The sequence below is a fragment of the Urocitellus parryii genome, chromosome 4 (assembly GCF_045843805.1).
Source record: "Urocitellus parryii isolate mUroPar1 chromosome 4, mUroPar1.hap1, whole genome shotgun sequence".
In the NCBI taxonomy this organism is placed as follows: domain Eukaryota; kingdom Metazoa; phylum Chordata; class Mammalia; order Rodentia; family Sciuridae; genus Urocitellus; species Urocitellus parryii.
The window spans coordinates 79,563,020-79,707,198 of NC_135534.1; the positions used below are offsets into that span (position 1 = coordinate 79,563,020).

A 144,179-nucleotide genomic window follows, 5' to 3' on the forward strand; every position below is an offset into this window, starting at 1 on the left:
TATTACTAATCACATTATAGGCTGAAAGAACGTTGTCACACCGTGAAATTCTCCCTTACCTCACAAAAACTTATTAATGAATGGTTTGAGAAATGTTATTTTTATTATAAATGAGAGATCCTAGATAGAATTTTTCAAAATCATAATTAATGTAGTTTTAGAAAATAGAGATATTATACATCCAAATTGTTTCTTGTTTTCATCTCTATGACAGGGTCTGCTTGTTATTGATGAGCATGTATTTATTTATTAAGTTTCAAGAACCATTAGTGAAACAATGCATTAGTGAAACAATGCATATTGATAACTACACAAACAAAAAAATGAGTTAAGCCAGCAGTTTTCAAAACTCTTAGATTGTTTAGTGGGTGTATTAAGGTTGTCAAAAAACCCAAATAAATCTATATGTCTATATTTCTATGATCAAATCTATATCCATTTGAATATGTATACCTGAAATTGGTCCATGTGTTTATAGATACCAAGAAGTCTATCTTCAGGGTAAAATAATAGGCTGTAGACCCAGAGAAAAGTTGATGTTGCAGTCTCAAACCTGAAGACTTCCTGCAACCAGAATTCTTTCTCCTCAGGGTACCTTAGTCCTTTTCTCTGAGACCTTCAGCTGATTCGATAAGGCCCATTCACATTTTGGAAGTTAACCTGGTTTAATCCAAGTCTATTAATTTAAGTGTTTAACATGTCTAAAAAATTTCTGCCCAACACATTTTGATTACTTTGATTAAAACCTTGGTGCAACTAATGCATAAAATTAACCATCACAGTCGGAAAATTAGAAAATAATAAATAATAAGAGTATGAAAGCTATATTTGAAATATTATCAAATTCCATGAAAAATAATGGGTATTGCCTTCTATGGTAAGCAAGTTGAATAACATTGAAGAGGTCAAAATAGTCCTCCATGAGAGAATACTAATTTATCCAAGACAAAGACTGAAAAATCAGGTGAGCCAGAAGCTAAGAGGTTTCAAAAATGTGGTTGGAAATCAGAAAGGATATTTAGTTGTGAATGAGTTTTCATATGGTTATGGTACAAATTTAAAATTTTATTTTAGTGCAGAAGGAAATATAATGGATCATATTTATGTGGAGGAGTGACTATACATACCTATATACATGTATATGTGTATGTAAATATATATATATAACATCCATAAGTATGTGTGTGTGTAAATATTAGAAATCAAACACACAATACCAAAATAATCTATTTTTTTGGAATACTGTTTCTAAACTTTTATTTAGAATTATCCAATAGCACTTCATTTTCTATTTCCTAATCATATGCAACAATGAGTCTGGGTAATCTACTACCAAAAAAAAATTGCAGATTTTTTGTAATGGTGAATGTTTTGAATTATATAAAATATATTATTTAAAAGGGTGAATTGAATTTTCTGATTTATATACACATGATAATACTTGGTCCATGCACTCAAAAAATTATAAAACATAAAGTTACAATGGGACTGCTTTGAGGAATAGTTTGGTTCGATATAGCTAGACTACTTACTTTTACGTTTTGGGGTTTTTTTTTTTTTAGGTTTTTTGCTTTACATTTAGAGATTTTGTTTTAATTTTCTCATATGGTTCAAGGATGGAGAAAACAACTGATTCATCAAAATTATTTTATTCTCATCTATCAGTCTTGGCCATCAAAAATCTGTAATTCTGAGTTATTACCCATGATAGATTTCTCCTTCTTTCCTATACCACATTTATCACATGAGGAAAGCCTTTTGTGAGTTAACTCTGGTGTAAATGAAAGTTTTAAATTCTTTAAACAAATGGGTAGATGCTTCTATGATTAAATTATCTGAAACTGCCCTTAGTTTAGAAATAATCCCCTCATGTCAGGAAGCCAAAACATATTCTAGAAATAATCTACTTGCATTTGTTAACCATACACAAGTAGGTTGGTAAGACATTATCTAATGTAAAAGTTGGAATAAAGTTTCACAATATATATATTGACTGATATTTCGGATGCTGAATGATAACAATGAACATAGGAATAATCGTTTCTCTCCTTCTTGTCCTACCTACCCCATTCTTTCTTTTCTCACCAAACTTTCTTTCTCATTTGTTTCCCTTTTTGTTGTAGGGTTTATGACTCTTCAAAAGAAAGAACATTAGCAATTTAAATAATTTTGTAGTACATGTTCTTTTATTTTATTAGTAGATTTCATCCCTCAGAATTATATATATATATATATATATATACTGGGTATTGAATTCAAGGGAACTTGACCACTGAGCCACATCTCCAGCCTTATTTTTTATTTTATTTAGAGACAGGTTCTCATTGAGTTGCTTAGTGCCTCTGAATTTTTGAGGCTGGCTTTGAACCTGGAATCGTCCTGTCTCCACCTCTGGAGCCTCTGGGTTTACAGGCCTTTGCCACTGTGTGAGGCCCATCTCTCAGAATTTGTTTGCTAATTTTCTAGTCACACTTTTTTTTCCCTGTTAGTCAGCATTTAAATAGTTTAAATAATAAAACATTTGTATACAGTGTTCACTGCCCACACGAATGTACAGAGGATTCATAGCACTGGGATTCCTTCAGGACCCTACAGATAGCCTCCAAAATCCCTGAATAGGAAATCCTAGAGTTGAACTGGAGCCTAGTGAATAGAACTTGGTTCAGAGGAGTTTCACAGAGTACTGGTTCCTTGGATTGTCAAGAACTTCTCTAGAATAGGGAAGAACCCAGAGATAAAAAAAAAGTTAATTAGGTTAGATTGACTTATTAGATCAGATTGACTAATTAGATTAGATAGACTTACTAGATTAAATTAGATTGACTTATTAGATCAGATTGACTTATTAGATGAGATTGACTTATTAGATTCAATTGGTTAATTTCCTTTGATCTGATCACTAAATATTGTTTTTCTTTTCTCCCTTCTTAGGTAATAGGGAAGAAAGCATTAACTGAATTATGCTAAAATAAGAATAATTGGATAATATCATGATTCAGAGATTATTAAGAGATGAAGATTTTTTTAATGGTCATTAGCCCTGTGTAATGGCACACACCTGTAACTTTAGCAGCCTAGGGAGCTGAGGAAGAAGGATCACAAGCCAGCCTCAGTAAATTAGCAAGGACCTAAGTAATGAAATGAGACTCATGTCAAAACAAAAACTAAAGAGGTGGGTACATTTTTTTTGTGTGTGTGTTTAAGCACCTTAAAATTTGATGTCTACTTAAAAAAAATGTTACTCAATAAGTTTCAGAGAAAACGAAATTGAAGCAGCATAATTTTGAAAACAAATCACTTGTGTCTTTTACCATTTTACATTGCTACTAATATTACCTGTATTATTCCTTTTTTTTCCAAAATTCATACCCTCTTTATTGTTGCTTCTCAATCTTTTATTCTGTGCAGTCACCATTTTCATATTTCCAAAATGATATTCATAGTTTATGTGAGGGGGCAGGGAGTTACTAGAAATTAAACCAAGAAGTACTTTACTACTGAGTCACATCCCAAGCCCTTTTTATTTCTTAAGATAGTGTGTTTTGCTAAGTTGCTTATGGCCTTTCTAAGTTGCTGAGCCTGGCCTCAAAGTTAGACTCTTCCTGTTTGGACTCCTGAGTTGGTGGCATTGCAGGCATGTACCACGATGCCCAGTTTCATGTGTTCTCTTTGCACAGAGTGTTGTTCCAGGATGAGCAAATTATAACTGTTTTTTTCCCCTCTGGAGTGGAGAAACCATTTGCATTGTCAAATTTGCTGGGCAGATGATTTCATATTCTTGGACCAGATGGACATAATATGCACATATGTCTCTGCCCTTCATTCCAAATGTTTACTCAATGCATGCAGTAACAAGGAGAGCACTCTGGAGATTCCTGCATTTTCATTGTCAAGCACATTTCCTCCAGTTAGCAAGCTACCATCAATAAATAGTTTAGGCATGGGGAAAAAGGGTTCTATTATAAACTGAATATCTGGAATATACAAGACTATATAGCTGAATAATTGTTGAAAGCTTGTTTAATAAAATATGCTTCAAGGCAAGGTTGTGGCTCAGTGGTAGAGCACTCCTCTAGCACAGACACAGCCCTGGGTTTGTTTCCCAGCACCACATAAAAGAGTAAGACTGACCTCGGAAGGACAATCTTACAATTAATGCAAAAGGTACTTCAGGATCCAGAGACCCCATGGAGGTGACAGCAGAGAAGAGGAGGGTTGGGAGATGGGCGCCCTACCGCTGAGATGTTACAATTTCCCTCTTCACAGTCAATGTCCAGGCCTCAGGATCTCTCACAGGCACAAGCCTATTGTTGTGTGTCTATTAATATTTTTCAGTGCTGTTTGCAAGCTCTGCTACTGAAAAGATTGGTATCCTTTTGGATATTCCTTTAAATTTTTAAATCTTTATTGGAACAAGGTTTAACCCAGACTTAACTATTAACCATTTCTGAGGCAAATATTTTCTGTGTAGTCTACCTTTTATCCTATAAAAGTTATGAATATTTTCTAATAATATATATTATTTTGTTAATAGATACTATAGTATACCAAGGAAAGGCTGATACTAGAAAAATTAGTAAAGCAATAAAAAAGAATTCTTGGGGGTATTTATAAAAATCATGGTCCCCAGGAAAGATTAGTTTTGCCTTTGGAATCCAAGATAATTTGTTAAAAACACAATTGTTAAAACTCAATACAATCATTTTCCTGAAATATACAAAACAGTATAATAAAAGGTTTAGAGATCAGGTAATGATTTTCATGTATCCCAAAAATGTGGCACAGTCAGAACTAAATCATTAGTTGAAGAATGCATAAGAAAATGGTGGCATCCATGTTAAATTCAATTATCAAGTTTTGGGAAAGTTGGGACAAAAACTATTTCTTTTAAAGTCTTCCTTGCCACTCTATACACTACTGTAATTTTGTTGTTGTTGTTACAATGCAATTTGTGTAAATAGTTAAAGAAATTTGGGGACAGTCTCTTGGGAACAGGCTCTAGACTCAGAAAACATGGCTGTCAACACATGCTTTTACTTTACAACTTGTACCCATAGCACCAGGCTCATAATTTTGACTACTAACCTTTCAATGAGATCTTTTTAAATTTCAACAGATATTTCATATTTGTGGAACCAAAGTAAGAAAACAAGTTCAGGCCCATATATGGAATGTGCACGTTTGAAATGTGTAACTAGCTAGTAAAATGTTAATGAAATTTTTTATTGTTCTATTTTGAGACATATTATATACTCTCATAACAAGAAAATCTTGCCTAGAGTTTGCCAAGGAATAGTGTGCCCTGTCTGCTGTGGAAGAAAATGAAGAAAAAGCTGGGTAGACCCTGGCTCAGGCAGGAAATTTGGGATTCAAGACATTAGGAGGAAATTTAGGAGCCAGAAAACCTTATAAACATCTATGCCAGTGTGATCAATGTGGTTACACAGGGTGTGTCTGGAGTGTCAGGATGTTTCAGGAAGTGTGTGGGAGGTGGTGTTATAAAGGTTTGTTGATCAAGATTAGCCACAGTGTTAAATCAGTCTTCTCTATTTTGAAATTAAAAACCCATCCTAGCCTAATCTACCTTACTAATCTAGTCACTTATACAATCTTAATCACTCATACTAATTCCTATTGGAAGCTTCTTGAAATCTAATCACTTGGAGAACAGGGTGTGGTCTTCAGAGCCTCAATAAATGGAAACTGCAGGAGGAGCTAACCTCATTCCTCTCCAGATCAGAGTAGTTTTGGAACTCACCTAGCTTTGGAGACCCCTGAAAAAATACTGGTTCTACTGTGTGAAGCACTGATCCCCAGAGAGACTTCATATCACCTCTACAGCAAGCATTGGTGAGACGATAGCCACATTCCTTAGGTGAGTATATAATTTACAAAGGAGATGTTCCTATTATTATTATTTCTTTTTTGTACCAGCAATTGGACCCAAGGGTGCTTATCCATTGAACCATATTGCCAGGCTTTTTTGTATGTTTTATTTTGAGACAAGGTTTCACTGCATTGCTGAGGTTGTCTTTGAACTTTAGATATGCCCACCTCAGCTTCAGGTGTGACTGGGATTACAGGCATGCACCACCATGCCCTGTGCAACTATTTTCTGAAACAAACAAATTTTCAAAAATGTATAAATCTGTAAACTAAAATCATTTGAATGAACTGATGTTTTCGCTTAGTTTGGAAAAATACCTCCTTTTCTAGAAGCTATATAAAAATAAACAAATTGGTCATCTAATCTTACTACATGATTTTCGCTTATTATTTTTTGTATTCCTTGGTTTGTTCATATGAATAGTAAGGATAAAGAAAAACTGCCAGATGTCTTATAGTTTTGTATTTGGTGTAGATTCTATAAATTGGTTAGGAATATTTTGTTGTGTAAACAGGTCATACATGTATTATTTACTACTTTACAAATAATGCAAAGATATTCTCAAAATATAACTAAATAGTTCATAAAATGACTAAAAACATATTCCTCTTGGTTGTGGTAATATTATCTCTTTAGAGGTTGGTTTATTAACTTAAATTCTAGAGAAGCAAGGAAATGTATAGGCCTGCCGGAAAGTGACACTGGCTATCAGAAAGAAACCTGAGTATAAAGGGAAAGGCAATTTGTAATTACATAATGTAGAAATTAGGACCTCAATTTTTAGCTTTTCCAAAATAAAGTTTTTACATGATAATTAATTTTTTTTTACAATGTGCTTGGGGGAATATTTTAAAGGACTGAAAGCTATTACCATTCCCATTTTCTTAATTATTGATCTGTTTGAATTCTGGCATGTTGATAGATAATAGAAACAGAGAGAGATTCAACAGTTTAGTATATTCAAATACAAAGATGCTGGATGAAATATCCAATTTGACAAAGTTCACTTTAGCCTTTATTAATTTTTATATATTCAGAAGTTGATTTTGGGTAGGGTTCCATTTCAGACAACAAAAGACATCACAGGAAAATTTAGGTCATAGTTTTTTTTTTTTTTTGGATTCTTATCAATGGATTACAAGAAAGATATTTTCTGGATTATAGGTGAAAGAATACATGCAAATGAGTGGCATTGTGCACTGCATTTTATGAATGTGTTTTTAAAACTTATAATTTATTTATAAGGATGTAACCCTTAAAAATGATAACCTTAATTTGCTAGACAATATCTGAAACAATCAATACACTAGAGAATTATTGGTGATTGAATTACCATTATTGATTAAGAAGATAATGTGTTAGTTGTTACCTTATTTTAATGTTGATCAAAAATTTGTGTTCTGCATCTCCATCTCCGCCAACCACGCTCCAGCCTGCACTGCTGCCGCCCACCACTGCTCACGCCATGGGTGCCGTGACTGACGACGAAGTGATACGGAAGCGTCTCCTTATTGATGGAGATGGTGCTGGAGATGATCGAAGAATTAATTTGCTAGTGAAAAGTTTCATTAAGTGGTGCAACTCTGGATCCCAGGAGGAAGGATATAGCCAGTACCAATGTATGCTGAGTACACTATCTCAATGTGAATTTTCAATGGGCAAAACTTTGCTGGTGTATGACATCAATCTCAGAGAAATGGAAAATTATGAAAAAATTTGTAAAGAAATAGAATGTAGCATTGCTGGAGCTCATGAAAAAATTGCTGAGTGCAAAAAGCAGATTCTTCAAGCAAAACAAATACAAAAAAATCGCCAAGAATATGATGCTTTGGCAAAAGTGATCCAGCATCATCCAGAAAGGCATGAGACATTAAAAGAATTAGAGGTTCTGGGAAAAGAATTAGAGCATCTTTCACATATTAAAGAAAGCATTGAAGATAAGCTAGAATGGAGCCAGAAACAGTTTCATGTTCTTCTTAGTACTATACATGAACTTCAGCAAACATTGGAAAATCATGAAAAGCTCTCAGAAGTAGAAGAAGCTCAAGAAACAAGCATGGAAGCAGATCCTAAGCCATAGGCAGGCGAATCACTGTTGCCTCAAAATATTGAAAGAGCTACATATTCTTAGTGTGTTTAGAATTTGTTGGGCTCTTGACATATTTGAAATTTAGCTAGTGAAGTACTTTGCTATTAAATATTAATGCACATCTCATTTATATTTCTTCCTACAAAGGAAAATGGCTTCAGTATATATGTTTTTATTGAAATGCATTTTTAATTCTTTAAAAGTAAAAAAAATACAAAAATTTTTAATAAAATATCTCCAAGCTAAAAAAAAAAAAAAAAGAAATGTGTTCTGGCTACAACACTTACTAGTAAAAAAGTCAAAGGCTTCACCAAGATGAAGTTAAAGACAATAATAAAGTTAAAGCTCAGGCACATGCCCTTTACTTAACCAAGGAACATTAGGATTATTTCATTTCACTTCAGACTTACACCCTGGAGTTATAGATTGAATCAAATGCCTAAAGGTCAAACAATTAGGGAGAAATTTTACCTCAACAAAATGGGAGTACAATTTATTGGGGGAGAATAGGGTTTGGCATAATACAATAGGTAATCTGTTGTAATTATCTATTCTGATCTAAGTAGATGTGTGTTATTGAATGAGAACTTGAGTACAATTTTGTTCAGGCCTTTCTCTCTTCAAGAATAGATGAAAAAAATTTCCTAGTTTTCTTCCCTCAGAACAATGGAATCAGAAATCCCACAACCCTTCTAGAAAGAACTCACCTGCTCTATCTGCATGAACTACCTTACGGACCCAGTCACCATAGGCTGTGGGCACAGCTTTTGTTGGCCCTGTCTCTACCTTTCCTGGGAAGAAGCCCAAATTCCTGCCTGTTGCCATGTATACCAGAGGCCATCACAGCAGAGAGACTTCAAGCCAGATATTTGTTTGAAGAGGATGTCTTTACTTGCCAGACAAGCCAGGCTAAGGCAAATCCTGAGCTCCAAGGAACACATATGTGTGACCCATCAGGAGACAAAGAAGATCTTCTGTGAAGAAGACAAGAACCTGCCCTATTTGCTTTGCTTCAACTCTCAGGAGCATAGGGGTCATGGACACTGTACCACTGAGGAGGCTGCTGAGGAGTACCAGGTAAGTGATGGTCCTCATGATGATTAATCCAGTCTTTACCAAGAGCCTAATAGGAACCAGATACTGTATAAGACATAAAGATAGAGATATCAATAGAATTTCTAAATATACCTGTCTTTGTGAGGCTAGCATTCCAATGGGAGGCTGATAAAGTCAACAAATATCATTTCAATCTATATTTAGCAGAATTAGGCTAAGACATCTTAAAGCCCCCATTTTCAGAAGGTCACTGGTCAGCAAGAATACATAAAAGATTATTTTTTTTTGTACTGGGAATTTAACGCAGGGTTGCATTACCACTGAGTCACATCCCTAGCCATTTTTATTTGTTATTTTTGAGATAAGCCCTCACTAAGATGCTTAGGGCCTTACTAAATTGCTGATGCTTGCCTTGAACTTCTGATCCTATGGACTTAGCCTTTCAAGTCACTGGCATTTATAGACATGCACCACCTTGACCAGCTGAAAGAGGCTTTTATATTGGAAATACATTTAGTAATACTAGACAAATATGAAGGAGATCAACAGGAGAGAAGCATTAGCAGATAAAATGATGAGGCAAGATGCCATATCTGAAAGGTAGCCAACTACATAAACTTTCTTTGTCTGTTACATAATAGAAATTTAGGCGGTGAAACAGGCACGCAGGTGCATTTTATTCTCAGTGAAGTACTTTTATTTTACATCCCTTGACTCTCTCCATCTGTTAGGAAACGTGTATATTTACTATACATTTATTATTCCCTTATAGTAGAAGCTATTGAAGCCAATGAGATCATTATGGGGAAAAATCCAAGAAAATAAGAGAAATCTGAATGAGGAGAAAAGAAAAATTCTAACATGGGATGTAAGTATCAGAGTTATTGCCCTAGGAAACAGCTTGAGACAGTTGTGCTACAAACTTCCCCTTTAAGAACATGTGCAGGGGCTGGGGATGTGGCTCAAGCAGTAACGAGCTCGCCTGGCATGTGTGGGGTGCTGGGTTCTATCCTCAGTACCACATAAAATAAAGATGTGTCCACCAAAAACTGAAAAATAAATATTAAAAAATTCTCTCTCTCTTAAAAAAAAAAAGAACATGTGCAGAGGGCTGGGGCTGTAGCTCAGTGGCAGAATGCTTGCCTAACATTTACTGGGTCTTGGGTTCTATCTCTATGTAAGGCAAAATGAACTGAAGTCATCATGTGATCTAAGGGTCCTCTGTAGAACAACAGGAGAAGTAATTTTGCCTTTCAATGTGAGTTCACACTTATTATTTCTAGACCCTGTATTAACAGCCACAAAAAAAAAATGACATCAAAACAAAGCTCAGCAAATGGAAAGATGAAGGCATATACAGGGATTTGAAGACATTCAGTAACCATTATGGAGCTCAGAAAAAAATTCTTAAATATAAGATCAATCTGAGTTTTGACAGTTGAATCAGTATTGAAGACCTGTCATAGGTATTTAAGGCAGAAGCTGAGGTAGGAGATGAATTGTAGAAATTCAAGAGCATATAATTGTGCATTCAGTGTATTTCTTGCTGATCAAGACAATGAGCTCTTAGAGATAGAAAGGGGGTTCAAACAGCAAAATGGGAAGTGCACCTGTGCTACTGAAAAGATTGCACAGGAGCCAAACAGTATGGGTTCAAGGAAAAAATAGAATATATTAAAAAGCTGGGAGGTGGGGAGACACAACACAAAGGACTGGTGAGTGGGAGTGGATACTGAGAGGAATAGGCAATGAAATGAGGATTAATGCTCTTAATGTAACAGGTCAATATATAGCCTGCAACCTCAAGTAAGAAGGTAAAATTCAGGAGGGCCCTAATGCTTTTGAAACCTTAGGCTTAGATGCTTTAGGAAGACCTTATTGTATAGCTTCTAACCCTGAATGTAATATGCGATATTTCTGCAAGTTCTATGTGGTCAGGTTATAGATGTGGGGAGATTTGAGATTAGAAACTAACATTAAATAAAAATCTCACATAAAGATAACAAAGCATTGATGTCAATGGTTTAAAAGTAGTCTTTCAGATTTGAAGGGTATATAAAGAAATTACCTATTAAAGGGAATTTTCCAGGTATCTCATAAACTTGCTAAGAACAAGCAATTTTGAAAAATTTTTGGATGGACACATTTTGAGGAAAAGTAGATTGCTCTTTTTATTAATAGAGTAAAATAAATTTTAAAAAATGTGGATTCTGAGAATCGGGACAACTTGAGTTGAATATATATATAGCTGATTCGTAGAGGAAGGAGCCAAAGAGAAACAGGTGAGGGTTAAGGAACGAAGAAGGTTACAGTTGTCCTGAGTGTGTGACCCAGGAAATTCACATCTCTGCAGAGGTATGTATGTCATCAGGAAACATGTTCAAGACTTAGTACAGGAAGCTGTACCTGGTCCTCTGGATAGAGGAAAAACAGCATTTGGAGAGACTAAAGAAAGATGAAAATATTGTAGAGCAACTCAAGAGAAGTGAAGCTAAATTGGTTCAAAATGAGAAACATCTAAAAGGAATGTATGAGGAGCTTTTGGGAATGTTTCATAAATCAGGGAAAAAGATGTTCCAAGTAAAGTCTTTGTTGGTTTTAAACTCCATCTTCTATACATCTTTATTCTTCATTATTTCTTAAGTACTAAAAATATATTTTGTTACCTTCCATACTTGTGGTGGAGGCCATTCCCCAAATGGGCATAATAAACTATCCCTAACCATGAACAAGTTGTACAGAATTGTAAGAGTAGCATCTCTAGAGAATAATCTCTTCTAAAATTCTGATTTATCTTGTTTCTAATAACAACATTATTATGGACATTTTATTTTGCTTCAAATTAGCAATATTTGGGGAAATGTAACATTTCCTTGGCCATTGGCTTTGCATATCCTGAATTTAAGTTGTCTCTATTTTGCAATACCTCAGGTATTAGGTAAAAGTCCTTGGACAGACCTCTTGGCAGACAGCTGATGGTTACAGCACTGCCCACTTACTGTGGTAACCATGACTTTTATTCACTCCTAGGGTTCCAAATGCATCAAAGATTTAGATGATATCTATGTGTTTTACTGGGATTATACTTTAGAAAGGAAAAGAAAATCCAATTTAAGGGGTTTGGGCATGGTTTGTATTTGGTATTTTGGAAGGATTCTTACCTTTTTTTTTTTCTCCTTACAGGATTTGGGAGACCTATTGACAAAAATTTGGCTTTCAAAGTGAACTAAAATGATAGGAGGGCTGTGAAAGAGATCAAACTTTTTTCTAACAAAATAAAGCCATTATATATTAGATGAGGTTAAATTATGACACATAAACAAAGAGTAAGAATTATCTGTAAATACTGAAAATGACCCTCAATTAAGAAATGGAGATTCTGCCACAGACTCATGTGGAAAATGAACATTGACTGGCAGAGAAGAGGATAAGAATTCATCAGAAGTTAGAATATTGAGGAAAAAAATGATTTTTTCATCCATACCTGTCAAAGTGGTATCAGTGGTTCCATAATTGAAAATTATATCAAAAATATAAATATATATATATATATTTATAAATGAATATGCATAAGTTTAGTATATAGCACATTATCTAGGGTTCTCAAAAATTTTTGAATACAAGTATGTGTGTGTGTTTTACTGCACATATTTTCTGCCCTGCAGAATTTGCTAGAAGGCAGCTACTTGCAATTTTAGGATTCAAAGTCATAAACATATTTAGCTACATAGACTATATTTTTACAGGTAACAGATGAGTGAAGCAAGTACCTTAGAGTCAGGGCACTGAGTGCATGAAAGCAAAGAGAAAAGAAGGAAAAATACCCTAACAATGGCACAGTTGTAGAAGATGTTTATGGGAGTAATTCACAAGAAGGGAGCATTTTCAGTTGCATGCTTATGTCTTTCCTCAAGCACTGTGGTGAATTCTTTTTTTTTTTTAACAAATATTTATTTCTTAGTTGTGATACCTTTATTTTATTTGTTTTTTTTATTATTTTATTTTTTTTAATGTTGGTTGTTCAAAACATTACATAGTTCTTGATATATCATATTTCACATTTTGATTCAAGCGGGTTATGAACTCCCATTTTACCCCGTATACAGCTTTCAGAATCACATCAGTTACACTTCATTGCTTTACATATTGATAAACTCATGTCTGTTGTATTCTGCTGCCTTTCCTATCCTCTACTATCCCCCCTCCCCTCCCCTCCCCTCTCTCTCTCTACCCCCTCTACTGTAATTCATTCCTCCCCCTTGTACTGTTTTTCCCTTTCCCCTCACTTCCTCTTGTGTGTAATTTTGTATAACCCTGAGGGTCTCCTTCCATTTCCATGCAATTTCCCTTCTCTCTCCCTTTCCCTCCCACCTCTCATCCTTGTTTAATGTTGGTCTTCTTCTCGTGCTCTTCTTCCCTAGTCTGTTCTTAGTTACTCTCCTTATATCAAAGGAGACATTTGGCATTTGTTTTTTAGGGCTTGGCTAGCTTCACTTAGCATAATCTGCTCTAATGCCATCCATTTCCCACCAAATTCTATGATTTTGTCATTTTTTACTGCAGAGTAATACTCCATTGTGTATAAATGCCACATTTTTTTTTATCCATTCGTCTATTGAAGGGCATCTAGGTTGATTCCACAGTCTTGCAATTGTGAATTGTGCTGCTATGGACATCGATGTAGCAGTGTCCCTGTAGCATGCTCTTTTTAGGTCTTTAGGGAATAGACCGAGAAGGGGAATGGCTGGGTCAAATGGTGGTTCCATTCCCAGCTTTCCAAGAAATCTCCATACCGCTTTCCAAATTGGCTGCACCAATTTGCAGTCCCACCAACAATGTACAAGTGTACCCTTTTCCCCACAACCTCGCCAGCACTTATTGTTGTTTGACTTCATAATGGCTGCCAATCTTACCGGAGTGAGATGGTATCTTAGGGTGGTTTTGATTTGCATTTCTCTGACTGCTAGAGATGGTGAGCATTTTTTCATGTACTTATTGATTGATTGTATGTCCTCCTCTGAGAAGTGTCTATTCAAGTCCTTGGCCCATTTGTTGATTGGGTTATTTGTTATCTTATTGTCTAATTTTCTGAGTTCTTTATATATTCTGGATATTAGGGCTCTATCTGAAGTGTGAGGAGTAAAGATTTGTTCCCATGATGTAGGCTCCCTATTTACCTCTCTTATTGTTTCTTTTGCTGAGAAAAAACTTTTTAGTTTAAGTAAGTCCCATTTGTTGATTCTAAATGTTAACTCTTGTGCTATGGGTGTCCTATTGAGGAATTTGGAGCCCGACCCCACAGCATGTAGGTCGTAGCCAAATTTTTCTTCTATCAGATGCCGTGTCTCTGATTTGATATCAAGCTCCTTGATCCATTTTGAGTTAACTTTTGTGCTTGGCAAGAGAAAGGGATTCAGATTCATTTTGTTGCATATGGATTTCCAGTTTTCCCAGCACCATTTGTTGAAGATGCTATCCTTCCTCCATTGCATGCTTTTAGCCCCTTTATCAAATATAAGAAAGTTTTAGTTTTGTGGGTTGGTTTCTGTGTCCTCTATTCTGTACCATTGGTCCACCCGCCTGTTTTGGTACCAGTACCATGCTGTTTTTGTTACTATTGCTCTGTAGTATAGTTTGAGATCTGGAATCGCTATACCACCTGATTCACACTTCCTGCTTAGTATTGTTTTTGCTATTCTGGGTCTTTTATTCTTCCATATGAATTTCATGATTGCTTTCTCCATTTCTACAAGAAATGCCGTTGGGATTTTGATTGGCATTGCATTAAACCTATAGAGAACTTTTGGTAATATCGCCATTTTGATGATGTTAGTTCTGCCTATCCATGAACAGGGTATGTTTTTCCATCTTCTAAGGTCTTCTTCAATTTCTCTTTTTAGGGTTCTGTAGTTTTCATTGTATAAGTCTTTCACCTCTTTTGTTAGGTTGATTCCCAAGTATTTTATTCTTTTTGAGGATATTGTGAATGGAGTGGTTGTCTTCATTTCCATTTCAGAGGATTTGTTGCTGATATACAGGAATGCCTTTGATTTATGCGTGTTGATTTTATAACCTGCCACTTTGCTGAATTCATTTATTATCTCTAATAGTTTCTTTGTAGACCCTTTTGGATCTGCTAGGTATATAATCATGTCATCTGCAAATAGTGATAATTTAAGTTCTACTTTTCCTATTTTTATGCCTTTAATTTCTTTCGTCTGTCTAATTGCTCTGGCCAGTGTTTCGAGAACTATGTTGAACAGAAGTGGTGAAAAGAGGGCATCCCTGTCTTGATCCAGATCTTAGAGGGAATGCCTTCAATTTTTCTCCATTCAGAATGATGCTAGCCTGAGGCTTAGCATAAATTGCTTTTACAATGTTGAGGTATGTTCCTGTTATCCCTAGTTTTTCAAGAGTTTTGAACATAAAGGGATGCTGTACTTTGTTGAATGCTTTTTCCGCATCTATCGAGATGATCATATGGTTCTTATTTTTAAGTCTATTGATGTGGTGAATAACATTTATTGATTTCCGTATATTGAACCAACCTTGCATACCAGGGATGAATCCTACTTGATCATGGTGCACAATTTTTTTGATATGTTTTTGTATCCGATTCGCCAGAATTTTATTGAGGATTTTTGCATCTAAGTTCATTAGAGATATTGGTCTGTAGTTTTCTTTCTTTGAAGTGTCTTTGTCTGGTTTCGGAATCAGGGTGATGTTAGCCTCGTAGAATGAATTTGGTAGTTCTCCCTCTTTTTCTATTTCCTGAAATAGCTTGAAAAGTATTGGTATTAGTTCCTCTTTAAAGGTTTTGTAAAACTCTGCTGTATACCCGTCCGGTCCTGGGCTTTTCTTAGATGGTAATCTTTTGATGGCTTCTTCTATTTCCTCAATTGATATTGGTCTGTTTAGTTTGTCTATATCCTCCTGACTCAATCTGGGCAGATTATATGACTTAAGAAATTTATCGATGCCTTCACTATCTTCTATTTTATTGGAGTATAAGGATTCAAAATAATTTCTGATTATCTTCTGTATTTCTGAAGTGTCTGTTGTGATATTGCCTCTTTCATCCCGTATGCTGGTAATTTGAGTTCTCTCTCTTCTTCTCTTCGTTAGCATGGCTAAGGGTCTGTCAATTTTATTTATTTTTTCAAAGAACCAACTTTTAGTTTTGTCAATTTTTTCAATTGTTTCTTTTGTTTCGATTTCATTAATTTCAGCTCTGATTTTAATTATTTCTTGCCTTCTACTTCTTTTGCTGTTGTTTTGCTGTTCTTTTTCTAGGATTTTGAGATGAAGTATGAGATCATTTAATTGTTGTTTTTTTCTTTTTTTAAGGAATGCACTCCAAGCAATGAATTTTCCTCTTAGAACTGCTTTCAATGTGTCCCATAGATTCCGATATGTTGTGTCTGTGTTTTCATTTAACTCTAAGAATTTTTTAATTTCCTCCTTGATGTCTTCTAAAACCCATTGATCATTCAGTAACCTATTGTTCATTCTCCAAGTGATGCATGATTTTTCCTTCCTTCTTTTATCGTTGATTTTCAGTTTCATTCCATTTTTGATCAGATAAGATGCATGGTATTATCTCTACACCTTTATATTGACTAAGAGTTTCCCTGTGACATAATATATGATCTATTTTTGAGAAGGATCCATGTGCTGCTGAGAAAAAAGTGTAGCTGCTTGATGTTGGGTGGTATATTCTATATGTGTCAATTAAGTCTAGGTTGTTAATTGTATTATTGAGTTCTATAGTTTCCTTATTCAGCTTTTGTTTGGAAGATCTGTCCAGTGGTGAGAGAGGTGTGTTAAAGTCTCCCATGATTATTGTATGGTGGTCTATTAGATTCTTGAACTTGAGAAGAGTTTGCTTGATGAACATAGCAGCCCAGTTGTTTGGGGCATATATATTTATGATTGTTATGTCTTGTTGGTGTATGGTTCCCTTGAGCAGTATGTAGTGTCCCTCTTTATCCCTTTTGATTAACTTTGGCTTGAAATCTATTTTATTTGATATGAGTATGGACACTCCTGCTTGTTTCCGCAGTCCATATGAGTGATATGATTTTTCCCAACCTTTCACCTTCAGTCTATGTATATCTTTTCCTATCAAATGCGTCTCCTGCAGGCAGCATATTGTTGGGTCTTGTTTAGTGATCCATTCAACTAGCCTGTGTCTCTTAATTGGTGAGTTTAAGCCATTAACATTTAGGGTTATTATTGAGATATGGTTTGTTCTTCCAGCCATAGTTTGTTTATTAATGCTATTAAACCTGATTTGTTTTCCTCTTTGATTATTTTCCCCCCTTTACTGTCCTACCTCCCACTGTTGGTTTTCATTGTTGTTTTCCATTTCCTCTTCCTGTAGTGTTTTGCCAAGGATTTTTTGAAGAGATGGTTTTCTAGCTGCAAATTCTTTTAACTTTTGTTTGTCGTGGAATGTTTTAATTTCATCTTCCATCCTGAAGCTTAATTTCGCGGGATACCTGATTCTTGGTTGGAACCCATTTTCTTTTAGCGTTTGAAATATGTTATTCCAGGATCTTCTAGCTTTTAGAGTCTGTGTTGAGAGATCAGCTGTTATCCTGATTGGTTTACCCCTAAATGTAATCTGCTTCCTTTCCCTTGTAGCTTTTAAAATTCTCTCCTTATTCTGTATGTTGGACATCTTCATTATAATGTGTCTAGGTGTGGATCTCTTATGATTTTGCACATTCGGCGTCCTGTAGGCTTCCAGGATTTGGGATTCTGTCTCATTCTTCAAGTCTGGGAAGTTTTCTTGTATTATTTCACTGAATAGATTGCTTAATCCTTTGGTTTGGAGCTCTGTGCCTTCCTGTATCCCAATGACTCTTAAGTTTGGTCTTTTGATATTATCCCATAGCTCTTGAATGTTCTGCTCATGGTTTCTTAGTAGACTTGCTGAGCTATCTATGTTCTTTTCAAGTTGAAATACTCTGTCTTCATTGTCTGATGTTCTATCTTCTAAGTGATCCACTCTGCTGGTAGTATTCTCAATTGAGTTTTTAAGTTGGTTTATTGTTTCCTGCATTTCTAGTATTTCTATTTGTTTGTTTTTTATTACCTCTATCTCCCTGCCAAATTGATCTTTTACTTCCTGGATTTGTTTGTCAATGTGATCTTTCATTGTCTGATTTTGCTGTCTCATGTCTTCCTTGAGACTCCAGATCATCTGAAGCATGTATGTCCTGAGTTCTCTATCTGACATTCCATCTGTTGCAGCTATTACCTCTTCTAGAGTTGAGTTGACCTGCATTGCCTGTGGTCCTTTCTTTCCTTGTCGTTTCATACCGCTGGCGTTTCTTTCTGCTTGGTGAAATTGTTGTGTCTTTGATATTTTCCCTCTATTTATTTATATTGCTCTTGTATAGTTGAAAAATCACCCTTGCAGGGCAGGTAGTGGCTGTGATCCTCCTCCAATTAGTGTGATCCGTCTACCATGCTGGCAGGCCCTAGGTCTGCTTTGCTGGTCGGTCAAAGGTCCACCTACCCAGCAGGCGCCAGGGGCACCTGTGTCACTCTGTAGGTTGCTGGGCCTAACCTCCCGATGGGTTGCAGGTTCGCCTAGCTTGCAGGAACTGGGGGAGGGGCCGGTTCCACCCCTCAGCAGGCTTTGGGCCCACTGTGCTGGTGTTCACAGTCCCGCCTACATGCAGACACTGGGGGAGGGGACTGGCCTAGCCCTCAGCCGTCCACCGGACCTGTCCTAGTGGGTCCGGTCCGCGTTCCCCGCAGGCGCGTGTAGCTGCTGTCACTTGGCTGGTTGCTGGGCCTGTGGTGAATTCTTTAGCAGTCAAATGACTAACTGCATTCTCCTTCTTCCAGGAGTGAGACAGTGCAACAGCATATGCCTCAGCTTGTGATACCAGTTCTCAGCATAATACCCATCACGGGATTGATAGAAAGGCTCAACCTCTGTCATGGTGAGTGTTAGTCCACTGGTTGCAATTCAGGGATAGATTTCTATTGCAATTGTTTCCCCCTTTATTTATCTTTCACTTAAGAGAGAAAAGGCTTCTCTCCAGGACACGTATTTATATGATAGCTGATGATAGAATGGGTATCTATAAACAATCATGCTGTCAAAATATAGACAAAAGTAAAAGAAAGCTAGGGAATGAGTAAATTCCATTCACATTTCTAATAAATTACTTGTAGAAAAAAAAAAAAGGCACTTTTGCAGTGGCACATGGCTGCAATTCCAGCAGCTTGGGAGGCTGAGACAGGAGGATTGCAAGTTCAAAGCAATTTAGTGAGGCCCTAAGGTTTTATCTTCAGTGCTCCCCCCCACCCAAAAAAAAAGAATAGAGCTACTTAGGGCCTAAAATTAGTCTTAGATAACATATAGCATGTAAGTGTTTGATGATTCACATAAAACAAGTGAACTTATTCAGTTTCTTCCAATTTTCAAATTCATGATGGTGATGGTGTTTTTAAATTTCTTAGTAACTGGGGCTGGGGATGTGGCTCAAGCGGTAGCGCACTCGCCTGGTGTGCATGCAGCCCGGGTTCAATCCTCAGCACCACATACAAACAAAGATGTTGTGTCCGCCGAGAACTAGAAAATAAAAATGTTGGAAACTTCTCTCTCTCTCTCTCACTCTCTCTCCTCTCTCACTCTGTCTTTAAAAAAAAATTTCTTAGTAACTGAATTTGAAACAATGTGTATTACAATTGTATATAATCAGAAAAATATGTAAATAAACATAAAAGTAATTGAATGCAAAAAGTAACATTTTATAAACAACAAAAATAATATTAGTGGATAATGAGGCAAGATATGGGACTTCATAGTATATCTAAGCATGAAGAACTGCCTAGCAAACGAAGGTAGTTTAAGAAGAGCCAGGAGTAAAGGCAGAAAAATATTAATAGAAGCCACTTTTACAAAGATGTTTAGGTTTTCTGCTTGAGTGAAAATCAACTGGCATATAACAAAAGACAAAGTGATCTCTATTTGTTTAGGTGTAAGAATGGCTCTGTCTCCCTGAAAAGCCAGTAGGGGTAAGTTTGAATGCTAGGCACTTAAAATTTTGCAAGGTGTCAAGGAACAAGTTTTTCCATGTGCCATGAAGAGTAGCCAGAAAGAATTAGGCACTGCCTTCCTTCCCTTTATAATTCATAGATTTTTCACAAATTTTATTATTATACATATGTTTTTATATTTTTTATTTGAATCTGTTATTTTCCTAGCTAGAACAGCCTTTGTAGTCTTGGCCTACTTCTCAATGAAATGCTAGACTGTCTTATCATAGATAATTTAATTTTACTTTTTAAACTTAAATTTGTTTTTAACTGATATGCAAAAATAGAAATTAGACATATCTATGGGCTTCTGTGAGATATTTCAATGCATATATACATTGTATAATATTTAACTCAAGTTAGTCATAGCTAACTCTTTAAATATTTATTACTTTGTTTTTGGTAAAAACATGCAAACTAATTTCTTATACTTTTTTACATGTACAGAACATTATGGTTTTCTAAAATTATACTACTGTATAATACCACATAAGAACTTACTATTAGCTAATTATAATTTTATACTCATTGATCAATCTTTCCCCCTGATAACTTTATTTTTATAATGAATTTTGACTGGAGTATTCTTTTATTTTCACAGTGGAAATTTCCCTCAGTAATGAAATAAGCAATCATAATATCAGGCTTTTTGAGGATGTGAGAACATTTGTACTTAGACAAGACCATCAAGATGAATCTCTGAATTCTCACAGATCCAACTATTTTGCTGCATGGGGAGCCCATATCTTCATCTCTGGGAAACACTACTGGGAGCTGGATGTGGATGACTCTTGAGACTGGGCTGGAGGAGTCTGTAAGTTGTCCTCGAAAAACATTGGTCCTATGCTTGCATCTAAGAAAATATTCTTCCTCGTGTACATGAAAGAAAGTGATCATAATAAAATTTTGACCTCTCCCACAGTGACTTGTCAATATATAGAGAAGCCTCTGGGCCAGATTGGTGTATTCCTTGATTTTGAGAGCAAAAGTGTGAGATTTTTGAGTTCCCTTATATGGACTACCCTGCTGGTTCCCTGAATTTTCCTGTCAGGCCTTTTTCACTGGCCACAATAATCAAGGATAAGTCAGGATCTTGATTGTCTGGGAACTCCATTTCTAAGCAAGTCCTCAGTTGAAGAAAATAAATAATACTGTACACTCTTTTACTGTTTTTTTTTTTTTTTTACTTTATTGTAGGGTCATTTTATTATTAAATATGAAGATAATGTGAAATGCAAATATTGGACTATTTTAAATTCAGAGCGTCTCTTCTTGCCCATTATCTAAAGTATAATATGTGCTTGCTCACCTGCTTTGTGAGCTTACTGGAGTTCTAAATATACATAGATGTGAATTTGTAGTTTAAGGATCTAATAAAAGAAATGAAGCTTGCAAGTCCTCAGTTGAAGAAAATAATAAATGAAGTTTGCATATTGTGGACCCTCATGGTTTTCCACAATGCAAATGTCAGTCTGAGATCTTATCCCTCATCTAGTAAATACTGCACATCAATTCATCCTTAAGTGGAGAGAAAAAAAAATTATTTTACAGGAAAACTTCTGACTGCCATGATTAGGAAAAAAAATCTATTTTCATAACTCAGAGTAGCTGGTTCTTTTATTTTATAACAGAATAAAGTACAAAAGATAAAGTGCCTTATATTTAGCCTCCAATCCTAGCAGTTTCACAATGTCTAGAACATAATAGGAACTTAACAAATATTTGATTTATTATTAATGAGTGAACAATTGCTATGTTTTAAACAATGGTCGTTTACAGTGTGCTGTTACATAATCTCTGCTATGGCATCACATAAGACTTAATATCTTTACTAAATAACATTTATGAAAGGAAAAAAATTCTTCAAAATTATTCTTTGAAAGACCAACTAATAATAGAGAATGGCAATGAAAATAAATGCTATGAAATATTAAAAAGGCTTCTAAAACACAGGGTGCACCAATTGAATAGGACATGCTAAGACAATGTGGAATAAATGAATGATCCAGGTTTGTGGTTCTCAAAGTTTCATTCTAGGTCCAGCAGCATCTGGCGTTTATAGAAATGCAATCACATGATACAAGTGTGGTATTGCAGACCTTATACTCCCAGGCACTTGGGAAGCTGAGGCAGGAGATTGCAAGATAGAGGCCAGCCTCAGCAATTCAAAAATATCCTCAGGGAGATAGCAAGACGCTAACTCATAGAAAAAAAGTAAAAAGGACTAGGGATTTAGAATGGTGGTAAAACACATCTGGGTTTAACCCAAAATGTTTTAAATTATTATTATTTTAAAATGGGAATTAAGTACAACTGATTTCATACTAAATCTTCTCTCTCTTTCTCTCAATACATATAGAAACTAAACTTCCCATTCAACCCCAGGCAATTTTTTGTTTAGGGTGTGTGTGTGTGTGTGTGTGTGTGTGTGTGTTTCTTTTTTTGCAAATAGCAAAACCACTTGTGTCTAATTGTACTGGAAGAGTTAAGGTAGATGACTATCCAATAGTAGCCATAGAACTCTGAATGAACAATAACAAAATTCCTTTATAGAAGTGAAGCCCAGAATCTGCCAAGGTGCCCTGGATGTGAATCTCCAGGGGCAGATGCAGTTCAAATCTAACAATAATCAGAAGCCAGAAAATCTGATGAATACAGCTCATTGTACTGACCTTCCAGTTTATACTTCTCCTTCAGAAACCTCCACTGTCTGATCCTGTCTGCCCCACATCACCATCGTTCCCCACCTTCCAACCACCCCCCATCCCCACCATACCAGAGCTGAAAGAGGAGGAGGCAGCAGAGAGCTAAGGGTTATTCTTGCCATCTGTCACGTGTTTTGCATTTGAGCTGGAATCTTTCTCAGATGAATATCAAGGTACTTACCTAATACATGCATCAGAACCACCTACAAAAGTTGTTAGAATACTGATTGCTGGGCCTTGACAACAGAGAGTCTTTATTCAGTAGAACTGGGATGGGAAAAATAGTTCAAATTTTAAACAAATTACAAGATGCTATTACTGATGCTGATCACTGGACCATAATTTGAAAATCTTTGATTTAGCTCGATTTTAAATAAGATACTTTTAGATTGTATTTGAATGGAAAATTTTTAAAAAATACATACATATACACATATACGTGTGAATATGCACATATTTGCTTGTATGTATTTGTGTGTATATATTGAGAAAACACAAAAAATGAAGTACAGGCTGTAGAATTACTGCTACAGCTTCTTGTTGCCTGTAATTGGGAGAAGAAAATGATGAAAAAACATGAAAACCATCTCCTTTTGCCCATACAGCTGCAGCATCTTGGGAAGGCTGAATGGGTACTGTACAGTATCATGGAGTTTTAGGGCCTAGGAGAAAAAGAAAACAGATACAGGTCCTGTGTTCAGGGGGCTAAGAATTCCCACCTTTGGATTATTCCATTCTGAATCCCAAACCCACAGCTAGTAAACTAGTAGGTGATCAGGAGTGGACACTTACTATAAGGGTACTCTCTCTTTTTTGAGGTATTGGAGATTGAACTCAGGGGTTCTTTACCACTGAGCTATGCCTTCAGCCATTTTTATTTGTTATTTTGAGACAGAGTCTCACTAAATTGTTGCTGGATTTGAACTTGTGATCCTCTTGTCTCAGCCTCCTGAAATTCTGGGTTTACAGGCATGCACCACCATACCCAGCTCTACAAGTGTTATCAAAATATCATTCTGAGAACCTTGGAGGTTCATAATAATTTTTTAATAATATTTAGACATGATTTCTCTAATGAGTGTACTAGAGTGTTTTCCAGGGGCTACATCACACTTAATATCACAAATGATTGAGCAGAAAAGAAAAAAAAATGAATCCAGATGTTTTCTATTAAGGCAGACATTAAAGGGGTTTGCAAAATGTTTCAAAATATCCCTCTTCTATTTTCCAAAAGAATGAAAATAAGGCTGTCAAAAGACATATCTGCACTACCATATGTATTACAGGGCTCTTGACAATAGTCAAGAAAGGAAATCAAATTAGGTATTCATCAGCAGATTAACAGAAAAAGAAAATATGGTATACAGACACAATTGAATATTATTGCACCTTAGTAAGAGTGAAATTCTGTTATTTGCAGCATCATGGATGAGCCTGGAAGACATTATTTTAAGTAAAATAAGCCAGGCACAGAAAGACAAATACCACATACTGCCCTCATGTGGCATCTAAAAAAACTGACCTCCCACAAGTAGAGAGTAGAATCTTTGTTAACAGAGCCTGAAAGAGTAGAAGAGAGGGGACCTAGAGAGGCTGATCATCAAGCATAGGGTTAGATGTAATGAGTAAGTTTCAGTGTTGTACAGCATGGAGTATGGTAGAGTCAACAGTAACTTATTGCATATTTCAAAATAGCTAGAATAAGTGATTTTGAATTTCCCCAACAAGAAATGATACATATTTGAGGTAATGGATGCCATAATTACCCTCATTTGATTTTTAACATTATATACATGTACTGAAACAATATACTCTACCACATAAATGGGTATCATTATTTGTCAAGTAAAATTTAAAAAATATATCATTCCTGACATGTTCTAAATAGTTAATTTTATAATGATTGTAACTATACTAACCATTTACAGACTTTATTTTCTTGCCATTATATATTTCCTTACCATTTAAATTATACTCGGTAGTATAATCAATCAAGAGATAATTTAAAGTATGCATGAAAAACTGCATAGGTTACCTTTGTATATTATAGAGACTTGAGCATTTATTGCTCCACAAGCAATGTTAGTCATTTTCCTTTATTTCTCTAATCTTTTTATTCTAATATAAATGAGTCTATTTCAAGATGAGGATAGTCAGGGACATTATAATATTGAAATATGAATTACTACACAATTGTATGTTTGCATTGCTACTATCATTGACATAATCTATTTTTCAACTCATCTGTCATTCCACCTCTAGATCAGTTCCACATCCTATGGGATCAACACCCCTCCTTTTACTATGCTCTCTACAATCCAATAAGAGAACTTACTAAATTGTATTATTTACTTGTACTTTTGGTGCCAAGGATTTAATTCAACTTCTCTTATTCATTAAGCAACATCTACAGATCTTTTTGTTTTATTTTTAGAAAGGATGTTGCTAAGTTGCTGAGGTCCTCAATAAGTTGCTGAGGCTGGCTTTGAACTTGTGATCCTTAGGCATCAGGCCTCTGAGCCAGTGGGAATACATGTGTGGGCCTGAATTGTGTGTGTGTGTGTGTGTGTGTGTGTGTGTATATATATATATATATAAGCTTTACCTCACATTCGATGAAAACACTATTTCTGCTCCCACCACCAAGGAAAATGAATGTTTACAGTATATCCATTTATTTACTATTATGCTCCCAGAAAATAGAGATAAATTCAGAAAATAGAGATAAATTAATTTCAGCAAGTAACATTGTATCTCTAAAAAACAAAACTTAGATCTTTAGTGAAGATAGTTTTTTCTTGAGATTTGAGCAGGGATTTATTGCTTAAGATGTTTTTTAAAAAAAGCTTGAGCATTTTCTCACTGTATTCACCTGTTATTTTTATAGATTTAACTATTAAATCCAAAGTGCTTTGTTTTGGTATGTTTTGTGGTGCTGGAGATCAAATCCCCGAACTTGTGCACAATAAGCAAATGCTCTAGAACTGATCTACATCCCAGCCCACTGCTTTGTTACTATGAAATTTAACATTATAGCAAATTATTCACTAACCTCTGCCCACTCAGTAGATCCAAGAAGACGAAATTCTTCTGCATCCCAGCTTGCAAACAAAATTGTTCTTCTAGGCCTCCATCCTAAAATATATATCTATATGTATATAAATACTGGGGAAAAAATGTACTGTACCCAAGACATTTTCAAGCCCAATGGGGAAAAATAAACAAATACAAAAAAAAAAAAGAAAAGAAAGAAATGAAAGCATCATTTGTTGATTAGGAAGGGTGAATTTTGAATTTAAGAATCATAATGAGCTAGACTTTGTGGCTCATACTTATAATTCTAACAGCTCAGTAGGCTGAGACAGGAGAATCACAAGTTCTAAGCAAACCTCAGCAACCATGAAGCACTAAAAAATCAGTTAGACTCTGTCTCTAAATAAAATTCTAAATAGGGCTGGGAATGTGGCTCAGTGGTCAAGTGCCCTTGAATTAATCTGAAGTAGCACCCCCCCCCAAAAAAATTAATAATTTCCTTTTGTAAGATTTTAAAGGTGATTTGTCAAAGTGAAATAGCATGATTGAAAAGGGAGAAATAAAGACACAAGAATGTCTTTAAAAAGCCATAAAATATTCTAATAAATTTTTGATAATTGGCTATGCATTGGAAGGCTTTCTGTTCTGCTTTCTGTTCTGATTTCTGTTCTGCAGTTGCCTAAAAGGAAAGAAGATATTGCTAGGTGCAGCCAGAGTTCTGACAACCAATGGAACTGAAAAATCATTTCCAACTCCCCCCTGTGATTCTGACATCATATAAACAGATGCTCAGTGTCAGCTGACAGTGTGATTTCACTCCAGCCTCTGGTAGAATTAGTGAACAGGGGCTCCATTAGCAACAGCAATGCCTGTTGCTGCTGAAATATGTGTAATTCAGTGGGGGAGGTCATGTGGCTGGGCAGTAAGACTCTAGCCACAGAGTTAAAGAAAGATCTTGTTCAAATCTTGATTCTCTCACTTACAAGAGGTGTCATGAGGTGAGTTATTCAAACTGACCAAGTCTATCTCCTCATCACACCAGGACAACAGAGTAAATGTGAAGTCACTACTTGACTATTGGGGGTTAAATGGAGCAATGCTCAAAAAGCTCCTAGTGATCCCCAAATTCTAAGCTGTCATTGTTAGTAAATATTTCATGTGTATTTATTAGGAATATTTATCCTGGCTTATATTTATATTTTAGTTGCTAAATAAGCTATATTAAAATGTTTCTACACACACATACACACATCCCCAAAAAGAATGCTTATCCTATAGCTGTTGAATTTAACATCCTGTTTTTTAAAGTTTTTTAACAGCATTATTCAGATTTCCTATTATTATTCCTTATCATTTCATTGTTTCAGCAAACTCTATAATTGCCACAGAGATGTTTTGCATTCATCATAGAGATTTTCCAGTGTCATATCAAATCATGAAACTTTAATGTGTGAGAGAATCAAACTAAGGATTGACCCTAGGGGGCACTTAATCAGTAAGTCACATCCCCAGCCCTTTTTTACATTTTTATTTAGAGACACAGTCTGGATAAATTGTTTAGGGCCTTACCAAGGCTTTGAACTTGTGATCCTTTGTCTCAGCCTCCTGAGCTCCTGGGATTATAGATGTGAACCATGATGCCTGACTCAAATCATAAAGTTTTTTTGTAATAAGATTAAACACTACCAATTCATTTAATATGTAAATTCGGGTCTCCATTCATTTATTTTCTTAAAACCTAAGATAATTCTGTGGAGAAGAGAATGGAGAACCTTTGTATTTCATTTTAATTAGAGACAATATGGTTTTGTGAACCAGTACCCAGAAATTTCAGTCTAAACTCTGATTGTCTCACTAGGCCACATATTACCTACATGACCCCGGGAAAATTATTTAATTCTCTAAACTTGCGTTAACTTATCTGCAAAAGAAATACTAAAATAACTACATAAACTTCTCCCTGGTTGTTATAAAGTCAAAATGAGTCATTTATACGAGAACACTGTTTCTCAAAGAAAATAAATAGCATGCAAACTAAACATACTTTCACTTTTGATTTTACTGTTGCTTAAATATAAAGTTTGCATCTTATAGCCCTCAGACACCTGGTTTGCAGGGTTAGAAAAGATTATAGACTTGCTGCTCTCAAGGTATAAAAATTACTTTAAAAATTATTGAAACTACATTTTTTATTTCGGTTTTCATATGAAGATTCTAAAATGACTGAATCAGTGGTTCTAAGCATATGGATGAGAATAGGAGAGAACAGACACCCTACAGGGAGCAGAATCCCATTAGACAGCCAGATTAGTATTTCTCTGAGCATAGCTTCTATATCCTTAGTCTTCATGACCTGAGGAGTGAGACTGAAGGAGCCCAGGAATTTCTGTTTGCAGCCCTCTGACAGGAAAGATTTGGCTTATAACCTTTTATGGAAGAACCTGGCTACATCTTCTTGGTTACCAAGAGCAGCCAAGAACAGTGCAATTCCTTCATGTTAGCTTATCATTTAATTTATGCTACCAATAATATCACAGTTTGTAATAAATTAAAATTAATAAATAAATTATCTAATAATAATGGCTGTCTTCTATTTTGATCAATATATAGCAACAGCTAAGATGGTATTTTCAAATTAACACTACAGAAGACTTAGTTGAGAATTCAAACAGACTGCTCTTTTATTTTTGTTTATATTAACTTCCTTTTTCAGTTTTCCAAAGCTCCTCAAAATTTCATGAACAACAGCTGCTCCACTCTGAGGGTCAATGCCCCCAAAGACCCATGAGTCTCGGTGACCTCCAAGAATGACATATCTGTCTAGAAACCAACATTGCAAGACTGTGGCTTTAGGTCAATAATGGAGTAAATTGCAAATGATTCAACAATATCTAAACACGAAGCACTCACAGCTCAAGATAAATAGCAAGTTTCTTGAAATCTTGTGCAAATGTGCAGTTTGATCTGATTTTAATATGTTTCCTCTCTATGAAGAAAGTATGAATGTGATAGAGAAAATGCATACCTCAATATATTACTGTAATCCGAAGTATATGGACAATTATATGCATTTATTTTTATCTACCTTTTCAATTCTCTATTACTCTCTCTTACCTTACCACTTTCCTTCCAACATTTTTGGAGTGAAAAAACACAGTTCTGTACTTTCAACTCTTACAAATTTTCAAATTACAGGTCCTAATTTTTCCTCTCTGAACTTTTATCTCTCATAGAAAAAAGGGAATTGTTCTGTCTACCCAGTTCTCAGGGCAACTTTCCACATCTGATAAAACACAGATTACAATTGAATGTATGGCTCTCCTTACAAAGTAGGGGCCCCTCATCCCAGGTCTTTATTATTCTTTTAGTCCCAATGTTTAGCACATTGCCCATACAAAATAAGATGCAATTAAGAGCTAGTTATACATTGTTCAGTACTCACTAGAAGGATATCAACATTCTTGATCCCTCATAAGAAGAAGCATATAAAATTTACATGTATCTATTTTAGTAAGAGATGTATAACCAACTAGTTCCTATGGAACTGAGACGTGCTAAACGAAGGCTATATATAAAATATATTAATCAGCAGATCATTTGAAAAACTATGGAATGCATGTGTCTAGATATTGTCAATTACTTTGGTTGTAGAAAATAACATTCTACAAAGAATTCATTAACTTAAGTTTATCTTAGTGTTCTGAGTTTTTCCTTTTGTGCAGATGTTTGTAGTCATCATTAAAACATTTCCGTATGTAAAATATATAGCAAGCAAATCAAGAAAATTTAGAGAAACACCTCAAAATACTCTCCCTGCCCACCTTGCTATAATTCTTTGACTGAAACACTCATAGTTTATCACTCACTTCACTCATCTCCCCAAGCTAGCTCCACTTTTCTTTTCTTCACAACATGTATAACAATACCATATTACATTATATATATATAGTGTTTAGGTAAATTTTATTAGGGCACAGTGTCATATTCTTTGTTCATATTATGGCCCCAGAGCTCAGACCACCACCTGGCACATAAGAGTTGCTCACTCAATATTTGCTGAGAAAATAGTTAATTTACCTGGTTCCATGGCTCCTCTGAGAGTACCAATCACATTCTAAATCCTTGTCACTTCACTCTTGTAATCGACGTGCATCTTGACTTTTCTAAAGCAAAGAGACAGCATACATTCTCAAAAACCCTGGTTATCAAATGAACACCGCAATTTTTAAATCTTCTTTCATTGTTTAAATTACACTAGCCATTTTTTTTCTAGTTGTAGTTGGACACATTCCCTTTATTTTATTTATTTTTATGTGGTGCTGACGCTCAAACCCAGGCCTCGAATGTGCTAGTTGAGAGCTCTACTGTTGAGCCACAAGCCCTCTAAAAGTGTGGCCCACTTCAACCTCTAGTTTTGTTTCCTACTGGTGCTATATACATTTTAGTTTTATGTAATTCTCTACAATTTTAGTCTCTTAAAAGATCTGTATTAAAGAGTTAAATTGAAATACTCTCTTAACTGTGTAGAGAATTTTCCAGTATAGCCAGGTCCCACATTATAAGGCACTTTGAGACCTCCTTTCCAGCTGCTATCTGGTGGTGCTGAGCCACCCATGTATCTGTTGGACCAAAAACGGAAAAAAAGATCATTATTAGCTGGAGGGAAACTTTTACTTTATTTAACAAGTTGTAAGTGTCAATGAATTTACTTTCTTGAGCATTTCTTTACAATAGCTTCTATGAGAGAGGTGTCATGTAAAACATTTTGAATATAATATGCCATTTAATCCTTACTACAAGCCTTATAAAGTAGGTTTCATTATTTTCCCAATTCGCAGATGAGAAGAATGAGGCTAAGTGTGATTAGGTAACATGCACAAAGTTTTGTGCTGATAAGTGGTACAGCTGAGATTTAAATTATTGACTAGAATTTGAACTTTGTGCTACTACTCTCAAGAGTAAATGTTAGAAGTGCTCTCTATAGTATGCTCTGAATAAAAAGCTTGATGTATCACTTTTTGGAATTTTCCCTGATAAATATACTCCCAAATCTTTCTATTGTCATCTCTTACAAAAAGTTTGATTTCACATAACTACCCGGAAAAAAGAAAGATAAACGGAAATAATTTTGCTTTAGTCATATGTCCCTAAAAGCTTCATACTTTTTATTTTATTTTATTTTATTTTATTTTGAATTTGAAAAGGTAGAAGGATTCACGTGGACAGCTACTACATGCTGTCAGTTCACTGTAATCTTTTAGTAGGAGACTGAGAAAAGTAATATGGTAATATTTATAAAATGGTGTGATTCTTGTCATTTCCCTTCAATCTGGCTACCTTTACTGTATCAGAGCAAGGACTGACTTCTTGGGTTGGGCATGAAATAAAAAGTATTTTAACTGAACAGCAGTAGATAGATGGATGTGGCCCAAGACAAACTTAGAAAACTGAAAATGCAATGTGAGCAATTTCTACCTCTACTATAAATAGATTTTGATGAAAATCTAGTTGTAGGGCAGAAACAGTCTTTGAGAGTAAATACATCCTGTTTTCCTCCCTATCTCACTAGGAAGTTTGACTAATAAATAGAATTTCAAGTAATATGTAATTTATTTTTGTACAATAAATTTTCACACAAAATCATCTAGTACTATGAAGAGGATTTTTATATTGTTAGAAAACATAATCCATAGTCAAAATAGAAAATATTAAATATGCAAAGAAGTTGTAGGAGGCAAGGGAAGAATATACATATACATGGTCATATACAAAATATTTCTCCAATATTATTAACATTAACATTCATAGAAATGAATAAAAGAAAATCTTTTTACTGTAAATCTTTTCAAGTTATAACTTTTTCACTGTATTTCATTTTCAAAATAAACATGAAAAGCAAAAAAATGCAAATTCATCAAGAAAAAAATAGGCAATTTTTTATTATAACATAAAAAAGAAAATAAATAATACCTTTTCTTACAAAACAATAAAATATGCTATAATGATGATGGTCCCTCAAGGACAGGTAAACAGACAACAGAACATTAAAAAATGGTTATGTGAAAGAATCTAATAACAGATAAAAGATATATCACACATTCACAAAGAACAGATGTTTTAGTCAAACTCTAAAGATATCAGATAATATGAATGAATTTTGAAAAGAGTCTGTCTAAGCACCCTACCACACTCAGGGGTAGATTTCAAAGCATAATGGCTGGAGCAATTGATCAATCATGCTCCCTGCAGTTAGAGATCAGAGAGGCTCCTTTAGGTGACTGGGAAACATTGGATTATCATATAATGTAAATCCTATAATGTAAATCCTATAATGTAAATTCCAGAACAGAACCTTTATTCTATAAAATCATGATACAATCACATGCTCTACCCATCTCAGAGACAATCAATACAGAAAAAAAATGAAGATAAAACTACCAATTATGGGAAATACCCAAGTAGTCAATTATTTATTCATGCAAACTTACTCAAGGAGTTTCTGTGCATCATAGTATCCAATTGGATGAACAGGAATATTTAGAAGACCAACAGCTTCTGTAATATCATGCCTATTAGCATATTCTGAAACAACAACAACAAAAAAGAAACACATTTCCAATAAAACTCACTTCCTTTCAAGTAGATCTCTATAAATCATATTGAACACATTCTCATTTTGATCTACTGGAATTGGTTAAAGAAAACTTATAATTCAAAATGTTAGCAAGAACATAAAGCAACTAAACCCTCCTACATTGCTTTTAAGAATATAAATTAGACAATGACTTGGGATAATTTTTTGAAAGGGACCTTAAGCAGAAATATGCACTATGGCACAGCAATTCCACTGTTAGATATTTACCTTAAAAAGATGAAAACATATGTGCACAAAAAACCTTACAAAATTGTTTAAATCAGCCACATTTACATCATCTAACAAATTTCTGACCACAGGAGAATAAATAATTTTTGTATAATCCAACAATAGAATGCTACTTCGTTGTTAAAAGGAACATGTTACTGGTATGCAAAATAACATGGAAAATCTGAAATCACTATTCTGAGAGAAATATGTGAAACAAAAAAAGAGCATCTACTGTCTGATTCCATTTATATGAACATCAAAATGAGGCAAAGTAATGTACGATGCTAGATATCAAAATGTGGTTGCTTTGGGGGAATGAAGTGCAAATTGAGAAGGAGCATAGGAGAACACTCTGAACATCATAAAAATGTCCTTTAATTTTGGGTGACATGAATGCATACAATTTTCGAAGTTCATTGAACTGGGGTTGGAGACATGAATCAGTATAGGGTGCTTGCCTAGCACATGAACCAGACCATAAGACCCTGCATTCAATTCCCTGAGCTGAAAAAAACAAAATTTAAAATAGAAAAATTCATTGAACTGAATTTAAAATCTATGCATTTTATTGCATATAAATTTTACTGCAAAATAATATTCTGATATTTATTCAGGCTTAAGAAAAATTACGCCTGTGTTTTCCTTCCCCCTCGACTCACCAGGTTTTGAAATTATCTAATAAGAAACTTAATCTCAAAAACTTATTATTCTCTTGGGCAAAATGACATAATGATATGCCATGTAGGGGGCGATGTTTTCAACAAAAGGGGGGTGATAGATAGATGAAACAAAGTTGAAAATATGTTGGTGACTATCTTTGCTTTGGATATATTAGAACTATTCCATAGTAGAAGCTAAAATTAAAAGGAAGTGGTAAACTTAAAGGCACCCAAGGGATTGAGTAAATGCTAGCTTTCAAAGGATAACATGGGTTCCCCCAAATCCCATCATTTAAATGTGAAGATAATCAACAAAAACATTCCAGTTAATCTCATTTTATTTGGGAGAAGTTGCATTTTTTTAAAACTTGAGAATAAAAAGGTGGAAAAACTTTAGACAGATTCGTATGGTTTTACTATATGGTAATGTGTATTCTTTTTTAAAAAAGCAAAGAATCTATGACAATGTACCATATTCTCAGAAGACTCACAAAGCAAAACAGTACATAAGCTTCAGAGGAATCCACGATTTGATGGAAAACCCAGATAAAGAGTAAATATGTAAATGACAAAGATGCTTTGGCCAACTAATTTATGCAAGTTTAGTTAATTTGCAACTACCTAAACTAAATGATTACATATTTTTGTAAACATGTTCAGATAGTTGAGTACACATATAATAATTGAGCTCTTTTTGTTACTATTTTACAAGGTGGCCTTTCAGCACAAGTACACAGACTCTGCAGCCAGAGTACCTGAATTAGAATCCCACTCCCTGCAAAGTAGTTGTTTATCTCTTGTAGATAGCTTACCTCTTCTAGTCAGTTTCCTCCCCTGCCAACAGAGATAATGCCTCCTGGCTTTCGGGGTTGTTGATGCATGTACAGTGCTGGCATGTAGGAGATACTCCTTCACATTCATCACTGCTATCATCATGCAGCAACAGAGACAAGTGTCTTGGGCTGGGGTCATAGCTCAGTGGTAGTGCATTTGCCTAGCACCTGTAAGACCCTGGGTTCAGTCCTCAGCACCCCATAAAAATAAATAAAATAAAAGGTATTGTGTCCACCTAAAACTAACAAATATATATATATATATATATATATATATATATATATATATATATATATATATTAAAAAGACAGTTGTCTTTCTGGGGTTCTAGATTCTACCTTGTCATTTAAAGATGTTATAAAATTTTCTCTTCTCCTATCTCTGGTCAATGGTAAAAGCAAAAAAAAAAAAAAATCTGTGTGAACTATGAATTTAGGGTAAATGTACTTGACAAAAAAAAAATCTATATAGCCTAAACTTATTCGATAGCAAAACACACTTGAGCAGTTGAGTCTATTGATATTCTATATTTACCCCACTTAGAATCAGCATTCATACAGTTTGATGCAAATATTGTTTATATACTGGTTTCTGGTGTTCTGTTCCAGCCACCCAAGTAAGTGTTATGAATTATATAGTATATATACCATGTTACTTTTTAAACATTTGGAAGTCTGAATTCCAAAACCTATTAGTCACAAGGATTTCAAATAATAAATAAGGAAGCTGAACCAATAAATTTAGAAACTCTCTCATTCCTAGATAAAATACACACACACACACACACACACACACACACACACACACACATTCATTCTCTGTTCTTTGTGTCAAAGAAAATCCTTAAATAAAATCACTTTAAAATGTGGCTAAGTGTCCTGTAATGACTGAGGCCTTATCACTCACCATTTGCTGGGTAGCCAGGGGTGAGAGGGTCCCTTGCACCATTAAGATTTAAAATATTTCCATGCTGGACACCACCTCTAGGAAGATTCCAACCATCTGGATAGGACTGTACAGCAATAGCAAAATAGTCTGCGGCGTCTGAGTACAGAATGATGGCTTTGGCCCCTGCCAGCTGGGCGTTTTTAACCTGGGAAAGAGAGTGTACTTCTCTTCTGTTAATTGGTTGCCCCAGATTTGGTTGTAACAATTTTCAAAACTACACGTAAATGAGTAACTGAGCTTTATGTTCAAGCCTTTCTCATTAGGCTTACAACAAAGAACTTATTCAGAGAAGTAGCTTTTTCTTTTATCTACTTCAGGTTCTAAAAATGGATCAGTTCTCAGAACAGGTTTGGAAAATACCCATATACTGGTAGTAAGTACTTGGTGTTTCCTTTGGTGCTCTGGAAGTTTATAGAGGAAGTAGACTCCTCAGGCAGATTCCTCCCAGTTCTTTGGTTGAAAGTAAATATTTTTTCATTTATTTTCCCAAAAAAGATTTTAAAAAATTAAAAAGTCAAGTGACAATAATTTAAAAACTACTATGTGAATTTCATTTTCTCTTAATATCTATAATAACAATGTATATTAAATTTATATCCGTAAATATTTTAGACATAATATTTAAAATAAAAATACAGAAACAGCAAATCTAGTATGCATTTCTAGGTAGGCCACAGGGGTAACTTGCAAGTACAGAAAAATCTATTTGGCTCACCCTGGCCAAACACTGGCCAATTCCAGTGGCCCAGTTTAAAACCACTTCCCATAAGCTAGTAAGGATGTCCTCCCTGTAAGGTGGACATTTACAGAATATAAGAGGATCATAGTCTTTGAAAGGTTGCAAGGAGATTTTAGATATATTACATTATACCTTTTCATATTGGAGGAAAAGGAAAGAGATGATATTACCTTATTTCCTCTGAAAAATTTCCCATATCTGGCAATCACACTCTTTCCAGAGCAATTGATTTTCATGTCCCTCTCCAGTTTAAAGAAGTCTTCAGTTTGTGCATAGTTAACATATACTAGATCCCCCTGTTGAGATCAAGAATAATTTATTATAAAATATACAGTTTTCCTTCATGAGGGATATTCAATATCTTTGAAAAAGGAAAGAATCAAGAACATGCAAAAGGATCAGAAAAATGTGAGCATTAAATAAGACACACAAGGAGAAGCGAATTTTAGTTGAAGCTAATTTGGACTAGAGACATACAAATTAAATAATATTTGTTTTTATGTCTTTTTTTCATAACATATAAAAGTACTGCCCTGGAAAAACACATATAAATACACACACTGCTGCATGCAGTCCAAGGATAAGGCACCCTAGCTAAAGGAGCCCTTGATGACAGCTTTACTCTCTTCAGAGTCGTGTTCACAAATAATAACATAATGGGTCTTCACAACTACCAGGAGGAAAATGGCTTGTGTTATTAGGTTCAGTTATTAGCATAATTATGTACAAGACATCTGTGAGTCTCAACATTCTGATTTGTGAAATCGACTGTTGGGTTAAATCAGTGATCTTCCAACATTTTTTGTTTTATTTTGGTACTCTAGTCACAAAATTGACTTTGAAAAGCAATGGACCTATTCATATATTTAACATGGACATCTAAATTTTTTTCAAGTATCTGCAGAGAAAGTTATTTCTAATATAATATAAATATTAATATTTTAGAAGCAACTTACATAATTTTTCTATGTACCCAATGGAATTTAAATAAATATGCAGTTATTTACTATTCAATATCATCTACTTTAAAAAAGACATGGACATACTCTACTGTTAGGACTCCATCATTTCTTTTTCTTCTTTTTTTTTTAATTGTTGGTCGTTCAAATCATTACATAGTTCTTAATACATCATATTTCACAGTTTGATTCAAGTGGGTTATGAACTCCCAATTTTACCCCATATACAGATTGCTGTATCACATCAGTTACCCTTCCATTGATTGACAAATTGCCTTTCTAGTGTCTGATGTATTCTGCTGTCTGTCCTATTCTCTACTATCCCCCCTCCCCTCCCCTCACCTCCCCTTTTCTCTCTCCTTTTTTGTTAGATTGTGTACCAATCTCTACATCAGTGATATACAATCAACTCTTAAAGTATAGCTTCCTGAAAGACAGAAAAATATACATTAATTTTAATTTTATTTCTTTTTGTAATTTGCTTATTCAAACACCACTGCAAACTTCCTAGATGGAATGATCCTTTCAAAACATAAAATGATTTCAAACTCTTGAATGGCTCCTGATCTCACTCTATAAATCCCACCATCTTCATCACGGCCTCATAGTTTGATATATGAAACAACCCACATCACTCTCCACATTTTTATCTTCCATTCTTCCCAAGAATACTCCCTCAAGGTCTTTTCACACACTGTTCTCATCCCACATCTCTTACTTCTCTTCTAGTAAGATGTTACCTTATCTGACAGATATGCCCTGGCCATCTTACCTAAAGCAGCATGCTACTTCTACTCCCTATCGTACCTACATTCTTCCTCTCTGACCCTTGATTTATTTTTTTCCCTAAATTCCTCACCTGGCAAATAAATAATAGTTGGCTTTTTGTTATCTGATTCCCAATGGGCTGTAAGTCCCATGGGAACCAGGACTCTCTTTTATTAGCTAGTATATCCTTAGTGTTTCCAACAGTCTGATCATTTAGCATTTACCAAATAAGCATCTGCTGTGAAAATAAATTTGTGAGCCAGGTGTTCTCTAGCTGATTCTAAAGAACAGAGGTGGACTCTCCATTTTCTCATTCTTTCTGTTTCTTAGGAAACCTTAGGAGCACAAGAGTGTCTCCATCAGGGGTGTAGGGAGATACAAGTAGGAGAGTTTCAACAAGCAGTTGACTCTTCAACTGAGATTTCTGAAACAGATGGAATTATCTGGAACAAAAAGAAATGACATTCACATCTGAGAGATCATGTACAACAATTCCCAGATATATAAGAAACATGACACACTCAGAGCATGGCAAGTAGCTTTTGTCTGAAAGCTCAAGATCCATGTCTGCAAACAGCAATAGTTAAGACTTTAAGAACAGTGTTAAACCAACAAGAATTGTTTTTAGAACTTGAAAAGTTTCTGAAATTCATCTGGAAGGAAAAAATATGCACATATAGCCATGTAATTTTTACAGCTTATCACAGGAACCAAAATAGTTTGGCAGCATTTGTTACAATTGAAATGCATGTACCCCAGGACCCAGTATTTACACTTGTAGTTCTATATCCTCTTCTCTCCTTACATAGAAGAAAGCAGGCAGATAAAGGATATTTAATGCAAAAAAATAAATTCAAGGAATCTACAGTTGCATGAATGAAAAGAGGAAAAACTAATATTTATATTAAATGTAAATTAATTGCAGGACAACACAATTTAGTGGTTACTAACATGCCTCTTAGTAAATTTATGAGGAAATAGTAGATTATTTGTTTTACTTCCCTTATTCAATATTATGGGAAGTTATATTTTTCAAATATACTAAGCACATAATACAATGAAAATTTATATAAGAATAACAAGTAGTGACTACTAATATTGCAAAAACATTTTTACTAAAAACTTGCACAACTATATTCATCTGTGCTATGTTATAGGTTAAAAAATTCTTGGCTATGCTGGCTGATTAGCTGAAGAAAATCTGGTATAAGAATCCTTTATCAACTTCACTCCAATTTTTGGTGATAGAAGCAAGGATTATTTGTTTATGGAAAATAGGGGAAAATGGAATTCATAATTTGTCTTATGGCAGAAAAGATTCATATAACTATTTACCCAGGAAAACCTTTATTTTCAGGTGAAGGGCTTTTTCCAATAAATTTTCATCAAATGATCTACTCTCAAAAACCAATATATGTGCTAGAAATCTACAAAAATCATCAATTACTGGAGATTAGGAACATAAGCAACAAAATTTATGCCACCGTAAAGCTGTATATATTTGGTGGATGCAGTGGCAGACACCTGTGATACCAGTGGCTTGGGAGGCTGAGGGCAAAGGATTGAAAATCAAAGCCAGCCTCAGCAACTCAGCGAGACTTTAAGCAACTAAGTGAGACCCTATCTCTAATTAAAATAGAAAGAGGTGTTGGGGATGTGACACAGAGGTTGAGTGCCTCTGGGTTCAATTCCCACTACCAAAATTCTCAGGTTAGAAACAATTTGGGTTTTATGCACAGTGGTATTCCTACAGGTCCTGCTTTTGGAGAGGCTGAGACAAGAGGACAGCTTGAGCTCAAGAGTTCAAGACCAGCCTGTGCAAAATAGTGAGTCTGTGTCCTATCTAGCTTTTGAAGTCTTTAGATTTTTTTTTTTGATGGTCTTGTATTTTTGCCATCATTGCTGCCAAACATGATATTTGAATCCTAACAAAGTAACCACCCAATGAACATGTTGGATGAAAGAAGTTGCTGGGGAACACAATTTTTAAAACAAAAGTTTGTTTGTTTGTTTGTTTGTTTGTTCATTTTTCCAGTTCAATGTTCTTTTCCCCTGAAATAAAATGCTTTGTCGGATTAACATTGGGCCTACTATACATTATAACTATGTGCACGATTAATAATAGGCACTATTATTGAATGAAGAGGCTGGAAACACTATCTTCATAATTATGTCATATAGAAAATGTCATATTACATTTTTGTTTTATTTGTTATTTATACAAGTCAAGCATGTACCATCACCAGCTTGAAATTAAACTCCACTAATTTAAGGGAAAAATATTATTCATGCATCCAGTCACCAGAAAACATAGTAAGAAAGATCTTATATGCCTCTTTTGTCAGTTTATACATCAACTGGTAAAGAGGACGTGTACAGTCAACTCTGAGAGTACAATTGCCTGAAAAATAAATGAAAACACTATTTCATACTTCCAAATGAAAATCCAGTTGTGCTTAATTCTAACATTATTGTAAATTCTAAACTAGATATAACTGTCTTTAAATCAAATGCAACATTCCCATGGAATAAAAGAGGGTGGAATTGTTTTTCCAGGAGTGAGAGAATCTGCCATATATATTTTGGGCTGAAATTGGAGTAGACAGCCTTCAGTGGCTGAGGCAAGAGCTTCCACACAAGGAAAGATGAGAGCTGCCTTTTCATTACAGAGAAATGTGATCAGAGATTCCATTAAAATAGATTTATAGTGGAAATGAAGAAGATTATTCGTGTTTATTTACAGAAGTAAAGTATGCTGTTGAATATGACAAAGAATCTGGTAGAAAACTCAAACAAGTAATGTTTCTTAATCTATGTGTATGGAAATGAATGCAAAGCTTACTAATCACGTTTTATCTTAATTTGTTGTATCTTTATATTTATTTCTGAAATTAGAGAAATATATATATATGTGTATATATATATTACTTCTATATATATATATATATTACTTCTATATATATATATATATATATATTACAAGAAGTTATATATTTCCAAAAAGAAATCATCTTAATTAATATTTGATTCATCCTTAAGCATGCCTTCAGAATACTAAAGTAAAAATTAAAATCTACAACTACAATGTACTTATGATCAACAAAGTATAAGTGATATCAGATAGATATCTATGTGCATGATGGTACTCTCATGATTATTTTATTTGTAGTATTTTTATAAATTTAAAGTAGTGTAAGTGGAAATGAGTCAAAAGGGAGACACTTTTTAGACTGAACATAATGGCAAAACACATATGCTTGCTTCATAAAAACTATATACAATCTAGACTGACAAAAGACAAATACATGGTAGAAGGAAAGCAAGTACATTAACAGTACACATAAATTTATGATAATGTATGAGCTTACCTCAAACATACAAGAATTTAGTGAATATTCAATAGAGAGACATAGGGGGAAAATGAAAGGAAGGGGCCTAAGAAACTTAAAGAATTCAGAGCCAATGATGAATGAAAATCAATCAATCATCTTTGAAGGAAAAAAATGATGTGTGAAACTCCAAAGTAAATTAATTCACTAAAGTAATTCAATTTACAAAATTATTACTTTATACTTAAAAAAGGACATATATGTTGTAGAAGGCAAACTGTAACGATGCGTCCACTTTTACGAAGAATTTGTATGTGTGAAATGATTATCAGAGTATTCTCATCTTAATTAAATAAGCTTTCCCACAAGACCTCCAAAGACAGTTTAAACATTTGAAAAATAGTTTAAGGATCTGTATCAGTTATTAAATAATTTAATTCACATATAAAAAATGCTTCCCAAGGTTGAGGTTGCTGATTTTATTTTCACAAAAGAAAGAGAAACTAAAATATTGACAATAGAGAGATTGTTAGTAGATTAAGAGGCTATTCTGTTTTGCCAAACTAATAAGAAAGTAGAGGTTATTTCAATTTCATAAATACTTGAATCATTCAATCATTCTTGAATCACTTCCCAAACTAAAACCGAATTGGATAATGGAATCTAGCTGTGCTCATCCTGAGTTTCTACCAGAACGACTGGAATGGAGCTTAGCAGTAGAATATATGTAAACTTTCAAGCTCATCCAACTTGTGTTTCGTTGGCTTTCTTCGAAAAATCTATTCGTATAAAACAAAAGTGACATAGGTAATTTCATAAAGAAAAAATCTGTCATAAATCTGATGAATTGATTTTTTAAAATTGCAGATAGGGAAAAATTATATATATATATATATATATATATATATATATACACGCACACACACACACAAACACACACACACATACAAACACATACACACACATACAAACACATACACAAACACTCCTAGTCACATACTACTAAGAATGATGAAGTAATAGAAATCAGCATGTTAGAAGCACAATGAATGATTCTACTTCCAATACAGCCTCAGAACTATTCTTCAGTGTTTTTCTTGTTCTCAATTCATTGACTCTTTTTGTTGTTGTTGTTGTTTGTTAGGGGTATTGGGAACTGGTCCCAATAGTGCTTTGCCATTGGGCTATATTTGCATCTTGTTTAAATTATTTATTTTGAGACCAGGTCTCACTAGGTTGCTGAGAATCTCACAAAATTACTGAGTCTGGCTTCAAACTTGCAATCCTCTGTTTCAACATATTGAGTCAACCGAATTAAAGGTATGTAGCACCAAGCCCATCTGTATTCCTCAGTCTTAAGTAACACCCTGATTGTAGGTTTTCAGAAATGGGAAGTATTAATGACAAGCTTAATGAAATGCTTCTATTCTTGATTTTCTGAGTTAATCTCAAGATGTAGGTGCATTATCAGGTAATCTTAAGCTCTTTATTCTCTCCAAACTTATTTTTTTAATTTTTTTTCTTTTTCAAGCTTAATTTCTTTTTTAAACTTAATTACTTCCTAACTTTAGCACTTCAGAAGGTGTTATGAATATTAAATGAGCCAGAAATAATGCATTACCTGGAAAATAGTAAGCACCCTACAAATTTTTAGCTGTCATTAAGACAGCAAAATCCTAAAAGATCTTAAAACTATTTATTTACAGATACAAAATTTGTTATAAATTTTATAATCAGTTTCTGACAGAGACCTGGAGTAACAGTTCTTATTTGATTCTAGCAACTGGGACCCTGTGAGGTATTCATAAAATGGAATCATCCTTTAATGATTATGAATCTGAATATCCCTATAATGAGAATCTCTGGTGCTTCTAGGACTGTTGTCAGTGTGGCTGGTCTGCTCACTTACACCCTCTCCAGAGGGGAAAATGAGAATCAAATGACCTGAGGGCAAAGAATTATGACCTGCTCTAACAAAGACAGCATGGTGCTCTGACTCTGAGTGGGGCACTGTTCTCAGGATTGCTGATGTATACAAAATCTAGAAGACAATACAGCCTGTTGAGATTCTTTAATATTCGGAGTTCGTACAAAACAACTTAATTAAAATGGGCAATGGATATAAAATTTTCCAAATACGTTTAAAGATATTCCATTTGATGCATGAAAGGAATCAATTTTTTCAAACAGAAAACACCAGAACAAGGAGGACAGTGGGAAGGATGGGTTCCAGATCTAGGTGCGCCCAGAGCGCGAGCAGACCTCTCGCCCTCTAGTGAAGACTTAGTGTACTGCATCCAAACAACTGAGATGACTCCACAATCCTAGCTCTTCAAACCCAGCCTAGCCAGTGCCATAAGCTTCAAGGGGGTGAACCTGGGAGAGCTTGCTGCAGGAGAGCAGCGCTGCTGGACTGCTCTTCATGGTTAGAGCCATGAAATGAAATTCAGTAGAAGCAGCCCCAAATTAGTACCCAGTTCTTTGTGAAAATATGCATACTATTGTCCATTGTTGGCTTCTGCTACCACTCACCTGCAACTTCTAAACAATCTTGATTTCAGGGTCTCTGGTTCTAAGATTTACCAGGAAAAAAAAAATAGTAACATCAGGATTTGTGGAGATCATTGCTTAAAAAACTAGTTTTTTAAGATCACCACTTAAAAAACTAAGGAAGATATCAAGTTCAAGGCCAGCCTGAGCAACTCAGACTATATAAAAATTAAACAAATAAATACATAAGTATAATGTAAATTACACATTAAATAGCCCCACAATGTTCACTAAGCAAGGAATAATCTTGGCCTTTCTCCCATGTACTCTTGAAATGGGTCAGGCACTGCCAAATCAAATTTTGTCTCTTGATGGAGCCTTGGGAAGCTAAATCTGTAATGTGAGGGCTGGAGAAACCTCCAGTGTAGAGACGGATCAAAGATATTCTTGGATTAAAATTTTTAAAAAAAGTAAACAAATGGATAACTGCATAACTCTCTACAAGACAAGACAGAATTAAAGCCAATCTGAAGCAAAACATTTCCAAGTTTCCCAAAATGCTTGCTAAAAGCATTAATTTACCACACTTTATTTCTGTCATTTCATAAACAAAAAATTTTTAAAAATTCCAAAAAATTACATTGAATATTGATCTATGAAGTTTCAAGTGTTGTAAAATCAGTGGCTATTGATGAGAGGAATTTTTTACAAGATTGTTTATGGAGATTAGCCAAGGAGCTAAATCAGTTTCTTTTTGGACAAACATAATGGATCATCCATTCAAGCATCTAGCCCAAGCTCCAAGGAAAGCAATCTCTTAGAGAAAGTGGGTATGGTTTTAGGGCCAATTAAAAACAAACAAAAAATAAACAAAAACAAACAAACAACAACAACAACAACAACAAAAACCTTGAAGAGCCCAACTCATTCTTCTCCAGAACCCTCAGAGTGCCTTTTGGACTGGCTGGAAGATTTCTGAAGCCTGCCAGTACCATACACAATCTTCAAATTATTACTTCTGCAGCAGGTATCAGTGAGCCCACAGACATATTTCTTAGGTCAGTTTGCAGAAGAGCAATTCCTCCTACTTTCCCAAGCAAATATATGAACTTCAATTATAAGCAAAATAAACTTATTTTCTGTGAAGTGATATACTTTGCTTTCTTAGAAATGAATAATAATTTATGGGTTGCATTGTTGTTCCTTTGTATTTAAAAAAAAAATTTACATCCTCACCAAAGTGTATAATATTTTCTTTTTTCACATCCCTACAAGAATTTGCTGTTATTTGTTTTGTATTCTTGATGATTTCTATTCTCATTGGAGGGAGAATCACAGTGTATTTTTTATTTGAATTTCCTTGAGGGATAAAAATATTAAATATTTCTTTTATCCTTCCTTAATTTTTTTTATGAAGTTTGGGTGCTATAGACTTAACCTAGAGATGTTTTAACACTGAGCCACCTCTCCAGATTTTTTAAATTTTCATTTTGAGACAGAATCTCAGCAAGTTATTTAGAGTCTACTGAGTTGGTGAAACTGGTCTTGAATTTGCAAACCTCTTTTCTCAGCCTCTCCAGTCTCTGGGATTACAGGTGTGAACCCTGTATACACTGAGCATATTTTCATATAGTTGTCAGACATTTGTATTTCTTTTGAGAACTGTCTGTTCAGTTCATATGCCTACTTTGTTAATTGGGTTAGGTGCTTTTATAGTGCTCAATGTTTTCTGTCCTTTCTGTACTGAATATTAATACTCTATAATAAGAGATAATGACAAAATTTTTCTTCTGTTCAGTAGTTTCTCTTCACTCTGTTGGTTTCTTGTTGTGCAGAAAACTTTTAATTATCTGTCATCCCATGTATCGGTTCTTATTTATTGAGCTATGGAGTACTGTTCAGAAAGTGGGGCAAAATACATTCCAACAGAAAGAAAGCACTGCTTGTTTTCTGGCATCAATTAAGATAAATACATATTTTTCTAATGTGAACGTTACTTGATAATAGTTTTAATGATTTGCAAGATGTACCTGTTGTAATTTGCGTGTATTTATTACAGGAGAATATATAATAAAGGTAGGATTTTTATCACAACAGATTAATATATTTTTCAGTAGAGTTTGGTTGAAATTTGATACAGTCTTGCAATATTAACTTTAATCATTAGCGCTTGAACATTTAGAAATTGTTTGGGAGTAGTGGATTCTGGTTGAAATCATAATACTATCAAATTTAATATTTAAATAAAATGACTAAGGTAAAAGTTCAATGGCAGGGCCATTCCTTTTCTCGTTTTTCCTTTTTCAGATTCTTCATTTTTTTTTTTTTTTTTTTATGGTGCTGGAAACCAAACCCAGGGCCTCCACAATGATGGGCCTGACTCTTCCACTGAGCTAAGTCCCTAGCCTTCACATGCCCTTTTCTATGTGAATTACTGGCAGTAAGCATTATGGCTAATGTTAAGGGTATTCTGAATCCACACTATTAAAATGTAAATTGGACTAAACACCATGCTTAAAACTGTTTGGAGGAATGTCACATCTCCATGAAACTGAGATTCCTTTATTTTTTAAAAGGCAGTTTTATAACTTCATTTGACAATCAGCCATTAGTTTTCATCCATATTGTCTAGGTTTTTGAATGGGACAACTGGAATGTAGACTACCAAAGTGTAATATTTGTTTGGTGAATCTTCATCCTTGTTATGTTTTCTGGACAATTGAACATACATACAGAATTCAGACATTGTGTGTTCTTCTTTTCTAGAAATTTTTGCTGAGTTTGGAATCCATGTGCATATCTAGAGTCCCCATTTCCTTCATAGCAAATTTCTTGATCTTGAGTGACTGAGATACACGTCTTGAAGCCCACTCCCTGGATGGGATTGTGATTGCTGATCGGGTATTCTTTGGTCACCACTTTCTTAATGGCAAAACAGCCCTTCTCCTCACCACTCTTCCCTGTGGGAGCCATTCTGTCTCATCTCAATTTGGAAAGGAAGAGCACTAGGGATTATATGAAACTGGATTATGCATGAGAAAAACATAGGATGAGAATGTTGATGACTAGGGAAGTCATAGTGGTTTCTACAAATTTTGAGAGATATTTTTATGCCTCAGTTTTTGTTAGTATCATGTAAAAAGTAAATTCTATTCTTCTTTAGACATAATATTATTATTACATCATGACTTGAGTAAAACTTTTCTTAATTCTTTGTCTTTTTTGGGTATATAATTAAAATTGTTTAGATTTTTATCCCTTAAAAATAAAAAGAGAGAGACAAAAGAAATAAATGGTCTCAGACATCCTGCAAATCTTTCAGAAAGAATTCATCTGCTCTATCTGTATGAATTACCTTATAGACACAGTCACCATAGGATGTGGGCATAGCTTCTTTAGTGCATGTCTCTGCCTTTACTGAAAAGAAGACCAAACTCCTGACCATTGCCCTCTGTCAGGGAGCCATCATAGCAGAGACACTTCAAGAGCAATGTTCCTTTGAAGAATATCATATCCACTGCCAGATAAGCCAGTCTCAAGCATTTCCTGAGCTCTGAGGATCACATATGTGTGACCCATGAGAAAAAAGTTCTTCTGAGAGGAGGACAAAAACCTGCTCTCTTCACTCTGCTCCAAGTCTCAGGAGCACAGGACTCACAGAGGCTGTCCCATTGAAGAAGCTACTGAGTAGTACCTTTTAAGTGATGCTTTGAAGTCACTGAGAAAGTTGGAGTGCAGGATGACTAAGAATATAAAGCCAAGAATCACCAGCTTAACTTAGTGTTCCATAGAGCTGTACATACCAATGATAAAATTCTGAATAATATATGTGTTTGTATCTGCCTTTATGGAGACTGGGAGAATGGTGAACCTAATTTATTATTCTTTATTATAATAAATTGATTATATGGCATACTGCTTCAGAAACTTCAAAGCTCTCATGAGTATTAAAGAGTTTCTAAACTAACAAAACTATTTAGTACAGCTAGAGGTGGTAGTGCACCCCTGTAATCCCAGCTACTCATGAGACTGAGGCAAGAGGATACTCAGTTTGAGGATGACTTAGTGAGCTTAGACCTTAATGCTAAACAAAACAGTAATAACTTTTAAAAATTCCTGGTGATGTAGCTCAGCTGTAAAGCACCTTCTTAGCATGCAGGAGCCCCTGGGTTAAATTGGTAGCACCATGGGCTGGGGACAGATTCAAAATCCTTCTAAAGAGTATATAGTACATTGAAACTCACAGAACATTGGTGTCATTAGATCCAAATTCTGAAGCAAATTCCAAACTACCTAAGAATTTACTAAACTTTTGTATGCGTCAGTTTCTCTAAGAAATTGATTTATTAAGTTCTGCAATTCCATAGTCTCAATCTCCTAAAATTGATAATTACCCATATCAATCCTGGAAACACCATTCTTCTGTTTCCCTTAAAACTTATTTTTAATCTATCATTGTGGCTCTGAAATCAATATCTGTGTGCTTGTCTAGTCTCAAACTTGGTTGTCTTTCAAGAGAATTTTCTAAAACAAATGAGATCTTTTTGGGAAATGATCCAAGGAAACCAGAGAAATCTAAGAGAGAAGAACACAAAAATCAACCAAGGGATGTAAGTATGAGAGTCTACTTCCTTCAGAAACAACTGAAGACAGGAAAGGTAGACATTTATTAATTTATCTCATGATTGGAATCATCACAGGATTTTAGGGAGATCTTTCTTGATAGTTTCTACTTGTGTGAGTACAAAGCAACACTGTTGTTCAGGGAGAATGGTTGGGTAATGGATTTGGAAATCTTGCTGTTATGGACATATTTACTAACAGAAATCAATTTGTTGCATACAATTATTGATGAATTATTTGTGAATAATATAAAGATATGAAAACAAATATTTTTTTTCTCTAATACAGAGAGACCTCTGGATCATGTTGGTGTGTTTCTTCATTTTCATAGTGAAAGATTGAGTTTTTTGAATCGTGCCAACATTCCTTTATACGGAAATATCCTACAGGGTCTCTGAATTTCCCTGTTAGGCTGAGTTTTTTGTTTGTTTGTTTGTTTTGTTTGTTTGTTTGTTTGTTTTGTTTTGTTTTGTTTTGTTTTGCACTTCACATACAATCAGGAATAGTTCAGGAACCTGACTTCTCTGCCTCAGAAATCCATATTTGAGAGACCCCTTCTCAGTTCAAGCAAAGCAATAATATTATACTTCTATCTTTCCCTTATCTTTATCTAATCTTATTTTATTAAATATTCAGATAGGATATAATGTACAATTTTGTTGGCTCAATTTCCTTTTAATAAAAATCATCTTTAGTTGCCCATTATCCATAATATAGGTTGTGGTTGACTCAATGTTCTGTTACCTTTGTATGATTACAAAAACATGGATTTTTTATTCCAAATCAAATTCTAATACCCGAACACAGAGTTTGCACATCTACCCAGATCTGGCTATTCACAATGCACCTGTCAGTGTGAAATGCCCCTCTATATCTAATAAATCCTAGTAATCAATTCACCCGAAGTGAAGAAAAGGCAGTATAGGTGTGTGTGTGTATGTGTGTGTGTGTGTGTGTGTGTGTGTGTTACAATCATGGTGGGCACACATATTTTTTTATGTTAATTTAAGGAACTAAGACTATAGCTCAGTAGTAGAGCATTTGTCCTGCATGCAGTGTTTAATTTCTAGCAGGAGTGAATGTGTGGGTATTTAATATTTATGATGATCCCACAGGGCATGAGACATGAGATGGGAAAATAAGAAACAGAATACAGACTTGTATTCCCTACTGACTTTGCTATCTTGCCATGATATAATACTCCATTGATTTTTATTTATTGTCAAGGTATTTATGCAATCAAATGTTCTGCCTGAATGTATTGTAGAAATCAAGAAATGTTTGTTAATAAAAAATGAAAATGTGTATCTTGGTAGACATTGCTGTCTGCCATACCCAGGAATGAGTGTTCACTATGTAGCCTTGAAGTTACCTACATTCACTTTGCCAGTTTCATTACTAATGGGTCCTGGTGAAAAGACGTATAGACTTCAATTTACTGAACATATATTGTGTGGCTTACATACAAATGTATTATGTATTTGTTTAAAAAAACAATAACACTGCTCTGGGGCCATGGCTAAGAGATAGAGCACTCACCTGGTGTGCCTGGACACTGAGTTCAGTCCTCATCACCAGATAAAAATAAAATAAAATAGAAAAATAAATATGTGTGAGGCAGCAGAGTTCCTAGTCCAAGGACAGCTTTAGACACATAGTTAGATCCTAAGTAACTTATCAAGACACTGTTTCAAAAGTAATAAGAGTAATCCGTGTATCTCAATGATTAGGTGTCCTGGGTCAATACCCAGTGGCCCTTAAAAAAATAGAAAATGGAAACCACCAATACTGCACTCATAATGAAAAAGAAGCTGAGCCAGGAGGAATTGACGAGTTTGAAAATAAGGAGCTTTTCTCCAAATGAGATTTAACTTTGGATTCTACGTGATCCCTCTCAAGTGAGTCATCTTAAGTGATAGACAAACATTCATCCCAATGATTGTGACATCAGATAAAATAATGCAATTAGAGTTCACCTTAGAATTTAAAAGAGTATCCAAAATAAATATTTTCATCAAATATTAAAATATTATTAAAATAATTCCCAACTCTTAATATGAATTTTCTTCACTCCTTCCTATCACTGGCTAATCTAAAATTTCAAGTGCTATCAGCAAGTCCATTCCAACTTCTTTATTCTCAGTAAATAAAGTTGCAGCCTACCCTGCTAATAAGATGAAATTTATGCAATTTCTTTAATTCATGTTCATACTCATGCCTTCTTAAGTTTAACAGTAGCTTCATTATTACATTTCAATTGTGTTCACAAAAAAAGGAACTTAAACTTAGTTTGTATTTTTCCTGTAGAGTACATATTTATTAAAATGCCTTTCTTAAGTTTAACATGAATTTTTATACCCTAGATTTACACAATTTTTATTATTCCCCTTTTCACATTAGAATTAAAGCATAGTGTAAACACATATTATGCTAGCTTGAGAAAAGTTTCCAAAGTGTTGCTAAGATAATAGGACAGAAAAAAATATTAGAAAATAATGTCAGTGAAAGGCAAGAAAGAGATAGATTTCCAGATTTGCAGTTAAGGAGGGTCTGCTATTTTGAAATTTGAAATTATTATCTTATTTTATGATGTAAAGTTGATTTTGACATTTCTCCAGGGCTAAATATGTACCAGTGGAATATGAAGATCTATAGTGATGAGGAAGCTAAAATGTAACTTAGAGTGATGGAGAAAATCAACAATAAAATTCACATATTATTAAATCACTGTGCTAAAGTTGCTATAAACACAAAATATTTTTACATTTTAAATATTATTACAAATGAAAAATAATACATATTTTTATAACTACTGGGATACCTTTCTCTATTTAAAAAAGAAAAAAAATATATATTTTGAGGGTATACTCATGAGAAAAAATAATGATTTGTGAAGGAATTGTGTCATTTATAATTTGTTGAATTCCACCAAACTGAGGGTTTATTTCTCTCTCTCTCTCTCTCTCTTTCTGTGTGTGTGTGTGTGTGTGTGTGTGTGTGTGTGTGTTGGTATTGAGAATTGTACTCAGTGGGTAGTTAACCCCGAGTCACATCTCCAGCTATTTTTATGTTTTATTTTGAGACATGATCTTAGGTTTCTAAAAGCCTCATACCCTGTTGAGTATGGCCTCAAATTTGTGCTTCTTTTGCCTAAGTCTCCCAAGTTACTGGGATTACAGATGTGATCATGTGGCCTCAGGATTTGTTTCTCACAGACACTCATAAGTTGAAGCCTCTTATGGGATCTGTTAGGGCACAGTCCAATTTGCCTTAACATAGATGGCAATATTAAAGAATTGGAAAGTGTGTTGTTCTCACTTGTTTCTCCAAATATATAAGATAGTCAAAAGGAAGATTTTCAACAACTTGATTTTTATCTGTGGATGCAAAAATGGCAAATTGTTGCCATGTGCCATCCAGTAGGGAAGCTGAAAAATATTGTGATGAAGGGGGCCTGAATTGGGAAAAGTCTTGGTGTTTTCCACAGCATATATGTTTTCATCCTATGAGTTCAAGTTCATCCTTATGACATACCAAGATGCAAGATATTTCTGAGTATGCTGCATACACAATGACAGGGATTTTATTTATTTAGAAGAAAAAAAAATAGTCACAACAGAATAAATACTCAAAAGAGTTCATGTTTAATGTAATAAGGTATGCTTTTTTATTTTAATTCTATGGATTAAACCCAGGAGCTTTTAACCACTGGACCACAGCCTCTGTCCTTTTGATTTTTTTTTGGGGGGGGCGGATAGAATCTCACCAAATTTCTGAGGGAATCAGTAGTTTGCTGAGGCTGGCTTTGAAATATGATCCTCTTGGCTTAGTCTCCAGAGTGGCTGGAATTACAGGTATGGGCCACTACACCAAGCTTAAAGTAATGTAATCTTTAATCAAGGATGTGAGGATACTTTGAGTTTCAATTAGAAGTGAGTACAATTCAAGATTAAATTCTGTTTTTCAACCTTGGTGATGTGTTGAACATTCCCTTATTTATTATCTGAGTAAGTGAGGGCCATATATAGAGATACAGTTTACTTGTTTTTATTCTCTTAAGTGAACAACTAAAACATGAACAATTCTCCAAATTATGAAGATTCTTTTCAGAAATGTTCCCTTATTCTTACTCTCTATACCAACTAGATTTTATAGTTGACTCTCTCTCTCCCCCTCCTATTTATTTTACAGAGTCCTTTAATAGCTAAGTATCTTATTGAACTTTTCCCTCACTCTAACCAAAATATCTGACAAGAACAACTTAGAGGATGAAAAGCTTTTTTGAGTGTCAGAGTTTGGTTTCAGAGGTTTCAATCCATAGGTGGCTGACCCCATTGCTCTTGATTAAGAGTGAAACAGCATTTCAGGGGGGAAGGGCCCAGCAGAGGGAAGCTCCTTCCCTTGTGGTGGCTGCAGGAAATGAAGCAGGGGAGGATGGCATCAGGGAGGATTTACCCCAGGAAAAATTATATATCTGCCTGGTAATTTTTTCCAGCCATTGTAAAAAGAATATCTTACCACAATGATGCTCCTGAAAATACTTAATTACTTTTTTGTAAAGCATTTTGTGGTACTGTAGATTAAAGTCAGGACACCCTGCCACTGAGCCATATCCCCAGCCATTTGTTTGTTTGTTTGATTTATTTTGATAGAATGTCCCTAAACTTCTGAGGTTGGCCTTAACTTTGTGATCCTTCTGCTTCATATTTCCAAGTCATTGGCATCATAGATGTGTACCATTTCTTCTTGCTTGTTACATATCCTTCCTGTCTTTCATTTTTATAGACTTATGTAACAATTACTATAACCTGGGTTAAAAAACAGAGAAGTGAAATCAAGGAGAGAACACTAGAATCCTCTCCATTTACATAAAAAATACAAGGCTTTTCTTGTTGTTTATTCCTACTTCTTGTTTGTCTTTTGGCAAAAGTATAATTCTTCATAGAAATGAGAATAGAACCCAATGTGGAGAACATAGCATGCTTCAGTTATAAAAACAAAAAACAAAACAAAACAAAACAAAAACAAAATAAAACAAGCAGATGAAATTGTAAGAGGAAGAGTTACAAAGTGAAAAAGAACATCACTGATGATACAACGCTAAGAAAGTAAAAACATAAAGGATATACTGTTAAAAACAGTCAGTCAAGAAACTAATTGAGTTGGCAAATACTGTTGCTAAAAGAAAATTGTGTGTAGCAAAATTAAGCAAAGGAATTACAACAGCAAACATGAAGTGCTTCCCTTAAGCCCTCAATGTTACCAGCAATATCTAGTTTATGGCTCCAACTGTGGCTGGGAACTGTGGACTTGGAGAAACATCTTCCCACTGCTTTCCCTCATATTCACCTTGATTCATGCTAAGGATTCATGCTAATTCAAGATTATGTGTTAATGTTACTGGACAATGGAAACTTTAGTACTTTCAAATCAGAAAATGTTATTTGGCTTCCAGCTAAACTACTGGTTGTAAGTGTGTGATTGGGGTACAATTCTCACATTACTCTTTTTCCCCTTATATCTCTAAATATGTCTGTTATACAAAATTCATGGAAAGCCAATGATTTGGACAAAGCTCCCACCCTAAACCTAACAGACTAACCTGGGTGCTGTGATGCATGTTGATAATCCCAGTGGCTTGAGAGTGGTTCAATTCTCAGAACAATCAATCAATCAATCAATCAATCAAAATAAGAAAGCCTAAAAGACCAAGTTATTACAGTGTTTAACCACAGTATCTAATGTCAATTAATCACAGAAGCCTCTGTAACCCCTGAACCAATAAAGTTGTCTTTATATCTCACTTCCAGTTTCTGTAAATGCTATTAGATCAAGTCCTGGGCTGGAGTTCCCTGAATTTGTTTTAATTCTGGGGATTTTCTGATTTGAGAACTGCTTTTGTTTTATTTTGCATTGTTCTCTTTTACTTATAATTGTTCAAAGAAATACTTTTAAATGTAATTAAAACTTTTCTTTGGATTCATTAAAAGACAATTTTTTTTACAAATATTGTTAAATAATATACTGGCTTTATTTGCAACTCATTAATTTCATCTTGTTTATAAATAGAGGGGTGCACAAATAAAATAAAACACAGAAATAGAGAGGCACTATGCCAGGTCTCACAGAACAACAGTTTTTATACTGTTGTTTTAGCAGAAGCTAAGGAAGTGTATATGACAAAGTGAACTGGTTAGTGTCACCTTGCTATCCTTCTAAGGGTTAAAACACAAAACATTCTCTTACTATGTTGGCAAAAACTGGCTTGTTTAGGTAACAGGTAATTCCCCTCTGGTTTCTCAAAAGGACCAATGAACAATTTGATCTTCATTTAGTGTTGGGAATATTAGCACCAGTGGATCTATTTTGGTTTGAATTGTTGAGGACTAGTTCAAATCAGTGAAATCTTACCCATTTTATTTAACAGATAAAATATAACTTTTAAAAAATTACTTATGTAGAAGTATAATGTAACAATTAAAAATATTAGAAAATATTTTAGCATTTAATTTCTATGATTTTATGAGATTTAATCTCCTGTTTTTGTTTCCTCTGGTCTTTCCTTTGAAAAGTTGAGTGGAAAAATAAAAGACTGAGGCCAATTACCTACTGCATATGTTTTTCTGAGATGTCAAAAACCTAAAATTGAGAACTCAAAAATTTACAAGAATGTATTTGGTTTAAGGTGGAAGCTTAAATTAAGTATATCCTTAATTGAGAAAACATAAGGAATACAGTTTTGAAACAGAGAAAGAAAATTTAGACAGAACGGGAACTACAGGGGAATATAATGTGGAATAGAGAACAAGGTTAATTATTTCCTTCAATTATTATAATTATTTTTTGTACCAGGGATTGAGAGAGCAGGTCACATTAACTGTGATGATGGAGAAGAGGGGAGAAGATAACACTGAATATACAATTGACAGGCTGTGGATTTTTTTGTGTGTGTTTGTGTGTGTGTGTGTGTGTGTGTGTGTGTGTGTGTGGTATCATTGCCAAGGAAGAACTTATTTGAGACAAAACAATTTTGCATTTTCTTTACCCTCTTGGATTTATTAATTCCTTGAGATTCAGCTCAGTCATCACTGGAAGAAGGGGAACCTGCCCCTCCTCTGGTAGTTTGAGTGCTGTGAACATATAGTATCAAGGGGAACACTTGTATATTTGTTATTCCATACTTTATCCTATTTCCTGCAAAGTAAAAGAGGGTACAAGCTAATCCAGTCCAGACTCTGTGTATGGAAGAGTTGGTGAGACATATTTCTCCCTTTATTTGTTTGCATTTAAAAAATTTTTCTAGTGAAGTCCATAAGAGACATCTTTGGGATTTAGGTAAATACTTAGTACATATCACATTTCCATTAAACCTTATTACTCAGTGGCATGAGGTTGTATCAATACAAATCTAGATTATTAAATGTAAAAAATAAGAGGTAGTAAGTTTAGTATTCAGAAGCAGTGTCTAAATATAATATTACCAACTTAAGAGCAGTGGAAAACAATGCATAAGCTGTACTCATAATTTTAAAGTCAAAGGGGCTCATTTCTGGAATGTGACAAAGGAATAACACTAGGCATGTCAAAACTCAATTTCTTTATGAGTAATACTAAGTGTGACAGTTTTGTGTGTCAACTTGAATGAGTGGAGTCAGTAGTTTACCTACCCAAAATTAATGAACCTCATCCATACCACTGAGGTACTACATATAACAAAAAAGCAAATGATGGAAGGTTTTACCATATCTTGCCAAACTGTCTGAGCTAAGAAATCTCATTGTATTTCTCTTAACCTTGGACTGTGACTCATACTACTGGCTTCACTGGTTTCCAGGTCTTCAGAATCAGACTGAATTATAGCATCAGTTTTACAAAGTGTCCAGCTTGCATATAGGAGATCATGTGACTTCTCAACCTCCATAACTGTGTGAGTCAGTTCCTCATAATGAAGTCATCTCTGTGTGTGAGTTCTATTTTTGTGGAAAACCCTGCCTAATACAAAAAGAAAAATTCATTCTATGAGAAAAGGTATTTGACAAATTAGTAAACACAATATATTCAAACTGATTAATAATAAGAATAATGCATTGTCTTACTATGTCCTAATTTATTTCAAACGTGTATATCAGCATGATTTTCATGGTTAAAAATTTGATAAAACTTAGATTGAAAATCAGGATCATGTCATTTCAGTGCTTTTGTTCAACATTGTTCTGGATACTCATGCAACATATTTAGTCCTGAAAAGATAGCAGAGGTACAGTAATTGTAAATAATTCCATTATTATCCGAAAATAATTGTTAAAGTTCAGAACAATTTAAACACTGATAATGTATTTCATACAAATATAATTCAACTATTATGATGCTAACATTCATGAGGAAAAAATATAAAAATAGCAAGGAATATTCAGGGGAGAAATTATAAAAAGGTCCTAGACTTACAGATACAATCAAAAACACAAGTCAATGAAAATAATCAATACATTCTTATATTGGTTCATAAACTGAAGTCAGAAAAGATAAAGTCAGAGTAGTGTATTTATCATATCTATATCTGTGCAATTATCTATCCTGAGTATAAAAGGTGAGATTCACTCACCTGTGGCATTAGAAAGAAATTGGAGCTTCTGCTTAGAATAAATTCAGGTATCACTTATAAGAACTGCTCTCGAAGTTATAAAACTTTGACTCCATGGATGAGTTTATTTAGACAAAATAGATGGGTTTTTTTAAATTTTAATTTCCATTTTTAAACATTAGTGACCAAAGTCTCATTGAGGAGGACTAGGAGTTAAATATACATATACAGATGTTTCTGCCTACATAGCTCTGCCCAATTTCATATGGGAGAGAGATACTGGGAGTTGATCAAATTTCTTAAGGCACCAACTCTACCCACTACCATCCAATATCCCTAATTTAAGATTTACTGGAAGCACCTTGAGGGAAAATTTCATAGAAGAAGTGGTTGACAGGTTTATGGGTATCCCCTCTACCACCTCTGGAAGACAGAGAGTGAGAGCAGAACTTACTTCAAGAATATTCAGTCTAGTTCTGTGTGCCTTCCAAAGCACAATCATCTCATTCTGTATTCTTAGACTCTTAATTAGGTGTAATTCCACTTGGTAACACTTCCACTGATTCTTCCTTTCCCAGGTTTACAAACTTGGTGTAGAAATTACTGCACCATATTCCCTTCTTTCCAACCTGGACACCTTCCTTTTATTGTGTATATTTCTCAGGCAGGACCATAATAATTTTAGAATATAAATAAATTTCAGATGAAGTCTGTCTGAGGATTCCCCTGAGAATGATAAGTGAGCTAGGATCACTGCCCTCATACCCACCATGTGCATCTTCACTGCTTGAAACTGAGGAGTCACTTTCTTCTTCTTCTTCAAACTCTTCCTGATTGTTCTGTTTTGATCCTGGTAAGGAAATGATGGTTGATAGATGATGGCATGTGAGAAACCTCCAGTGAATCCCTCCATGAAGACTTCAGACCCTGCTTCTCCTCTTTCCACTGATGGAGACCACTGGTCTATTGATATCAACTTGGAATCTTGTCCTCCTGTCCTGGTTATGTTCTTATGCTAATCATAGCTTGTCTCTTCAGGGTCTGGGTTTGGCACCTCTTGTAGAAATCAGATGTCTTGGAGTCCTGGGACAGAACAGGGTGATTTTCTCTGAATTGAACCAGGTTTTCTTCAATCTCCTTTTTCTCCTTCGGGAAGTCTTCAATATATTTCTGATTTATTTCTTCTGGTAGCTGCTTTTCTTTCTCAGATAGGACCTTGGTCAACTCCTTGTTGTTCATCGCAGGGTGCACTTGGAAATACTGGGCCTGCTTCTCTTTGTAAAAGTGGATAAAAGAAGTCAGGATTTTGGGGGGGTGAAGTGTGGATATTTCTCAGTTTGTGGTTTTTTTGCCTTTCATGAGATTTTTTTAAAAGATTCTTTGACTTCCAGAACTAATGCATTCAATATATGCAACTTCCTCAATTTACAAGAAAACTCTAACCCATTTACATTTATACATTTCTGAAGAGAAATGCTTAAAAGCTATGTGTTTTTCTCAGTCCAGATGTAATAGGATTGTGTTGAATGTTTTGCTATCATTATATTGGACATTATTCTCTATATTTTTTCAGTAGTCTCAGGATGTTTTTTGTCTGAGCAGAGGCCTTAGCTGTGACATCATGATATTTTGAGATTTCCCTCTGGGTCATTGACAAAGTGTCAGTTGTGCAAACATCTCAACAAGAGTTTAAAATTCTTCAGTCTCACAATTCAGTAGATAAATTATTTTTAGAAATCCTGTAGTATGTGTGATACTGTATTTCTAAAGAGAAAGAGCAAAAATATTACTTTCTTTTATTAGGGGTTAATAAAAAATAAACCTCACCTGCAATATATTCCTTAAGTAGTTTAGACTTAACAACATAAATGGAAGATTATCTACTTCTAAAATAAAATTTATGCTTCTTTTTATATGCTGCACTCACAGTATTTGAAATCTCAACCTCTTTTAACCTGGGTGCTCCTGCCAAGTCTTAGCAGAACCTCCCTTTAATAACATACATCAATAATACAAATGCCAGTCTACTCATTCAAAAAGCTTCAGATAAAATAAAAAATGCCCTGGAGACAGAATAATATGATAAAAGAAAGATAACTCTCTAAAAGGGAAAGACATTCCCTTCTGTAGTGCCCTAAGTAAGGCCACTTTCTAAGGGCAACCCAAACAGGTATCACTAAAGCTGCAGATAAGGAGCTGGAAATAATACAAAATAATCCAATGAACACCCCAGACATGCCTCCAACTGTTTTCTATGGGTAGAAGGTGAGCCTGTAATCAGTGAATGACTGACAAATGCTTCAGGCCCCTCAAGTTGGAAACAAATATTTTCTAGAGAATTAGACCATATCTCCTTTCAAACAGCAAAGTTTCAGGAGATTTATATCACTCACAGTTTTAGTTGGCTTTCTGTTTATTATATTGAAGACTCAATGAAAGTTTTACCCCTTCTATAGTCTCTTCAGTACATCTATTACCTAAGAACACTTGAATACATTGCAGATATGGTAGCTACTATGCTCTTACCAATCTTGTCTTTTCTGGTGTAATACCTCTTACATCAATGTCCTTTGAAAAATGAAAATAAAAACAAACTTAATCATAGGACAGAGAGCATAACTGAGATAAAATAACATTCACCCAAGAAAGTAAAGAAACAAATGAAAAATACAACCCCTTACATTTTGTTTATGGTCACAACTTACTCTGCAAAATGGTTGCAATGAAAAAAATCACCACATTTGTTTTAAACCTCCAACTATTTTATAAGTGATAGTGAAAAAAAGCATAGGATATATTCTGAGTTTTTGTATTCAAAAAGAGTTTTATAAAATTAATATTCAAAATAAGTGTTTGAGAACAACACATCCACAATCATATCAGACTTATTATCCAAAAGGTCATCCACATTTGGAAGTATGCAAACTGTGTTTAAATGGCAACTGGATTTTACAATAAATACATTGTGCTTTTAGAATGAATGAGTGGAGGTCATCAAAATTCCCTTTTCTAAACCAGAATCTAAACCAGAATACTGAAAACCCTCCCATTTCTGGCACCTCATTCTTTTTTTCACCAATGTTATCTTTCCAAAGCCATCACCTGTTAGATAGAGTCTGTAAACAAGTCAAAATAACACCTGGTATTTTGCCAGGGGAATGTTAGAGTTGTAAACAAGTCTGGATGGTGCCTGGCAAAATGCCAGAGGGAGTGGTTTGAGAAGTAACAAAAGCAAGCCATTAAGTGTGGAGATTCCTTATTGGTTGACTGATGTATCTAGTTTATGCTAATTTAGATAAGCTGTGCAAAATGTATAAATAGCTCTGTTGTTCTACAATAAATGGCTCCCTCTCCTGCTGTATCAATATACAGAAGTTATTCGTCACCCCCCAGCAATCACCAGATTCTGGATTTCCACTGGATACTTCATATACCAAAGCTTTAACCTGAAGTTTCAGAAAACAGCATTCTGTGAATTCTTCAGTGTTTTCCAATTAAACTTAGATACCACTCTCAAATTAGAACTAAATGACATCAAAAGGTGTTTTTTGGACACACACGGAACATAAAATAAAATATATTAACTTCTGCATTTCAAAATAATGATAGTTTAAAATTCTGTAGGTCAAGCATGAACTAAAAATAATTACATGATTTTTATTAAATATGCTTCAGCAACTATTTGTAAAGCCTTCTCACAAGTGATTTTAGAAAAAAAAAAGTAAGGGAAAAAGTATGAGTTCATTTACTGAGAATTTTGTACTCACCTGAAAACTCTATAATTGGTCCTGTTAGTGGTTGCAAGAAAATTCATGTAAGTGGCTCAGGGGTTCTGTGTCTTCTGGGCTCTCTGGACAACAGCTGAAATCTCCAGACATTATTTCCACATTAAGCCAACTTCAAGTGCCTCTGAAAAGAATATATATATATATATATATCTCCTTTTTTTTCTTCAGGAAACCTTTATATTATATGGGAATGTTAAAGCCCCATACTGATTAGGTTTATGCAGGATAGAGTATCATAAGAATAAAAGGTCAAGTCCATTCCTTGATCCATTTAACTCCTTTACTAATCTCCTTAATACATAACAAACACACTTAGTGCTGGTTTTTATCTTTTTCTCTCTCTCTCTCTGGCCCTGGTGATAGAACCCAGGCCAATCTTTCTACCACTGAACAACATTCCAACTCTCTGTGTGATTTCTCAAATATAACCCAGAGGAAATGCTATATTTAAATTTCTATTATACAACTCTCTCTCAATCCTATTTTCGTAGCTGATAATATTTTAACATACTATTTGAACATAAATTTTTCTCTTCTCACAAATGTCTGCCCTTTCTTCTTTATTATCTAGAATACTTTATCATCTTCACTTTCGTCCTGGCCATTTAAATCCTTTCACTCCTGCCAAATTTCTACCAGCCTTTAGAATTGAAAATTGGAATACCAATGATTTATTGGGGGTAATTTGAGAAAAGTAAAAGTGCAGATTCAATTATCTGGCATGCTGATTTGATTTTGAATTTAGGAATATGACAAAGGCACAAAAATGAAAAAAGTAATGATCTTGTTTAAAGCAATTTGAGTAAACTTAAATTTGTCAAAAGATATCATGATTCAAAAAATGACATATGAACAAAGACTATTTTTTATATCAGATCTCTTTTCTTTTCTTTCTTTTTTTTTAAAATACCAGAGACTACACTCAAGGGTACTTGGCACACTTAACCACTGAGCTTCATATCAGCACTTTTTATATTTTATTTTGATACTGATAAGTTGCTCAGACTGATCTCAAACCTTGGACCCTTCTGCCTCAGTCTCTTGATTCTCTAGGAATACAGGCATGTGTCACCACACTTGGTAGCTTCAATATATTTTTAAAGATATATTTCATCTACACAAATTTTTATATCTAAATAAGTTACCAAGCAGTAATTGACTGAATATAACTAATAATGAAATGTTATAAGGAATATATTACATTAATGAGATGTTTCAATAAGTGGTTACCTTCACAAAGTAGTAACTAACATCAAAATAGAGGGTTGCATGCTTGTAATTCAAATTATTCTGGGAGGTTGAGGCATAAGGATTCCAAATTTATCCCTGGGTTGAACACCCAGTAGCACAGCTTAGGAAAGGCAGGTTCCCCTTCTTCCAGTGATGACTGAGCTGAGTCTTAAGGAATTAGTAAATCCAAGAGGGTAAAGAGAATACAAAATAATTTTGGCTCATGTAAGTTCATCTTTGACAATGATAACACACACACACACACACACACACACACAATGTCCACATCCTATCTTCAGTGTAATCTCTTCCCCTCTTCTCCATCAGCACAGTGAATATGACCTGCTCTCTCAATACACAATCATAATATGGGTCCCAAGAAGGGAATCATAAGACTGCCAAGCTATAGGAGAATTTATTTGTAAACAACTGCTTGCACAAGCAAAAACAAAACTTTTTTTTTTTTTACATTGCAAGTAAAGAGGATTGTTATCCACATGATACACCAATCTTCTCATTATCTTTTCTGAATTTCATTAACACAACGGTCCCTACATCAATTTGAAATGGTCATAAAGACAGGTATAAGATGGTAAAAATATCAAACTTACTCAGAGATAAGAGGAATCAAACATTTACTGATTGCCTATGATTTACACTATAGGAAATTTTATATACTTCAACTAAAATTTAAACATAGTTCCAGTTATTTGTTCACAGAAGCACTCCTACCCCCAGGATGGTCTATATTTTAATTGATCTTTCACTGTAAGTGCAAATTAAAATGAAACATTTGATCTTTCTCCAAAGATGTATATCATATGACCAAATACAGGTTTCATTTCAAAGTAGTGTGCTGCAGTCTGTCTGGGCACAAAATCATGAGCCACTCACAGCCTTGTAGATTCAAACAGCAATTCTTTATTCCCAAATTCACACTGACAGTCTACACACGTTCTGGAAAAATCCACGTTCTGAATCCCAAATACTCTCTGAATCCCTGGAGAACTCAATGGGAACTCAAGGAGCAGGTGTGCCTGAGGCAACAGGATATGCCCTATTCCCAGCAGGGTACACCTTAAACCTAGAACCACCCTAAACCCAAGGAGCAGGATACTCCCTAAAACCTGATCTGCCCTAAACCCGGATCCGCCCTGGTCCTTGAGCAAAGTCAACTTACTCAAGCATACATGCAATGTCACTGCAAATGACCTGGGTGGAAAGGCAAGCCCATTTCCACAATGAAGAGTCCTTCCTCTAAGCAACATAGAGTAGGCTGACAAAGAAATTGTCATGCGTCATTCCTACTTGGCAATGGCTCTTAGCAGTAGTGCACTGTGAACTGGGTATCACTGGGCTCTGTGAAGAAAATTGACTTTACTCCAACAGTAGAAGAGGCAGTAAGTGATCAAGGCAATTTTCTTCTTTAAATAATAAATTTGTGGTTTTAAAAGTTAACTGTCATATTTTTGCACACTTATACGTAAGTGTGCAATGTCAACTCATGGCATTCAAGATGATATTTTGCTACTTAAATGTAGGATTCCTTTATTATCAATTCCTGAGTATCATTTGTCCTGCATCAGGACTTCCTGGTTTCACCACTAAGTAAAACTCAAGATAGGAATGAGGAGGGTTCAGCAATCATGTTTCTAAGGAAAAGACAGCTGACTTCTGTTTTTAACCAGAGGTATCTTTCAAAAATTGTAGTTGTTAGCCAGCATAATGGCACACACCTGAAATCCCAATGGCTCAGGAATCTGAGGCAATAGGATCCCAAGTTCGAAGTCATCTTTAGCAACTTAATGTGCCCCTAAGCTACTTAGAGTGATCTTGTATCAGAAGGGCTGAAAATTTGGTTTAGTGGTTAAGTGCTTCCTGGGTTAAATCCCTGGTGCGAAAGAAAGAAAGAAAGAAAGAAAGAAAGAAAGAAAGAAAGAAAGAAAGAAAGAAAGAAAGAAAGAAAGAAAGGAAGAAAGGAAGGAAGGAAGGAAGGAAGGAAGGAAGGAAGGAAGGAAGGAAGGAAGGAAGAAAGAAAGAAAGAAAGAAAGAAAGAAAGAAAGAAAGAGAAAGAGAAAGAGAAAGAGAAAGAGAAAGAGAAAGAGAAAGAGAAAGAGAAAGAGAAAGAGAAAAAGAAAAAGAAAAAGAAAAAGAAAAAGAAAAAGAAAAAAGAAAAAGAAAGGAAAGATAATTACTTTTGAAGCTCCAAACTTATCATTTAAACAAGAAAATGCTCTTTATCACTCACTGCCTTTTCTAATGCTGGAATGAAGTCAATTTTCTTCACAGAATCCAGTGATACCCAGATCATGGTGCATTATTAATATGATCAATCTAAGATGTCCTCACCCCTCCAGCCAGCCCTCATTTCTCTGGGCACATTCTTTTCCTGCTGGGCTATGTGCTCCTCCCCTTTCACGCCTCTATTTTCTCTCTGACCCTCTAATTACTCTCAGGTTCACCAGAGGATTTTTTCTTGCCTGTGTTCAAACTCTGGCCAGTCATCACCACACTGCTTTTGGGATCTACCAGTAAAACTCACTAACTAGCTTGTTTGTACAGGTCATCACCCCTCGAAAGCATGCTGTGTCATCAGTAGGAAGCACTGTTTAAAGGTTCAGGACCACAACCCCAGAGGGTACCTGAGAAAGAGGCCTAAAATGTTTATCTCTTAGGAATACCAGATGTGAGTTTAGAGATATAAAAATCCCAGTTAACTAAATATTAGGTTTCAGCTTAGTTTATAGAATAGTAATAGAACTATTTACTTCCAGAGAAAATCAACAAGATATTATGCAATTTTTGAAAAGATCAATTTGAAAATACTACTGCAAGCAGAAGAAAAATACCCTGAACACATTAAACTAATTTCAATAAAATATTTCAAGATTGATACATAGACCAGAGGTAAAGCTGTTAATAGAGCATAGCAGCCCACACCGTGTGTACAAGAGATTTAATTTTTTTTAAAAAAATGGTCTCTCAAAGACTGTACTGCTTGGGTTTCACAAAGATCAAGTTTTATGCAGTTTTCTGATTTACAGTAAAATGTACTGACTTAAAAAGATGTCTATGCTTCAACTATATTCTACAATCTTTTTTTCTTGCCTATCTTCAAACTGAGATCTGGGTGTTTTTAACCTAATAAATGTTACATTGTATGTATATTTTAATGGTATATTCGTGACTCACAGTGTGTGTATTAAATGAAAAAGGATTCTCTACCAAGATATATTCTTTCAAAGGGAAAGATAAACAAATGGGTCTATGCAAAGTAAACATTAACTTTGGTAGATTTCAGTTTAGGACATTCTATAACAAACATATTTGCCATTCCCCCACTCCAGAGTTGTTTAACTTTCAAATTATGAAATTCAAGTTAAGAATTTTAAAAATATTTTTCAGTGAGACTTTATTATTTCAGCATTTGTTTTTCATTTCACAGGATTTTCAACCAAGTTCTGAGTGCTTAAAACTCTGTGACTAGTCTTTGGGAGCTTGGTTAGCAACATCTGCAACACCTGTGGTAGAAGAATTTGCTGTTAACACAGGCAGCAACTGATGCAGCTGTCCACACACAACAATTGCATTTGTCAGATGGTCTGCAGCTTTCTCAAGTTTGCCTTGAGGTAGTAACTCTTCACCAAGCTGTATTTCTTCAAGGAAGACTTTATGAACAGCTTCAGAATCTTTAAGATCCTGTAATTTGGAAAACCCACTGTCTCCTGTGCAAACTTCTGATTTTCTTTTCATTCCCCTAGTTTGCTCTTGAAGTTGGAGGTGCTCTTCCTCTTGCAATTGAAGTAAATGCTGTAGCAGATGATGAGCTCTACATACCCTTGTGGTCCTTGCACTGCTTGGGCTCACCCCTTCACCAGGTACAAGGAGTGCCACTGCCCTGTACTCAGAGTAGATGGTGGCTGCACTGACAGAGAGAGGAACTTTAAAGAATTATTGTTTATGGTAAAGTTCATGTAGTAATTGTTTTTCACTCATCAGGCTTTGCTCTGCTTTAAATACCATAAACTGTAGTTCCCTGAAGTTACCTTCTTAGATTCCTTTGCTGCTTTCTCTTTAATTGGGATGTGTGTATTTTCTTAGTCCTTAACTCACCATACCTGGTGCTTTGATCTATCATAATTATATTGAGTCCAAAATTGTTATCAAGACATGTCAGAAACTCAGAATTCATCTGACTTCTAAATCCTGCTTAGTTTTTCAGCATGTTGTGTTTTTGCTTGTTAACTAAGTACCCAACAGCCCACATCCTTCCCCTTTGTATTTAGTGTTTTCCTTGCTTCTTCTCCATCAACTCACAATGATAAATTTGATGCCTAGGAAGAGTGTCAAAAGGCTGCCAGGCTCTTGTGTAAGTTTAGTAAATTTTCTTTATAATTAAACTTTCTTTAAGTTTGCAGCTTGTTAAACACAAAATAAGTAGAGATGATAGACTAGTGGAGGAGGAAATAGAATTTGCCAACTGATGGCCTCCATTTTGACAAGAGAAGATGAGGTTATTTTAAAGACAAAGGTCTTTGAAAGACTCATTTTGTATATAATTTATGGATTAAAAGAGAGGGCCCAGACATAAGCACAGACATCTAAAATCAACTGATTGTTGGTAAAGGTACCAAAATCAAATATTGTGTTTTTAATTACATGAAGGTTTATTTTTTCATATAGTTTTCCTCTCTGAACAGTTCTTGAGAGAACAACAGAATATATGTTTAATAAGGTGAATGTTGGATAAATGATTTTTTTTTGTAGCAAAGATTGAACCCATGGGTACTTCACTACTGAGTCATATTTGTGACTGGGTTTCACAAATGTGCTCAGAGCCTTGCTAATTTCTGGAGGCTAGCTTTGAAATTGCAATCCTCCTACCTCTATCTCCAAGCTACTAGGGATTACAGATGTGTGCCACTCACCAGGCATGACAGAAAATAGTGAGGCTGAGCTCATTAGTAGAGTACTAAATCTAGGCAGCAGTGGATTCTGGTGGATGGAACTGAGTGTAATTCATTCCCATCACCACTAAAAGAATGATTTAAAAAAAAAAAAGGTCTCATAAGTTTTAAACATGGTCATGAGGTCTAATTATCTCACCAAAGGCTTATTTTAGTGGAAAAATTGATGACAAATTTTAAGTAAAAAACAGTAAGCCTACATTCCATATATATAATAATTTTTCCATATAATAGAGTGCGTCCTCAAAGAAAAGTAACAGTTTAATGTATTTGGAAACATAACTTTTTAAAATTATATTTCCCATCTGCAGCTCTTCCGATCATAAATTGGAGATTGTTTTCATTGCCATCCCTCACCGTTTTCTAAGTCATTACAAAATTATATTGTTGACACTGTTTTTTTTTTTAATGCGGTTATAAATCACTCAAAATATAGTTTCTGTGTTGGGGGGGGCTTCTAAAAATCATGCAGTTCACATATCCTTTCTGATCTGTTAAAAAGAGAAAGCTCAACACATGTGATACGAAAAGGCTAAAAATGAGATTCGTTTTTCCAACTCAAAGTAACTGTATGCCCCCTAGCCTTCAGTTTCCACAATTGCCAAGGCTACTCTTTCAAAATCGCTCTTCCACCCTGGGTTCCAAAATCAGTCGCTATTGTTCATATGGCTACATTCACATCCATTGTCTTATTGTTATGTTTCTAGTGACCAAATGTGATCACGAAAGGGATGTCCATGGTCTACAAGTTTGCATAAAAAGCTCCATATGCAAGCAAGACTTATAAGGTGGCCAATTTCAGGACACTCTGAAGGCTGGCCCTATGTATGACATAAGACTTCAGCTTCTTCTGAGAAATCTTCTGAAGGTGGAATGGCTTTCTTATCCTAGTAGTGCCAGATTCCATCCACTGTGAGGTGTGCGAGCAAATCCATTTCCTCCTTTACACAACACATAGCCTTTTCAGTTTAAGCCTCCCAACAGGTTTCTGGTCATCACCTTCTTGCTCCACATTTGGATAACCTGATCCTCCTTCCTCTAGGTGGTCCTCTTAGAATAGCTGCTCAGATTCCACCTCAATGTTACCCGTGCTTCTATTTTTACATCTATTCTCTATGGTGGGGGATAACAGTCACCTGGTGGAGCAGTGGGGGGTGCCACAGGAAACAGGAGAAACCAAAGGTGAGGTGTGGTTGCCTTCTCCTTTGGAACAAAACGTAACCACTTTGAACTGGCACTTTTTTCTTCATTGGATGTGGATTTGTAAGAAAGTGAACAGACTTGTTTAGTTGAGGAGGGCTCAGGGATCTGACTGACTGCCAAGACAAAAATCTGCACCCCATCTCCAACACTTCTCAGTTGTCTGCAATTCTGTCTCAATGAGTCTACTTATGGTGCTGGGCCACCCACCTGGGAAACCCTTTTTCATCTTGTATACCACCAAGGTTATATAACTGTTGAACAAACAGCACATCTCAGGAAGGAGGCTTTAAATCCATGGCCCTTTCAGGGACTTTCAGATGCAGCCCGTAAAAGATTATGAATCTGGAAATCACCTAGTACTTGACTTTTATTAAAATTATTTATTAGTATTTTCTTCCTTTGTTATTTGCATTTTGGGAAGTATTCTTAGTGCTATACTGGTATTTGTTGATATAACTTTTATTGGTTAATTAATCCACTCTTTCACTCCATTTGTATCATGTATTACCTTCTTTTTTTAAGAGAGAGAGAGAGAGAGAGAGAGAGAGAGAGAGAGAGAGAATTTTTTAAATATTTATTTTCTAGTTTTCATCGGACATAACATCTTTGTTTGTATGTGGTGATGAGGATTGAACCCGGGCCACATGCATGCCAGGCGAACACGCTACCACTTGAGCCACATCCCCAGTCCATGTATTACCTTCTAAGAATTGCATTTTGGATAATAAGAATATGGTAGTACTACCCTTCTGATCTTGGAATTTGGAGTCGAGGGGCAATAAGTAAATATCAATTTGAGGAGCATTTGTTGCATATTAGAAGATAGTATAGTATACTTGGAGTGTGGAATAAGAGAAACTATCCTGGCATATGGAGGCAGGATGGCTTTCTTGACAAACCTTTGAACTGAGATATGATGAATGACTAGGACTTGCAGAAATTATCTGTCAGATACCTAGATCTATCCAGCTAGGTCATACTTGAGAGAAATCTAATCACTTTAGCTCCTTTCTGTTCATTAGTAAGCTAAGATATAAATCATTTCATCCTTCTGCCACAGGTTTGATTTAAAAAATGTATATTCAACTCATAGGTTGCATTGTTGATGAGCCTTGAAAGTTTTATACTAAGTGAGAAAAGATACAAAAACTACACATATCCATTTTCATGAACTTTCTGAAATACACAAATCCATAAAAACCTAAACAGTTAAGAGAATTCCAGGTAGTGCGAAGTGGGAATGAGTGGGAAGTTAATGTTAATAGGTATTGAATTTCTTTGAAGGGACTGAAAAACAACCTCAAATCATTTAATGGTGGTTTCACAACACTTTATTAAAATAAAATTGAATGAACAAATTTATAAATTCAATGTGGTTATCACAATTTATGGCCATAAAATGATTATCCTTCCTTAAGTTAAAACAGACCCCCAGACATCATGTGTAGGCATGTAACATAACATGAGAAACTCCCAAGAACACAGTTTCTTCAGACTTGGGCACTCACCAACAAATTATCATAGTTTTTTGAATTTTCTCAGTTTTTTCTTTCATTTTTACAAATTTCTTTATTTTTTCTTTCCTCATTACTGTGGATGAACACAGAGACTCACACAAGTTAGGAAAGTGCTCTACTACTGACCTTCAACTGTCCTTTGACCCCCATTTTCATCTCTATTTTAAATGTCCATTCTGTCCTCAAAAACTTGTGGTCCTCCTGCCACAGCTTCCTGTGTAGCAAGGATTAAGGGCATGTGAAATCATGCCTAGGAAAACCTCAATTTTATGGAGAACCAAAGACAAAAAAAGGAGTTAGAGGGGATGTGAAGGAGGAAGAAAAGAAACTGTAAATGAGGGAACCTCGGCAAATATCATAGAAGCTCAGAGTTTCATTTTCATAATCAAGAAATACTCCAACTCGACCTGCAGGCCTTTGCAAATAATGAATTAAAGATGGGGAGTTGGTGGAGAGAATACAGTGATTGTTCTTCTTCAAGGAAAATAAGACAAAACCTTTCTTAAATTCAAAACTGTCACTTGTAATATCTTTACACACACCTATAATCCAGTTGGAGGTGTTCCCCACATCCACCTCCCAATAGTGTTTACCAGAGTTAAAAGCCTCAGCACCCCATATAACATAACTCTCCAGTGTCTGGCGATTTTCATTTGCACCATCACCTCCAAATAACCTATTTCTAATTTCATCAGGAAGACTCATATAGCGATTGGCCCATCCTTGAATAAGTCCATTGTGTACTGAAAAAAAAAAAAAACAATCAGATCAGTAAATGGTGTCTGCATGCCTTGGGCAAAGATTATCTACCTAATCAATCTCTTTATTGACTCCTCCTTAAAGAAACTCTAGAGAGTAGAGAGATTTCAAACTCAATCATGTATGAAGAATGGTTCCTATGCTCTCATTAGCACCCAGAAATCTTTAAATTATTTTGGCAATCAAAAGAAAACTGAAGGTATTCTCTGCTGTATGAAGGGTGATTTAATATCTACTTTTGAATGGTTTGTTTCAGGAAAAAAAAAAAAAACCCAAAGTCCTTTTTTCTTTAATCCAAATCTCTTCTTGAGTTTTTTTTAATACAATTAATAAGTAGACATCACTTTGCTATGATTGTGCCTTCTTCATTATCACACATCAAATAATTTGAGGGAAAGCAACCATCTGTACCCTTTACTGAAAAGAATCTCTGAATTACATTATCTACTGAGACCATACATTCAATGAAAGTTAGATTGCAGCCTTCTGATATCTAAACCTCTTCTCTAGTGGGGCACAAACATGTCTGGGTCATGTTCAAAGATCACTTACCTTTCATTTGTTTTGATTTCCATCTGATGGTATTAAAATTGTTCCATTTATGAGAAATTTAGTCATTTTTTGGTTTATTAAAAACTTATATTTTATAAATAGTAATTATTATTTGCTCATTGCACATCATAAATACACTTGAATATATAATAGATTGAAAGCCACAAATATCATATTTAAACCTTCAAAATTAGAATAAACTGAAATAACACAAAATATTTATGACTGCTCTGAGAAGTAAGCATTGTATTGCTTAATAGCCACAAACACCAATAATATTCCTTCTCTTGTACTGTCTGTATCATAATTGAAATATGTATCTGAACTACAAGTTAACCAATGTGGTCTTGATCATTGTATTATGACCAGACAGGAAAAAAAGATATAAATGTTTTCATTTCAAAAAATTAAAAATGGAAAGCATCTTTTTTGAGGAACCTACTAATATAATTGAACCTGAATGCCACAGGGCCCATTCCTACCTCGGAACTTGTTCAGCATATCCATGATTCCAGTGATGTGTAATGAAGAGACCTCTGGGTTCACTGGCTGGAGCTTCTGCATCTCCAGCAACTCGATTCTGTAAAGCATGACATCAGTTACACTTTCAAAACAAAGATCAAACACAAAATCATTACAAAATTACCACTTTTAATCCAAGATATTGTAGAAAGTGCCCATGTTGGTGAATTAGGAATACATTTTATTCAACACTCTTGGGATTGTATAATACTTTTTTTTTTCTAAATCAGATGCACTAATATTGAGTCTTTATTCTTCTCAAACATTATCAAACTTAAAAAAAATTGTCATCCCCTCCCTGTATTTCTGAATCAATCTTGGGAAATGCAAAGACCCTGGATATCTTACAGAAAGCAGATTGTTCAACGTTTGGGACTTTGGGCCACAGAGGTCACCAATGATACAGTCATTGGTTTATAAGTGGGAATTTTCCTTGAGCCAGCAACTTTGATGATCTTTGCCCGTGGAGGGAATCTAGTACAGCCTGGTAGCACTGATCCTGAGGGTTCTCAGGCAGCCCTTCCCCTCTGAAAAAGGACTTTGCCATGATGAAACAGGATCTGGTCATTGTTACTCATGATAATGAAGCTCCCCTCCTTTTCCCATCCTAGGGAGTATTATTCTTTCCTATCTTGTTTATATTCTACCTCACTAGAATTGGATTCTTTTGTGTGATACCTTATGAAAATCTCCTTAGTCAGGTTTATTGAGACTGGGTAGAAGGAATGGGTGCAACAAAGCCCAGAACACCAAATCATTCTTAGGTATAGTTGAATTCATCCACAAAAGGTCATTTTTGAGACCAAGGAACATATTACCTCAGAGCTTCTTTTCAAACAAAATATTAAACATCTACAGACAAAGATGTTAATAACTAAAAACAAAAATTTCTCTTCTTCAAGATAAAAACAAGTTTCTCATAAACCAGAGATTACTACATAAAACTCACCTTTCAAATATGTCCCCTAAGTCCTAAAAAGAAAAAAGAAAGAGATAATATTAATAAAGTGAACACTGTTTTTCTGCATTCTCTCTGGTACTTTGTTCTCTCTCTCTCTCTCTCTCTCTCTCTCTCTCTCTCTCTCTCTCTCAGTGTTTATTTGTGTGTGTAACATTTTTTTTTCTCTGAGTAATCATGTTAGACTATGTTAATACCAAAGCCAAAATTAAGTGTGAAAGACAGCCTTGGTGTGCACTGAGAAGGATGGAGCTTACAAAGGATCTGTGCACTGATGCAACAGGACCTAGTTTCCACTGTCACTCGACTCCTGTCTTAGTTCCCAAAACAGATTTGACCATCTCTGAAAATTAAAACTAAACAAGGATCTATTTGAAAAATAGTGCATTGTAATTGATTAACAAACTCTGTACATCTTGCCTAAGATAGGGGCAAAGCCTCAGCTGCTTTTGGGCAGGAGAACAGAGTGTGATAATGGAGTTGGGAAACATAAACTGAATATTTCCTCAACAAAATTAACTTTCCTATGATCACTGAGTTTTGGATAATTCGCTGTGGGTATCATAGTCTTAATGATACAAGAATTTTGTCTTGTTTACCTTCTAAATGACTTATAGTCTCTCAAGATTAACAGAATATACAGAGACAGTGATTGGACAATGATGGGTATAAAGGATCTCCTGTCACTCAGCTCAGCACAGTGGGGTCTGCAGACAACATTGCCCAGACAAGAATTCCTCTCTCTTAGGAAAAACCCTCCTTGGTCACCTGGAGCAACTCCATGTCAGATTTGTGGTACAACTCCATCAGCTCTCTGTACATTTCCTTCAGCTGTTTTCTGTGTTGGGCCATTCTGATTGCACTGTTTCTGAGTTGCTGTAAAATTTCCTGTGCTTCTCTTTCTAGTGTCTCCAGTTGAAATCTCTCCTCTTCAAGGAGAAACTGATGCATCATTTGATATTGAACTTTGATCATGTTCCTCCTTAAAACTACATAGTCCTGTAGATATATTCATTAAAAAAAGATTACATTCAAAAGAAAATGTAAAACTTCAAATATTATTGTCTTAACCTCAAGCAAGTACTTCATATACTTTCCACCTGATGCCTGCAAAGTGTCTTAAATATTTACTAGTGCTGTCTACTGGACTTTCTGCTTCTTGTCTCTCTCCTGATTAAATCAAGATCTCTGCAGGATCCCAGCCTATCTCCCTATGATGCCACTTCAGTGTTTTTAATGAATTATTTCTTCTTTACCTCAATCTTCTCTTTTATTTTTGTTCCTTTGTCTGATTCTTCTACATATTTTAAAATATTTATATACACACAGTTTTGTGAATTTAAAAAATAGTCCACTTTGCCAATAGCTGAAAATCTATTTCTCTTCTGACTCTACAACTAAGACTGTCTTATTCTCAGTGTCTGGGAAGATTTATCCAAATCTCCAAAGTTGTACAAGAAAAAACAGTCATACCTCATTCACCCTATATACTAGTATTCTTAACACTACCTTGTGTTGGCCACTACATTTCTAATATTACTAGATGTCACTGCCTTGTCTGAGAGGAAAACACTATCCTTCAATGTTAGCTCCAATTCAGCTGATAGCATCATTTTAATCTGCATAAGAATAAAACCTTTTCAAACTTACCACAAAGGACTCAGATTTTCTAATTTCTTTATTTAGATTATCTTGCATCTCCTGAGTCTTTTGCCACAAAGGATCCATTTTCTTTACAATTTTCTCCTGCAAAATTACCATAGGCTTTAGTGATTGGGAAGACAGTCTTGTAGGCTTCATCTTTTGTGTGCTAGAATAAAGCAGTGTTTGGTAGAACAGTAATCTTGAGTTTTAAAGAGTCAAATTTTACAAAATAGTCCATATTAATTTTACTATTGTGTAAAGTAGAAGAAAAAATAAGATTTTTAAAGGAGTCCATAAATAATACAGTCTATTTTCCAAGAAAGCAGTTTTTATATAGTCTCACTATAAAAGGGTTTAGGCTTCAGTAACAGAAGTTCATGTTCCTAGTGCTAGCCATCTGCTGTACTGATGCCCAATTTCACACATTTGGACAATATATTTACTTTTTAATTTGTTTTTTGGTACTGGATACTGAAAAAAATTTTCACACATAGTACTCAATAATTTACCTCTGCACTATATCCCAGCCCTTTAAAAAAAGAAAAGAAGGAGAGTGCCTTGCTAAGCTGCCTAAGTTGGCCGCAAACTTAGCATCCTCCTGCCTCATTTGCTGAAGAGCTAGAATTATTGGCATAGCCACCATGTCCTGTTTGTTAGACAATATTTCTAGAGGAAATTCCCTTCATGAGCATTTAACTTATTTATGATTTTAGTGTCAAATTGATCAGCATTTATACAGCACATTTTCATGGAAACATCACCACCTCTAACATCTGCATGCTTATCCGCCTCATTATCAGGAGTCTTCATTCTTCTCTTTGATTTGGACCCTACAGGTTCTAGGTTACATCACTCACCCTGTTCTCTTCTGCCATGCAGGCAACTGGGCTGTAGCTATGAACTGCATGTTCGGGTGATTCAGAGCAGGGTGCAGAGAGCAGGCTGCTGTCCACCTCGCAGAAGAGCCCCTTTGTCTCCCCATTTCTCCTGCAGAGCTTTTCCGCAGAGCTGCTGACAGAGCGATGTCTGGCCTGTCTGGCGTGAGAGGCCAGCTTCTTGAGGGCAGTGTTGGTCCTGGAGTCTGTCTTCTCTGCTATTTTTCTGCACTCAGGGCAGCACCTGGGTGTTTGGGCTTCCTCCCAGCAGAAATAGAGGCACGGTCGGCAAAAGGTGTGTCCACAGTCTATGGTGATGGGTTCTAAGAAGTAATTCATGCAAACGGGGCATGTGAGTGCACTCTGGAAGTCTTGCAAGGCATGAGAATCCATGTTTCTGAAACCAAAAATATAGAGGGTGGAGCGAGAGGAAAGTGGGAGACAAGAGAGTGTTATCCTTCTATCTTGAAGAAAAAATTACAATTATAAAAGGGCTTTGGTCACTGCTTTTTCAGGTGAGTCATGCATAATTTTTTCTATTAACTTCCTGCAATACAAATCTAGATATAAAAATATAGACAGGTTGAGTATCTTCTATGACACAAAAGACAAAATGAGATGAGCATGATCTAGATTTAAAAAACGAACCTTTCTCATTAATTTGGGCAAGATTAATACTGGGACAAATAAAGTTTAGGATGATTTCAGACTTACTTACCTTATGTGTCTGTTCTGGATACCCACGTAAAATCTCTCTCTCTCTTTCTCTCTCTCTCTCTCTCTCTCTCTCTCTCTCTCTCTCTCTCTGTCTGTCTCTCTGATTCAATGACTATAGTAAATGTAAAGACAGTCTTTATGACATGTGTCTATGCTTTCCACCTCTCAACCCATAGATGTACTTTTCTAAAGACAATTAAAAGTAAGTTTAATTCATTTGAAGATTGCTTTACTTAATCACTGTTGGCTTCAACTTACAACTCCCGAAACTACAAACAGGTAAATTTATGCTTCAAACCATAAATAACCAATATATTTCAAAAAAAGATTATGAAAGTGGGAAGTATCAATGCACCTCTTAACCAGCTATTTTGGAGGCTGAGGCAGAAGGTTTAAAAGTATGAGGCCAACTTCAGCATTTTATTGACATACTGTCTCAGAATAAAAAATAAAGGGTTGCAATATAAATCAGTTATAGAGAAATCCTGTCTTCAATCCTTATTACCAATAAGAAATGAATTAAGTTTTAAATTGAAAATTAAAATATAAATTCTGGGAATGTAATCAGTGGGAGAGCACTTGCCCAGCATTTGTAATGTCCTGAGTTTCAGCCCATGGAATGAATAGGAAATTAAAAAGAAAATTTCTATTACTTCTCATTAAAGAAAATAATATTTCTCAGAATCAGTTCTGAACATCAGAGTGCCTTCATATTTTCAGAAGATGGATGCACATTCTAAAGTAATAATCAGCAATAATTCATCCATTGTTATTTAAATAAAATCAACAGGAAACCCCAGTGCAGTGGCACATGCCAACTATTCCAGCTGTAGGGGAGACTGAGGCAAAGGGACACTAAGTTCAAGGCCAGCCTGGTGACCTCAGTGAGGCCATTTCAAAATGAGTTGTAATACAGTGGTAGATTAGCCCTGAGTTCAATCCCCAATACCAAAAAAAAAAAAAATTGGTGACAGTGAGAGAGAGAGAGAGCATTAATTTACAATGGTAACCATGGTGCTTTCCTCTCCAGAGACTACCCTTCAGTTTAGAGACGCGTTGATGATCAATTCATCTTAATTTCTAGTTTTTTTTTAATCTAGTAATCAAACTTCCCAATTGAAAACCTCTACAAGTTTGTTGCATCCACTGGGGTACTTGTCAAAACTAGATTGCAAACTGAAAGTTTTAAAGGGACAGCAAATAAAACTTTCACATCAAGGGTTTTACAACCAAATCTATACCTAAAAATTCTAAGCCAACCATGGTGGCACACGCCTTTAATCCCAGCGGCTCTGGAGCCTGAGGCCAGAGGATGGAGTGTTCAAAGCCTGCCTCAGCAAAAGCGAGGAACAAAGCAACTCAATAGGACCCTGTCTCTAAAAAAAATACAAAATATGGCTGGTGACATGACACAATGTATGAGTGTCTCTGAATGCAATATTTGGTATGCCCTAAAAAAATTTTTAAATAGATGTGCATAATACTATTACATACTTAAAATATGTTGAACATTTTATTTATTTTATGGGTTCTAAATTTGATAAAACTGCATAAATATTTCATTTCAGACCTGGAAAATCTAATAAAACACAAGGTAATAGAATAAAAATTATTCAGATAACTTTACAGAGACAAATATTTTTTAAAAAGTATATATCAGCAAAAACAAAGAAGGTTTTTTACTTGGACAAACACAATTAAGTTGAAAAGTAAATTCAAACAATTTTTAGCAAAGAAAGTAAACTGAAAAGCCTTTCTTCTAAGTATCCAACTCACCAGAGTCCGCTCTAAGAAAACTCACGTCTGGAAGTGAGGAAAATTTGTCAGTAACACGCAGGTCTCCAAAACTCAGCAGCTGAAAATTTGGGCTGCTCCTTAGAGGAACCTCAGAGGAAAAACCATTCTCCAGAGAAGTGCCCTACTTAAATACCTGAGACTCACCTAAGACCACACCCACTATAGGTTACCTCTTCTAAAAGTGCTGGATTACACTATGAGATTACAGTGATTGGCTTTATATAATAGAGTAAACAACTTTGATGAGATTTGGGGTAAGACACAAGAAAGTTCACATGACTTAGGTTTTCCAAAGAGACATTTTAACAGAAACAATTATTTTATTAAATAATACTTTGTTTTACAACAATAACATCTCAATTAAAAAAAACATTGATTTATTTTTCTACTGGTGTTTAAAGTTTGAATTATCTGATTGATTTTGATTTCCAGCTTTTGTGTTACTTCTTGCTTTTGTTTTTCATTTTTTGTTCTCCCTCTCTTTCTCTCTCTCTCTCTCTCTCTCTCTCTCTCTCTCTCTCTCTCTCTCTTTGCTACTCCTTACCACTGAACCAACAGTCAAAAACATTGTATGGCACAGTGGTGCACGCATTTGACCTCAGCTATGGAAATGTAGTTAAGTGGTAGAGTATAATTAAAGGTATTAAGGAAATAAGCCTTCTCAAACCTACACTAAATTTTGGGGTAAATTTTTTCTACTCAATTAAAGAAATGTTTAGTTAACCAAAAGCATACCTGTGGCAGAGTTAAGTTTAGGACTTTCTTTTGTTATAAACTGGGATGAAGCTTGGCAGTGTGATAGATGTAAACTTTCAAGATCATCCACTTTGTGTTTCTTTGGCATCTACCAAAGTTCTGTTTTTATAATACCCAAGTGTCATATGTAATTTCATAAAGAGAAATCTGCCCTAAATCTGATGGATTGAATTTTTTAAAATTTCAGATAAGAAAATGATAAGATATACAAAAACACTCTCACACACACACACATATAAACATAGCCATATTGTACTAAGAATGATGAAATAAGAGAAATCAACATGTTAGAGGAATAATGAATGATTCTACTTCCAATAAAGCTTCAGAATTATTCTTCAGTGTTTTTCTTGTTCTCAAGTATTTTTCTTGTTCTCAATTGTTTGATTATATATTTTTTTTGTTCGTTCATAGTATTGGAAACTGGTTCCATTGGTGCTTTGCCACTGGGTTATATCTCCAGCCTGGTAAAGTTATTTATTTTGAGACCAGGTCTTACTTCGTTGCTTACAATCTCACAAAATTGCTGAGTCTGGCTTCAAACTTGCAATCCTCTGTCTCAGCCAATTGAGTTGATGGAATTAAAGGTGTGTAGCACCAAGCCAATCTCTAGTCCTCAGTCTTAAGTAACACCCTGGTTTCAGGTTTTCAGCGATGGAAAATATTAATGAGAAGCTTAATTAAGTTATTCTATACTTGATTTTCTGAGTTAATCCCAAGACATAGTTAGGTTACTAGGTAATCTTGAGCTCTTTATTCTCTCCTAGCTTAATTTTTTAAATCTTCTTTTTCTTTTTTTCAAGCTTAATTTCATTCTGAAAAAATTAATTTCTCCATAATTTTAGCACTTCAGAAAGGTGTTATGAATATTAAAAGAGCCAGGATTAATGCATTACCTGGGGCACATTAAGCACCCTATAAAGTTTTAGCTGTCATTAAGACAGCAAAAAATCCTAAAGACTTTAAAATCATTTATTTACAAATACAAAATTTGTTATAAAAATTATAATCAGTTTATAACAAAGAACTAGAGCAGCATTTCTTATTTTATTATGGCAACAAAGACCCCTGGAGCTGGTCTTGGGAGGTATTTATGAAATGGGATCATCCTTTTTTGGTTATGAATCTGAATCTCCCCACACTGAGCACCTGTCGGGCAGTAAGCCTCTGTTGTCAGTGTGGATGGGCTTCTCACTCACACACTATCCACAGGGGAAAATGAGAATCAAATAACCCAAGGGCAAAGAATTGTAATCTGCTTTAACAAAGAAGGTACAGTTCTTTGGCTGTGAGTGAGGCACTTTTCTCAGGATTGGCAGTTTGTCTTGGTGGAGAATCAATAGACTTGAATGGCAGTTACTTTGGGAGCTGATTTCAAAATACTTAATTAATGCTTAACCTAGTCCCACTTAATTAGACCCTTCTTTTGTCAACACTTATGGATGACTGAGCACTAGGCACATAGTCTTTGATTTAAGCTACAATAAAAACATTGTCTACTGGGTGTCAGGGCAGCTGTGCAGTAAATCCTTCTGTTTTTCCATCACTGATTTTTGGCTTGTTATGACATTAACTGGATTCAATTGTCAGGACCAAAAACAAATAAACAAGTACATACATAAATGCTGTATTAGTTCAAAGAAGTGGTGCATTCCCTCAAATTTTATGATTAAATTAATATCTCCTGGAAATTGATCATTTAATGTGGGCTGCTTTCAGTGTAATTGAAGATTTTGTTGGTTAGTATCTATGGATAATTTAGCCATTGTCCAATATGGTGAGTATATTTAATAATAATACATTGTGTGTTTGGAAAATAGTATAGCAGTGGATATCAAGTATTTTATTTTATTTATTTATTTACTTGCTTACTTACTTATACATCATACATACATACATACCAAGGATAGAACCCAGTGGAAGTTAACCACTGATCCAAATCCCCAATTTTGTAAAAAAAAAAAAATTAAAACAAGGAGCATTCTTTAGGGCCCCACTGTGTTACTGAGGCTGACTTTGAACTTGTGACTCTCTGGCCTCAGCCTCTTCAACAGCTGTGATTATTGGCCTGAACCACCATGCCTGGAGGATGTTAAGTGTTCTTATTAAAAAATAGCTATGTGATGAATAGGTTACGCATAGATTAATTAGATAGGTTTGGTGATTTCACAATGTGTCTGTACTTCAAAGTATCATGTTTACATGAGTTTATATGAATTTATTGGTCAAATAAAAATATAAGATCAAATTTAAAAGTTTTGTGAAATAGATTATGTAACACTGTGCTGCATTTGATTTTTTTGAGAAAGAGGATTTTGTAATATTTATTTATTTATTTATTTATTTTTTAGTTTTTGGTGGACACAACATCTTCATTTTATTTGTATGTGGTTCTGAGGATCAAACCCAGCGCCTCGCGCATGTCTGGTGAGTGCGCTACCACTTGATCCACATCCCCAGCCCTGCATTTGCTTTTTAAAAGAAAAATTTTTTATACTGCCTCACTGTATTGCTCAGGTAGCCTCTAATTCCTGTGCTCATTTGAGTTAGAACTACAGGCACACACTATGATACCCACCATATATGGCTCTTAAACTATTAATGTTTAAGCATGACAGCCTCTGTCTATAATTTAGCTACTCTGTAAGTTGAGGCAGGAGGAATGTACAGTCCAGGCAACTTTAGCAATTTAGCCAGGCCCTAAGTAATTTAGGAGATCCTCTCTCAAAACAAAATAGAAATAGTTCTGGGAACATGGATCAGTGAGTGGTTAGTACTCCTGGGAAAGAAAATTGTCAGAACCATAAGTAAATAAGCAAATACATATATAAATGTTGGATTAGTTCAAAGAAGTATATCACTCCCTCAAATTACATGATTAAGTGTTGATGTCTAATGGAAATTGAGAGTTTAATGTCAGCTGCTTTCACTATAATTGTAGTCTTTTTGTTGGTTAGTATGTATTTTATTCACTGACTGATAAATTGGAATGCATTCTTTTATTCCTTATTTAGTAACAACATGTTCTAGGCATCAAGGATAGACCACTAAAAAAGCAGACAAATCTATGGAAACTAACTGCTCTCATGAAAGAGCAAATAAATACTTCTAGAGCAAGGCATTAAATAGATATGGTAAGGAATAATCACTTACCTTCAATAAGGTTGAGTATTATGAAGGAAAATACTGTTACTGTGATCATAAATGCTGAAGAGTTTACCCCTATTAGTATAAGAAAAAAATCTGACTTTAGAGACAAAACATGATTAGGGTGTAGTGGGCAGGGATAATCAAGTGGGAAAAAGTGTAAGTTCAAATGACTGAACTGAACCATTGAGTGGGGAATGAGCTGACGCAAGAGTGGAATAAATGAAGTATATAAAGTTAGACACAGCCAGAATATTCAGAACCATGGAGGTCCCTGCAAGTCTTAATTTTGAATACATTTCCCTATTGAATATGGAATTTTGAATACATTCCCTATGCGCATTGTTTTATGTATATAGAAATGACTTGTTGATATACACACAACTTTGAAAACAATACAATCTATTTAGAGACTGAGATCCTTCAATATTTAAAGAGTTCATTCAAAGCAACGGCTTAATTAAAATGGGCAAAGGATATCAAAAATTTCCAAAGACATGAAAAGATGTTCCATCTGATGCATGAAAGGACTCGAAATTTTCAAACACAGAACAGAGCAGAGCAGGTAGGACAGTGTGAAGGATGAGTTCCGGAGTCGAAGTGCATGCAGAGCGCAGGCAGAACTCTCGCCCTTTTGCTGGACCCAGGATTTGATGTCCTGCATCCAAACAGCTTCTATGATACTACTATGGCTCAGCGAGCCTATCCGAGCCCGCGAGCTGTAAGCTTCAGGTGGGAGAACCCGGGAGAGCTCCCTGCAGGAAAGCAGTGCTGCTGGACTGCTCTTCTTGGTTAGAGCTGCAGAAGGAAGTTTATCAAGGAGCAGCCCTAAATTGGGACCCAGTTCTGTGTGAAAATATGCAAATTATGGTCCATTGTTGGCTTCTGCCATCCACCCACCCTCAACTTCTAAACAATCTTGATTTCAGGGTCTCTGAATCTAAGATTTACCAGAAACAAACAAACAAATAACATCAGGGTTTGAGAGAACATTGCCAGGTAACAAGTCCAATATTTTCCTCATTTGCGTGTTGGCAGTAGATACCAGTGAAGAGTGTACCCATTTGATTTTAGATGGAAGTGTACCCGGGTGGTTTTAGTTGGAAGACTAAAAGATCAGTGAAGAGTTCAAAGGAAAGTGAAAAAAAACCTGAACCTTTCTTCTCTCTCTGATCAGTTTTCAGATCCACCTTGGAAGGAACTTGGGTACATTTTCTCAGAAAAGGTGGTCCTTATTTCTCTAGGCAGAATTAAAAGTCAGCTTTCCAAGTTTTTAAAATTGTACAAGAACCATCATTGTTTTCTCACAAACAATGCAAACACATATTTAGATTTTCCTTTGCAATTACACAAGAACCAGAAACTAATTCACCATGATTTTTTTAAATATTGAAAAACAGTATAATAAAATTAAATCCTTTTATTCTCAACACCCTTACAGCAACTTTATAAATACTTTGGGAAAATACACAGTAGGTTCTTTTTTATTTCCTACTCGTTTTTTTTTTTTTCCTAACTCAGGGATACTTTCCTACTGAACTACATCCCAGCCCTTTATTATTTTAAAATTCAATTATTTTATTTATTGGTACTGGGAATTGAACACAGGGGTGCTTTAAAACTGAGCTACATCCCCAGCCTTGTGTGCGTGTAACATGTATATATATATATATATATATATATATATATATATATATATATATATAATATATTCTTATTTTTAAATTCTCAGATGGAATTTAGCTAAATGTCTTTGATCCTCACTAACTTGCAGAGGCTGGCCTCAAATTTGTGGTTCTCCTGTCTTGGACTCCTGAGTGCCTGGGATTACAGGAATGTGCCACAACTCTTGCTCAGATCTTCTTAATAAAAACAGATTTTCATATTTTACAGAGGAGTGGATGCTGTTAGAAAATTTGATTTAGAATTGGAAATAAAGTCTTTGTTTTTGTTGATTATGGGCCCCTAGTACAGCTGTGCTTTTCAAATCCAAGATCACTTCTAGAAAACTTACCAGATCATAAATTGTATATGTACATATGTGTATGCTGGAGGACTAAAACATCAGGTATAAATTCTCATTCCTTCTAAAACCCTTGCATTCCCACAGCTGAATCTTGGTGAGAAGTATGCCAGGAGGGGAGACACCCAGATTTAAAGATCAACCTTGGTAGAGTGGCAATATGGTTTTATTCTTTTTAAAACACTATTTCTACAAATCAGTAAATAAACAAACATTCTCACATTTTTTCCATTGTTCTTTTCTTTTTGTAATAATGAGCAAATAATAGGTGTCACAGTTTTGCACACCTGTAATTCCACCACTTGGGAGACTAAGGCAGGAGGATCTGGAGTTCAAGGCCAGCCTGAGAAATTTAGACTATATAAAAAACAAATATTATTAATCATAATGTGAACTCTGCCAGTATCACATGGAGGCCCTGATCCCTTCATGTTTGTCATATTATTACTTCTGCAGCAAGTAGTGGTGAGCCCACAATTTCTTAGGTGAGTATATAAAAGAGCATCTCTGACAACTTTATTATATCAAAACAAAGAAATATGTGAATTTTATTTACAATTAAACCTATACCTTAAAATTCTAAGCCAACCATGGTGGCACACGCCTTTAATCCTAGCGGCTCTGGAGCCTGAGGCCAGAGGATGGAGTGTTCAAAGCCTGCCTCAGCAAAAGCGAGGAACAAAGCAACTCAATAGGACCCTGTCTCTAAAAAAAATACAAAATATGGCTGGTGACATGGCACAATGGATGAGTGCCTCTGAATGCAATATTTGGTACTCACTAAAAAACAATCTGAATAGATGTGATAACACTATTACATGCATAAAATATGTTGAACATTTTAACTATTTTAAGGGTTCTAAATTTGATAAAACGGCAAAAATATTTCATTTCAGACCTGGAAAATCTAATATATCAGCAAAAACAAAGAAGGTATTTACTTGGACAAACACAATTAAGTTGAAAAGTAAATTCAAACAATTTTTAGCAAAGAAAGTAAACTGAAAAGCCTTTCTTCTAAGTATCCAACTCACCAGAGTCCGCTCTAAGAAAACTCACGTCTGGAAGTGAGGAAAATTTGTCAGTAACACTCAGGTCTCCAAAACTCAGCAGCTGATTTGGGCTGCTCCTTAGAGGAACCTCAGAGGAAAAACCATTCTCCAGAGAAGTGCCCTACTTAAATACCTGAGACTCACCTAAGACCACACCCACTATAGGTTACCTCTTCTAAAAGTGCTGGATTACACTATGAGATTACAGTGATTGGCTTTATATAATAGAGTAAACAACTTTGATGAGATTTGGGGTAAGACACAAGAAAGTTCACATGACTTAGGTTTTCCAAAGAGACATTTTAACAGAAACAATTATTTTATTAAATAATACTTTGTTTTACAACAATAACATCTCAATTAAAAAAACATTGATTTATTTTTCTACTGGTGTTTAAAGTTTGAATTATCTGATTGATTTTGATTTCTAGCTTTTGTGTTACTTCATTTTTTTGTTCTCTCTCTCCTCTCTCTCTCTCTCTCTCTCTCTCTCTCTGTCTCTCTCTCTCTCTTTTTTTTTTTTTTTTTTTTTGTACTCCTTACCACTGAACCAACAGTCAAAAACATTGTATGGCACAGTGGTGCACGCATTTGACCTCAGCTATGGAAATGTAGTTAAGTGGTAGAGTATAATTAAAGGTATTAAGGAAATAAGCCTTCTCAAACCTACACTAAATTTGGGGTAAATTTTTTCTCCTCAATTAAAGAAATGTTTAGTTAACCAAAAGCATACCTGTGGCAGAGTTAAGTTTAGGACTTTCTTTTGTTATAAACTGGGATGAAGCTTGGCACTGTGATAGATGTAAACTTTCAAGATCATCCACTTTGTGTTTCTTTGGCATCTACCAAAGATCTGTTTTTATGAAACCCAAGTGTCATAGGTAATTTCACAAAGAGAAATCTGCCCTAAATCTGATGGATTGAATTTTTAAAAATTTCAGATAAGAAAATGATAAGATACACACACAAACTCACACACTCACACACACACACACACACACATAAACAGAGCCATATTGTACTAAGAATGATGAAATAAGAGAAATCAACATGTTAGAGGAATAATGAATGATTTTGCTTCCAATAAAGCTTCAGAATTATTCTTCAGAGTTTTTCTTGTTCTCAAGTATTTTTCTTGTTCTCAATTGTTTGATTATATATTTTTTTTGTTCGTTCATAGTATTGGAAACTGGTTCCATTGGTGCTTTGCCACTGGGTTATATCTCCAGCCTGGTAAAGTTATTTATTTTGAGACCAGGTCTTACTACGTTGCTTACAATCTCACAAAATTGCTGAGTCTGGCTTCAAACTTGCAATCCTCTGTCTCAGCCTATTGAGTTGATGGAATTAAAGGTGTGTAGCACCAAGCCAATCTCTAGTCCTCAGTCTTAAGTAACACCCTGGCTTCAGGTTTTTAGAGATAGAAAATATTAATGAGAAGCTTAATTAAGTTATTCTATACTTGATTTTCTGAGTTAATCCCAAGACATAGTTAGGTTACTAGGTAGTCTTGAGCTCTTTATTCTCTCCTAGCTTAATTTTTTAAATCTTCTTTTTCTTTTTTTCAAGCTTAATTTCATTCTGAAAAAAATTAATTTCTCCATAATTTTAGCACTTCAGAAAGGTGTTATGAATATTAAAAGAGCCAGGATTAATGCATTACCTGGGGCACAGTAAGCACCCTATAAAGTTTTAGCTGTCATTAAGACAGCAAAAAATCCTAAAGACTTTAAAATCATTTATTTACAAATACAAAATTTGTTATAAAATGTATAATCAGTTTATAACAAAGAACTAGAGCAGCATTTCTTATTTTATTATGGCTCAAGAGAATAGAGGTAAAAATAGAAGCAGGGATCAGACTGAGAAGGAATCTGAGCTGCTATTCCTAGAGGTGGCTCAGGTCATCCAAATGTGGAGTAAGAGAGTGATGACCTGGAATGTGTCTGGGGAGTTGGGCTGAAGAAGCTAAGTGTGGTGTTCAGGAGGAAATGGATTTGCACGCACACTTTGGGCATCACAGTGTATGGTATCTGGCAACCGGGAAAGCCTTGGTCCTTCAGAAGACTTCCCAGAGAAGCCTGAAATCTGATGGCATAGGGCCATCCTTTACAGTGTCCTGAAATCAGCCACCTGATATGTGTTGCTCGGCATGTGGAGATTTTTATGGTAACTTGTAGGTCATGGACCTTTCAGGATTTCATTTGATCACCAAAATTTAAAGTTAAGAATATGGATGTGAAAGTAGCCATATGCCCAAGCAAAACTGATTGTGGAACCATGGATTGATGAGCGATTTTGAAATTGTAGCCTTTGCAGTTGTGGAACCTGACCGCTAGGGGGCAACCGGTTACCTTGACTTTGGAAATACTGATTTCATTTTTAACTTTTTGGGGTCACATGTATTCAGAATTCTCTTTTAACAGATCAAAAACGATATGTGAACTTATGATCACACACATGGATGTTACACTTTGAGTGCTTTATAAGCGCATAAAAAAGTGTCAACAATTTAATTTTTTAATGACTTGGAAAAAAGGTAGGGGATGACAATGAAAACATATCTCCAATTTATGATCCGAAGAGCCGAGGATGAGATATATAGTAAAGAAAATGTCATGTTTCCAAATACTTCAAACTGTTACTTTTCTTTGAGGAGGCATTCTATGATATAGAAATATATATATATATATATATATATATATATATATATATACACACACACACACATACATATAAATACATACAAACACACACACACACACACACACACACACATATATGTGTGTGTGTGTGCGCACATGCGCTTTTAATGGAATTTAGGCTTACCACTTTTACTTAATTTTTGTCATCAGTTCCTCTACTAAAATAAACCTTGGATTTGCATAGTTACGGCAAGTCACCACGTTGAAAATTTATGAGATTTTTTCTTTTCTTTTTTTCTTAATCTTGGTGGGAATGGATTTAATTCAGTTCCACTATAACCCAGAGCTCCCTAGATTAGGCCATCACTCTACCAATGAGCCCCAGCCCCAGACTTTTCTGTGCAACTGTAAGAGATTCATACACACTTGCTGAGTGGGGCACACCTGTAATCCCTAACAGCTTGGGGGATGGAGGGAGGAAGATTGAAATTTCTAAGCTTGCCTCCACAATTTAGCAAGGCTGTAAGCAACTTTGTGAGACCTTGTCTCAAAGTAAAAAATATAAAGTATTGGGGATGTGGCTCAGTGGTAAAATACCCCTGGGTTCAATTCCTGCTACCAAAAGAACAAAAAGGCATTCATCCACCCTTCAGCTTATGAAACTTAGATTCTATTGCTCTCACAAAAACTGTTCAGAGATGAATACTTATATGACAGAATAAATCTTCACATAATAAAAACAAACAATGTTTGATTTTAGTACCTTTATCAAGAATCAGTTGATTTTAGATGTGTGGGCTTATTTTTGGGTCCTCTCTTCTAATCCATAAATTATTTTCTTGATAATGTTAAGGAACATATTTTTGTACTTTTAAGGTTTCTCTTGAGAATAAGTACATGTAATCCTTTTAAATGAATATCTCTGCAGGACTATGTGACTTTAAGGAAGAACATGATCCAAGTTCAATATCAGATGATGTATCAGTTTCTTCTTAAGGAGGAGAGATTTCAACTGGCAACACAGAACAGAAAAGCAAAGGAAATTTTCCAGCAACTCAGGGACAGTGAAATCAGAATGGCCCAACAGATGGAAAAGCTGAAGGAAATGTGCAGAGAGCTGACTGAGATGTGCCACAAGCCTGACATGGAATTGCTCCAAATGACCAGGGAAGGTCCATTCTAAGAGGGAGGAACTCTTGTCTAGGCAATGTTGACTACAGAGCCCATTGTGCTCAGCTCAAAGACAGGTGCGCCTTCACACACATCCCTACATTGGGCCAATCATTTGTTTCTCTGTATTGTGGTAATCTTGGGAAATTTTACACCTTGTGTTAGATAATATAGGAAAAAAATAATTTTATTTGTTCCCAGGAGATTACTCGTACAGAAAACTCTGGCTAGGGGAAGGTTAGCTTCATTGGGTTAATTCTCAAATCAAGTTACCTAATTCACCACCTTCTCTTTTCTTGCCAGAAAGCAATTTCTGAAGATACTGGGGATTTGTCCATGCATAGACAAAGTTGCAGAGTTTGGTAACCAATTCCCATGCTTTCTGCTTTTTATGTGCTTTCTTGTTTAGTTTAAATTGTTGTCAGTTTGGTCAGACCTCTCCTTGAGAATAAAACTGGGAGGTGAGGGACAGGGAACCTGGGTACCACTGCCTCAATGCACAGCCTCTTTCTGAACTCCCTCCTTCTCAGTGGACACCAAGGATGTCTCTCATGGGTGAGTTTCTCTTATCAACATAGGCCCTGATTGCTACTTAACAGGGAAAGAAGAAAAACTACTTTCTTAAAACAAACAAACAATACTAAAGGGTTAGGGTTAGAGTTAGAACTCTTTTATTTCCTTGCAGGAATTTTAAAGCATGTTGGAAAGGCATTTTTACACCATGATCTCTGATTTCTGAAAAATTGGTTTTCTTGTTGATAGAGAATATATGTTTTGAATTATTAACATTTTTCTATGTGGAAATTTAGCATTTTGTCTGAAAAGAGGTCTAAGGCAATAGATTTTTGGTCTCAGAAATTTCTTCTTTATGTGCATGAATTTAAATATACCTAACTCATTCTGGGCTTGTTTCACCCATTTCTACTATCCTTTTCAGGCCCAGCTAAACAAGATAATAAAGAATGTTTTTCTAAGGCACCCAGATAACCAATATTCTTGATAACTAGAGAGTTGGAGCATACTGGAGACACTCTAGTGGGGGGAAAAGGAAAGAGGAATGTTCCCTAAGGATTGGAAGAGGAGGGGGCTTCATTCCCATCAGAGCAATGTCCAGATCCTGTCTATCATAGAACACCCTAGGTATAGGCAGAACTCAGAGTGAAAGGGTTGCCTGAGAACCCTCAGGATCAGTGCTTTCATACTGTATTAGATACCCTCCATTGGCAGAGATGATCAAAGTCTCTGTTCTAAGGAACATTCCCCTTTAGACACCATTGACTATATCATTTGTAACATTTGTGGACTGAGTCCCAAAGGCTGAACTTCTGCTTTCTGTTAGATACCAAGGATCTTTGTATTGCCCAAAGTCCAGTGAGGAATGCAGGGAGGGAATTACATTCAATAATTTTAGAAGTTGTATAATGTCAGAGAAGAATAGAGACATTAGATATTGATATAAATTAAGTTCCGAAAAAAATGGTAAAATTTCTTAAATCCATAGAAGTGTAGAATAAAATGTATACTCAATTAACCCCAAATGGAAAAATTTTGTCATTTTTACAGGACTAAGTTGTTGCAGATGTGAATGGCTCAGCAAAAGAACCAAAAGCTCATGTCAGGTAACATCACTGGAATCCTGGAAATGCTGAATAGCTTCAGAGGTAAGAAACAGTTGTGTGGCAGGCAGGGCTCAATTTCTTTCTTCAGTGGCTTCTGAAATGAGGAATACCCATTTTCAATTTTAAAATTTTTGACATAAAATTTGTATATGATTTTCTAGAATGTTTGTACCATCCTTCCTTGCATAATCACATTACAATGACCAAGATTGACCTTTTAACTTACAGATTGCAAATGCAAAATTAAGACCACACTTTAGTTATATCTGAACACAGCCACTGTAAAAAAAAAAAAAAAAACAGAATTTTTAACTTATATGATTATGAAATGATACAATGCTTAGTTCTCAAAGTACCAATCAAACATTTGTGTTTATTTAGTTTAATTTTGGAATTTTGAATATGGAATAGTGGTTTTTAATTTGTCCTATATTCTAGTTTCATTTATCATAAATTCTACAAGAATATATTATTCATAAATCAGAAAGTTTTTACAAAAATGATTGTTAGGCAAAAAGAAAAAAAACATAAAATTGTCACAAGTGGAATACTTCCAATCCTGCCAGATAGATTTCTAAACAGATGAATGTTAAGTGATCTGTGAATATGTCAAAATTGTGTTAATCCCATACTAGAAAACAGGTCTATACACAGCAGAAGACTGAAACCCAGGTAAAGTTAGAACCAGGGTCTCAGCAGATAAGGCAAAGCAAGAACATTCTTTTCAGAAACTGCTGAAATGTGCATATATTGTGTGTCATGTAATTTTTGATGTTTGGAAATGGAACAGTCACAGCTGATATCATAATGAATACCTGTATCATAGCAAAGTGATGAATATTTTTTAACAATACTAAAGAAAAAACAGAATTACAGTTTTCTACAAAAGTAAGGATTTCATATTTTATGAAACAAATTATCTAGAGGTAAACAAAAATAAATTGCGGCTCCACACATCGATATGACTTGACCTACTTTCTTTCTTTCCTTCTTTCCTTCCTCCATTTTTTCCTTCCTTCCTTCCTTTTTTCTTTTCTTCTTTTCTTTCTCTCTCCCTCTCTCTCTTTCTCTCTTTTTTTCTCTCTTTCCATGATGGGAAGGAGCTGTGAGTGCTGCAGAGGTCATAATAAACCTGCTTCACATCTGAGTGAGGCTGAACTCTGCTCTTGTTAGTGAGGATGAGAGAAAAATAAAGAAATAATTGAACATAGATCCTATGCCTCTCACAACAAGGTTACATAGTACCATTTGCTAATTGGAGTTTTGTCTTTCTGCAGTTAATAGTACTGTGAAATAGAAAGTGGCTGACACTACAAAGCTGTATTAAGGATGTCAGAGGTGTAACATTTGGCGATGACCAGCATAGTGTACCTGGAGATACCCAGAGAATAGAGAGTTATGCTGCAAGGGGGACCCAGGCCTTCACCTCAGGTAAGCACTATTGGGAGGTAGAGGTGCTGAGCTCTTCCAACTCAATTCTGGGTGATTTTAAATATTCCAGAACAATCAATATTGATTAAAGTATTGATTTTGATGGGTGTTTCTCATATTTTCTTTGAAGAGGAAAAGGCATTACAGTCTCTCTACCAAATGCCCACCCCTAATTCAATATATGCAAAGGCCTCTGGGTAGGGTTAGGGTGTTTCTAGATTATGACAATGGAACTGTGAGCTTGTATGATGTTTACTTCCCTTCCTTCCTTCTTTACCTCTCCTCTGAGCCTGTCCTTTGCCTTGAAGTCAAGTGTCATGAGTACTAATTGGTGAGCTCCCATGTCAGGAAACTGAAGTCCTGAGACCCACTCTAGTCAGACAACAAGAGTGTGTATGAGATCTTTGGGCACATGTAACTTTAAGAAACAGTTATTTCATGGCTACAAAAATAATCTACCACATTGAATGTATTAATTTGCTTATTGAAATTCATTTTCATAAACTTGTTTATTGTGAAGCATTTACTAGAATATCAGGACTAGCTTTAAAAATAATGTTAATGAGATAAATTCATATAAATTCATGGCGAGCATTCTTCTAATGTGTTTTGCTTATGATTTTTAGCATATCCAGAGTTGTACAACCATTGTAACTATCTAATTCTAGAAAAAAATTTCATCACTTCCCCAGAAAATGCCCAATACATTAATATTTACATTCCACTGATCCTCTGCCTTCTGGTGGCAACCTTCAATCTAATTTGGGTTTATTCAACTCCTGCAGCAGGGACTGGGAAAGGCGGGGGATGTTATGAGAAGCCAGGACATGAGAATAAACACATACATCTGACCTGCAATGTGGATTTCACATGTGTCTAGCTGCTGTCAGACTCTCATCAATTGGTTTCATATTAAAATCTTCAGTGGAGCAATATAAGTTTGCTGCTGATGATGAGTGATGATTCTCAGGTTGAACTCATTGTAGTTGGTGAGATACAGTTGGCATTTTTCTTAACCAGAAAGCAAGAAGTTTTAAATTGTCGACAGTGTTACCCAGATAACAAAAAATATCTCTGAACACTTGTTTAGGAAAAATAGCCCCACTCAGACTCACATGGCCATCTGCATTTCAACTACTGAATGAACCTTTTGACTTAAAGATTTTTGGAAAATTAGACACTAAGGTCAATAATCGACCTGCTATTATTAATATGCTTAATGGAAACAACACAAATGTGCAGTCATAGGCTTTTAGTTTCCCTAATTAATAGTTTATGGATTTGGGGAAGTTTTATAACCACACAAGCATGTGATATAATAAAATGACACAAACACCATAATTTTACAAATTATGGTAGCTCTGTGTAATATAATACATTATAAATTATGGTAGATTTAATTCTTGCTGGTCCATGCATGATTTATTTTTTATGACTCTTTTCTTGTCTAGTTGCTATGACAGAGATACCCAGAACAGTGGTGAACCTGGTTGGTGATAGCAATACCCTCCTGTCACCCACACTCCATATACAAGCTTTCAAATTCTCCATTAAATATGATACTTGGCTGTAAGATTTTATAGGCATTCTTTGTTAGATTATTAAAGCTCACTATTCTTTTTGATTCATTGATTGAAACCTTTTTTTAAAATTATGAACCAACAATGAATCATATCAGTTGTTTTTTCCTGTTTTGTGGTTATTTATTTTCATTCTACTCTCCAATGTTAAGTTACTCTATTTAGAAAAAATTCCATTTGAACATGGCATCTTTGGCCTTAATCTGTAACTAAATTTGATGAGCTAGTAACTTGTTTAGAATTGCTGCATCTATGTTACATGAGAGTTTGTATCATAGTTTTTATTTCTTGTAAAGCCTTTGTCAGACTAAGATATAAAATTTATAAATTGGGAATTATTACTTCCCTTTTCCAGTCTCTGGAAGACTATGTCTAAGTTTGTATTTTTATCTAAATGTTTAGATGGATTCACTGATATATATCATTAAATTTTTATGAGGTTTTTGTTTGTTTTAAAATAATGGTTCAATTTTCTTTAATAAAAATCATACCACTAATATCATATGTTTTTTGTCAGCTTTTGACCAATACATTTTTAAGAAATTTGTTCATTTCATCAAAATTGTGAACTGTGTCAGCACACAATTTTTGAAAAAAAATCCTCTTACTAACATTAATTTCTGAGGGCATGTGCATTTGATTTTTTAATTCTTGGTCCTAAATTCTTAATTAGAATTCCCCATCCCCTTTTTATATGAGTCCTATAAATTTGACAATTTAATTAATCTTTTTTAAGAGACAGATTTTGGATTTTTTGATAGATAGGTAGATCGATAGATTAGCATTTTCTGAAATGATTAGTAAAATTTTGCTTTAGTTTGTATGACATAGATTTGCTTTTCTTTAATAACTCATCCAGACATTTTCCCTCCTCCCCATCCCCCGGCTCATTCCCTGCCCTGCTTCTCCTTTTTTCATACTTCCTCCTTCTTTTTTTGTTTTTCTTAGATGTTTCAGGTTTAGCAGTTATTAAGCACCTGCAGCAGAGGGCTGGCCAAACAATGTGTGCAAGGCTTTCAGGATCCACACTCACATCACTCCTCATAACTCTGCTGTGAGACAGGGGTTACTGTACAGTCCAGAAGCCAAGACCACCAGTAGGGGGATAGGATCAAGACCTGAATTCAGTTCTTTCTGACTCCAGATTCAATTCAACTTTATTGCATTCTTTTAGAAAATATATACATATGAGTTTGTCCCAATCCACATGAATTCATTAAATAAGCTTGATATTTGTTTCTCACTTCTACCCTTACAATAATCTCTTTTTAGAAATTTGGAAGGATATAATTTTGAAATTAAAATCTGGGATTCAGCAAATGAGTATGCATATACTGTTAGTTCAGAGTCCCCTTTGGTCTGGCTTCTGGCCAGTAGTGAGACCTCCTGGTTCCTTCTCCCCTTTCCTCCTGCCTAGGTCAGAGCTGACTTAGAGGTCAACTCTGACTTTCTAGCACAGAAGAAAGGGGGCTCCTGGTAATGGAATAAGCAAAAGGAAATCCAAATGTGTTGGAGCCTCTCCCAGTGGCTAGCAAACACTTCTTGGTTTCTCTGAAGAAATTCTTAGTCCTCTCTGGGACACACAGGGTGGGATCTGACCCAGGCAAACCAAGGGCTTTCTGTGGTCTGGGAGAAAAGCACGTGCATGGTCACCCACTTGAGGACTGGAAGGCTGACTGCATGGGACAGAGGACCCTTTCCTGACCACCTCATCTTAAAGTGCAGGAAAATGAAGTGAAAGGTGGGAAGTGAATTCTCAACATCTAGGGAATGACAAAGAAAGATCTAAGAAACCTAGAAAGGAAGATTTGAGTTCAAAAATCCCCACACATGTAAAAGACAACTGAAGTGAAGACACTGAAGTGGCAGTTGTGTTTTGACACAGAACACAGGGTTCAAAATCTATTCTATGCTCTTTTGGCAGTCACTTCCAGTGGGCAATCATGCCAAGCACTGTGCCTCAAAGAAAGGATCCAGTCAGGCCTTTTATATTTTATAATTGATATATTAAATATTGTATACTTTCTTCAAGCATTTAGTTTTGGATGCATTCTTAATATTAGTCAATTAAAAATATCACCATTATTGTTTTTCTTTAATCCATGTGTTTGCATGGAAACTACCTAGGAAGGGAGAATAGGAGCCCAGTGTTAATAAGGACTGACTGCATGAGGCAGGGACTTGTAAGACCCCAGAAGCTTTCTTTGTCTCCCCTCTACTCTGCCCTGTGTCACTGGTAGTCTGACACTGAGGGCTGAGTTTCCCAGTTTTCTACATAAGCTGGTTTCCAACAAGGACTGGAAGAATATTCACTGAAAAAAAAGGAGAAATCACTGGGCTTCTCCTTTTCCTGTGCAGTGCACCATCTCCTCCATGCCTGTGTCCACCACCCTGGGCCAGAGGGTAGATAATGTCACACTCTCCCTCCCATCTAGGATGGTAGCAGATCCCCAATGATGCTACTTTCTGGCTTGTGTTTTTCCTTCAGCTCTTCCTTCACCAATGTAACCAATACTTACCATTAAACTGCCTCTGCTCTAAATGCACTGCATGCTTTCATTTTTCTTGGTTAAATTCTACTGATATAGTGCCCCTTCGTATTTTTTTTTAAATTCTCACAACCACAAGGTTTAAAAAAATAAGCAGGTAACAAATTTCCCCTTAAAAATGGAAAAAAATGCAGTAAATTGTCTTAAAAGTGATTAAGGGTGATCCATTCATATTTATGAGAGGAAAGAATTGTTTCTCCTGCTTTCTTGTCAGTGCTTTTAATTTATACATGAGTATGATCTGCCAAACAATACCTTTGAATTAGTGTTTCTTTCAAGCTGCATCTACAAACTAAGGGTTTTAAAAATCCATAAGGAATATTTCATTACCTGTGTTCCCAATTGATTACATATGATTCTCTAATTTACACAATTGTGTCCTTAGCACAATTTTATTTATTTATTTATTTATTTTTGTGGAGATGTAAATTGAACCAAGGACCTTTTACATGCCAGGCAAGCTCTCTACCAACTGAGCTATATCCCCAATCGCTTAGTACAATTTTAAATTTCTTGGTTAAACAGAAACAAAATAAAAATACTCAACATCATAAATATCATGGTGAATGTTGGTAATAGACTTCAATTTGTGAAAATATTGGCCTGTTAGATGCTGTAGTACATAATAGAAATGGACTCTCACTAACAAAAACTAGTGGCATTCAAATATGTAATTAAGCTAAGATATATTAGAGGAACTTTCTACCTTTGGGTGAATAGGAATTAAGAATCCCTTAAGGGCAGCAGCTTTAGCCTTACAGAGGATGCCCTGGTTAAGTCAATAAGCAAAGGAGGAATCTGGAAGGCCAGTGTTGAATGGAAGGAGATAGCACCTCGACAATCTAGGCAAGGTTATGCTTGTAGAACTTCAAAGGTCAAGAAACAAAAAGAACATCCTTTAACCTACAGAACAGTTTAGATGAATTTTTTTCTACTTAATTTTTACAAATGGTGAGTTAAAAGACTGTATGTATTGTAGAATATGTTTAGCACTTTCTTTTATAATAACCTGGTACTGACTTTCAGTGTCAATGGACAAAATGGTAAATACTCAGCACTTTGAATTTATTAGTCATCTACCAAAAGGTCAGTTTCTGCAAATCCAATGTGATTCAGGACATTTCCTAAGAGGGCAATTAGTACTCAACAAAATGAATGGATTATGTACATTTTACATATAGAATAAACATGAAAACTCAATAAAAAATTATATAATATCATAATAATAAGAATTATGGGCTGGGGCTGGGGATGTGGCTCAAGTGGATACATGCTTGCCTGGCAAGTGCAGAGCACTGGGATCGATCCTCAGCACCACATAAAATAAAAAATAAAGATATTGTGTCCACTGAAAACTGAAAAATAAATATTTTTTACAAATTGTCTCTCTCTTCTCTCTCTCTCTCTCTCTCTCTCTCTCTCTCTCTCTCTTAAAAAAAAAGATTTATGAAGCAATATAAATCATAGTGTGATGGGAATGATGAGTGATTATATTTCAAGTATGGCATTCACAACTACTCAGTTACAAATAACATACTAACCATAGGCATCAGGAATGTAAAGCTCAATGGTAACTTTATATGGTACCTTTTGGTTTTATGAACGGGCCTGTAGAATAGCTCCATTATTGGCTGGTGTTAAGCAAATTAATTATTGATCACCATGTGTGGTTTTTTATCTGTTAATTAGTATATCAGAAATGTGTTATGAGTAGTAAATGAGCCAGGATTAATGCATTTCCAGCCATAAAATAAGTGCCCAATTAATGTTTAGTTATTATTAAAATAATAATGGTGTCCAAAAAGATTCACAAAGCCATTAATTTGCTAACCCCAAATTTGTTACAGATCATGTAATCAATTTATAAACAAAGAATTAGAGCAACAATTCTTAATTAATCCTGGCAACTAAGACCCCTGGAGACAGTGCAGTGAGGTATTTATGAAATGCAGTCATCCTTTTACATTACGAATCTGCATCTTCCCATACTGAGAATCTGTTCTGAGATGAAGCACTGTTGTCATTGTGGGTGGGCTGCTCACTCACACCCTCTCCAGAGGGGAAAATGAGAATCAAAGGGCTCAAGGGCAAAGAATATGTCCTGATCTAACAAAGAAGATAGGATGCTCTGGCTCTGAGTGGGGCACTGTTCTAGGGATTGGCATAGTTAGCCTTGGTAGAGAAAAGACAATATTGGCATATGCCAGTCTCTTCAATAGGAAGCTTCAGGTGCAAGAAGCTTCTTGGACAATTTATTTCAAAGTTCAGCTCTAATATTTAATATAGAACCATCTATATTTTTATATTAATACTTATGGAGGACTGAACATTAGCATAAAATTCTTTGAATGAAGCTACACTAGCACGTTGCATGTGTTCATCAGGATGGCTGTATAGGGAAACCTTCTGTTTTACTTCTATAATTTTTGACTTTAGTGATGGGGCCACCGTACATTAAAAACCATGATTTTTTTTAGCCCTTTAGGTAATTTTACACAGTTTCTTTCTCTCTCTCTCTCTCTCACACACACACACAAAGTGAAAATTTTAATACTCAGTCCAACTTTTCAATTTCAGAATTATATGATTACAGAATAAAAATATTTATTTTCTTCTTTATTTGTCCCCAGGAAGAAAAACAAAGAACAAGGTAAACACACACACACACACAAAAAAAAAAAAAAACCAAAACAACAACAACAAAAAAAACCTCTCACATTTATTTCTTAATTTATCAATTGATATACCATACTAATTCAATCTGAGGTTTCTAGAGAAGTCTCTTAGGCTACTTCTCTCAAAGTCCCTGCTACAGCCTGCACGGTGAAGGCTGCAATAGAAATCTGTCTCTTCACTTTTTTCCAGGCCTTGGAAGGGTCCACTTTGCTTTCAATATCAAACAAAGCATCAGAAATTCCTGGGAATGATTCCCCTGCATACTTGTTGTGGCTGCTTGAAGCATAGATGACATGCCTGTCAAGAGAAAATTCTTTGTTGTTAGTTGCACAAATGACATACAAGAAAGAAAGAGGAGCACCATACAATCTTGGATCTCATATTCCTAAATTTATACTTTGAGTAAGCCCTTTGGCAAGCAAACTTATAAGTTCACTAGTCTCCAAAGACTAGTCTATGAAATATGTATTAACTACTTTTACTTTAAATAGATAGCTCAAAGTTGTTCAGAGCTAACACCAGTAGCAACAAGGATAAACAACTGCTGATTACTTGGTATAGGTTGTGCTTAGTATTCTTCAAGAATTTACTACAATTTTTTTGTAAGTGTTTCTTTCTTTTCTTTTCTTTCTTTTTAATTTTTTTTTATACTGAGGATTGAATCCAAAGGGCTTTTACCACTAAGACCACTCCAGCCCTTTTTCATTTTACTTCATTACTATTAGTTTTTATTTTAAGACAGAGCCTCACTTAGTTGCTTAGAGCCTCATTAAGTTGCCTTGAACTTGTGATTCTCCTGCCTCAGCCTTCCAAATTGCTGGGATTATAGGTGTGAGCCACCACACCTGGCCAATTTTTCTAATTCTTAAAAGTGAATTCTACAAAGGTCCTGTTAGTTTCACAGAGGACAAAACTGACTGTTATTAAATTATTTGTCTTAATGCACATAGAAAATAAGTACTGAGTTTTACTACACCACACTACCCCTGGCCTTATAACACTGCTGTGATCATTAAATTCCCATTTAAAACCAGCCAACCAACTTTTTTCTATTTTTTAAAAAGTCATATTCTAAATGTGACTTAATGCTTAGTTCAAAGCATGAAGAATCATTAAAAACCATTTGTGATGTTTACAAGACCTAGAAAGAAGACTTTCATTGAAGGGGCTAAGCCAGGTCATGTGCTAGCCCTGAAAGAGGATAAGTTGCAAAGTAACAAGGTAAAGTGTTAAAGAGACACAACCATGCTACCATTGGCAAAATAGTCACCCTGTTTGGATGATGCCTTTTCTTCCAACTCCTGACCCTTTGACAGTTGCTACAGGGAAAGGTGGTGCCACTTCTGGCTATTCCATAACATAACCCATTTTGCAGTACTCACAGTATGGGCAACCTGGGGGCAGTGGGTACTTATCAGAAATAAGCACATTTGACAAAATTTAGGTGGAAAAACCTTTAATAACAAATTTAGGGAGTAAATAAATATATATTTATTACATATTAATGCATGTTTATTAAATTTATTATTATCATGCATATATATAAAAACAATTATATTTAAAATAGAACAAGGGCTAAAATCATGTAAGAAAATATAAACTTGATTGGAGAGATTTTTGTTTTCTGTTTGTGTCTTTCTGAATCTTTTACATTTCCTAAAATAAACATTTTTTTTAATCAGTCAAAAAAATGCTAAAAAGAAAGATATATAAGACTCATATTACATTATTTGAAAACCCAATATAGTATATTTGACACTATATATATTTTGAAATATTCTATTAGCTTGCAAGAAATCAATTTTTATATTTTTTTCCACAGTGCACAACATTTTTAAAATGTGATATTAAAGTGAAGAGTCATATTTTCTTTCTTACCTATAGAAAGACCTGTCTGGTAACCCTAAAGGATCAATGAATGCCTGTTCCAGAAACATCAGCTGATCATTCATAATCCTCAATAATATTAGGCTAAAAAGGAAATTAGTATAGGTATAAGTGCATGAAATTTTATTACCCAGCAAGCAAAAATATTTAAAATTCGTATAATGCACAAATTAATAACAACAGGTAATAATCATATTTTTGATATCTTATAAAATTCTATTTTGCTGAGACTTATGAAACTATGGAAGCAGTGACTTGTGCCAAAGGAAACATTTGATAGTAATTTTTATGTAAATCGAAATACTAAGTGGTAAATCTAAGAAAATGAATTGGGGGAAGGCTTTTTTCACCTTAGGAATCTTAATTATCTACTTTGGAAGTCATGTCAATATTTAAATGAGACAATTTATAAATGTTTTGTAAGGTGCCAGGCAAATTATAAATATTTTTAAGTGATCATTCATGACATTTTCTTGTTATTATGATTCATTTTTCATTTTTTTTAAAAAGAGAGACAGAATTTTTTTTTTAAAGAGAGTGAGAGAGAGAGGGGGACAGAGAGAGAGAGAGAGAATTTTAACATTTATTTATTTTTTCTTAGTTCTTGGCGGACACAACATCTTCGTTTGTATGTGGTGCTGAGGATCGAACCCGGGCGCATGCATGCTAGGCCAGCGCGCTACCGCTTGAGACACATCCCCAGCCCCAGAATTTTAATATTTATTTTTTAGTTATTGGCAGATACAACATCTTTGTTTGTATGTGGTGCTGAGGATCGAACCTGGGCCGCACGCAAGCCAGGTGAGCACACTACCACCTGAGCCACATTCCCAGCTTTCTTGTTATTAAGGATAAACATTCATGAGCATAAGAGATGGTGTCTTTGTGTTCTTTCAAAGGTAGTGGAAAGCCTACAATGTATCCAACAATACCACAGAATTTGCATTGCAAACGCTGGTGGTATGGTTGTTATTGTAATAAAAATGATTCAGCATAATCAAAAGTAATCTAACAGTCCTAAATAGTTTCACAATGAGTTTTGAATTCAATATATTGCTTGTGTCAAAATTTACTTAACAAACTAGAAAAGGAATAATTGTTTTATTCATTGGTTTAATTTGCTCTTAATTTTTATGTTGTTTTTAACAATAACGACATTTAGTAATCAATGTTCTGAATGCTAACATATTATTTTTAATCTTCAGGCCAATCCTTCATGTTGGAAAGATAGTTACCTCCATTTTTTAAAAATATAATTTTCTAATTGACTTTAATTACTTAATTAAATTGGGGATTGATCAATTGAGGATTGATTCTAGGGGTACTTAGCCACTAAGACATATCCCCCAGGCCTCTTAATTCTACTTTATTTGAAATTTTTTAGACAGGGTCTTACTAAATTGTTTAGGGCATCACTAAGTTACTGAGGCTAGTCTTGAACTGATGATCCTTCTGCTCATCCTCCTGAGTTGCTAGGATTACAGGTGTGTATCACTGTGCCCAGCAATAGCTCCACTTTAAAAATGACAGAACTAAGAATCAATAGCTTATCAAGTTGCCCAAGTTTGCAAATAGAAAGCTGTTGAGTGAAATAGGAGGTCACCAATGTTGTCCAATTGGCTGCACTATGTAAACAAAACAAAAATAGAAATAACTAAGATCCCAAAATTTAGATTTAAGTTATTTTCAACATTCATTTTTTATCATAATGAATTCAGTATTTTTGAAAGTATAAAGGAGGCATAAACTTTATCTGTTAGCAGCCCATATAAACAAAGGGGATTAGAGTGAAAGATAATTTCAATATGAAGTTACAGGTTTCTGAATCAAATTCACAAAGCATTGCTGTAAATGCAAGAGGTCATGTGGATCCACACAGGTAAGTACACAAACACACACACTCACTTCTTTTTATTTCTCCTTCTCTCTTTCTCTCCTTTTTCTCTTACCCAACTATATTTCTCTCTCTTGTCTCCATCTCCATCTCCATCTCTGTCTCTATTTCTATCTCTCCCTTTCTCTGTCTGGATTTCTCATCTTGTAGCTACCACTAAAAGTCTTCATAGGTTCTTTGTATAGTAACTGAATTCAACTTGGAGTAACCCTGGGTTGCTAATACTCAAGACAGCTAAGTAAACAGTCTTTTCACTCCTGGAGCATGCCAGCCTCTCCAGGGAGGATCAGAGAATTATATATTTTAAGGTTGACTATTATGTAAACCTGAAGGTACTAGAGTCAACACCTCATGTTCTCTGATGAGCAAAAACATTGATGTAAGAAAAGAAGGGCCAGAAGTGACTTTTTAGATTTCAAAGTTTCAGTCTAGAAACTCATCATGCACTTTATTTCCTTATTTGATATTTACTGTTATTATATGCAACATACAGGTGTTCCAGGATTCCCAAACATCAAAGAAAGACACACACTGTATCTTAATTATCATATAAAGAGGACAGGCACAAATAGAAATACTCAAGGATAGTCAAGCTGAGTTCCATCAAAAAACATAATTCAAGCCATGAGGTAGTCTGTCAGAGGGAGAAGGAAACATAATTTGTTTTAAAGATAGAAAAACCAGTTTTGTAGAATACATGGTGTTTGGGATCCCCTTAAAAAGGCATTTCTCTTATTTTTATACATAAAAAACTTGGAGAAAAATATAAAGGATAAAAAATCTTCTCCCTATATAGTACTGTCAATATAACACAATTATTATACTAGTTGCTTTATTCCCCTGAAGTTTTTCTGTTTGGTCAAAAATTTAACCTACATAATTTGTATGTTTTTGGTTTAACTCACATGTTATTATATTCACATATATAATATTTATAATAATCATTTTTGTTTTGCTTTTTGTGTGTCTGGTGTTGGGGAATGATTATTTTTAATGGTTATAAAATGATCAAATTGGTGGAGATCTTTCAGTAAATTCTTCCTCTACTGGGCATTAGGTTGTTTTATTTATTTAATATTAGAATTTTATAATTCTTATCTTTCTCTAGGTAATATATTTTTAATCAAAACTTGAGACTATATCCTTAAGGAAAAAAATAAGTGGAGGGCTGGGGATGTGGCTCAAGCAGTAGTGCGCTGGTCTGGCATGCGTGCGGCCCGGGTTCAATCCTCAGCACCACATACCAACAATGGTGTTGTCTCCGCCGAGACCTAAAAAAAATCAATATTAAAAATTCTCTCTCTCTCTCTCTCTCTCTCTCTCTCTCTCTCTCTCTCTCTCTCCTCTCTCACTCTCTCTTTAAAAAAAAAGTGGAAATAATAAGTTGAAGTATAAGAACTCTCTGCTGAGTCTTGAAATTTGCAGTTTGCATAGTTGATAGTATTTTAGTATTGTCACATTATCAACTTTAAAATTTTGTTCAAATTGTTTTACATTTATGATTTTACATAGAATTAATCCTAATGTTTAACATATATAAATTTCACATATATAATATTTAACATAAATAATGGTTTCAAATTAATTCATATTCTGGATAAATTGAATTTTACCAGCTGGAGGTGCAGATGAGGATTTCTGCATGGAGGTAATAACTTCAAGAAGAGGTAGAAAGAAGGCATGTTTTTGGAAATAAGAGAATTTGGTTGAAGTGTGATGCACAGACAATGAAAGAGCAAGAGATTAAAAAAAAAAAAAGAGCTGGGGTAACACATGGAGGACCCTTCAGTGTTTAGGTGGTATGCTGTACCTCATCAGCTGGCAGCAAGAAGACACTGGCATCTCTGAGCAGCACAGTTTACTAAGCAATGTCAAAGATAGGTCTTTAGGAGGTAGGTAACCCTGCACAGGGTGATGTAGAGTGAACACAAACACAGTCAAAATGTCCCAAAGATGCTTTTGTAACCAAGATGTCAACTTCTATTTCCTGTTAATTATATCCATTATATACATAAATAAATGTAGAACTTACTTGCTTTTGTCTAAATCTTGAAGTCTCTTGCTGAACTTAGAAGCAATTTCTGTAAAATTCTTTACTGCAGAAAATAGTGCATCTGAAACAGAAGTTGGAATCATCAAAAGCTTTAAGAATGTAATTTCTTTTTTTTTTTAATTTATTTTTTTAATGTTGGTTGTTCAAAACATTACATAGTTCTTGATATATCATATTTCACATTTTGATTCAAGCAGGTTATGAACTCCCATTTTTACCCCGTATACAGATTGCAGAATCACATCAGTTACACTTCATTGCTTTACATATTGATAAACTCATGTCTGTTGTATTCTGCTGCCTTTCCTATCCTCTACTATCCCCTCTCCCCTCCCCTCCCCTCCCCTCTTCTCTCTCTACCCCCACTACTGTAATTCATTCCTCCCCCTTGTACTATTTTTCCCTTTCCCCTCACTTCCTCTTGTATGTAATTTTGTATAACCCTGAGGGTCTCCTTCCATTTCCATGCAATTTCCCTTCTCTCTCCCTTTCTCTCCCACCTCTCATCCTTGTTTAATGTTGGTGTTCTTCTCGTACTCTTCTTCCCTAGTCTGTTCTTAGTTACTCTCCTTATAACCAAGGAGACATTTGGCATTTGTTTTTTAGGGCTTGGCTAGCTTTGCTTAGCATAATCTGCTCTAATGCCATAAATTTCCCACCAAATTCTATGATTTTGTCATTTTTTACTGCAGAGTAATACTCCATTGTGTATAAATGCCACATTTTTTTTATCCATTCGTCTATTGAAGGGCATCTAGGTTGATTCCACAGTCTTGCTATTGTGAATTGTGCTGCTATGAATATCGATGTAGCAGTGTCCCTGTAGCATGCTCTTTTTAGGTCTTTAGGGAATAGACCGAGAAGGGGAATGGCTGGGTCAAATGGTGGTTCCATTCCCAGCTTTCCAAGAAATCTCCATACCGCTTTCCAAATTGGCTGCACCAATTTGCAGTCCCACCAACAATGTACAAGTGTACCCTTTTCCAAACAACCTCGCCAGCATTTATTGTTGTTTGACTTCATAATGGATGCCAATCTTACTGGAGTGAGATGGTATCTTAGGGTGGTTTTGATTTGCATTTCTCTGATTGCTAGAGAGGGTGAGCATTTTTTCATGTACTTATTGATTGATTGTATGTCCTCCTCTGAGAAGTGTCTATTCAAGTCCTTGGCCCATTTGTTGATTGGGTTATTTGTTATCTTATTGTCTAATTTTCTGAGTTCTTTATATATTCTGGATATTAGGGCTCTATCTGAAGTGTGAGGAGTAAAGATTTGTTCCCATGATGTAGGCTCCCTATTTACCTCTCTTATAGTTTTTTTTGCTGAGAAAAAAACTTTTTAGGTTAAGTAAGTCCCATTTGTTGATTCTAGATGTTAACTCTTGTGCTATGGGTGTCCTATTGAGGAATTTGGAGCCCGACCCCACAGCATGTAGGTCGTAGCCAACTTTTTCTTCTATCAGATGCCGTGTCTCTGATTTGATATCAAGCTCCTTGATCCATTTTGAGTTAACTTTTGTGCTTGGCGAGAGAAAGGGATTCAGATTCATTTTGTTGCATATGGATTTCCAGTTTTCCCAGCACCATTTGTTGAAGATGCTATCCTTCCTCCATTGCATGCTTTTAGCCCCTTTATCAAATATAAGAAAGTTGTAATTTTGTGGGTTGGTTTCTGTGTTCTCTATTCTGTACCATTGGTCCACCCGCCTATTTTGGTACCAGTATCATGCTGTTTTTGTTACTATTGCTCTGTAGTATAGTTTGAGATCTGGAATCCCTATACCACCTGATTCACACTTCCTGCTTAGTATTGTTTTTGCTATTCTGGGTCTTTTATTCTTCCATATGAATTTCATGATTGCTTTCTCCATTTCTACAAGAAATGCCGTTGGGATTTTCATTGGCATTGCATTAAACCTATAGAGAACTTTTGGTAATATCGCCATTTTGATGATGTTAGTTCTGCCTATCCATGAACAGGGTATGTTTTTCCATCTTCTATTTCTCTTTTTAGGGTTCTGTAGTTTTCATTGTATAAGCCTTTCACCTCTTTTGTTAGGTTGATTCCCAAGTATTTTATTCTTTTTGAGGATATTGTGAACGGCGTGGTTGTCCTCGTTTCCATTTCAGAGGATTTGTCGCTGATATACAGGAATGCCTTTGATTTATGCGTGTTGATTTTATAACCTGCCACTTTGCTGAATTCATTTATTAGCTCTAATAGTTTCTTTGTAGACCCTTTTGGGTCTGCTAGGTATAGAATCATGTCATCTGCAAATAGTGATAATTTAAGTTCTTCTTTTCCTATTTTTATGCCTTTAATTTCTTTCGTCTGTCTAATTGCTCTTGCCAGTGTTTCGAGAACTATGTTGAACAGAAGTGGTGAAAGAGGGCATCCCTGCCTTGTTCCAGATCTTAGAGGGAATGCCTTCAATTTTTCTCCATTCAGAATGATGCTAGCCAGAGGCTTAGCATAAATTGCTTTTACAATGTTGAGGTATGTTCCTGTTATCCCTAGTTTTTCAAGAGTTTTGAACATAAAGGGATGCTGTACTTTGTTGAATGCTTTTTCCGCATCTATCGAGATGATCATATGGTTCTTATTTTTAAGTCTATTGATGTGGTGAATAACATTTATTGATTTTCGTATATTGAACCAACCTTGCATACCAGGGATGAATCCTACTTGATCATGGTGCACAATTTTTTTGATATGTTTTTGTATCCGATTCGCCAGAATTTTATTGAGGATTTTTGCATCTAGGTTCATTAGAGATATTGGTCTGTAGTTTTCTTTCTTTGAAGTGTCTCTTTCTGGTTTCGGAATCAGGGTGATGTTAGCCTCGTAGAATGAATTTGGTAGTTCTCCTTCTTTTTCTATTTCCTGAAATAGCTTGAAAAGTATTGGTATTAGTTCCTCTTTAAAGGTTTTGTAAAAGTCTGCTGTATACCTGTCCGGTCCTGGGCTTTTCTTAGATGGTAATCTTTTGATGGTTTCTTCTATTTCCTCAATTGATATTGGTTTGTTTAGGTTGTCTATATCCTCCTGACTCAATCTGGGCAGATTATATGACTTAAGAAATTTATCGATGCCTTCACTATCTTCTATTTTATTGGAGTATAAGGATTCAAAATAATTTCTGATTATCTTCTGTATTTCTGAAGTGTCTGTTGTGATATTGCCTTTTTCTTCCCGTATGCTAGTAATTTGGGTTCTCTCTCTTCTTCTCTTCGTTAGCATGGCTAAGGGTCTGTCAATTTTATTTATTTTTTCAAAGAACCAACTTTTAGTTTTGTCAATTTTTTCAATTGTTTCTTTTGTTTCGATTTCATTAATTTCAGCTCTGATTTTAATTATTTCTTGCCTTCTACTTCTTTTGCTGTTGTTTTGCTGTTCTTTTTCTAGGATTTTGAGATGAAGTATGAGATCATTTAATTGTTGTTTTTTTCTTTTTTTAAGGAATGCATTCCAAGCAATGAATTTTCCTCTTAGAACTGCTTTCAATGTGTCCCATAGATTCTGATATGTTGTGTCTGTGTTTTCATTTAACTCTAAGAATTTTTTTAATTTCCTCCTTGATGTCTTCTAAAACCCATTGATAATTCAGTAACCTATTGTTCATTCTCCAAGTGATGCATGATTTTTCCTTCCTTCTTTTATCGTTGATTTTCAGTTTCATTCCACTGTGATCAGATAAGATGCATGGTATTATCTCTACTCCTTTATATTGACTAAGAGTTTCCCTGTGACATAATATATGATCTATTTTTGAGAAGGATCCATGTGCTGCTGAGAAAAAAGTGTAGCTGCTTGATGTTGGGTGGTATATTCTATATGTGTCAATTAAGTCTAGGTTGTTAATTGTATTATTGAGTTCTATAGTTTCCTTATTCAGCTTTTGTTTGGAAGATCTGTCCAGTGGTGAGAGTGGTGTGTTAAAGTCTCCCATGATTAATGTATTGTGGTCTATTAGATTCTTGAACTTGAGAAGAGTTTGCTTGATGAACATAGCAGCCCAGTTGTTTGGGGCATATATATTTATGATTGTTATGTCTTGTTGGTGTATGAGCAGTATGTAGTGTCCCTCTTTATCCCTTTTGATTAACTTTGGCTTGAAATCTATTTTATTTGATATGAGTATGGACACTCCTGCTTGTTTCCGCAGTCCATATGAGTGATATGATTTTTCCCAACCTTTCACCTTCAGTCTATGTATATCTTTTCCTATCAAATGCGTCTCCTGCAGGCAGCATATTGTTGGGTCTTGTTTAGTGATCCATTCAACTAGCCTGTGTCTCTTAATTGGTGAGTTTAAGCCATTAACATTTAGGGTTATTATTGAGATATGGTTTGTTCTTCCAGCCATAGTTTGTTTATTAATGCTATTAAACCTGATTTGTTTTCCTCTTTGATTATTTTCCCCCCTTTACTGTCCTACCTCCCACTGTTGGTTTTCATTGTTGTTTTCCATTTCCTCTTCCTGTAGTGTTTTGCCAAGGATTTTTTGAAGAGATGGTTTTCTAGCTGCAAATTCTTTTAACTTTTGTTTGTCGTGGAATGTTTTAATTTCATCTTCCATCCTGAAGCTTAATTTCGCGGGATACCTGATTCTTGGTTGGAACCCATTTTCTTTTAGCGTTTGAAATATGTTATTCCAGGATCTTCTAGCTTTTAGAGTCTGTGTTGAGAGATCAGCTGTTATCCTGATTGGTTTACCCCTAAATGTAATCTGCTTCCTTTCTCTTGTAGCTTTTAAAATTCTCTCCTTATTCTGTATGTTGGACATCTTCATTATAATGTGTCTAGGTGTGGATCTCTTATGATTTTGCACATTCGGCGTCCTGTAGGCTTCTAGGATTTGGGATTCTGTCTCATTCTTCAAGTCTGGGAAGTTTTCTTGTATTATTTCACTGAATAGATTGCTTAATCCTTTGGTTTGGAGCTCTGTGCCTTCCTGTATCCCAATGACTCTTAAGTTTGGTCTTTTGATATTATCCCATAGTTCTTGAATGTTCTGCTCATGGTTTCTTAGTAGACTTGCTGAGCTATCTATGTTCTTTTCAAGTTGAAATACTCTGTCTTCATTGTCTGATGTTCTATCTTCTAAGTGATCCACTCTGCTGGTAGTATTCTCAATTGAGTTTTTAAGTTGGTTTATTGTTTCCTGCATTTCTAGGATTTCTATTTGTTTGTTTTTTATTACCTCTATCTCCCTGTGAAATTGATCTTTTACTTCCTGGATTTGTTTTTCAATGTGATCTTTCATTGTCTGATTTTGCTGTCTCATGTCTTCCTTGAGACTCCAGATCATCTGAAGCATGTATGTCCTGAGCTCTCTATCTGACATTCCATCTGTTGCAGCTATTACCTCTTCTAAAGTTGAGTTGACCTGCATTGCCTGTGGTCCTTTCTTTCCTTGTCGTTTCATACTGCTGGCGTTTCTTTCTGCTTGGTGAAATTGTTGTGTCTTTGAAATTTTCCCTCTATTTATTTATATTGCTCTTGTATAGTTGAAAAATCACCCTTGCAGGGCAGGTAGTGGCTGTGATCCTCCTCAAATTAGTGTGATCCGTCTACCATGCTGGCAGGCCCTAGGTCTTCTCTGCTGGTCGGTCAAAGGTCCGCCTACCCAGCAGGCGCCAGAGGCAATTGTGTCACTCCATAGGTTGCTGGGCCTAACCTCCCGATGGGTCGCAGGTTCCCCTAGCTTGCAGGCACTGAGGGAGGGGCCGGTTCCGTCCCTCAGCAGGTTGCTGGGCCGGATCTGCCAGTGTTCACAGTCCCGCCTACCTTGCAGACACTGGGGGAGGGGACGGGCCTGGCCCTCAGCTGGCCACCGGACCTGTCCTAGTGGGTCCGGTCCGCGTTCCCCGCTGGCGCGTTTAGCTGCTCTGTCACTTGGCTGGTTGCTGGGCCTGACCCGCCAAGAATGTAATTTCTAATGATGTTGTTACATAGGTAAAAAAATAGAATATAGAAGATCATTCTCTTTTGTGTCTTACAAGGTATATGAGCAGTCATGACACGAAAAGTACATTTGCACAAGTAAACAGAATACTTCATCATGTAGAACAAAAATAAAATAAATGTCCTAAGGAAGGTCATTGCATTTCAGAAATTACTGGAGACATACAAATAATGACATTGGAAAGAGGATGTGCAACATACCAATTGATACACTGTATGTTTTCATTTCCTGTGGATGTTTCATTGAAATATCATAGATTTTGTCAGCATGCTTTTTTAAAACTACAGCATAATATCGACAGTCAAAAGGAAGCACTATGGAATTGGCCAATTCAAACACCATCCCTTCTTGAACCTGGGCCATGCTGAGGTGATATTTAAATGTTGGATCATAAAATGTTTCCACCAACTCATATGTTTCATAGACACTATGATACAATGGATAGCTGCTGAATTTGTGCGTTTTCTAGAAAAGAAACACATATCTCTTGTAAGATAGCTTATAATAAAATACATAGCATTTTATTTACTGTTAATGTTTGACTAATAATAAATAAAATGAAGTACTTAAATACCTCAATGTGCTACTTAATATGGGTCTACTATTACAGTATTTAAACTCACTCTAGGCTTGTGCTAAGTAAAATATATGCATGTGTGACATAAACAATAATATAAAAACATTCTTTTGGAGTCACCTTACAGACTTATCTTTAACCATAGCAGAGATGTGAAAATGTTTTAGGAGACTGATGAAAAGTCAAGAAAAGTGTTGCATTTGAATAAAACTAATTTAAGAAGATAGAACTATTAGAAGTAAGTAAATAAACATGACAATATTATATAGGGAAATATGTGGAATTTTTAAATACTGAAATTCTATTAAAAAAATATTCTCTGATGAACAGTGTGTGGAAAAGTAGACTGTCCAAGCAGTGAGGGGTTAAGAAGTAAATGCAGAATCACACTATGAAGAGGGATGGATGGTCAGACAGGTATAAGGAAAGTCAACAGTATAAGAAAAAGCCAAGAAGGAACGACTTTTCATCTAGGCACAGTGGTGCATGCCTGTAATCCCAGCAACTTGTAAGGATGAGGCAATAAGATCATAAGTTCAAGGCTAGCCTGAGCAACTTAGGAAGATCCTGCCTCAAACTAAAAATTGTAAAAAGGGGACTGGGAATGCAGTTCAGTGGTAAAATCCCATGGGTTCTACCTCTCAGTACATTGAAAACAAAAGAAAGAAAAAGAAAAGAAAAACTTTTCAAACTGCTGATTTATGCCTTTTGATCATTTTACAAGGTGCTTGAATTTTTTATATTCATCATTTATTTGTTGATAATGTATAAAGATGGAGGTAGATACGTATTTGAAAAGTAAAAGTTGAAAGACTTTTCACCTGACAAATAGAAATCAAGTGGGACAAGTACCAAACTGATATAAGAAGCTACTAGTTTTAGTTATGAGGTTTTATAAACTATGCATCTATGTTATTTTGATAAAAATAAAAATATAAACTTATAGTAACAGCAACAACAAAAGGAATGGCATATGACTCATATCTTCATTGTGCATTATGTCACTTGTTTTTTAAAGATTAATCTAATAATTGGATCTATAAGAGATAAAATAGAAATGTTTATATAGGTATTTATATGGATTAATTTTGAATGGTATTAAAATTAAAGATATTATGTCATGTGCGTATAGCTGCATTCCACCTTTATGTTCTACAAAGCACTGATTTTAACAAAATGATAAATAAATAGAAGGATGGTCATTAGACTAGAAGAAGTGAAATGGGAAAGGAGCAGGGGACCACAAGAAGAAGCACTGGGGACTGAAATGGAACAAATTATATTCCATGCCTCTATGACTATATCAAAATGAACCCAAAAATTACATATAACTATAATGAACTAATATAAACATTTTAAGAGACAATTCCTATATGACTTAAATGACTTTATGAATGCAATGCTACCAAATAAAACAGAAAATATATTTAATATAACATAAAGAAGTTTGCAGTCAGGAGTATTGGGGCCAGGGGCAGTGAACAAGGGCTCAGACATCAGATGCAGGACCCACCCCACAAAGGACCAGCACTGCCAAGCCCTACCATGTCTCCTTTCTGCCTTTATATTCCTCACCTCCTTTAATGCTTGAGCCACTTTTTGAAGTCAAAATTATTTGTTTGGCTAAAATAGAATCATAAATAATCTTGAAGAATTTAGTGAATGACAATTACCCAATCTTTAGTATATCATGCTCTGCCTGAAGCAATTCCGAGTCTTTGGAAGAACACCTAAAATCATTACCAGACCCCAATTTACTAATCCTTTTAGGGGAAAAAACAGAATTATTTTAGAGTAATTTTTTATCAATTTTAGATTAAAGATCAATTAAACTAAACTCCATCCCTATTATGACACTCTTAAACATGCAGAAAAGAATGAGAGAAACATTAATTTGATCACAAAATATCCAGTTTTATGACTAGTTTATAAGTTCCTTTTAAAAAAGATTCCTGAAATTTGAAAATATTTTCCTTTAGATTATTTCATTTAACATCTATATTTGTGGTATGTGATAAAGTGAAATAAGTAACCATTTTTTCAGGTAATTCAGATGTAAATTATTCCCTTATTACTTTAAATTATACATGTTGCTGATATCAACATTCTCAAACAACTGAGATAGTTCTTTTCCCTTGCTTGTGAGGATACAACCAATGCAGAAGTAATGCTTGTGTTCAATATTAGAGTAACCAAAGTATCTGTTAACTGTGTGGTGTTCAGAAAAAAGACAAGTGATAAGGTTATAGAAATATGATAAGAATTACTTTTTACCATTATCTCTATTCTAACTTTATATGTATGTACCATATGCAAGTACCCCTTCTAATAACACTCATTTTTTGATAGCCAACAGATTTAACTTCAAAACACATCATAATATTGGATTTGAGACTCTTAAGCATTTGTTTTATCTGATCTTAGAGGATTTTGAACTTTAATTTTTAAATTTATGATTGAAAGAAAATATTCTGATATTTTCTAAACAATCCCAGTCCAAAAATCAAATCGAGCAGAAAGCTGGGTTGCTGTTTTGTTTACCTGGGCATGCCACTGAACTCAGGTGAAGAACTCTTTTTATTCCAGCTCTCGTAAAGAGATTTGCCTTGAAAACCTTCATCAGGGCTTTGAAGCTACACAAATTAATGGAAAGAAGGAAAATACTTTAAAAAAATAGATGCAGTAAAACTTACATGTCTGTTGTTAACCAGGGAGTTAATTATAGTTACACAAAACAAAAACTGCAATCTTTATATTAGCAGTCCTTAAAAACTGTGGAGTTGGGGTGTCACCCAGTGGTCCAGCAAATGAATAAATAAATGAATTACAATAATGAGTTTCTGACATTAAATGGAAATTCTCATGTTATTATGTATGGGAATTACTACATTAAGAAAAATCCATAAGGTGCATAGAAAAGAAGACCACATCAAATTATTATCAAACCATTTTCTTTAGAAAATGTATAATTTTGTTTTGTCTACTTTTCTAAATTGGGCTAGGTGACTCTCAAAACCATATATTTTCCCATTTCTTAGAAAAAAAAATAAAAGCAAGTGAACTGGTTAAGGGTATATAATCTTTTTTAATATTTATATTTTTAGTTATAAGAGGACACAATATCTGTATTTCATTTTTATGTGAGGCTGTGGATCAAAAACAGCACCTCATGCATGCAAGGTGAGTGCTCTCCTTCTGAGCCACAATCCCAGCCCCCAGAATGTATTCTTCTGAGGACTTCTTCTCGTCAGAAAGATTGTCAAAGCCATTAAGTAATATGTGTTTATATGCATATAAAGTATAATATAAATATTTTATTCAACCAATTGTTTGTGTAATTGTGTTAAACATTAAACTCATTTTCTGGTTTCATAAATGAGAAAAATAAGGAAGTAAAACATGACCTATTTTACAATTCTACACTTTTATGGAATTCTAGACTCAGAATATTACAAGTTGTACCAAAATCAGGCAGCAAACTAAACTAACATTCCCCAGTTATTTACAGATAATTGAACAATAATAGTATAAAGTGTTTGTATTTTCTATTAATGAGAGTCAAAGGAACTAATTTTCAACAAGTGCAATTCAGATACCTTTTGGAGCACCTACACTTTTTGAGAGCCTTTGAAAATGCCAGGGATTCATCGACCAATAAGGCACATAACAAACTTTCTACAAGTAGGGGTGGTGGCCAGTAAAGTGTGGAAATCAGTATCCTATGTGCTGTAAGAGATGCATATGCAAAAGTTTATAGGGACGCAAGTTAAATTTATAAAACATGAAAAGCAATTATTTCACTCAAGCTTATAATTTAATATCAAACTTCACATAAGGAATAGGATAATTCCATTAGCAAAAGGGGGGGAATATATATATATATATATATATATATATATATATATATATATATATATATATATATTCATACACACACACACACACACACACACACACATGTATTGTGAATTACTTGAATACTGGAAATTCATGAAATACCAGGTCTCAGATACTTAAATATTGTATGTTGTGTGGTAATTTATAAAACTCCAGCCAAACAATTGAGCTCATAAATTCTAGACTAATAAATGTTTTCATATTGATTGTTCAATTTCAATAGAAGTTATATGGTTAATTTCCATGCTTTTGAAACCGAAGCTTAATGACATGTATTATAACATAATTCCTCCTGAAGAAAATTGTTTTTCTTGGAAATTACATTGTTTATTTCTGATTCTATTCAGTGAACAGGTTTTCTGTTGTCCTTATTGTTTTCTTGCCATTCACTTCAGACAATTAGCAGAAACAAAAATCTGTCATGCCAAACCCCCTTCATTCTTACTAACTTGGATTAGGACCAGAGTTATGGAGTATGAAGGTTAAAGAGATTCCTCTCCTATAGAAATTTAGGTATTCACCTTTCTACCATTTCTGGACCAACGCTGTAACCTGAAGTTCCTGAAAACAGCATTCTGTGAATTCTTCAGTGTTTTCCAATTAAATTTAGATCCCACTCTCAAAATAGAACTACATGACATCAAAAGTTTTTTTTCTCCATAAATTTACAATTTGTACACACATGAAACATAAAATAAAATATATTAACTTCTGCATTTTAAAACAATGATAGATTAAACTTCTGTAGCTAAAGCATGAACTAAAAATAATTACATGATTTTTATTAAATATGCTTCAGCACCTATTTGCAAAGCCTTCTGACAAATGAATTTAGAAAAAAAAAGTAAGGAAAAAGTATGAGTTCATTAACTTAGAACTTTGTACTCACCTGAAGACTCTATAATTGGTCTTGTTAGTAGTTGCAGGAAAATTCATCTAAGTGTCTCAGGGGTTCTATCTTCTGGGCTCTCTGGACAACAGCTGCAACCTCCTGAGATTTCCACAGTCTAGCCAACTTCAAGTGCCTCTTTTTTTTTTTTTTTTTTTTTTTACTTCAGGAAACCTTTATATTATATGGGACTCTTAAAGCCCCATCCTGATTCGGTTTATGCAGGATCGAGTATCATAAGAACAAAAGGTTAAGTCCATTCCTTGATCCATTTAACTCTTTTACCAATCTCCTTAATACATTACAGACACACTTAGTGTAGGTTTTTCTCTTTCTCTCTCTCTCTCTCTTTCTGGCCCTGGTGATAGAATCCAGGCCAATCTTTCTACCACTGAACAACATTCCAACTCTCTGTGTGATTTCTCAAATATACCCCATAGAAAATGTTATATTTAAATTGCTATTATACAGCTTTCTCTCAGTCCTATTTTCATATATGATAATATTTTAACCTACTATTTGAACATAAATTTTTCTCTTCTCACAAATGTCTGCCCTTTCTTCTTTATTATCTAGAATCCTTTATCATCTTCACTTTTGTCCTGGCCATTTAAATCCTTTCACTCCTGCCAAATTTCTACCAGCCTTTAGAATTGAAAATTGGAATACCAATGATTTATTGGGGATAATTTGAGAAAAGTAAAAGTACAGATTCAATTATCTGGCTTGCTGATTTGATTTTGAGTTTAGGAATATGACAAAGGCACAAAAAAAATTAATGATCTTGTTGAAAACAATTTGAGTAAACTTAAATATCTCAAAAGATAGCATGATACAAAAAAATGACATATGAACAAAGACTATTTGGCTATATCATATTTCTTTTCTTTTTTTTTTTTTTTTTTTACAAAGTACCAGAGATTGCACTCAGGGCCACTTGGCAGACTTAACCACTGAGCTTCATATCGGTACTTTTTATATTTTATTTTGAGACTGAGCCTCACTAAGTTGCTGAGTTTGACCTCAAACCTTGGACCCTTCTGCCTCAGTCTCTTGAGTCTCTAGGAATACAGGCATGTGTTACCACACTTGGTCGCTTCAACATATTTTTAAAGATATATTTCATCTACACATTTTTTATATCTAAATAAATTACCAACTAGTAATTAACTGAATATAACTAATAATGAAATGTTATATGGAAAAGATTACAGTAATGAGATGTTTCAATAAGTGGTTAGCTTTACAAAGTACTAACTAACATCAAAGTAGAGGGGGGCATGCTTTTAAATTCAAGTTATTCTCGGAGGTTGAGGCATAAGGATTCCAAATTTATCCCTGGGTTAAACACTCAGTAGCACAAATTAGGAAAGGCAGTTTCCCCTTCTTCCAGTGATGACTGAGCTGAGTCTTAAGGGATTCGTAAATCCATGAGGGTAAAGAGAATACAAAATAATTTTGGCTCATATAAGTTCTTTTTGGCAATGATAACACACACACACACACACACACACACACACACACATACACACACACACACAGCCCACATCCTATCTTCAGTGTAATCTCTTCCCCCTCTTCTCCATCAGCACAATGAATGTGACCTGCTCTATCCATACAAAATCATAATATGGGTCCCAAGAAGGAAATCATATGGCTGCCAAGCTATAGGAAAATTTCTTTGTAAACAACTGAGGGCACAAGTGAAAACAAAACTTTTTTTTTTTTTTTTTTTTTTTACACTGCAAGTAAAAAGGATTGGGTATGTTATCCACATGATACACCAATCTTCTCATCATTTTTCCTGAATTTCATTAACACTAAGATCCCTACATCATTATGAAATGGTCATAAAACAGGTAGAAGATGGTAAAAGTATCAAACTTATTCAGAGATAAGAGGAATCAAACATTTACTGATTGCCTATCATGCACACTACAATAAGTTTTATATACTTCACTTAAAATATAAACATAGTTCCAGTTATTTGTTCACAGAAGCACTCCTACCCCCAGAATGGTCTATATTTTAATTGGTCTTTCACTTTAAGTGCAAATTATAATAAAACAATTGGGAGCTTGGTTACCAACATCTGCAACACCTGTGGTAGAAGAATTTGCTGTTAACACAGGCAGCAACTGATGCAGCTGTCCACACACAACAATTGCATTTGTCAGATGGTCTGCAGCTTTCTCAAGTTTGCCTTGAGGTAGTAACTCTTCACCAAGCTGTATTTCTTCAAGGAAGACTTTATGAAAAGCTTCAGAATCTTTAAGATCCTGTAATTTGGAAAACCCACTCTCTCCTGGGCAAACTTCTGCTTTTCTTTTCATTCCTGAAGTTTGCTCTTGAAGTTGAAGGTGCTCATCCCCTTGCAATTGAAGTAAATGCTATACCAGATGATGAGCTATGCATACTCTTGTGGCCCTTGCACTGCTTGGGCTCACCCCTTCACTAGGTACAGGGAGTGCCACTGCCCTGTCCTCAGAGTAGATGGTGGCTGTGACGACAGAGAGAGGAACTTTAAAGAATTTTTGTTTATGGTAAAGTTTATGTACTGATTGTTTTTCACTCATCATGCTTTGCTCTGCTTTAAATACCATAAACTGTAGTTTCCTGATGTGACCTTCTTAGTCTCCTTTGCTGCTTTCTCTTTCATTGGGATTGTGTATTTTCTTAGTCCTTAACTCACCATACCTGATGCTTTAATCCATCATAATTATATTGAGTCCAAAATTGTTATCAAGACATGTCAGAAACTCAGAATTCATCCTACTTCTAAATCCTGCTTAGTTTTTCAGCATGTTGTGTTTTTCCTTGTTAACTAAGTACCCAACAGCCTACATCCTTCCCCTTTGTATTTAGTATGTTTCCCTTGCTTTTTCTCCATCAACTCACAATCATAAAAATGATGTCCAGGAAGAGTGTCAAAAGGCTGCCAGGCTCTACTGTAATTTTAGTACATTTTCTTTATAATTAAACTTTCTTTAAGTTTTGCAGCTTGTTAAACACAATATAAGTAGAGATGATAAACTAGTGGAGGAGAAAATAGAATTTGTGAATTGATGGCCTCAATTTTGACAAGAAAAGATAAGATCATTTTAAAGACAAAGGTCTTTGAAAGGCTCATTTTGTATATAATTGCATATTTATTTATTTTGCACAGTGGAGACTCTTCTATCATATTTTATTAAACAAAAATTTATTGAATACTGTTTTGAATTTTAATCAAATCAACAAAAATGAAAATAATGCACAAGGTGTTTGGCACCCAAAAAATGACTAATACTTGTATTGTCTATAGAGTCTTAAAGGCAGTTTCAGCAGTATGTTGTGTATAAATATATTTTTGTTTTCTTAACACCCTTTGGGAATTTAGACTATTCTATATAAATTCTAGATGGCTAACATATTAAATTTATTTGAAAAAAGCTGTTGCAAATTGAGTCCATTATTTCCATTGTTGATACCAAATTTGAAAAAAAATAAAATTAAAGAATCCTAGTTGGCGATAGAGCTCAGTGGTATAGCACCTGCTTAGCATATGTGAGGTTTTGGATTTGTTCCATGCACTGCAATAAATAAATAAATAAATAGATAGATAAATAAATAATCAAAGATATGTTTCTCATTTATATTCATTTCTTCTCTGCAATTTTAATTGAAATGATGTGTCTTTCCAGGGCACATTTATAGACAACTGAAAACATTTATGATTTTTATACTGTGTTGCTTTCCACTGGTATCTAATGAGTAGAGACCAGGGATTATGGTGGACATGACACAATGTATTGGACAGCCCCCTGAACAAAGAATGTTATCTAGCTCTGATGTTGAAAAGTTTTGAACAAGTGTATCTTTACTTAGGTAAATAGTAATACTCAAATTAAAGGGTTAGAGATGTATCTCAGTAAAAAAGCCTGCCGCAGTCTGGCTGGGCACAAGATCACGAGCCACCACACACCTTGTAGATTCAAACAGCAATTCTTTATTCTCGAACTCACACTGGCACTCTACACACGTTCTGGGAAAATCCAAGTTCTACTGCAAAATTCACGTACTCCACCAGGCTTTGAATCCCAAATACTTTCTGAATTCCACGAGAACTCAAGGGTAACTCAGGAAGCAGGATATGCCCTATTCCCAGCAGGAATAACCTTAAACCTGGAACCATCCTATACCCAGATTGTCCTAAACCGGGAACGCCCTAAACCCAAGGAGCGGGATACTTCCTAAAACCTGCAGGATACACACTAAACCTGGATCCACCCTAATCCAGTAGGATTCTCCCTAAACCCGGATCCACCCTGGTCCTTGAGCAGGGTCACCTTTCTCAAACATACATGCAATGTCACAGTGAATGTCCAAGGCAAGTCCATTTCCACGAGTCCTTCCTCTAAGCAACATGGGGTACGCTGGCAAGGAAATTTTGATGCGTCATTCCTACTTGGCAATGGCCCTCAGCAGGTCACAAAGCTACAAAGAATGCCATCTCTCACTACCCTGCCATCTGGATCCTCTACTTCTAACTTAATTATACTAATTGATGTTTGACTAATAGAAAAATTGATGTATTATTTAGCAAAATTTTCCAAATTGGTTAATTTTCCCATATAAAAATTAAATCACTGCTGGGCACAGTGGTACATGCCTGTAATCCCATGACGTGGGAGGCTGAGGCAAGAAGATCACCAGTTCAAGGTCAGCCTCAACAATTTAGTGAGGTTCTAAGCATTTGGTGAGACCCTGTCTCAAAATAAAAAATAACAAGGGCTAGGGATGGTGCTCTGTGGTAAAGTATCCCTGAGTTTAATTTTTGTACCCTCCCCCAAAAAAGGTTGGTTTACTAACTCAACCAACACTTATTGAAATGCTATAGCATGCCACTCATTGTGCTTAATCCTGAAATTAGTATCATTTTATTTAAAAAACCTAGAATGTATGAGAAGACAGATAATGATTAAATAATTAAAAGTAACAGTTTCAAGAAGGAACAATATTTTCTCAAATATGAACATTATTATGCCCTAATTAGGCAGCATTTGTAATCTGTATCTTGACAATTCATTATGAAAAGTCCAGTTAGTTTGTTCAATAAGTCTTTGGCCTTTTGTTAATAATAGAATCTGCAAGCATTCAAATTTCCATTTTAATTAAGCTCATAACAGAAGGGATCACTATCAAAAAATAGTTTCTAATTATTAACATCTCAACAAATATTTGCAATTTACAAAACACGATTAACAAAGCAACATTGTTGGTTGATATGAACCCTTTTCAGTCTTTCCTTCAAAGCTGGAAAGTGAACTAGAAAGGTATTCTATTGGAAAAAACAATCTCAACAAAACTACTTGACTTGTACACAATATTTTTCATCTTCCTTTGAAGACAATATCGCATTACTGTTGGAATCAAATATTTGTCATTCATCCCCAAGAACTTATAAATTCCATTTTCCCCAATTATTTCTAGTTTTAGAATCTGAGACACATTTTCCAGGCATCTGGTTAGCTGAAACTTCTCTAATTCAAAATATCCTTCAAGAAATTAAAAAAAAAAAAAGGGCTGGGGTGGTGGCTCAGTGGCAGAGCACTTGCCTAGCACATGTGAGGCACCGGGTTCGATCCTCAGCACCACGTATCAATAAATAAAATAAAGGTCCATTGGCAACTAAAAATTAAAAAAAAAGAAATTAAAAAAATATCGTGAAATTAAAGAGAATTAGGTGAAAGGTCCAAACAAAACTGAGAATCTATAAACCCTATAATTAGTTTTTCTTTATAATGTAAACAATTTAATTCTTACTGTTGGATTTGATAGGCCATAGTAAAACAATTGTTTTATTTTGGGGGGAATGTTAATTTTTTATAAAATTTCAAATATCTGGAAAACCTGGCTGGACATGGTGGTATATGCCTGTAGTACCTGAAGATATATATATATATATATATATATATATATATATTATATTTTTTTTAAATTTTTTTATTTTTTACTGGTTGTTCACAACATTACAAAGCTCTTGACATATCATATTTCATACATTAGATTGAAGTGGGTTATGAACTCCCAATTTTACCCCAAATGCAGATTGCAGAATCACGTCGGTTACACATCCACAATTTTACATAATGCCCTATTAGTAATTGTTGTATTCTGCTACCTTTCCTATCCCCTACTATACCCCCTCCCCTTCCCTCTCTACCCCATCTACTGTAATTCATTTCTCTCCTTGTTTATTTTCCCATTCCCCTTACAACCTCTTATATGTAATTTTGTATACCAAAGAGGGTCTCCCTTCATTTCCATGCAATTTCCCTTTTCCCTCCCTTTCCCTCCCATCTCATGTCTCTGTTTAAAGTTAATCTTTTCTTCCTGCTCTTCCTCCCTACTCTGTTCATAGTTGCTCTCATTATATCAAAGAAGACATTTGGTATTTTTTTTTAGGGATTGGCTAGCTTCACTAAGCATAATCTGCTCTAGTGCCATCCATTTCCCTGTGAATTCCATGATTCTGTCATTTTTTAGTGCTGAGTAATATTCCACTGTGTATAAATGCCACATTTTTTTATCCATTCATCTATTGAAGGGCATCTGGGTTGGTTCCACAGTCTAGCTATTTTGAATTGTGCTCCTATGAACATCAATGTGGCAGTATCTCTGTAGCATGCTCTTTTAAGGTCTTCAGGGAATAGTTCGAGAAGGGCAATAGCAGGGTCAAATGGTGGTTCCATTCCCAGCTTTCCCAGGAATCTCCATACTGCTTTCCAATGTAAGGGGGGTCCGGCGGAACGTCGGAGGGAGAGACCACACACAAGAGACTTACTCCATGCAATTGGCAAAAGGGGATTTATTGGGTATCCATTCCATCCAGCTGGGACTCTGTGCCCACTCAAGAAGGGAGCGCAGCTCAGAGCCCAGAGCAAAGGTCAAGCAGAGCTTAAGTACACTTTTTGGAGAGGGCGGTGGGCTTTGCATACATCAGAACAAATCATCATGAGGCGCGGGGAAATTGAACAACAACTCTGAGATGTGATTGGCACATTCATTGGCGGGAACCGGCCGGGCGGCGGTGATTGGTAATTCGTAAGCGGGTTACACATTCAAACTGATTGGTTCAGGCCCTGTGAGGAACTGCACAGGGCCCTAGGATAAAGGGCCAGAAGGGCGTTGTTTTAACTATCTCAGGAATCTGGGTGTAACAGAGGAACTTAATAATACCTAATCTTTTACATTCAAGCTTTCCAGCTTAGAAACTTTACCCTTTCACCAAATTGGCCGCACCAATTTGCAGTACCACCAGCAATATACAAGTGTACCCTTTTCTCCAAATCCTTGCCAGCACTCGTTGTTGTTTGACTTCATAATGGCTGCCAATCTTACTGGAGTGAGATGGTATCTTAGGGTGGTTTTGATTTGCATTTCTCTGACTGCTAGAGATGGTGAGCATTTTTTCATGTACTTATTGATTGATTGTATATCCTCCTCTGAGAAGTGTCTATTCAAGTCCTTGGCCCATTTGTTGATTGGGTTATTTGTTATCTTATTGTCTAATTTTTTGAGTTCTTTTTATACTCTGGATATTAGGGCTCTATCTAAAGTGTGAGGAGTAAAAATTTGTTCCCAGGATGTAGGCTCACTTTTTACCTCTCTTATTGTTTCTCTTTCTGAGAAAAAACTTTTTAGTCTAAGTAAGTCCCATTTGTTGATTCTTGTTATTATCTCTTCTGCTATGGGTGTCCTATTAAGGAATTTGGAGCCCGAACCCACAGTATGTAGATCTGAGCCAACTTTTTCTTCTATCAGACAGAGAGTCTCTGATTTGATGTCAAGCTCCTTGATCCATTTTGAGTAAACTTTTGTGCATGGTGAGAGAAATGGATTCAGTTTCATTTTGTTGCATATGGATTTCCAGTTTTCCCAGCACCATTTGTTGAAGATGCTATCCTTCCTTCATTGCATGCTTTTAGCCCCTTTATCAAATATAAGATAGTTGTAATTTTGTGGATTAGTCTTTGTGTCCTCTATTCTATACCATTGGTCCACCTGCCTGTTTTGGTACCAGTACCATGCTGTTTTTGTCACTATTGCTGTGTAATATAGTTTGAAATCTGGTATCGCTATACCGCCTGATTCACACTTCCTGCTTAGAATTGCTTTTGCTATTCTGGGTCTTTTATTTTTCCATATGAATTTCATGATTGCTTTATCTATTTCTATAAGAAATGCCATTGGGATTTTGATTGGCATTGCATTAAACCTATAGAGAATTTTTGGTAATATTGCCATTTTGATGATGTTGGTTCTGCCTATCCATGAACAGGGTATATTTTTCCATCTTCTAAGATCTTCTTCTACTTCTCTCTTTAGGGTTCTGTAGTTTTCATTGTATAAATCTTTCACCTCTTTTGTTAGGTTGATTCCCAAGTATTTTATTTTATTTTATTTTTTTGAGGATATTGTGAATGGAGTGTTTTTCCTCATTTCTGTTTCAGAAACGTTCCAGTTTTGTAGCTGATATACAGAAATGCCTTTGACTTATGCGTGTTGATTTTATATCCTGCCACTTTGCTGAATTCATTTATTAGTTCTAGTAGTTTCTTTGTAGACCCTTCTGGGTCTTCTAGGTATAGAATCATTCATCTGCAAATAGTGATAATTTAAGTTCTTCTTTTCCTATTTTTATGCCTTTAATTTCTTTTCTCTTTCTAATTGCTCTGGCTAGTATTTCAAGGACTAAATTAAATAGAAGTGGTGAGAGAGGGCATCCCTGTCTTGTTCCAGATTTTAGAGGGAATGCCTTCAACTTTTCTCCATTCAGAATGATGCTAGCCTGAGGCTTAGCATAGATTGCTTTTACAATGATGAGGTATGTTCCTGTTATCCCTAGTTTTTCAAGAGTTTTGAACATAAAGAGATGCTGTACTTTGTTGAATGCTTTCTCTGCATCTATCCAGATGATCATATGGTTCTTTTCTTTAAGTCCATTGATGTGGTGAATAACATTGATTGATTTCCATATATTGAACCATCCTTGCATCCCAGTGATGAATCCTACTTGATCATGGTGTACAATTTTTTTGATGTGTTTTTGTATTCGATTCACCAGAATTTTATTGAGAATTTTTGCATCTAGCTTCATTAGAGATATTGGTCTGTAGTTTTCTTTCTTTGAGGTGTCTTTGTCTGGTTTCGGAATCAGTGTGATGTTGGCCTCATAGAATGAATTTGGAAGAGCTCCCTCTTTTTCTATTTCCTGAAATAACTTGAAAAGTATTGGTATTAATTCTTCTTTAAAAGTTTTGTAAAACTCTGCTGTATACCCATCTGGTCCTGGGCTTTTCTTGGTTGGTAGTCTTTTGATTGCTTCTTCAATTTCATCCATTGATATTGGTCTGTTCAAATTGTGTGTATCCTCCTGACTCATTCTGGGCAAATCATATGACTTAAGAAATTTATCGATGTCATCACTATCTTCTATTTTATTGGAATATAGGTTTTCAAAATAATTTCTAATTGTCTTCTGTATTTCTGTAGCATCTGTTGTGATATTGCCTTTTTCATCCCGTATGTTAGTAATTTGAGTTCTCTCTCTTCTTCTCTTCGTTAGCATGGCTAAAGGTCTGTCGATCTTATTTTTTTTTTCGAAGAACCAAGTTTTAGTTTTGTTAATTTTTTCAATAGTTTCCTTTGTTTCAATTTCATTGATTTCCGCTCTGATTATAATTATTTCTTGACTTCTGCTACATTTGCTGTTGTTTTGCTCTTCCTTTTCTAGGGCTTTGAGATGAAGTGTGAGCTCATTTATTTGTTGTTTTTTTCTTTTTTTGAGGAATGACTTCCAGGCGATGAATTTCCCTCTTAAAACTGCTGTCATTGTGTCCCATAGATTCTGATATGTTGTGTCTGTATTTTCATTTATCTCTAAGAATTTTTTTTTTAATTCCACCTTTATGTCTTCTGTAACCCATTGATCATTCAGTAACATATTGTTCATTTTCCATGTGATGTAGGATTTTTCCTTCCTTCTTTTATCACTGATTTCCAGTTTCATTCCATTATGATCCGATAAAATGCATGGTATTATCTCCACCCCTTTATATTTACTGAGGGTTGCCCTATGGCATAATATATGGTCTATTTTTGAGAAGGATCCATGTGCTGCTGAGAAAAAAAGTATATCCATTTGATGATGGTTGATATATTCTATATATGTCAGTTAAGTCTAGGTTATTGATTGTGGTATTGAGTTCTATAGTTTCTTTATTCTACTTTTGTGTGGAGGATCTGTCCAATGGTGAGAGAGGTGTTTTGAAGTCACCCAAAATTATTGTGTTGTGGTCTATTTGATTCTTGAACTTGAGGAGAATTTGTTTTATAAATGACGCAGCACCATTATTTGGTGCATAAATATTGATAATTGTTATGTCTTGTTGGTGAATGGTTCCTTTTAACAGTATATAATGTCCTTCCTTATCCCATTTGATTAATTTAGTCTTGAAGTTGATTTTATTCGATATGAGGATGAACACCCCTGCTTGCTTACAAGGACCCTGTGCTTGGTATATTTTTTCCCATCCTTTCACCTTCAGCCTGTGTATGTCTTTTCCAATCAGATGTGTCTCCTGGAGGCAGCATATTGTTGGATTTGTTTTTTTAATCCATGATACCAGCCTATGTCGCTTTATTGGAGAGTTTAAGCCATTAACATTTAGAGTTACTATTGATATATGGTTTGTACTTCCAGCCATGTTTGATTATTTATCCTTTTTTATTTTTTTAAATTTAGTTTGTTTCTCCATGATTATCTTTCCCCTCGCCCTCTGTCTTTACTGAGGCACTTCCCACTGATGGTTTTGGTTATTGTTTTTCATTTCTTCCTCGTGTAGTGTTTTGCTCAAAATGCTTTGCAATGCTGGTTTTCTGGCTGCAAATTCTTTTAACTTTTGTTCATCATGAAAGATTTTTATTTCGTTGTCATACCTGAAGCTTAATTTTGCTGGATACAGAATTCTTGGTTGGCATCCATTGTCTTTCAGTTTTTGAAATACATTGTTCCATGACCTTCTTGCTTTCAGCGTCTGTGATGAAAAATCCATTGTTAACCTAATTGGTTTACCCCTGAATGTAATCTGCCTCCTTTCTCTTGTAGCTTTTAATATTTTCTCTTTGTTCTGTATATTGGATATCTTCATAACAATGTGCCTTGGCGTTGGTCTACCGTGATTTTGTGTGCTCGGTGTCCTGTATGCATCTTCAATTTGTATATCTGTTTCCTTTTTCATTTCTGGAAAGTTTTCTGTAATTATTTCATTCAGCAGGTTACTCATTCCCTTGGTTTGAATCTGTGTACCTTCTTCTATCCCAATGACTCATAAGTTTGTTTTTTTTATGTTATCCCATAACTCTTGGATGTTTTTTTCGTGATATTTTACCAGCCTTTCTGAGTTGGCTAGACTCTTTACAAGATGATATATTTTGTCTTCATTATCCGACGTTCTGGCTTCTACTTGCTCCACTCTGTTAGTGATACTCTCAATTTAGTTTTTAATTTGGTTTATCGTTTCCTTCTTTTCTAGAATTATTGTTTGATTGTTTTTTATAATCTCTATCTCCTGATAAAGATGCTTAACTTCTTCTTTTATCTGTTTATGTAATTCATTCTCAATGTGTTCTTTCACTGCTTAAATTTGCTGTCTCGTATCTTCTTTAAGGTTCCATTCCATCTGTCTAAGGTGTTCCTTGAGTTCTTTATATGACCATTTTTCTGATGACTCTAGGTCCTCCTGAATATTTAGGCTGTCCTGCATTGTTTGTACTCCTTTTCTTCCTTGCTTTTTCAAACTGCTCATGTTTCTTCTTGTTCTGTTTGACTGCTGAGTTAGTGTTTACTCCTATAAATTTATTTGATGCTTGGGAGGAAAGGTATTAGAAGGGAAGGTAAGAAGTCATTGTAGGTTTCAATGAAGTTATCTCCTCCGCCGCATCCGGTGACGTCAGTTCTCTGCCATGGTGGTATCTCTTGCAAATGGCGACAGTTTGTTTTCCTTTGCTGGGTGACTAATGCAACTGGTGGGTCCTTACTGTCTCTCCCAAGCCCCGTTTCAAATCTGTGGCCACTACCTATAAAGGCTCGGTTGGCATTTACCTCCGTAGGATCAGAAGGGCTGACCAGTTGTTTTAGCCGGATGGATTAGTGCTCAGTCACAGTTGTTTGTCTGTGGGAAGCAGGCAAACGGGAGCTTGAATTCAGCATATCTTGGCTCAGTGTGTGTTCTGAGAGGCCCAGAATTTTTGCCCCAGATCCACGTCAGCTCAGCATTTCCTAGTGATACTGAGCAAACAGAATTTAGACTGTTTACGACTCCCTATGCCCGCACAGCTGAAAAGGTCAGAGAATTAATCTCTCCGCTCACGCCGCCATGTTGGAATCAGGCAACTTGATTTTTTCTGGATATATAATTTAATGTTTACACTTAACAAAGTTCACACTTATCCTTTTTATAACCATACCAAAAAAAAAAAAAAAGTCTTAATTATCTAGGGAAGTGTTTCCTGGCATGAAGTCCCCAGACCAACAGAATCAATATCACTTGGCAACCTTTTAGCCATGCAAAGTCTCAGGTCAATCCTAGAACTAGTAAATCAGAAATGAAGCAATTTATGTATAGCAAGTACCACAAGTGGATTCTGATCATGCCAAAGATTGAGAAACACTGAAATGAAATGGCAGCCTGAAATGAAATGAAATTCCAGCTACTGTGGAGGCTGAGCAGGAAGATCACTTGAGTCAAACCTTGAGCAAGGAAAGTTGTGACCAACCTGAACAATACAGAGAAATTTCAGTTTACAAACAAACAAAAATCTCAGAGATTTGTTTGTGTTTTAGTTATGTGAAGGTTTATTCTGTCATGTTGAAGCCAGATTTAAATTTAAGTAGTCAGTGTAGTTAGGTAAATCAGGTCTAATATCAAGTAAGATCCAAAATGGAGGCCATGTTGAGAATGAATTCTGGGAAAAGCAGAACAATTCTTGGAATGTTAATGAAGTCCCAGAAAACCCAAGGCCCACAGCCCATCCCAAAGAAGTGTTAATGAAACAGCTCCCAGCAAACATAAGATGCTGACTCAAAAGTCCTTCCTGCCCAGATTACTTCTTTAGCCCACCTGTGCCCCGCTCTTTGGGCCTTCCCACCTACAGTCCATCACTGAAAGATAACAGAACAAAGGATAGGAATGGGGGGGGAACCAGATGAAGACCTTAGGTATAAAAAGGGGAGACAACCGCACTTCCACTGATTCCTCCTCTTGGGACCCCTTCTTCCTCCGTGAGAAGTCTTTTCTGCTGTCCTTTAATGAACTTCTACTTTCCACTCTGACCTTGCCTCGGTGCCTCAGCATGCTTCTCTGGTGTTATTCTTAAACATTGGAGAAGCAAGGACTCAACACTGGTCAACAGCACTAACAATGTATTACTCTTTATCTCAGAACAGTTCTTGGGAGAACAAGAGATAAAAGTTTCATAAGCTGCATGAATAATCTCCTTCTTCTCCTTCTTCTTCTTCTTCTTCTTCAGTTCAGGTGGAGTGAATTCAGGGGTATTTGACCACTGAGGCACATCCTTTATATCTGTTATTTTGAGACAGAGTCTCACTAAATTGCTTAGGGCCTCACTAAATTTCAGAGACTGGCTTTGAATTTGCAATCCTCCTGCCTCAGGCTCCCAGCAGGTGGGATTATGGGATTACAGGTGTGCCCCACCCCACCCAGTTAAGATGAATCTCTTAAAGTTGCACAGAATAGGCTGGGACTGGGGCTTGGTGACAGTGTTTGCCTAACCTAGAGAGCTCTGAGTCCTGGTGGGCCCTGAGTTGAATTCACTCCCAGTAGGACTAAAAAATAAAAGAAAAAAGTGTTATAATTTCATAATTTCAATGTGGTTATGAGGCCTAACTATCCCAGTCAGTTTTTTTTTTTTTTTTTTTTTAGTAGAAGACTTGATGACAAAAATTATTTAAGGAAGACAAGCCTAAATTCCCAATATAAAAAAAAAAAAAAAATTTCCCCATCATAAAATGTCTCCTCAAAAAAAGTAAGGGTTTAATATACTCAGAGCATGAGATTTTCTTTAGTATATTTCTCAGCCATAGCTCTTCCATTCATAATATGGAGTCATTGCAAAATTAAATAGGTGATACTGTTTTTTTTTTATGTGCTTATAAAGCAATCAAAGTGTAGATTCCATGTGTGTGACATCTGAAAATCATATTTTTCACTTAATCTTTCCGATGTTTTAAAAAGAGAATTCTGCATACATGTGATTCCCCCCAAAAAAGCTGAATCAGCATGAGATCAGCATTTTCAAAGTTGGTTACCTTCAAAGAGGTAACCGGGTGCCCCCTAGTGTTCAGTTACCGGAACTGCCAAGGCTACTATTTTAAAATCATTTCTCAGTCCCAGGTTCCACAATCAGTACCGTTTTGATACTGGGAATTGAACCCAGGGGAAATTTAGCTCTGAGTTACGTCACCAGCCTTGTTTACTTATTTGTTTATTTTTAAATTATAAGACAGGCTAAATTCCTTAGGTCCTCACTAAATTTCAGAGGCTGGCCTCAAACTTGTGGTTCTCTTGCCTCAGTCTCCTAACTGGCTGGGATTACAGGCATGCACCACCACTCCTGGCCTGGATTTTCTTAATAAATATAGATTTTACTGAAGAGAGAATGGTGCTAGAAATTTTGATTAAGAACTGGACATGAAGCCCCTGAGTTTAACATTTATGGGCCCCCAGAGTACAGCTGTGCTTTTAGAACCCAAGATCATTTATAGAAAGCACAATTGTAAAACTTACCAAACCATGAGTTGTATATATATACACACATATGTACGTTGGAAAACTAAAAGATCAGGTAAGAATTCTCATTCCTTCTGAAACCCTACAGTTAAATCTTGGTTTAAAAAATGCCAGGAAAGGGAGGCCCCCAGATTTAAAGATCATTTTGGAAGAGTGGGACTATGAGTTATTCCTTTCTAAAACACTATTTTCCCAAATCAATAATTAAAGAAACTATTTCTGATTTTTTCCATTGTTGTTTCTTTTTGTTATAATAAGCAAATTACAGCTGACACAGTGAGGTCTATCTGTAGTTCAGCTATTCAGAAGACTAAGGCAGGATGATGTCCAGTTCAAGCATGAACAACTTAGACTGTATCAAAAAATAAAAATAAATAATTATAATGTAAATTAAACATTAAGTTGCCCCACAAAGTTCTATGAGCTAGGACTTCTTGGCCTTTCTCCCCTGCACCCCTGAAGTGGGTCAGGCAGTGCCAAACCAAATTTCTGCCATTTATGGAGGCCTTGGGAAGTGTGATCTGGAATGTGAGGGCAGGAGAAATCTCCAGGGTGGAGTGGGATCAGTGATGTCCTTAGATTAACATAAAAAAAAAAATCATCAATGACTGCATTATTCTCTGCATGACAGGATAGAATTAAAGCCAATCTCAAATAAAACATTTTCAAATTTTCTAAAACATTTGTTAAGTGTATAAATTGATGATACCTCTTTTCTCCCATTTTATAAACAAAAATAAAAATATTCCAAAAAATACATTTAAATTTGATATTTGAAGGGTAAATTGGTATATAATCAGTGACTGTTGATGAGAGGAGGTTTCTACAAGATTGTTTATGGAGATCTCTGTTTTGGACACACCTACTCAATCATCCAATCAATCATCCACTCAAGACTATCCCAAGCTCCAAGAAATGCAATCTTTTGGAGAAAATGGGTGTGGTTTCTGGGGCAATAAAAGGACGCTGCAAGAGCCCAACTTGTTCTTCTCCAGAGCTCCCAGAGTGCCTTTGGGACTGGCTGAGAGATTTCGGAAGTCTTCCACTACCACACAGAGGCCCTGATTCCTGTGTCAACTTCATATTATTACTTCTGCAGCAAGTATTGGTGAGCCCACAGACATATTTCTTAGGTGAGTATACAGAAAAGCAGCTCCTGCTACTTCCCCATATCAAAGCAAGCAAATTTATGAATTTTAATTATCAGTAAAATGAACTTGTTTTCTGTGAAGTGATGTAGTTTGCTTTCTTAGTAATGTTTAGACTGCTGTTTGTTGTCCTGTTGCATGCCTTGGAATAAATTTGGTGATTAATTTAACATAAATAATTTATGTATTCCATTGTTGTTACTATGTATTAAAGGAACCAGTTTACATACTCACAAAAGTGTACAACAGTTCCTTTTTCTTACATCCAGAATTTATTATTTATTTTGTATTCTTGATGATTGCCATTATCATTGGAGTGAGACTCACAAGTTTAGTTTAGATTTGCATTTGCCTGAGGGCTAAAGATATTAAAGTAATTTTCTTTTTTCCTTCCTTCCTTCCTTTTTTTTTGTGTGTGTGTGTGTGTGAAAAGCAGGAGAGTACTAGAGATAGAACCCAGGGGTGTTTTACCAACTGAACTACATCCCCTAACCTTTTTATTTTTCATTTTAATTTTGATGATGGGCTTGAATTTGTAGTCCTCTTGCCTCAGATTCTCTAGTCTCTGAAAGTACAGCTGTGCACTTTGTGCACACTGGGCCTTTTTTCATATAATTGTGGGTCATTTGTACATCTTTTGAGAGCTGTATGTTCCATTCATTAGCTTATTTATTAACTAGGTTATTTGTTTTTATAGTGCTTAGATTTTTGAGTTCTTTCTGTTCTGGATATATATATATATATATATATATATATATATATATATATATAATATTATATATATATTATCTGTGGGAAGAGAGTTTGACAAAAATTTTCTCCGCTCAGTAGTGTTTCTTCACTCAGTTGTTTCCGTGGTGTGCAGAAAGCTTTTAATTTGGTGCCATCCCATTTACTGATTTTTGTTCTTATTTTCAGAGCTGAGCAGGTCCTATTCAGGAAGTCCACTAAAATGCATTCTGCCAGAAAGCACTGCTTGTTTCCTGATGGCAATTAAGTTAATTATGTGTTTTTCCAGTGTGATAGGTATTTGGTAATGATTTTAATGACTTGCTAGATATACCTATTTGTTGTAATTTGTGTATTTTTTTATTACAAGACTATAGATAATAAAGATAGCAGGGTACCACAAGAGGTTAGTATATTCCTGTTCTATATTCCTGTTCGTAGATTTTGGATAAAATCTGATTCAATTTTGGAATGTTAAGCTTAATCATCAGCCCTTAGGAATTTATTTATTTATTTTTATGTAAATTTTTAAATTTATATATGACAGCAGAATGCATTACAATTTTTATTACATATATAGAGCACAATTTTTCATATCTCTAGTTGTATACATAGTATATGCACACCAATTCGTGTCTCCATACATGTACTTTGGATAGTAATGATCATCACATTAACCATTAAATATTTAGAAATTGTTTTGGGATAGTGAATTCTAGTTTAAATAATAATAATAATAATAAGAAAAATTAATAATAATAATAATATCTAAGGAGATATTTAAATTGAATAATTAAAGTAATAGTTCAATGGTAAGGGCATTTCTTTCTCTTTTTCATTTTTTTCTTTTTAATACAGCGCTGGGAACCAAATCCAAGGCCTCTGCCATTTTGGGCAAGACTCTACTACTGAGTCCCTAGCTTTCATATGCCCTTTTCTATACCAATTATGGGCAGTGAGCAATATGATTTATGTTAAAAGCATTCAGAATCCACATTATAAAACTCTAATTGGGTCAAACCTTCATGGTTAAGATCATTTAGAGGAATGTCACATTTTTGTGAAACTGAGGTTCTTTCTTTGTTTAAGAAAGGAAGATTTATAACATTATTTAATAAGATAGTTCACATTTTGTGTAAGTATTTGGATGTGGCAACTGTGACATAGGATACCAAAGTGTAATGATTATTGGGTGAATCTTTATCCTAATTATGTTTCCCAAACAATTGAACATGGATACAATTATGGGACACTTCATTGTCTTGTTTTCTAGACAGCTTTGCTGAGCCTGGTATCCATGTTCGTATCTAGGGTCCCCATCTCCTTCACAGCAAATTTCTGGATCTTGAGTGTCAGAGGTACATGCCTTGAAGCCCACTCCCTGGAAGAGCTTGTGTTTGCTGATGGGGCATTATTTGGTCACCACTCCTTGATGGCAGAACAACTCTTCTCCCCACCATTCTTTGTGGGAGCCATTCTGCCTGTGCCCAAGCTGGAAAGGAAGAGCACTAGGGATTGTAAGGTTCTGTTTTATGCATGACGCAAAAATAGGATGGGAATGCTCAGGACTAGGTAAGCAATAGTGATTTCTAAAGTTTTTGAGAGCTCTCTTTATGCCTCCATTTTCTGTTTGTGTCATGCAAAATAAAGGCTATTCTTCCTAGACATAGGCTTATTATTGGGTCATTACTTGAGTACAATTTTGATTAGTTTAATCCCAGAAGCAAGAGAGGCTGAAGCAGAAGAATTGTGAGACCAAAGCCAGTCTCAGCAAAAGCAAAGAGCTGAGCAACTCAGTGACATCCTGATTTTAAATAAAATACAAAATAGTACTGGGAATGTGGCTCAGTGGTTGAATGCAAATGAGTTCAATCCTTAGTACCACCTCACCCCCCCCCCCAATTTTTTTTGTTGACTTAGTTTCTTGTCTTTCCAGATTACATATATGAAATTGTTCTGATTCTCTTCCTTTAAAAAAATAGGGGAAAAAAAGAAGAAAAGAATGGACTCAGACATCCTGCAGAGAGAACTCACCTGCTCCATCTGCATGAATTATCTTATAGACCCAGTCACCATATGCTGTGGGCACAGCTTTTGTTGGCCCTGTCTCTGCCTTTTGTGGGAAGAAGCCCAAACTCCTGCATATTGCCCTATGTGCAGGGAGCCATCACAGCAGATTGACTTCAAGAGCAATATTCGTTTGAATAATCTGGTATCCATTGTCAGAAAAGCCAGTGTCAGGCATTTCCTGAGCTCTAAGAATCACATGTGTGTGACCCACAAGGAGAGAAAGATCTTCTGTGAAGAGAACAAGACCCTGCTGTGTTTGCTCTGCTCCAACTCCCAGGAGCACTGGGCTCACAGACACTGTCCCATTGAAGAGGCTGCTGAGCAGTACAGGGTAAGTGATGCTTCTGAGATAGCTAGAGGGCAGGGTAACTAAGACTATAAGGCACAAGAACCATTGTTACAGAGTGCCACATGCAAGTATAGATAGCAGTGATAAAATTATGAATAAAGTATGTGAGAGTATCTATATTCGTGGAAACTGAGAGTGTGAGGAAACTAATTTATTATAACCTATTTCAATAACTTGATGATATGGTTTTACTGCTTAGGGCACTTTAAAGTTCTCATGATTATAAGAGTGTCTAAACAAACAAAACTAAATGTTCTGCTGGATGTGGTGGTGCACACCTGTAAACCCAGCTACTCACAAGACTGAAGCAGGAGGATAATCAGTTGGAGGATGGCTTGGGAAAATTAAAATATATAATAACTTCTTAAAAGGACTGTTGATGTAGCTCAGTGGCATAGCACTTTCCTAGCATACATGAGACCCTAGGTTCAATTGCTAGTATGGTGGGCAGGGAAGTGGTACCACAAATTCAAAGGGCTTTTATATAGGATATATTAGAATGAAACTCACAGAATATTAGTGTCATTAGATCCAAATTCTGAAGCAAATTGCCACACTACCTAAGAATTAACATTGCCCATGTATTTGCCAATTTCTCTTGGAAAATGGTTTTATTACATTCCATAGTCTGAATCCCCTAAAATTGATAATTATCCACACCAAGCAGGGAAACCCTAGCCTCTGTGCTGCATAAAACTTTTTTTTAAATATAAATTGCTTGAAATTCTTCATCATTGTGGGCCTGAAAACATAATCAACTTGCTTGTCCAGTGTTCAACTTTTGTTCTCTTACAGGAGAAGTTTCTAAAACTAATGAGATCTCTTTGGAAAAAGATCCAAGAAAACCAGAGAAATCTAAAAGAAGAGAGCAGAAAAATTAACCAATGGGTTGTAAGTATGAGAGTCTATTTCTCTCAGAATCAACCTAGAATAGGAAAGGTAGACATTTATTGATTCATCAAGTGAGTTGGAATCATCACAAAATTTTAGGAAGATCTTTCTTGATAGCTTCTACTTGTTGGAGTACAAAACCTCACTGCTACTCAGGGAGAATTGTTGTGCTATGGAGGAGGGAAGTTTGATATTATTAACCTATTTACTAACAAAAATGAAAGTGTTGCATACAATTATTTGTGAGTTATGCATGAATTCAAAATGGCTTGCATTCAGACTTTCTGATTTGAGAAGATATATATAGGAATTACCAATGAAAATCTTTCTTTCTGGTTGTTTCAACAAGTCATGAAGTAGATGAGTTTGAGAGAGGAGTGTTCTGCCTCTTAATATAGTTAATAATGAGTGAAAAATAAATGAAGGGAAGAGAAGAATGAATTAATGGTTTATGAGAAATAGAAAGACACAAATTTATGTACATAGTTTACTAGCATAAGACATGAGTCAAAATGAATAGATGATGTAATAAAGTGGAGGAGAGTAAAGTTGACCTGATATTTGTTCTAAGAAATTCGTGTCCTTGCAGTGGTATGTGCATCTGCACAGAGAGAATACCAAGGCAGCTTATAGGATGCTGCATCCCAGTGTCCATGAAGAAGAAAAAGAACATTTGGAGACACTTTTAAAGGAACGCAAATTGACTATACAGAAAATTAAGAAAAGGAAAGCCAAAATGCTTCAAAAGGGGAAGCAATTAAAGAAAGACTATCAGAAGCTGATGAAAATGTGCCATAAACCATATGTGGAGCTGTTTGAGGTAAGTAATTGGGACATGACTGGAAATATTTTGTGTCATGGCCACATTATTTGGTACCAAAGACATATTTATATGCATTCTGCATTTTTGGTGGGATCTTCCCCCTTTGGGAATAACAGACAGTGTGATTTCATGCAGCAAGCAAGCTTTGTTAAATTGTGACAGTAGGTTCCTCAGGATATGTTTATTTCTGAAATTATCCTTTTGTAGGTTACTTCATTAAGAAATAGAAAGAAACAGGCTGGGTCTGGGGCTCAGTGGTAGACCACCTGCCTAGCAAGTGTGAGGCACTGGGTTGATTTCTTAGCACCACCCCTAAATAAGTAAATTAAAGAAAGCTTCATCAACATCTACAATATTTTAAAAAGAAAGAAATAAAAAGAGCATTTTTTTCATGGGTATTTCATTTTTGTCCAGCTGAGCAACATGAAGAAACTTGAAAATAGTTAACATTTATTACATTCTTTTTTATTTTTTTATTTTTACTTTTTTAATTTTTTTTTATTATTTTTGTTATTATTGATTGTTCCAAACATTACAGAGCTCTTGATAAATCATCTTTCATACATTTGACTCTATTGGGTTTTGAACTCCCATTTCTACCCCAAATACAGATAGCAGAATCACATCTGTTACATACTCACATTTTTACATAATGGCATATTAGTGACTGTCTTGATCTGCTACCTTTCCTAACCGCTACTATCCCTCCTCCCCTCCCCTCCCACCTTCCCTCTCTGCCTCCTCTGCTGTTGTTCAATTCTCTCCCTTTTTCCCCCCTCCCCCTTGCCCATCATAACCTCTTATACTTTTGAGTATCATTGAAGGTCTCCTACCATTTGCATATCTTTTCCCTTCTCTCTCCCTTTCTCTCTCCCCATTTGTCTTTGTTTACAGTTAGTCTTTTCCTCATGCTCTTCCTTCCTGTTTTGTTCTTAGTTGCTCTCTTTATATCAAAGGAGACATTTGGCATTTGTTTTTCAGGGCTTGGCTAGCTTCACTTAGCATAATCTGCTCTAATGCCATCCATTTCCCTCCAAATTCTATGATTTTGTCCTTTCTTAGTGCTGCATAATACTCCATTGTATATAGATGCCACATTTTTTTATCCATTCATCTATTGAAGGGCATCTAGGTTGGTTCCACAGTCTAGCTATTGTGAATTGTGCCGCTATAATCATTGATGTGGCTGTATCCCTATAGTGTGCTCTCTGTGGAGTGTCCACTGTAGGGGATGGGACGGGACTGTACCGCTTCCTTCCCCTTCTGAAATCCCGTACTCGGCCCAAGGATCAGTATGGGCTTGGCTGGCGGGATTCCACCTAATGGCCTACATTCTTTTTTAATTTGAATGTCCTTAGTTCAAATTGTCCTTAGCACATGTCACTATGTGAATAAGTCCTGCAAAAGATCTCTTTTCAGACAGTTGCTGGTTTGCAGCATTGCAGAATAACCCTCAGGGTTTTGAATTTAGCAAAAATTAGATTCTTCCTGTTTTACCTTTATGGTAGAAAATTAATCTACAACGAGTGTTGAGGTGGTGGTTGTAATTTTTTAAGTTTCTCAAATACAAAGGCTTAATGGTAGAACAGCTAATTCTGATGAAATTTAAGCTTTTCTTTCTTTTTGTTTTTTCTTTACAGAATTTAGAAGACACATTGGCAGAGTAAGTTTGACTTTTAATGCAAATTGGGGCACCACAAACGCTGTGAATACCAATGTGTTTCTGTCAATGAAGAAAGTACTTATTGAGATAGTGTACATTTCCTCTATGTGTCTGTGTTTTAGTGAATATGATTTCTTGTTCCTTTTTTATCAAAACTGAGCTTTTCCTTCCCTGGAGCTGAAGGGTAGAGTTTTTGCTGAACTTAAGCAGAGGTCTCTAAAGACAGCTATCTATAATTTTAGATTTCAAGTCATAAACAAATTAAGGTACGTGGAATAGTCCTTACCAGGTGATAGGTGAGAGAAGTAGGCAGAGAAAAAAGTAAGAAAGATTCCTTAAGACTAGAACAATCCTGATCTGGGCACAGTGAAGCAAGCCTGTCATCCTAGTGGCTCAGGAGGCTGACAGGAGGATCATGAGTTCAAAGCCAGCATCAACAATTTAGGAGACTGTCTCAATTAAAAAAAAAATATTGAGGATGCTCTCAGCACTCCTTGGTATCAACAAAACAACAACAACAACAAAAACAACAACAACAACTAGAACAATCCTACCCCATGATTATGTAGTTACACTAAATGTCAGTGTTAGATTATTGTTAAGTGATGTAGGAACCTTTAGGATAAAACTCCTACATTAACATACTGTCAAAGTGTCCTTTCATTTATTTTTGCTAAAACTTTTTGAGAAATTTCAAAGACTCAGCCAATATGTCAAAGGTCACTGAGGTAATCTAAGGTTTTCTTTTAGACCCATTACATCATTTAGCTGAGCAATGTTTTTTATTCTGTTCAGCCAGAAGTGTTTGCATCAGCTATCTTTACTGTGTTCTCATCTTCCTTTTAAAACTTTTATCATGTGCTCGATGATCTCCACTTGAGAAAAGTAAGGAATATATGCCATCTCTTCAACTTGAACTATGGATCCTTAATTGAGCATGTTCAGAAAGGTACATATTTTGGCTGGACACAGTGGTGCAGGCCTATAATCTCAGCAATTCAGGAGGCTTAGACTGCAATTCAGGAGAATGGCACATTCTTTGAAGTCAGCCTCAGCAGCTTAATGAAACCTTGTCCAAAAACAAAAAGGATTATATATATAGCTCAGTGGTAAAGTGCCCCTAGGTTCAATCCATGGTACCAAAAAGAAAGAAAGAAAAAAAACAACAGAGAAATGTACATCTCTTTCTTTTTTTCTTCCTTTTTATTCATGGGATTTCAATAAGGGCCTCCTACGTGTCAGGCAAGTTCATGGAGAAATATTCCCAGTCCAGAAATGTACATCCTAATGCAATGGCCCCCAAAGGGAATATGTATAGACTCTCAGAATAAAGTCCTCAAACTTTCTTTCTTTGGAGAGAGCATTGCTTTTCAGACACCTCCCATCCTCTTCTTACTTCCTGTGGGCTATAAATATTTTTCCATTCTTTTATATTCTGGTGTGCTCCTTTTCATTAGCTTTCATTAGAATATGATTTTGATAAAGAACCTTTAGTTGAGCCATTACCATTATGTCTTAAACACTGTTTGAATCTATCATTGTTGAAGTCTTTGGTGCCAGAAAGATCAATTTATTTATTTTTTCCTTGCAGGTATGAGTTAGTGTTCCTGCACATGCCCCAGCCTGTGAGGCCACAGCTCAGTGCTCAGCCCATCACTGGACTGAGAGATGAACTTAACAACTTCCAAGGTGGGTGTCAGTCTGTTTGAGGGACAGCTACACTGTGCTCTACAATGATGGTTTTCTATGGGTAATCATTCTCTCTTCATTAATCGTTGACCTAATAAAAGTGATCAGCCTGCAGCTAAGAATGCAAAACATATTTATTGATGTATACCATGTTAAAATATGGAACAATGTAAAGAAAAAAACATAAATGAAATGTTGTATACAAGCTCTTTCACAAAAGTTTCAATTAAGGAAAGGAAATAAAAAGTCTCACTAAGCCCTAGAAACATCATCACATACAATATCATTTGTTCACTGAGTCACACTAATGGACTCAAGTCAAGACAATTTCAAGAGAAATTAATTATGATAATGGGTTTATTGAATTTAAATTTGTAAAAATGGTTTTCTTTAATGTTTTCTAGTAACAGGATTTGTAATACATTACACTTGATATAATAAACAGTATACAAATATAAAGTAATGAATTCACAGAACATTTTATGAACAATGATGAAGTAAGTCATCACTTGGTGAAGCACTATATGGAACTCCATGGTAGACCTAACCCTGACAGGTTAGTTTAGTAGAAAAAGGGTCAGATGGAACCAAAAGTGAAAGGCAGAAAATTCTTAACGGGAAACCAATTCTGTAATAAATAGATTTTCTTAAATATAAACTTGGTTTCTTAACCAGAAGATTGTAATATCACTGATGCATTTATGTAATTATGTAATAATAATCATATTATCTACTATCCATGATTACATTTATTTTTGTCTTTTTCTTTTCACAAGAGAGAGTAATGGAGGTTAATTTTATTGCTATGGACTTGAGAATGCTCAGGTCTCCAGTTTTTCGAGTGTAATAAAAAATAAGCAGCAGAAGTAAGCTCTATGATCAATGAATTTTTAGGAATATTTTCCCTGTATTTTGTAAGTGTTCAGATTTACTGGTAGCACTTGAATCTGATATTTTTCTAGCCAAAGCTTTTCCATTAATCTTTGCTTGTTTTTTCTTGTAAGTCTCTAAATCAACTCTCATTTTGTATGAATTGGGGCGGAGGGAAGGTCTGATTTTGGCTGAATTATTCTCTCTTCACAGTGAACATTTCCTTCCGTAATGAAATAAGCAGTCACAATGTAGTGCTGTGTGATGTGAGAAGACTGATGTTTGGAGAAGATGATGAAGATGAAGCTTTGAATTCTGACAGATCAAACTATTTTGCTGCATTGGGAGATCAGATCTTCACTTCTGGGAAACATTACTGGGAGCTGGATGTGTGTGGCTCCTGGGACTGGGCTGTGGGAGTCTGTAGGGATCCTGTGGTAAGGAAGAACCACACACTGCTTGAATCTGAGGACATGTTTCTCCTTTTATGTGTGAAGGAGGACACACATTTCAGTCTTTTGACCACCTCCCCAATATTTTCTCTCTATATAGAGAGACCTATGGGCCGTGTTGGTGTGTTCCTTGATTTTCAAAGTGGAAGTGTGAGTTTTTTGAATGTTGCCAGGAGTTCCCTTATATGGACATATCGTATTGGGTCCCTGAATTTCCCTGTCAGGCCATTTATTTTCCACATTCCACACCTAATTAGGGATAATTCAGGAAGCTAACTTCTCTGCCCGAGAACTTCATATTTAAGGGACCCCTTCTCAGTTGAAGCAGAGCAATTACTATGACTATTTTTTATCCCTATCTTAATGTAACCTCATTTTATTAAATATGAAAATATGATACAATATGAAATTTTGTTTGCTAAATTTTACTTTAATAAAACCATCTTTAGTTGCCTATAATATAAGCTGTTGTTGATTCAATGTTTCATGACCTTTCTGTGATTACAAAAACATGGGTTTGTGATTCTGAGTCTAGATTAATACAGGAACACAAGAGTTTGCACATCTACACAGATCTGGCCATCCAGAATGCATGTGTCAGTTTGAAATCTTCTGGATCTATTCAATTCACCTTAAAGGGGAAAAGGTAGCATAGGTGTGTGTGTTACCATCATGGTGGGCACATGTAATTTTTCACATTAACTTAATGAACAGGCATTGTAGCTCAGAAGAATCTCTGGCATTCAGGGTTTGATTCTATCAGGGGTGGGTATATGGGGGTTCAAGATTTATGATCATTCCCCAGGGCATGAGACATGAGATGGGAAGATAGTGAAACAGAATACAAACTTGTGCTCTCTACTGACTTTTCCATCTTGCCATGATACAATAAATACTCAGTTGATTTTTTATGGTTGTTATGTCATACTCAATCATGTTTATGAATGTGTTTCTGCCATCAAATGTTCTTCCTGAATATATTGTAGAAATCAACAAATGTTAATAAAAAATTAAAATGTGAAGCTTGGTAGACTTTGTTGTCAGCCATACCCAGGAATGGGTGTTCACTATGTAGACTTTCCAGTTTTATTTCTTTTCACTTCTGGTGAAAAGACTTATGCATTTTACATTTCTTGAACATTTATTGTGTAGCTTATATATAAATATATCCTGTATGATTTAAATACAAACATACTTATACTGCTGTGCTTGGTGGAACATGCCTGTAATCCTAGTGACTTGGGAGGTTGAAGCTCAAGACCAGCTTTATCAATTTAGTGAGGGCCTAAACAAATTATCAAGAGCCTGCCTCAAAAGTAAGTAAGGGTTTGGGGTGTATCTCAATGGTTAAGTGCCCTGGGTTCAATACTCAGTACCAAACAAAACAAGAAAACTACCTATACTACACTAATTATGAATAAGAAGCTGAGCCAGGAGGAATTAAAGAGATTTGAAATAAGGTGATGTTTCTAAATGAGATTTCTTTAGGTTCTGTGTGTTCCCTCTCAGGTGAATCAGCTTAAGTGATAGACCAGCATTCATTCTAATGACTGAGTTCAGATAATATAATGCAAGTAGAGCTTACCCTAGTACCTAACAGAGTATCCAAAAAATAAATATTGGCTGAAATATTAAAATATTATTAATAGAAATAATTAACTACTTTAGTTTTCTTTAGATGCATTTACTTCCTACCATTGGCTTATCTATGATGTCAAGTGCTACCAGCAAGCTCAGTCTACCTTCTTTATTCTCAGTAGGTAAAGTTGCAGCCTACACTGCTAATAAGATGGAATTTATGCAGTTTCTTACATTCATGTTCATACTCATATATTTTTAACCTTGACAGTAGCTTCATTTCTGCATTTTAATCGTGCTCACGAAAAAGCAACTTAAAGTTAGTTTAAATTTTTCATATAGAGTACATATTTATGAAAATGCCTGCCTTAGGCTTAACATGAATTGCTGTGTTCTAGATCGACACGGTTTTTAGTATTTTAGTATTTTTCTTCTAACATTAGAATGAAAGCATAGTGTAAGGACATATTGTGCTAGCCTGAGGAAAGTTTCCAAAGTTCTGCTAACATAATAGGACAGGAAAATATTAGAGGATAATGTTAATGAAAGGCAAGAAATCTAGATTTCCAGTTTTGAATGTTAAGGAGGTTCCACTATTTTGAAATTTGAAATTATTATTTTATAGTATAATGTTGATTTTGAAATTTCCCCAGAGATAAAATAATGTACCAGGGGAATATGAAGGTCCATAGTGATAAGAAAGCATAAAATTGGACTTAGAATGATGTAGACAATCAAGAATGAAATTGACATATTATTAAATCACTAAGTCAAAGGTGCTGTAAATCTCCTTTATTGTGTCAAACACAAAATACTTTTATACTTTGAAGACAAATGCATATGAAAAAGAATATGTGTTTTATAACAAGTGAGACATGTCTGTTTTTTTAAAAAAGAAAATATTGATTGTGGGGGTATATCCATGAAAAAAATAATGAGTTGTGAAGAAATTATATCATTTATAATATGTTTAATTCCACCAAACTGTTCATTTCTCTCTTTCTTGTTGGTATTGGAAATAGAACTCACTGGGTACTTTAGCCCTGAGTCACATCCCCACTCATTTTTTTTTTTTTGAGACATCGTCTTAAGTTGCACAGGGCCTCACTAAGCTGCTGAGGCTGACCTCCAACTGGTGCTCCTCCTGACTCAGTCTCCCAAGTCACTAGCATTACAGGTGTGAGCATGTGGTCTGAAGGTTTTTTTCTCACTGGAACTCAGTGTAAATTCAAGTCTCTCATAGGATCTGTTAGGGCACAGGCCAATCAATGCTAATTTTAAAGGAATTGGCCAGTGTGTTGTTGTCATTTGTTTCTCCAAATATGGGAGGTGGTCATAAGGAAGATTTTTAACAACTGGAATTGTAATTATGTATGCAAAAAAGTCAATTTGTTGCCATGTGCCATCCAGCAGAAAAGCTAAAAAATATCCTGAGAAGCAAGCCACGGGAGAATGGCTTGGTGTTTTCTACATCCTTTATGTTTCCATTCTATTCATTAAAACTTATCTTTTTGGCACACCCAGCTGCAAGATATTTCTGGGTATGCTGGATACACAATGATAGATATTTTATTTATTTAGAAAAAAAAATAATAATGGGCACAACAGAATATATACTCAAGAGTTCATGTTCAGTGCAATAAGGTACTTTTTTTTTTTTATTTTAGGGATTGAATCCAGGAGCTCTTAACCACTGGACCATAGTCTCTGTCCTTTTGTTTTTTGTTTTTATTTTGGAACAGTATCTCACTAAGTTGCTGAGGATATCACTGCTGTGCTCAGGCTGGTTTTGAACTTTTGATCCACTTGCCTTAGCCTCCAGAGTGGCTGGGATTACAGGTGTGTGCCATTGCACCCAGCTGAAAGTAAGGTAGTCTTTAATCAGGGATTTGAGGATACTTTGAGTTGAAACCAGGTGTGTTTCAAGTGTGGGTAAACTCTGCTCTTCAATCTTGGTAATGTGTTGAGTGTTTCCTTATTATTATCTAAGTGAGGGTCATATGGCAAGGAGCAGCTTACTTGTTTTTAATCTCTTAAATGGATGACTAAAACTGAAACAATTCTCTAAATTATGAAAATGCTTTACAGAAA

General features: G+C 35.2%; 3 protein-coding genes and 2 pseudogenes across 3 annotated transcripts; 3 read left to right on the plus strand and 2 right to left on the minus strand.

The window, feature by feature from the left end:
- Nucleotides 1–7,327: 7,327 nt before the first annotated feature.
- On the plus strand, nt 7,328–7,967 carry LOC144254476 (THO complex subunit 7 homolog). The gene has a single exon (XM_077797680.1). The coding sequence runs from the start codon at nt 7,353–7,355 to the stop codon at nt 7,965–7,967; it is 615 nt and encodes a 204-aa protein (XP_077653806.1). The 5' UTR covers nt 7,328–7,352.
- Nucleotides 7,968–8,642: 675 nt separating this feature from the next.
- On the plus strand, nt 8,643–21,190 carry LOC144254295 (tripartite motif-containing protein 43-like; annotated as a pseudogene).
- Nucleotides 21,191–23,325: 2,135 nt separating this feature from the next.
- LOC144254296 (glutamate carboxypeptidase 2-like) lies at nt 23,326–57,539 on the minus strand (annotated as a pseudogene).
- Nucleotides 57,540–65,127: 7,588 nt separating this feature from the next.
- Nucleotides 65,128–75,034, minus strand: LOC144254297 (tripartite motif-containing protein 64-like). Its single transcript, XM_077797302.1, has 7 exons — nt 74,624–75,034; nt 73,773–73,868; nt 72,891–73,121; nt 72,114–72,136; nt 71,125–71,246; nt 69,925–70,074; nt 65,128–65,585 (listed from the first exon to the last, which is right to left on the minus strand). The coding sequence occupies exons 1-7, from the start codon at nt 75,032–75,034 to the stop codon at nt 65,128–65,130; spliced, it is 1,491 nt and encodes a 496-aa protein (XP_077653428.1).
- Nucleotides 75,035–130,760: 55,726 nt separating this feature from the next.
- On the plus strand, nt 130,761–140,786 carry LOC144254298 (tripartite motif-containing protein 43-like). The gene is made up of 8 exons (XM_077797303.1): nt 130,761–130,934; nt 132,977–133,220; nt 133,686–134,104; nt 134,918–135,013; nt 135,603–135,833; nt 137,477–137,499; nt 139,091–139,188; nt 140,272–140,786. The coding sequence occupies exons 1-8, from the start codon at nt 130,761–130,763 to the stop codon at nt 140,784–140,786; spliced, it is 1,800 nt and encodes a 599-aa protein (XP_077653429.1).
- Nucleotides 140,787–144,179: the final 3,393 nt, after the last annotated feature.

Bases quoted from the DNA above. Each gene is read 5' to 3' on its own strand.
- LOC144254476 (XM_077797680.1), top strand. From the start codon at position 7,353: ATGGGTGCCGTGACTGACGACGAAGTGATACGGAAGCGTCTCCTTATT.
- LOC144254297 (XM_077797302.1), bottom strand. From the start codon at position 75,034: ATGGATTCTCATGCCTTGCAAGACTTCCAGAGTGCACTCACATGCCCC. The intron at 71,247-72,113 runs GTGAGTTTTATG...TTGTTTTGAAAG, and splicing joins TTAGGGGACATATTTGAAAG to TGTAACTGATGTCATGCTTT. The intron at 70,075-71,124 runs GTAGGAATGGGC...TTTTTTTTTCAG, and splicing joins TATGCTGAACAAGTTCCGAG to TACACAATGGACTTATTCAA.
- LOC144254298 (XM_077797303.1), top strand. From the start codon at position 130,761: ATGGGTGTGGTTTCTGGGGCAATAAAAGGACGCTGCAAGAGCCCAACT. The intron at 135,834-137,476 runs GTAAGTAATTGG...TTTTCTTTACAG, and splicing joins CATATGTGGAGCTGTTTGAG to AATTTAGAAGACACATTGGC. The intron at 137,500-139,090 runs GTAAGTTTGACT...TTTTCCTTGCAG, and splicing joins TTAGAAGACACATTGGCAGA to GTATGAGTTAGTGTTCCTGC.